This window comes from Girardinichthys multiradiatus, chromosome 13, assembly GCF_021462225.1.
Source record: "Girardinichthys multiradiatus isolate DD_20200921_A chromosome 13, DD_fGirMul_XY1, whole genome shotgun sequence".
NCBI classification, from domain to species: domain Eukaryota; kingdom Metazoa; phylum Chordata; class Actinopteri; order Cyprinodontiformes; family Goodeidae; genus Girardinichthys; species Girardinichthys multiradiatus.
This window is the reverse complement of record NC_061806.1, coordinates 31,847,651-31,988,397: the sequence shown is the minus strand read 5'-3', so window position 1 is coordinate 31,988,397 and position 140,747 is coordinate 31,847,651. Positions and strand designations below refer to the sequence as shown.

At 38.5% G+C, this 140,747-nt stretch overlaps 7 protein-coding genes and 1 long non-coding RNA gene across 21 annotated transcripts; 2 read left to right on the top strand and 6 right to left on the bottom strand.

Annotated features, from left to right (window-relative positions):
• Positions 1-7,178: 7,178 nt before the first annotated feature.
• Positions 7,179-18,859, top strand: LOC124879603 (tyrosine-protein kinase STYK1-like). Of its 3 annotated transcripts, XM_047384289.1 has the most exons (11): positions 7,179-7,216; positions 7,339-7,388; positions 8,558-8,613; positions 14,189-14,386; positions 14,490-14,834; positions 15,040-15,221; positions 15,758-15,826; positions 15,977-16,188; positions 16,451-16,491; positions 17,739-17,835; positions 18,370-18,859. In XM_047384289.1, exons 3-11 carry the CDS (start codon positions 8,559-8,561, stop codon positions 18,563-18,565), a joined length of 1,395 nt encoding a protein of 464 aa, XP_047240245.1. In that variant the 5' UTR covers positions 7,179-7,216; positions 7,339-7,388; position 8,558; the 3' UTR covers positions 18,566-18,859. The 3 variants fall into 3 exon arrangements, with proteins under 3 accessions (XP_047240245.1, XP_047240247.1, XP_047240246.1); XM_047384291.1 differs by having other exon boundaries at positions 7,189-7,388; positions 14,293-14,386; XM_047384290.1 differs by lacking the exon at positions 18,370-18,859 and adding an exon at positions 18,189-18,353 and having other exon boundaries at positions 7,189-7,388.
• Positions 18,860-21,624: 2,765 nt separating this feature from the next.
• Positions 21,625-41,147, bottom strand: LOC124879020 (polyhomeotic-like protein 1). 2 transcript variants are annotated; one of them, XM_047383276.1, is made up of 15 exons: positions 40,551-41,147; positions 38,873-38,997; positions 37,051-37,167; positions 36,746-36,814; positions 35,440-35,568; positions 35,195-35,356; positions 34,977-35,058; positions 33,086-34,047; positions 30,111-30,246; positions 29,059-29,231; positions 28,877-28,967; positions 28,045-28,132; positions 26,746-26,983; positions 24,717-24,924; positions 21,625-24,324 (listed from the first exon to the last, which is right to left on the bottom strand). In XM_047383276.1, the coding sequence occupies exons 2-15, from the start codon at positions 38,993-38,995 to the stop codon at positions 24,173-24,175; spliced, it is 2,730 nt and encodes a 909-aa protein (XP_047239232.1). In that variant the 5' UTR covers positions 38,996-38,997; positions 40,551-41,147; the 3' UTR covers positions 21,625-24,172. The 2 variants fall into 2 exon arrangements, with proteins under 2 accessions (XP_047239232.1, XP_047239233.1); XM_047383277.1 differs by having other exon boundaries at positions 26,746-26,965.
• A 153-nt stretch (positions 41,148-41,300) lies between these two features.
• On the bottom strand, positions 41,301-62,836 carry LOC124879022 (solute carrier family 2, facilitated glucose transporter member 1-like). The gene is made up of 10 exons (XM_047383280.1): positions 62,703-62,836; positions 51,993-52,094; positions 50,989-51,149; positions 50,316-50,556; positions 49,852-50,014; positions 48,189-48,376; positions 47,775-47,879; positions 47,592-47,690; positions 46,847-47,050; positions 41,301-46,627 (listed from the first exon to the last, which is right to left on the bottom strand). Exons 1-10 carry the CDS (start codon positions 62,712-62,714, stop codon positions 46,259-46,261), a joined length of 1,644 nt encoding a protein of 547 aa, XP_047239236.1. The 5' UTR covers positions 62,715-62,836; the 3' UTR covers positions 41,301-46,258.
• LOC124879026 (cytochrome c oxidase subunit 6B1-like) lies at positions 62,727-69,843 on the bottom strand. Of its 2 annotated transcripts, XM_047383291.1 has the most exons (5): positions 69,751-69,843; positions 68,567-68,678; positions 66,570-66,670; positions 66,115-66,174; positions 62,727-62,857 (listed from the first exon to the last, which is right to left on the bottom strand). In XM_047383291.1, exons 2-4 carry the CDS (start codon positions 68,670-68,672, stop codon positions 66,121-66,123), a joined length of 261 nt encoding a protein of 86 aa, XP_047239247.1. In that variant the 5' UTR covers positions 68,673-68,678; positions 69,751-69,843; the 3' UTR covers positions 62,727-62,857; positions 66,115-66,120. The 2 variants fall into 2 exon arrangements, with proteins under 2 accessions (XP_047239247.1, XP_047239246.1); XM_047383290.1 differs by lacking the exon at positions 62,727-62,857 and having other exon boundaries at positions 66,016-66,174; positions 69,751-69,842.
• Positions 69,844-70,125: 282 nt separating this feature from the next.
• LOC124879025 (C-type lectin domain family 1 member A-like) lies at positions 70,126-78,899 on the bottom strand. Of its 4 annotated transcripts, none has more exons than XM_047383287.1 (6): positions 78,739-78,899; positions 77,964-78,053; positions 76,249-76,413; positions 73,342-73,493; positions 72,423-72,547; positions 70,126-70,735 (listed from the first exon to the last, which is right to left on the bottom strand). In XM_047383287.1, exons 1-6 carry the CDS (start codon positions 78,815-78,817, stop codon positions 70,582-70,584), a joined length of 765 nt encoding a protein of 254 aa, XP_047239243.1. In that variant the 5' UTR covers positions 78,818-78,899; the 3' UTR covers positions 70,126-70,581. The 4 variants fall into 4 exon arrangements, 2 of the variants coding, with proteins under 2 accessions (XP_047239243.1, XP_047239244.1); XM_047383288.1 differs by lacking the exon at positions 78,739-78,899 and adding an exon at positions 77,717-77,800 and having other exon boundaries at positions 77,964-78,043; XR_007040933.1 differs by lacking the exons at positions 70,126-70,735; positions 72,423-72,547; positions 73,342-73,493; positions 78,739-78,899 and adding exons at positions 74,853-74,929; positions 75,010-75,328; positions 75,439-75,569; positions 75,645-75,745 and having other exon boundaries at positions 77,960-78,051.
• A 2,573-nt stretch (positions 78,900-81,472) lies between these two features.
• On the bottom strand, positions 81,473-116,985 carry LOC124879021 (neuronal pentraxin-1-like). 2 transcript variants are annotated; one of them, XM_047383279.1, is made up of 10 exons: positions 115,432-116,985; positions 104,885-104,946; positions 104,533-104,737; positions 99,789-99,948; positions 97,998-98,061; positions 95,336-96,522; positions 92,557-93,211; positions 91,031-91,281; positions 83,648-83,827; positions 81,473-83,557 (listed from the first exon to the last, which is right to left on the bottom strand). In XM_047383279.1, exons 6-10 carry the CDS (start codon positions 96,092-96,094, stop codon positions 83,348-83,350), a joined length of 2,055 nt encoding a protein of 684 aa, XP_047239235.1. In that variant the 5' UTR covers positions 96,095-96,522; positions 97,998-98,061; positions 99,789-99,948; positions 104,533-104,737; positions 104,885-104,946; positions 115,432-116,985; the 3' UTR covers positions 81,473-83,347. The 2 variants fall into 2 exon arrangements, with proteins under 2 accessions (XP_047239235.1, XP_047239234.1); XM_047383278.1 differs by lacking the exons at positions 97,998-98,061; positions 99,789-99,948.
• LOC124879023 (voltage-dependent calcium channel gamma-6 subunit-like) lies at positions 109,664-132,283 on the top strand. 6 transcript variants are annotated; one of them, XM_047383284.1, is made up of 9 exons: positions 109,665-109,810; positions 112,572-112,637; positions 112,719-112,761; positions 113,002-113,253; positions 117,008-117,118; positions 127,393-127,501; positions 129,351-129,425; positions 129,901-130,038; positions 130,153-132,283. In XM_047383284.1, exons 4-9 carry the CDS (start codon positions 113,044-113,046, stop codon positions 130,371-130,373), a joined length of 864 nt encoding a protein of 287 aa, XP_047239240.1. In that variant the 5' UTR covers positions 109,665-109,810; positions 112,572-112,637; positions 112,719-112,761; positions 113,002-113,043; the 3' UTR covers positions 130,374-132,283. The 6 variants fall into 6 exon arrangements, with proteins under 6 accessions (XP_047239241.1, XP_047239240.1, XP_047239239.1 ...); XM_047383285.1 differs by lacking the exon at positions 112,719-112,761 and having other exon boundaries at positions 109,664-109,810; XM_047383283.1 differs by having other exon boundaries at positions 112,719-113,253.
• LOC124879027 lies at positions 117,152-129,387 on the bottom strand. The gene is made up of 3 exons (XR_007040934.1): positions 129,283-129,387; positions 123,907-124,057; positions 117,152-117,755 (listed from the first exon to the last, which is right to left on the bottom strand). It is a non-coding gene; the product is annotated as an uncharacterized LOC124879027 (long non-coding RNA).
• Positions 132,284-140,747: the final 8,464 nt, after the last annotated feature.

Sequence of the window (140,747 nt, the reverse complement as noted above, 5' to 3'; positions counted from 1 at the left end):
CAGCTGCTGGGAAGTAAAATATTTTTAAAATGACTTTGTGCCATTAACAGAAACAGGTACAGAACAAAGTGAAGCCAGTTACACTGAAAGTACTCAGTGTTCTTCCTGTACCTGCCATAGATACTGTAAATTGCTGTGGAAAGCATAGACATGGTGCTTGTGCTGTTTGTCAGGATTCCTGTGTAAAACTGGAAAGCATAATATGGTATTGCTCATTCATCATTTGATGTTGTTCAGGACAAATACAAAAGTTTCACCCCCTTCTGCATGGAATCGGTCAATGTTTTGATTCCCAGATCAAATTTGTTTGTGTTTTTATTGTTTGGTTACTTATTTGTTAAATTACAGTATCTCAATAATGTAAAATACCACTAACGTTTTTGAATTACAGTTGTGTTTCCAATGGCTGATAACTACTGAGCGACTTTTAAACTCTTATAATACAAAAGGTTATTTATTTTATTTCTTCTCAGCTAAAACAATGAATCTAAACAAATTAAAAATACCTAATGTAGTATATATACAGTACAGACCAAACGTTTGGACACACCTTCTCATTCAAAGAGTTGTCTTTATTTTCATGACTATGAATATTGTAGCTTCACACTGAAGGCATCAAAACTATGAATTAACACATGTGAAATTATATACTGAACAAAAAAGTGTGAAACAACTGAACATATATCTTATATTCTAGGTTCTTCAAAGTAGCCACCTTTTGCTTTGATTACTGCACCGCACGCTCTTGGCATTCTGTTGATGAGCTTCAAGAGGTAGTCACCTGAAATGGTTTTCACTTCACAAGTGTGCCCTGTCACGTTTAATAAGTGGGATTTCAAGCCTTATAAATGGGGTTGGGACCATCAGTTGTGTTGTGCAGGAGGTGGATACAGTACACAGCTGATAGTCCTACTGAATAGACTGTTAGAATTTGTATTATCGCAAGAAAAAAGCAGCTAAGTAAAGAAAAACTAGTGGCCATCATTTCTTTAAGAAGTGAAGGTCAGTCAGTCCGAACAGTTGGGAAAACTTTGAAAGTGTCCCCAAGTGCAGTCGCAAAAACCATCAAGCGCTACACAGAAATTGGCTCACATGAGGACCGCCCCAGGAAAGGAAGACCAAGAGTCACCTCTGCTGCGGACGATAAGTTCATCCGAGTCACCAGCCTCAGAAATCGCAGGTTAACAGCAGCTCAGATTAGAGAACAGATCAATGCCACACAGAGTTCTAGCAGCAGACACATCTCTAGAACAACTGTTAAGAGGAGACTGTGTGAATCAGGCCTTCATGGTAAAATAGCTGCTAGGAAACCACTGCTTAGGACAGGCAACAAGCAGAAGAGACTTGTTTGGGCTAAAGAACACAAGGAATGGACATTAGACCAGAGGAAATCTGTGCTTTGGTCTGATGAGTCCAAATTTGAGATCTTTGGTTCCAACCACCATGTCTTTATGTGGCGCAGAAGAGGTGAACGGATGGACTCTACATGCCTGGTTCCCACCGTGAAGCATGGAGGAGGAGGTATGATGGTGTGGGGGTGCTTTGCTAGTGACAATGTTGGGGATTTATTCAAAATTGAAGGCATACTGAACCAGCATGGCTACCACAGCATCTTGCAGCGGCATGCTATTCCATCCGGTTTGCGTTTAGTTGGACCATCATTTATTTTTCAACTGGACAATGACCCCAAACACACCTCCAGGCTGTGTAAGGGCTTTTTGACCAAGAAGGAGAGTGATGGGGTGCTGCGCCAGATGACCTGGCCTCCACATTCACCGGACCTGAACCCAATTGAGATGGTTTGGGGTGAGCTGGACCGGGGAGTGAAGGCAAAAGGGCCAACAAGTGCTAAGCATCTCTGGTAACTCCTTCAAGACTGTTGGAAAACCATTTCAGGTGACTACCTCTTGAAACTCATCAACAGAATGCCAAGAGTGTGCGGAGCAGTAATCAAAGCAAAAGGTGGCTACTTTGAAGAACCTAGAATATAAGACATATTTTCCGTTGTTTAACACTTTTTTGTTCAACATATAATTCCACGTGTTAATTCATAGTTTTGATGTCTTCAGTGTGAAGCTACAATATTCATATGAAATAGAAAATAAAAAAATTAAATCAATGCCTGTCATAGGGCAACATACAGGGGGTTGGACAATGAAACAGACACACCTGGTTTTAGACCACAATAATTTATTAGTATGGTGTAGGGCCTCCTTTTGCGGCCAATACAGCGTCAATTCGTCTTGGGAATGACATATACAAGTCCTGCACAGTGGTCAGAGGGATTTGAAGCCATTCTTCTTGCAGGATAGTGGCCAGGTCACTACGTGATACTGGTGGAGGAAAACGTTTCCTGACTCGCTCCTCCAAAACACCCCAAAGTGGCTCAATAATATTTAGATCTGGTGACTGTGCAGGCCATGGGAGATGTTCAACTTCACTTTCATGTTCATCAAACCAATCTTTCACCAGTTTTGCTCTGTGTATTGGTGCATTGTATCATCCTGATACACGGCACCGCCTTCAGATTACAATGTTTGAACCATTGGATGCACATGGTCCTCAAGAATGGTTCGGTAGTACTTGGCAGTGACGCGCCCATCTAGCACAAGTATTGGGCCAAGGGAATGCCATGATATGGCAGCCCAAACCATCACTGATCCACCCCCATGCTTCACTCTGGGCATGCAACAGTCTGGGTGGTACGCTTCTTTGGGGCTTCTCCACACCGTAACTCTCCTGGATGTGGGGAAAACAGTAAAGGTGGACTCATCAGAGAACAATACATGTTTCACATTGTCCACAGCCCAAGATTTGCGCTCCTTGCACCATTGAAACCAACATTTGGCATTGGCATGAGTGACCAAAGGTTAGGCTATAGCAGCCCGGCCATGTATATTGACCCTGTGGAGCTCCCGACGGACAGTTCTGGTGGAAACAGGAGAGTTGAGGTGCACATTTAATTCTGCTGTGATTTGGGAAGCCGTGGTTTTATGTTTTTTGGATACAATCCGGGTTAGCACCCAAACATCGCTTTCAGACAGCTTCCTCTTGCGTCCACAGTTAATCCTGTTGGATGTGGTTCGTCCTTCTTGGTGGTATGCTGACATTACCCTGGATACCGTGGCTCTTGATACATCCCAAAGACTTGCTGTCTTGGTCACAGATGCGCCAGCAAGACGTGCACCAACAATTTGTCCTCTTTTGAACTCTGGTATGTCACCCATAATGTTGTGTGCATTTCAATATTTTGAGCAAAACTGTGGTCTTACCCTGCTAATTGATCCTTCACCCTTTGCTCTTACTGGTGCAATGTGCAATCTATGAAGACTGGCTACCAGGCTGGTCCAATTTAGCCATGAAACCTCCCACACTAAAATGACAGGTGTTTCAGCTTCATTGTCCAACCCCTGTATGTATATATATATATATATATACCGTATTTTCCGCACGATAAGGCGCACCGGATTATAAGGCGCACCTTCAATGAATGGCCTGTTTTAGAACTGTTTTCATATATAGGGCGCACCGGATTATAAGGCGCATAGAATAGAAGCTACTGCAGTCAAACGTTTGACTGGGGTTGCGTTATGCATCCACTAGATGGAGCTGTGCTAAAGAGAATGTCAACAAAACAGTCAGATAAGTCAGTCAAACTTTATTAATACACTACAAACCAGCGTTCTGATAACTCCATTCACTCCCATGGTAAGGTCTCCTCTACATAGAATTCTATTGAATAGAGCCAACTGCATGTTAGGAATGCATTGGAGTCTATGAAGTTGAAGTTGAAATCAAACGTTAGTTAAAACGTGAAAGGGAACTTTTCCCTGATTCAGTAAACACGTAAAAGAAACAGTTTGATGCACTAAATCAAACGTTAGTACTGTTAACCTTTCCTGTTTCTGTCCCCTGACCGTAGTCTGATGACACAGGGGAGACGCTTTCTCCAGGGCTGAAGTTACTAGTTTCCTCTGGGTTAACTCCCTCACTCATACGTTGCTGAGTTGAGCATGAAGAAACAGCATCAAAACACTCAGTTGTTGACGAGATTCGGGGTTCTTTTTAATGACTTTGCAGCACGTAATAACACAGGGCTTACAGACTCATACACCGCTGCTCCGGTCGCCGTCTCTACCCACCCCACACACACAATAATACCGACGTCACTCCTTCACTCTTGATTCTCAGCTACGGCAGCACACAGCGCCACCTATGTCCGGAGGAGTAATGTCAACATCTTCCATACACACACACGAAACATACACCCCACACACTGAGCTTCTAATCACATATAGTTCAGGCAATTCCTGCAACAGTACATTCAAACGTTATACACACACAAGTGGTGTTGGACTAGGAGTAAGCACAGTACAGGTGTTTACCGCTATTACTTCGGCGACACCCCTGACTACGGTAGCCGTAATGCTGCAAGCGGTGCGGCATTGTAGTTCACCAGTCGTACTGAAACATTTTGACAGAGCGCCGTGTACAACCAGTATGGATCAACCAATTAACCAATTGATCCATATATAAGGCGCTCCGGATTACAAGGCGCACTGTCATTTTTTGAAAAAATTAAAGATTTTTATGTGCGCCTTATAGTGTGGAAAATATGGTATATACTACATTAGGTATTTTTAATTTGTTTAGATTCATTGTTTTAGCCGAGAAGAAATAAAATAAATAACCTTTTGTATTATAAGAGTTTTAAAGTCGCTCAGTAGTTATCAGCCATTGGACACACAACTGTAATTCAGAAACGTTAGTTGTATTTTACATTATTGAGATACTGTAATTTAACAAATAAATAGACAAACAATAAAAACACAAATAAATTTAAAAACAGCTGCAACTGTTGCAAATTAATTTTTTTATTTTCCTGAAATATTTTTTACACAGACCTGTAAAGACACAGTTATGATAACCTAACCTATGCACCAGTTTTTCTGTTTGTTTTCACAATAAACTCTTAATTCTTCCAATTTATCAAGATTATATTAGGCTGGTTCAGTAACAGACTTTTTGTGGTTGCTCAAACATATATCAGTCTCCAGAAAAACACCAACGCTTTTTTTCTATGATTCCCAGTCATTAGCCCCACTAAGCCTAGTTAGAGCATTGATCTCTCACCTTGCATTTGTGGGACCAAACACAATGACTTCTCTTATCTGCATTAAGCTGGAGTAAATTTTAACTCATCCACTCAGTGACATTATAAACAAAGACTCAGTGATTGCAGTGGGCTGTGGTCCTTTGGTGATACAGCAACATAAGGTTGTGTGTCATCAGCATACTGGGTTTAAAAAATGCCATTTGAATAGACCATAGATCCTCTGGAACAATGTCCTTTGGACAGATGAGACCAAAAACAAATTCTTGACTACTATCCACGGCACCACTTTCAAGTGCAGTAATGAAAGGGTGATTGGCTTATTTCCACCACAAGACCTTGGCACTTTGCAGATAATGGGTTGATGATGAACTCTTCTGTATGCGAATGTATTTTAGAGTCAGATACAAGGCCATTTGTTTGATAGAGAAAACTGGGTCATCAACAGCTCATTGATCCGAAACAGGGCTGCAAAAAGTGGCAGAAATAAAAGAATCAAGATATTAGACTGACCTAAACCTGAATAAATGTTGTGGCAGGACCATTAAAGAGCTGTGCCTGAGCAAGTACCTGCAACTTTATTGAACTGGGAAAAGGAAAACATCCCCCCACAATGATGTGACACATTTATCTTTTTGGAGTTAAAGGTTACTGTACAGCCTGTTTAATCATGGGTGCACTTAGTTTTATCCATGACTAAACCTACAGTCAGTAGGTTTTCCCCATTAGTAATAACTTTTTGAAAGCCACTTTACACAAATCATGAATTGAGCCTTTTCCAATTTTCCATTATATAAAGTAAAACATGTTTACAGCTGTAACCTGACCAAGTTTTTCATCCATTAAAGTGGTGCTGAATCTTCACAATTTGCTTCATATGGTAATTTAGTTTTGACAGAGGTAGAGTGAATATTTTCATCCGAAAACAGCAGTAACTAATGAACTTTCTGTAGCAAAAAATATTTATCATATAATCTTTTCCTTTTTTTGTATTACATTTACTTAATGACTCATAAAAACCAACATGGATGCAACATGACAGGTGAACAAAGTGCTATTTTGGTAAAGGTGTGTGAGTGTACCAACTTGATTTTAAAACAAAGAAGTAGAAGAGACAATGGTAGTAAGTGAACGGTCAGTTTCATTTTGGTCACACCTTTACCTTCAACAAAATTTATCAATTCTGGTCAGTTCTACTGGCCGCAAGGAATCAGTAAATTACCTGCCAAAAATCTAAGTGTTGTACAGTGCTGAGTTTCAATAAGAGGACAAATGCTACTTATTAAAGAAATAGATTGTCAGGTGTCTGGATGAAAGCTCTGTGGTTTTGGCATGTCCGTTCAACATTAAGCATTAATATTTGTTCTCACAAGCAACCAGTATTGCTTCTTTATCCATGTGTCTGTATATCACAGTGACTTTAAATATAAAGATGTGTTGCCAAGATGTACAGTCTATCTTTGCAGTGCAGAATGAAACAAGAGTCTATACGTAATTTAATAAATTAAAATGTGCAAAAAAGTCTTTGGATTAGGCCATCTTATTGGTTGTCAAAAAACACTCTAAAAGTTTTACTCTTTTTGAATTTTTGTCACATTTTGTCAAATTATATCCACTAACCCCAGTGTATCTGTAACTACTTTGTGTTTGTTTATCAAATAACATCTCAATAAAATACTTATTTATATGTGTTTTAATGTTCTAGTAACACCCAGATTAAAATTTATTGTTTTATGCAGTCATTTAATATCAAAGTGTCATATGTTAAAAACAACACACCTGATCTATCATTGACACAGCATAGGCCAACTTTTTCGGTGCCTCAATATAGTGAGAAATAACTAGGTCCTACTAATATAGGACTAATGTAGCTGTCCATTTGATTGTTTTCCTGGGACACATATGCAATGGATGACAGGTGCTTACAGCAAAAATAATACAGACTTTGTGATGACACTGCTTGCAGGTGGTAAGGGTAACAAAGAAAATGTGCTGGGTGGAATGTGGGTGTGGTAAACCTGAGAAAAGATAAAAGTAGAAGAACGAGTGAGAGAATAGCACGGTGTGGGTGAAAATACAACAGAAACCTCTACTACCTCTAATGTAAGTATGTCTGCCTGTGGATTTATCTTCTGAAAACCATGAAAACTGGGAGGAAGTACTGGACCGTACTCTACAGCTCTGAACATATATGGAAATCTGAACAGAAAACTATACATTTGTAGTTCCTGCAACACAGAATTTGACACCTGGGAAGTCCAAGATAAGTGGCCAGGTAAGATGTAAATACTGGGGCCTTGAAAATGGAAGACAAGAATGTTTATTTTTTTTTTGTTTTACATTTAATATTAACATTTCTCTCACATTTGGTTTTGATTAAAATCTAACCCACACACTGCTCCAGTAAGCGGATATTATCATTTTACAACGTTTATATTTTCTTTCATCATTGAGTGTACACTGTCATATTCAGGGTGACTTTGTCTTAACCCACTAATTTGCAACAGCATTTACATACATGCCTCAATGTTTTTGCAATACTACTTTTATTTTAATGTCATACAATGCACACTATGAGATGGCTCTTTTTCCTTGAGTCAGTTTCTACAGTTAGAGCTGATCTGACTCACTGCAGGACATGACTGTCAGCAATCAATGCAGTCAAACTGGTCCGGTGACATAAATCCCTGTCGAAAGCTTTGTGTGTTTTGCTTCTTTACAAATGCTTTTTTCACATGCCATCTTTTAAATTTTAAGGTATTGCGTGTACATGTTCCATAGTAGGTTGATAAGTTATCAACCTCGACACATGAGGATGAATTAGCGTTATCAGATGTTTGTCTGGTCTTTGTGCTGATGCTACAATACCAATGTATACCTGTAATGACATTTGTTCTAGTTAAATATGTTTGGTAAACCTGTCTCCAGTAGTGAAGAAACAACAAGATTATTCAGATGAAAATGTATGCGATTGGAAAGGAAACTGTTGAGCTCAACCAAATAATAATATTTTTGGAACAAATCCTTATATTTTACTAGAGTATAAAATACATTTGCGGCACAAAAGAATTCGCGACATAAAATAATTTCCTACTTGCTCAAAACGACCAAAAATGCAATCAGTTTCAGCAGATGCACCATTTAAATGCTGGATTTCTACTTAAACATCTTTAATATCTATAAATAAAATAACAAATAAATGAATAACACACAAAAATCTAATTATTTTTCATCAAAATAATTAATTGGGGGTGAGCGGCAAAATTGATTTAATTTCACATCTACAAAATTACAGCCTGATCAAATTACTTTATTGGGCTGACATTTAAAGGTATTAGTCTGTAAAGGTTTAGGGCTGGTGCTGAGCATTGGAAATGTTGCTATCTAGGTGATATCTAGCAGTGCTGAAATGGCTGTTTTCTAATCTTTCTGTGCTTTCCACAGGATGACATCCAACTACACCGACATTAGTCCCTGTGTGCCAGACGACAAGCTCTGTAGTAAGGAAGAAATGCTGTTTATCTTCATCATCATGAACAATCATTTTTAAAGTTCTCCTCCTGCTCAAACCATCCTGTCTTTAACCAAATTTCAGTTTTAAATCTCATGTATCACATCTCCAATTTCCACTCTGATTACCTAAAATGCTTACTCTTTTTTTTTACTGTATGAAACTGAAAAGTACGAGTAGGACATTTTGTAAAGATTAGCATTACAGTCTATTTTTAAGTCCTTGTTAAAAATATTCTGGAGCTAACCTTAACTTTTTCTGAATAGCACTTTAGCACAATTTGACTGAAAATTAAGTACTTTGCATTAGAAGCTAGATGATATGCCTCAGTAACTAGTCATTTAAATCAGTAACAAATCTTCGAGATCAGTCCTTTTAATCTTGGTTGTTTTGGTCACAACCATTGAAAATGTTACAATTTTATCATTAAAGTCCAAGGCTTTCCATACAGCCACTCTCTAAAATATATATGACACATTAATATTCTTGTTTTTTAAGCCTGTTACAAATTTGAACCTACAATAACTGAGCTAGAATTTGTTGATTGTAAAGTCCCAAATGCAGGCAAGGAGGGAGGCAGAGGTGAATTAAAAAAAACTTACAAAACCAAGTCAAGAGTCCTAAATCCTAAAAATCCAAGTAGCGCAGGGCATGAAACATGGCAATACACAAACAGTAACCAAGAGCCAGGAAAGGGGATGGTAGGTTGGGGTTAGGGTCAAAGTACAACAAAGCTCATGATGGACAACAGACAATGTAGCGGAGTGGAAAGACCACCAGTGGCTAAAAGAACCAGAAAAGAATATATACTTAGGAGAGGTGATCAGTGCGACAAGAGAAAGGTGAAGACTTCACCAGGATGAGATCTGAGAGAGCATAGAGTAAATACTTAATTGCTCTAATAGGGAAATTTTGCTTCAAACCAGAAAAGAGAGATAGAGGGAATAAAAAGGAATAAATGCCAGAACAGAAACTAAATAAATAACAGCACACTGAGAAAACAACTCAGCCTGAGAAACACTCAAAACCCAAAATCAACAGGAGACTGGGAAACTCCTAAACAGGAGAAAAGAAAACAGGAAGTAAAAAGAGCAACTAACAGAAAGAACCAGATTAACCACATTGAAGGGGAAACTACAAACGAGAACTACAACTGTCTTAACTACACAACAGAATAACCCAACTACTTTGAAAGTCCAAAACCTCTTCCTCTTTTTTCGCCTATTTAATTTTTTTATATATTAAATACTTAACTGTGCACAGTCTTTCATCCAGTTGTCAGTTTAATGGGTTCTGAGCAAAGTTGAGACAATTTCAAGGTATTTTGGCTAACCAGGTTTGAGTACTGTGAGTGCTAGGGTTAAAAAAACTGAGTTTACTTCCATTGTGGTCTCCACTTTTTCTGAGAAGCACAACTCTTTTTAACACACTGGTAAACAGGAGCACAGACAAAAAGTTAAGCCTTGATCAGTCACTATGCAAAAGCTTTATTTTATATCGAAAATATGTGGCAGCCATAAAGGTCCAGTTCAAGCAGCCAATCTAATTACATGCAGTGCCGCCATTGGTAAAGAATGCCATTAAGCTAGCAATCATCCCTTATATTACTGTGAAAGATTTTTGACACTCTCTTCTCTGCAGAATTGTTTTAAATGAGACACATTGGTGAGTTTTAGAGTATGAACAGCCTGTTTAAGTGCAAACACAGCATTTCAACTAGATTTATATACATCGACTATGCCACTTCCAATACCTTCATCTTATTTTATTGAGACTTTCAGAAGTGGACTTGATGTTGGTGGTGCTGGTGTGTAATATTGTCCTATAGAGTAAGCCATGTTGGCTTACACTTCAGACCACAAACTGCTGGCCGGACGTTATCATTTATTATTTTCTGGTAGCAAACATCCAAATAATAATGCACTATGACCACCCTGTTTTACCTTAGGCATGACAGTCTTTCCCATGCAATGTTGTGTTTATTTTAATGTCAGATGTAAAAAGATGAATACCTCTTGAAGAGTTATTTTTTTTGTCCTCTCGGCCTACAAAATATTCTCGTTAAAGTTTTAGAAATCATTTTGATGTTCTCATGTTTTTTATGTTCTTTTTTGGCCAGTAGATATATTCATCTAGAAACTGTCCCATTTTTCACCAATGCCTACAAAGCATTCATAGGTAAACTGTTGTGAAAAAGATTCAGGTGAGCATGTTCGGAATATTTTTAATCATTTAGCAACCGTTTCTCATGCTTTCTCTAATAAAATATTGATTGAAGATAAATATCGACTCAAGCATTCAAGTATCAACTGAGCAGAATGAGAAATTTAGAAATCCTTGGTGAACACAGCAGTGTTCTTGAAAGTTCAAGCCAAGCCATTAATGAGCATGTCACAAAATGATTCATATTATTCCACAAAGCTCCCACCACTCCTTAAAATGTGTCAGAACCAGAATAAGATTTTTTAACCGCACCAGCAGCTTTACATTCTTCAGCATCTAATAAGAAAATAGGCTGAGATTTGTGTGAAACTAGTCAGGATGTGTAAAACCATGGATTTGAGACACATGGTAGAATTAACATAAATTCCGCTTTATATGAATAAAAAATAACAGTTAAAGGGTGGAGATAAAAGTCAATATGGAGCTTAGGCAACAATCAAAGGGACAGAATGACAACAACATAAAGAATAAAGAATGGTATGATAATAATAGTTTTCAGTGTCAGTACAAAGTACACAGCAGGTAATCAGAACTGGTTTCTTATGTTTTAGTCTCAGTGATAAAGCAGGATAATATTACTTTATAATTTAGGCAAAATCCAATTTTCCAACCCTGTAAGATCTGTAATCAAGAGCAAACTAATAAGCAAGTCTACATCACCAACAATTATCTTTAGTTAACATTCCACTAGATGGTCATAAAAAATAAGCTGCAGATGCTTTATTTTACTTTATCCATTAAGCTTTGTAAATTATTTATCATCATTTGGTTGTAAGCAAATGAGGATGTTCACTGTTTGACAAGTTCAGCTGAGTTTTATCAAAGAAAATAAGACTTATGGTTTGTTAAATACAAAACGGCATGTTATGTATTCTGAAAGTATTTAAACCCCTTGGCCTTTTTCACATTTGTCATGTAAACGTCTATCTTTGGTATATGTGATAGACCAAAACAACATAGCAATAAAAAGAGAATATGGTTTTCAAACATTTCTGCAAGTATAAAAAGGTGAATTTGTGTTCAGCCCATCTAATTCGATTCTTTGTAGAAACAACTTTCTCTGCAAATACAGCCGTACGTTTTTTGGGGTTTGTCACTACAAGCTTTGGTCATCTAGACACTGAATATTTTGCCTGTTTTTCTTAGTAAAATTAAAAAACTGATTTTTTTTAGTCTTGCCAGAGACTCACAATTGGATTAAGGTATGGACTTTGAGTGGACCATTCTAACATCAATATGTCTTGTTCTAAACTATTCCACTGAAGCTTTTGCTGTGCATCTAAGGTTGGTCTCCTGTTGTAAAGAAAATAGTCAAAGTAGTCAGTTGCAGTGTTTAGAAAGTTTACTTGCTTTTTATTTTGCTCCATCTATGTTCTCCAATTTTGCTGAAGAAAACTATCCCCCCAGCATGATTCCACCACCACGCTGTTTCATAGAGGGATTATGTGTCTGGAGTTAGCTTTCTGCCACAAATAGCATTTTGCATGTTGGCCAGAAACTCCGACTTGGGTCTCATCTGACCAGAGTATCTCTTTCCACATGTTTGCTGTGTCCCCCTTAATGGTGTGTAGCAAACTGCAAAAGTGTGAGTTTTTATGTTCTTCTAACAAGAACTTGAAACTTGCAATTGGAGTGTAACTACTAATTGTCAAGTTTTCCACTCCGAAGCTTCTCCAGTACTATCATGGGCCTGTTGGGGTGTCTTTCTGATTTATGTTCTAGTTGACCAGCCTGGCAGTTTAGGTAGACAGTGATTTCTTTGTAAGTTTGCAGTTTGCTGTACTCCATTTAATGATGGACTGAACTGTGCTCTACAAGATGTTCAATTTTGGAATGTTGGTTTATAACCAAGCCCTGCTTTAAAACTTCCACACAACTATATCCCTGACCTGTTTGGTGTGGTCTTCGGTGTTCCCGTTGCTGTTTGTTCTCTTATCAAGTTTTTGAAGCAGCTGTATTTACGGTATAATGAGATGAAATTACAAGGAGGTGGACTCTCTGTACGACTTAGTGACTTCTAGTTTAAAGCAATCTTTTAATTTTACCAACATGTTTCTTCTGACTGTTATGTAACATTTGGGAGAGGACCAGGCAGGGTCCCAACTTGAATTTGGGAGATAATGATTAGGTTGATGGCAGGAAGCCCTTCCAAACTCAAAGACCTCATTGGCAAGGATAAATAGTTGGTTAGCATAAATAGGAAGGGTTAGATTCCCAAAGCTAATAAACACTTTTCTATTGAATATTAAAAAAGGTTTTAAAAATGTTTGAAATATCTTTTTTTTTTTTTATTTCCCCCAGGATTAATGCCCCTTTTACAATCTTTTTATTTTTGATAAATGCCCATCTAATTTACTATCAGAATTACAAATTTTGGCCAAATAGCAATAATTTAAATCTGTCAGGGGTTTTGAAGAATTAGAGGTTTATATGTATACAAGAGCAAAGAATGCATTGCCAGTAAAATGTCTATTTGTTAGTGAAACCCTAATACTAATTTGAATAATATTGTTTGTTACTGTAAAATTATTTAAAAAATGGGGAAATGTTTAAATACAAATGAACATTGATTTGATTTGAACTGATCAAATCATGCATTATTTTTTGGATTTGGAGATTAATATAATCAGACATTTGTGCTCTTCTACATGTATGGCAGTTTTATCCAATACCTCCTCCCCTAATTTCTGATTGAGAAATACCACAGCAAGTCTTCCAACCTAAAAATGATCTTTAGCTTTACTAAACAATGACTGATATAGAAAAAATAATGGATCTTTTTAATAAAGATCCATTAGTTTTTTTTCTCAAATGTATGGTTCAATATTTAATATAAACTCTAAAGTATGAGAAAATGTTTTAAAACAGAGACCGTTGCATTCATTTCCTGATTGTCTTTACCAGACTACTGCCATATCTGGCTACATACAGTGTTACAGGTAAACCTTAATGTAATGTAACCATTTTAATTACTGGGGGAAAGAGAAGACCAATGTAGTATCAATTAAATTAAATTCAATTCAATTCAAAGATACTTTATTGATCCCCGAGGGGAAATTAGAAATTCCCGTCATCACAAGTATATACCTTTTTAACATCCATTATTATTCTGATAAATAGCTCTGAATAAAACTGAAATCAAACCCGCTTAAACTTTACACTTACAAAGAAACTTGTGCAATTCTCATGCAATCAGCCTGAGTTGTGAGTGAAGATTGTCCCTGCTGTAGTCTAATTTTAGAAATGAAACATTGGGACTTTGTGTTGTCTAATAATTTTAAACGCTTTGCATTTTCTTGGATGCAACGTTAAGATGTGTTCTTCTTTCTTTCTCCCCACAGTAACACGAGAATATCAGCTTGCAGTGATTGTCGTCCCTGCATTGTTGCTCTCGCTCACCCTGATCTTTTTAATGATCATTTCCATATTGCTGTGCTGTAATCAGGGGACACGAGTCAGAACCCCCAGGCAACACACCACAAACCACAGAGAAACACACCGAAACCAAAACCACAGACATAACCTACATGGAATAGATGGTAACCAGATGAACAAGCTCATATTGTTATTTTCTTTTTTGGTTAAATACTTCTTCCCAACTACTCAGACAAATGCTTTAATCTATGTTATTTCTCTTTAAAGCACCCCCAGGGATTGACCCTCTTGAACACGAAGAGGTGCCAATGAGAGTCCAAAACACACATCACAACGTGAAGCCAACTCTGGCTCCTGCACGACATGCATCCCCAGAGAGGCATGTGGCTGCAGCAAGACATGGGTCTCCAGAGAGGCCGGTGGCTGGAGCAAGACATGGCTCTCTAGTGAGTCATGCAGCTCCAACATCACAGACATCCACAGGGAGGCCTCTTGGAAACTTTAGTCAGGTCACTGCATTAATGCCATCTTTTTACATCAAACCTAATGACACAGTGAGCCTCTACAGAGCCTGCATGGACAACAGGGACGTCATCCTGAGGGCACTAAAAGGTAAACATAGTTGTTCCAAGTAAAATACAGACAACAAACTCATTTCTGATAAAAAGTACATAACTGCAAAGTCTGTAAAAAAACAAAGTTTAATTTAAACTTCTTATAAAATTAAAGTCCAAGAGATATTTGCTGTTATTTAAAACTTCCAGGTTGAAATATACATGTTTTTTAAAGCTGTTCTCTTATCCACATCTTTCTTCAGAAAATGCAAGCAACAGTGAGACACAGGACTTTTTGGGGTTTGCCTCCTTCCTCGGAGAACTGGGCCCTCACCCTTTTATTCCTGCCCTACTGGGTGTGGTTTCGGTACAATCACCTTTATTGATAGTGATGGAGGAACTAAGGCACAAAGACCTGCTGGGGTTCCTCTGGAAGTGCAGAGAGGTAGAGTACTATAGCTCTTGTCAGACAGATTGATAATGTGACATAAAACCTTAGGTTGTAGGAGGCCCAAAGCATAAGTTCATTTTGGGCCATCTAGTTAAGCCTAACACTTGCCACAGAACCATTGGCCTATTGTTCACATTGTTTTCACTTGTTTATGCATTTTTTTTTTTTTTTTTGCATTCTACATTTTACAGCAGGGACAGATTGATGATGCACTCACAAAAAACCTTGGAAAAAGGGCTATTACTCGCTTATCCATATTTTATGTATGCATACAATGTTTTCCCAGCACAGAGATGAGCAGCAGAAGTTAGTTTTAAATTATAATTGTGTAACATAACTTTCAAAGCATGAAAACTTCCCTTGGTACAGGTACTGTATAACTGATGCATTTGTCAACACGCACTGTATAAATTGAATTTCTTCTGGGCTAACCAAGCAACCAGGGCCTTAAGGAGACATGCAGGACATCTCACCTGGAAGCTTCTTGCCTTGATACACATTCACTCTTTTTTCACTTTCTTTCACCAAAGGATAACACAGGTCATGACATGACAGAGAAGAGGATCTTCACCATGGCAGGACAAGTGGCCTCTGCTCTGGTTAGCTGAACTTCTGTCTTCCTGCTTTCTTTATTTAGTTTACTTCCTGTACTACTTTACTTGTAGTATCCTTACATCTGAATATTACTACTTCTCCACCATTTTTGTAATTATATCCCAATATAAATTGTCCCTCTCCTCACCTTCTAGGATTACCTGCACAGTCAGGGCTGCATCCACAGGAACATAGGAGCTCGCAATGTTCTGGTTGGTGGCGACATGGCAGCGAAACTGTGGGGTTTGGGCTCAGCTTATCAAAGAAAACAAGCAAACTATACAGGAGTGGCAGAGGACATGGAGCTGAAGAAATGGCAGGCACCTGAGGTTCTGGCCAGGAGAACGGCCACTAACAGCAGTGACGTGTAAGTGTTGAAGTTCTCTGTAGGAAGCGCAAAGATAACATGTTAGAGACTCAAGTTATTAACATCTGCTCTCAAGAATAGATCTAGATATTAGATGTCCGATAGTGAATTTACTAATATGTTGGAATGACTCATTTCGCTGTTAATTTGCTGCTCAAAATGTTTAATTGCACATGTAGATCTTGTAAATGCTGTAGTTTAGTCTGGCACTAACATTATTTTAGTTGAGTGACCTAAAGTTATCTCTCACATATTTTGACAGATGGTCTTTTGGTATCCTCCTTTATGAAATGGTTACATTGGGTGAGTACTCCACACACACTAGTGAGCAAAACTGTTGAATATCCTTAATTATTTTTGGTTTTAGATGTATTTGTTGTGTTTTCTCAATGTTATGGGTATTGTGTCACAATCTGTTCTTCTTTTGTAAATTACATAAATTACATAATACAAAGTTTACATTTGAACAACATAGAACATATTGTTTTACAAGCACAAAACTATTTTTTGCCAAAAAAAGGTTATTACCAAAGTGAAATAAACCAAAAACATAAAACAGAGCAAATTACACAAGTTGAGAAAAAAAGAGGTTGCAAGTCTAATTGAAGAAAAAAAAACAAAAAAACTGAAAGACACAGACTTCAGGTGTCCACTGTTAGCTAAAAACTGACCAAACATGGTCTTTTTAAAAGGGTGTGCTTGAGGGAAAGTGAAGGAAATTTACACAATAACTGAAGCAAAAAAAAAACCTTTATCTGAGTGCAAAAAGATCAGGAGAGAGGTACAAAACTGAGGCTCTGCATCCATCTCTGAAACACTGTAAAGGCTCTTTTACTGTTATAGCTGTGCTTCAGTCTGTAGCGCTAGGCAGGGGCAGACTGGCCATCTGGAGAATCACAGTACGGCCAGTGCTTCAGCCTGTAGCGTTATGGGTCTTTTCAAAATAATGGGAGTATGAAGACTGAGAGGTATAATTACAAGGTCTGAAACCTATATGGAATGAAAGTTTCTAAATAATTTTGTTGGCAACAATTAGCATTTTTTAGGTGAATCCTAAACACAGTAAGAGTGCTTTTTGGCACAAAAATAAAAATAGAAAAATCACACAGTGCAACATCTTCAGTGTCTTGGAGGAAGCATTTTATAATAAAATCTGGTTAAACAATCTGCTTTCAAAATTTTTAGAATGGTATGAGTTTTATTTTTCACTTAGTGACTGTATACAATTTCTTTACAAAAACATATGCAACTTTAATTTATAATTAGAATGATATAAATCATTGTACCTAACTTCTTTTACCTGTAGAATTGTGAACAAGTTAAATTTGGCTCAGAACTTTTCTACATACTGTGAGTGGAGATGTTTCTTCAGAAAAACTGAGCAGTAAAAATGTCTAAACCTCACACCTTACCAGCAAAGAATGAGGAATTTAACACGTTTAGTAATACCATTTTTAGAATCATAGTTGTCTAAATGCTGTAAACATTTTTAAATAAGATAGACTGTAAGTAATAAGACTATACAGTAATGAAAAATGATTTGCCTTTAGGTGACCCACCTTTTGCTCACATCATGTTGACTGAACTTCTGCAGTATCTCCAAAGAGGAAAAACTGTGAAACGGCCAACCAACTGTTCCAACACATTGTAAGAATGGCTGCAGAAACACAAGGGCATTATACCATATCTACACATTTAGGGGAAAACATTGCAGTAGCTGGTCAGGAAACCTTCACAAACTTACATTAACTGTGGAAAATGACTCAATTGTTTAGTTTTAATCTAAAACTTCATTTTGTAATTGTCTGACCTGATTCTTGATGTTGCTAGTCTGGGCATTCTCACTGTATCCAGAAATGAATGGAGTAATTAGTGAATGTTAGTCTGCATGAAAAGCTTACCTGTTTTTTCAGAAAATTGGGCTCGGTGATAGATTACAAAATCCTGATCATATAAGTTTTAAATATGTCAAAATAGCCAAAGACTTCATTGTTTTACAGGATATCAAACTGAAAAAGCAACAGCTGAGACACAGGAAACATCTGTGTGGATATAAATAAAAATGCAGGAAGTACCAGAAGTTAATGCACAAGAACTTAAATGCATTTTCAATTTCAGTGGAACAGTAAATTGTACAAGTACATTTTTTGCATTTTTCACTGTGTTTTACCTTGTTTGCAGGTACTCCATCATGAAATCGTGCTGCCACTGGACCCCCCAAGAGCGTCCTTCGGTGACAGAACTGATCAGGATACTTAATGTAGGAGAGAAATCAGCAAACGGGAGCACCGTTCTTAGAGTGCCTGAGCCACTGAACATAGAGAAATACAGGAGGGAGACAGGATATGGAGAAGCATTCAATTATGCTGTGCTCTGACTGGCTGGGACTGTCATCACAAAGGACTCTGTTGGAACCCGTATTCCCAGTCCAGCGAAACAAATTCTTTAAAGCACCAAGGACTGCTGCAAGAGTGCAGAAAAAGTAAATGAAGTATGCAAATTACATGGTTTGTGTTTAAAAAACATATTTGGAAACACTTCAAATATGAAGCACAGTCATTTAGTATGTTTAGATAACTTATTTTTTGTAAATATGTATATGTTCTGGTACAGTACATTGGTTGTCTTGGATTTATTAAAAGAAAATACATTTGCTATTTTCTAATATTAAGGTCAGTGTTGTCTTCTTTTTAAAGACAGAAAATTAAGTATTGCTCATATTTTATTCATTCAGTTCACATCACTACAAAGAAAAATTAAATGTCAAAACGATGCAAGGTTTATTTGCAGTGATTAAACAATAACGGGTAACAATTTGATATCATTTTATAAACATACAGCCACATTTAATTTAGGTTTTCTTGGAGGGAGGATATTGAAAAAATCAGGTCTGTTTCGCTAATTTATCAAGTCGTGGGAGACAAGCAGCACCTGTCATATCTCTTGATTTTAGATGAACAGGAAGAGTTGCCAAAGAAATGTGCAGAAATGGGTGGTCTTTGCCACTTTGATCACTGAATTTGGTTTTAAATTGAACCTTCACCACTGCATTAGAAAATCTTGCAGCAAACTCACTGCCTTTTTGTGGGAAGAAAGAATATATTGGCTGCCAGCTCATATGAACATCTAGCTAGATTCCAGATGTTTCTATAAAGATGGTCATAAACACATCCATCTCTTACTTGGTACTTGCAGCTGAATATACACTTCCGTCTAAAATAATTAGAATATCATCAAAAAGTATTGTTCTTCAAAAAGTGATACTGATTGTACGAATGCATTACACAGAGTGATATGGTGTTTAGGTCATGCGAGCGTCTTTAAATCAGATATCCATGTTCTTGCATGTGTCGTTAGGCGGCAAATCCTGCTGGAAAATGAACCTGCCAATAAGTCTACTGGTGGAAAAATAATCAGTAAGAAGGAAAACTACCAATTCAGGTTTATCTACAATAAGCAATATATTTTGTTGGATTCTTAATGATCTTACCATTGTTGAGTCTCTTAACCCTAAAGGAGTCATGAAATGGAAAATAAAAAAATAAAATCAATGCTTGTCATAGGGCAACATGCAGGGGTTGGACAATGAAACTGAAACACCTGGTTTTAATTCAATTCAAAGATACTTTATTGATCCCCGAGGGGAAATTAGAATCCCAGTACAACCCATCCAAGAGGATGGGTCACCGAGGCTTTGCTGCTCACTCACAGGCGCTGCCACCACAATAGACCACAATAATTTATTAGTATGGTGTAAGGCCTCCTTTTGCGGCCAATACAGCATCAATTCGTCTTGGGAATGACATATACAAGTCCTGCACAGTGGTCAGAGGGATTTTAAGCTATTCTTCTTGCAGGATAGTGGCCAGGTCAGTATGTGATACTGGTGGAGGAAAACGTTTCCTGACTCGCTCCTCCAAAACACCCCAAAGTGGCTCAATAATATTTAGATCTGGTGACTGTGCAGGCCATGGCAGATGTTCAACTTCACTTTCATGTTCATCAAACCAATCTTTCACCAGTCTTGCTGTGTGTATTGGTGCATTGTCATCCTGATACACGGCACCGCCTTCAGGATACAATGTTTGAACCATTGGATGCACATGGTCCTCAAGAATGGTTCGGTAGTCCTTGGCAGTGACGCGCCCATCTAGCACAAGTATTGGGCCAAGGGAATGCCATGATATGGCAGCCCAAACCATCACTGATCCACCCCCATGCTTCACTCTGGGCAACAGTCTGGGTGGTACGCTTCTTTGGGGCTTCTCCACACCGTAACTCTCCTGGATGTGGGGAAAACAGTAAAGGTGGACTCATCAGAGAACAATACATGTTTCACATTGTCCACAGCCCAAGATTTGCGCTCCTTGCACCATTGAAACCGACGTTTGGCATTGGCATGAGTGACCAAAGGTCTGGCTGTAGCAGCCCGGCCGTGTGTATTGACCCTGTGGAGCTCCTGACTGACAGTTCTGGTGGAAACAGGAGAGTTGAGGTAGTTGGGCAGCCATGGTTTTATGGTTTTTGGATACAATCCGGGTTAGCACCCGAACATCCCTTTCAAACAGCTTCTTCTTGCATCCTCAGTTAATCCTGTTGGATGTGGTTCGTCCTTCTTGGTGGTATGCTGACATTACCCTGGATACCGTGGCTCTTGATACATCACAAAGACTTGCTGTCTTGGTCACAGATGCGCCAGCAAGACGTGCACCAACAATTTGTCCTCTTTTGAACTCTGGTATGTCACCCATAATGTTGTGTGCATTTCATTATTTTGAGCAAAACTGTGCTCTTACCCTGCTAATTGATCCTTCACACTCTGCTCTTACTGGTGCAATGTGCAATCAATGAAGACTGGCTACCAGGCTGGTCCAATTTAGCCATGAAACCTCCCACACTAAAATGACAGGTGTTTCGGTTTCATTGTCCAACCCCTGTACTTCATAAGCACTACACAAAATTCAAGACATCAGTGCAGTCTGAGATGAAATTATGAATTTTAAGACGAGTATTACATTTTAAAGGCTACCCAGTGGAGCAGTGCAGCAAGAACAGGCTGTGTTAAATCTGAGCAGGTTCTGCATAGAGTTTACATGGACTCCAATTTTCTCCCAGAGTCCAAAAACAAGACAGCCCTTAAGGGTAAGTGTGTATTGTTAATTATCCTCTGCGTTTCTGTGATTGACCCGCGACCTGTCCAGTTTATCCCAGCCTTTCATAAAATTGACTGCTGGAGACAGGTGCCACCCTCCCGTGACCCGCAAGGATTAAGCAGATATAAAAAATGGATGGATGGGTGGGTGGATGGATGGATGGAGAGATGGGTGGATGGATGGGCTTTATTGTAGAACAACGGTCTGGATATAAATCAGTTATCACTAAGTTTATTAAAAAAAATTTAATTAAACAAAAGAAATCAAGACTCAGGACACAAAGTTCTACAACAGTTCCTTGATTATTTATTTGTTTATTTGCATTGTAGCATTAACCATTCCTTGTTAAACACACTCCTTCAAGATTTTGCATTTTTTTCTGATTATTGCAAATGAAAGATTTGCAGAATCTTCAGTACTTTTTGGGGAGAAAGGTGCTGCTTGTTTGTGTGAATGTAGATCAAATGAACAAAGATGCATGGATCCACCTAATATAAACATTACACAGGAATTAATAGGCTCACATCACATTCAATGAGTCCTTTTCATCCAGCTCTACATGTGGAAGGACCTGTAAATATAAATACCCCTGAATCCTGGGGAGACTGAAAAACAAACAGCAGTCAAGGATTATCCCTTCGTGAAAGAAAACAGCCACAATCAGTCACAATAAAGCCAAAGATAGCTAGCTAAAAAAGGTACATATTGTTGGAAGGTACACGATATATGACAAAGCTATGAGGAAGACAGAGGTTTCCTTGATCAAGGTAGCTACTATTCAGTCACGCTTTGGGAAAAGCAACGGATATCATTGCTTGAAAGAAGAGGTTTTAAAAAATTAAGATTGTTTATAGAAAAGAAGGAATGATATGAAAAGCAGGTAAAAAAAATGACAGCCCTCTAAATCTAGTGAGAATAGTAAGAAAGGCCACTAGAGAACATGAGAGAAGTTCGACATAAGAAAAGCTCAAACAAGGCAGTCGAGCAAACAAATGTGCAATTAAATATAAAGGCAAATTTTTACACTTACTACAGTATAGCTTAAGATTTTTTTATTCACACAGTCATTCAGTCTGATGTAATGGTTTCTCAGTCAGTAAGAAATGTAGGTCCATGTTTCCATTTCCTCAACAGCTTTCTCAACAACTCAGCTTAAAGATACTTTATCAGCTTGTATTTAGTGTTGTTTGCTGCTCCTTTCATTTCACATTTCAGACAGCATCTCCTACAAGCATCTGTTGATACAGTTTAAATAAAAAAATCAAGTCTTCTTTTATAAAGCTTAATGAGACAAAGTGGAAATCATTGAGTGGAATATTCGGGGTTCCCGCACATTTTTTATTCCAGAATTCAGTGCATAGCAGTGCTTCAGCGCTAACTAGTTGGGTTTTATTTTGTGTATGTTATATAAATCATTTACCAAGACCTTGCTAAGGTTGGCTTCTGATCCAGCAGTGTGGTGAAGGGCACTCATTGATTATTCTGATCTTTTTTTTGGCACGTTAAATCAACTAACATTTATAACACTTCGCTTTTTTAGTCTGGACTAATTTATCCTACAGTAAATACAAACTCTTTAAAGTACAGTTTGTACATTTCACTGCTCAGTTTGATGCCTAAAGAGCCAGTGTTTAGGGAACACAGGTCCACTGGATCTAGATGTGAAAAACAATATGTGAAATGGTCCTATTTTTTAAATATTTGGGAGTTTTTTGGGGTGTTTTCTCACTCAGTAACCCTAAACCAAACCGATAATTAAGTCTGTCAAAAAATCCATTTAAGATGTAGAAATTCAAAAGGTAAAATATGCGAATTAAATATAAATGAAGGTAAGAATCACTTCACTGTGTTTTGATACAGCCCGTTATATCTTTTAGGTAATAGAATAGGAAATAAAATCTGGAGAATCTGGAGAACATTTTTCCATATTTTGTTTTCTTTTTCATACTTGTCCAGAGCTAGAAAATGATCAAAGCTAATTCCATACATCCTGTAAAATAAACCCAGAGGACATATGAGTCTTCTTTACATGTCATATACTCTCAGAACCTTGAACGTTTTGGGTTTTACATTAGATTTACGTTTTGGGTCTGGTATTTTATCTTTCTATACCCTGTTCTCTCAATGTACCCTGTTAGCTAGAGGGAACCCATCAGAAAAAGGCCAGCATTTATACATGATGATGGTCATTCCTACTGAGTAACGGCTCAGTAAATAAACACCTCACATTGATAACTGTTTTTCCATGTTCCAAACAAAAATGAGTGCACAAAAACCTCACGAGGAGCCGGGTTAGAGTTCAGAACTTCAAATTCTCCTGGAGACCAAATGAAACAATAGCCGTTTCTGCACCCATTTTTAATTTTCCCTTTTGATTTAACAAATAAATCAAAATTAACTAGAAAAACTAGATTTCACAAAGATACTTGCAATACAACAGCCCCAGCTTCTCCCACATGTTGGAAAAACATTTCAGCCATTTGTTTCAGAAGTGCAAAATAATAAGAAAATAAAATCTTCATTTATGTGTTGCATGGAGCAAATTTGGGCAGCAATTGGCACCTTCACCAAAAATCTTTATCCCATACAGTTTTAAGATAAATTAAGCAGTGGATATTCCACTCAATCTCTGCAAATATGACTTTCAGAAAGAAATCAGGAATGAGCAAACTATCAACAAGCTTCAATTCTGAAGCGCTTAGTTCAACTGGGGAGTCTTAGTCTTAATGAACCTCATATACATTCACCTGGAGGCCCTCTCTTCCTGCTGTCAAAACAGTTCCACATCTGATCCTTGTCCAGGAGTGGACTTGGAAAAACGTCTTGAAACATTAGTCCCTCAGATTGTTGATGTGAGCACAGATCTTCAGGGCCGGTCCCAGCTTAATGTTCATGGTGGACATCAGATGCTCCTCCTTCAGCAGGAGCAAAGCCTGTCCGTCGATTTCCTGCGACAGAAACTGGGAGGCGAGCTCCTCGCAACCTGAGAGCAACAGGAACACAAGCGAAGAAAGAAAAATGGGTGGAAAACAGGCAGTGATTAGACAGGAATAATTAAAAATGTAAAACCAAAAGAAACAAAGTATAAAAATAAACTGTTTAGTTACCATCTGGGAAAAAAGCTAAAACACCTTTTCCAGTTTGACATAATAAATGTATCTTTTTTTGATAGAAAGACATAGAAATAGTGTGCAAACCTTTGCAACTTTTGTATTAACTACATAATGCTTAAGCAATTCTTGCAGATTAAAGTTCTCAACTCACTCAAAATGTAAAAGAACATTAGGCGTTCTCAATCTAAGAGTATGTAAGCATCAGATCAACTAATAAAGTTCCTTCAGTTTAAGTGAAGGAACATAAGTTGGATTTACCAACCTTGTAGTGAGGAAATAAACTGTGACACTTCCTCCACTGTCCACTGGGTGGGGCTAGGAGGCAGGCAGTTGGGTGCTGAGCTCTCAGTTACAGCAGGTGGAGGTGGCTGGTGGCAGGAAGCTGATGAGGCAGGTGACAGAGACATGGCGTCTTCTTCGTCCTCCTGTCCACTGGACTCTTCTTCCGAATGGCTGGACTCTGAACGGCACTGTGGGTGGGAGAGGAGGGGGATTACTGGGGATTCCTAATGTAGAAACTGTTGAATTACTGAACAAAGCCCTTAAATGAGATCCGTTAGCAATCAGTGATGTATTCAGTATAAAATGCCTGATTTAAACACAAGTGGACGACAGCTTTATGCTTAACTGCAGAGTCAGTGGGCACCTAAAACAAAACTGATATTTGGCTAATTTCAACCTTGTTTTTTAGTAATGCTAAAAGCTACAATAGGCTCACTTTTGAGCAGTTTACATAGACTGTTCAAAAGAGACGTGATGCACATGAAGCAAACAGTTCATTTCCATAGTTTTACATATCAGAACATCACACCAAAAGTGACCTGGTTTAAAGGATTCAAAGCACTCTAAAATTCTTTAAATCTCACCTAAAGGATACAAAAACACAGCAGAATCTACATTGCAGTTTTTTACTAATCAAAAATGAAACAAGCACAGGAAACGTTGTGCGTGAAGTATTAAATATACCCCACTGACTGAATAGCTTGAAGAAAAAGCTTTTGAAACAAAATTTGTATATAAAAAAATTTATATAATTTTCACATATAAATGAACCCCTTACATGTTTTCCTTGCGTTGCTTTATTGCATGTATGACTCAGATTTGGGCCAAGGGGTGAAATACTTTTTATAGAGGAATTCATTGTTAGGCAAATGTCAGCAAGGTCCCCAGGTACCGTGACAGCAAAACGAGCCCAAATCATCACCCTTTTACCACCATGCTCAACAGCTGATTTGAGGTGTTTTTACATTTGTGCAGTGGTATTTTTTTATATGGCTCTGTGGATTATGGCCAAACACCTCTACTTCAGGCTCCTCTGTCCAGAAGTCCTGTGGTTCAATATAAATGCAAATTTATAAACCTACACCATGTTGCCATATTCTTTAGAGACAAGAGCCATTTTCCTTGTTCAAAACAAGTGATGTTTCTTCAGTTATTTTGTAATTGTCCTGTCATGAACTTTAATATTTAGCTTTTAGATTAAAGGGGGGGTAACACCTGATTTTCGTTGCTGATGTCTTCCCTTTTGGGCATTACGTTAATGCAAACCTGTACACTCCAGAGCAGCAAACTAACAATACTCTTGCTTTTATGAATGTTGTCACATCCAACACATTTGAATAAAACCACCTGGCTCGCAGATCCTTTTAGAATTTGCAAGAGCACGCTTAGCTTTTTGACTGCATTATCATTTATTCTTGCTTTTTTCTGTAACTGTATGTACTAGGTCCACAACAGGTAAATGGCAATGACAATCTGGGGAGCAAGTGTGGTTTTAGATGCATCTCCAAAAATGGTGGTGGAGCTACAAAACTAGTGTGACCAGCCAGATGACAATCATTCTACCCACTGAAATGCAGCCCATCTGCCATAAAAGCCAGCTTGCATAAATAAAGACTAAAAATGCACAATCTAAGATACAAGCTACCTTTAAATACACTATAAAGAAGGTTTAATGTCATAAAAACAGAGCCGCTGTATTTTGGTGGCTTGGTTATGGCCACTAGATGGCACCAAACCTCAGTCAAAGAACTCAAACCCTAAACTCCTCAACAATATAAGATGGTGACATTTCTAGTGTGTGCTTTAGATATTTGACATACAGCTCATCCCTTTCCAGTTTCATTGTTACAAAAACTGCTTTGATTAAATTCATTCTAAAAGAATCTCTTATTCCAGTTTGCTTAGAAAGAACGGAGTAAAAGCTGTAGTAGCAGCAGCTTATTTATACAAATCTTTTTATAATCTTTTATAATTATTTAACATAGTTTTGGGCAGGACGTTTATCTCACCTTTGCAGGTACGGGTCTTCCTGCTATCTTTGCGCTGGCTATTTCTGAGCTAGTCCTGCGAGGAACCCTCCTCCTTGCAATCCCTCCTTCCTCATCTGAGTTAGAGAAGTGACCCTGTTTCTGGTCTTGGTCCTGGTCCTGATCCATAGTGTGATCCCGATCTTGGCGCTGGCTGTGACTGTGTCGCATGGTGAAGTTTTGCCTGAAGCTGACGTTGTACCTGGGGAACCAATACATACTGTATCGTAGACAAAGAGTGACATATACGGTACTGAAGCCGGGACGAGCAACACACAGTTTTTATCTCTTTGGACCATGTGTGGTATCTAAGTTATACACACGCAGTGGGCAAAGAGACAAATGCAAAGCAAAAGCAAAATAATTCATAACTCATATGCTGACAAAATACTTTTCCAAACAATGCAAAATTTGCATTGTTTATATTGTAAAACATATGATGTAATAATACAAAATAGAATCACAAACTGATGCAAATTCAATAGAAAAACTGAAAAAGTTCTCAAATGTCCAGCAGTCAAACACTTCCAAGCCAGTTTTGAATAGCAAGGTGAATTAATCTGGGCTATCAACATATTTAAACATAAAAAAACAAATTCAAGAAGCACAGAAAACACACATGCTGTGAATATCAAGCTAAAGCCACCCGATACTTCACATGACTGTCACACAATGTGAAAGATTCATGCAAATTATCAACCCTTGAGCTTATTCACAGTTTTTAACTCACAGCCAAGATTTCAGAGTTTGGTTTTACCAGGATTTTATGTGAGAGACCAACACAGTTTATACATAAGTGGAGTGGAAGGAAAGATACAGACATGGTTTTCAACCATTTCTACAATTAAAAATCTGAAAACGTTTATACATTTGTGTTCAGCCCCTCTGAGGCATGACTTTGTAGAACCACCTTCTTCCGCAATGTTGGCTGCAAGTCTTTTGCAACATGTCTCTACCAGCGTTGCACATATAGAGACTGACATTTTGGCTCATTTTTCTTTGCAGTAGTATTTTTGTTTGAGTAAAAAAGTGCAAAAGTTCAAGGGTATGAACACGTTGAAATGCATTCTTTATTTTAATGTATTGTTTTCTCTATATTTTCACTCAATTTTGCTTAAATCCCAGAGACATTAACGTAGCAATGGGAAAAGACTCAGCTGAAAGCAGTAAACAACCATCCAGAGCACAGTAAAATATGCCGCAGCTGCAGCAGCCTGAAAAGAAGTAAACTTTTATAGATGATGTTTACATTGTGTCACATGTTTCACGCGTGTAAAGTACCTCTTGGCGCAAGACATGGAGCAGAACCTTTTGGTGCCTCTGAACTGGCTGGCAGGAGCAAAGTTTTTGCAGTACTCACACTTCAGGACTGAGGACAAAGTTTCAAAAGAGAAGACACTAGATAAATATGTGACAATATCAAATTACAGAGAGAGTTGTGGTTTCAACGCCTTGTTCTTAATGTACATAATCACAGGTCCCTGAGGAAGCAAGGGTTATACTATGAGTTTTGTTTTCCCTCCCTCAGCTCTCCTGCAATTTAACTGAGGAGTGGCGATTCCCAACTTGGAAGCTGCAATTAAAACTGTGCTCTCTTATGATGCAGTCAAATATGGGTCAGACTGTTGCACGGTGTCTGTAAGGATAAGAGTAGTAGTACAGTGATTTGCTACATTAACTGGAAAGCTAACTTTAACCCACAATAATAAACTAAAAAATGTTGTCCTTTTCTTTCTTAAACCTGAATGTATAGCTGCTTTCAGAAAAATTATTTAGATAGTATCTGGAAATTTAAAAACATGATGAAGCTCGCATAGGGATGGCCACCTGTCTGAAGCACAGAGACACCATGTACAAGTAAAAGATTGAGATGCATCAAGAAACTATAATAGGCCGATCATCAGCTTGACTGGCCTCACCAGGGACTGGCTGGTTAGAAACTCAAAAAGCCAAGGTTTTCCCTGATCAGTAAACGTGCAAACGTGCATAAGCTCCCCAGGTGGTGATGACAACAACATCAGTCTGGACACCGATGCTAAGTAAAGAAAAACCACATCTGCACTTTTTTTTAGGTTATGAGAGAACAATGATTTCTACACAGTTCAGTTGATACCTGTTGCTGTAGTGACCGTTTCTGATTGGTTCATATCTGGACTGTCGTCAGTTAGATCCTCACCAGCTGAGTCCTTTGCTGGACCACATATCTGTTGATGAAGAAGAAAAGCAACATTTCAGCAACAACCCAGTGCTGTCTATATGAAAAGTGAATTACCATTACAGATGTAGTGTACACACTGGGAATGGCTCTGCTCCTTCCTGGATTACGAAGCCTTCAATTAGATGAGTGAGAACTTGTGGTTTAACAACAGCTTGGGGCGGCAACGCCCGCTCCCCCTGCCCGCAGGCCCCCCGGGACACAGACAGGACCGTGGTCGGAGTGGAGGAGGTCAGAGGAGGAGAAGCAGAACCTATGGAGGTAGTGAAGGAGTAAAGATTGGTCTAAAATGTTCTTCATGCTTTTCAGAGACTGTTCCGGATAATATGGAGAGGCATATCTTTGTGACGAAGGCATGGACTGTTATCGTCAGTTAGTCATTTTCTACCCTTCTTCCATAGTGGGACGCAGGGAAGCTGCTGCCTACCAGCAGTCAATGAGCAGGAGGCGGGGCACACCCTGGACAGGTCGCCAATCGATCACAGGGCAACACAGACACACACAAGACAAACAACCACGCACACACACACTCATTCACACTTAAGGGCAATGCAGAGACCAACCGACCTAACAGTCATGTTTTTGGACTGTGGGAGGAAGCCGGAGTACCCAGGGAGAACGCACGGGGAGAACATGCAAACTCCATGCAGAAAGACATTAAAACATACATTTAAGCCCGAATTTATTAATACTTCTGGTAGACTTAGAATTCAAATTTTGGTTGATATATTTGACTTTGGCATCCATTCTTATAACTGCTGACTTTAAGGAGTATGAATAATTTTGGGCTCAGCTGTATCAACATATTTGAAAAAAATGACTGAATCCACCTACTGTATTCTGCTTAGCCAAACAATTACACAATTTCATGTAACTGGTGTGGTAAAACAGCCTAGTTGATAATAGGCATTTCATTTTTCCAGCAGTTTTTGTGTTTGTGTCTGTATGCTATATGTATGAATATACTTTATTGTTTCCTTTGGGATCAATAAAGTATATTCTATTTTATTCTGTTTTATTCTATGCAGTAACAGATGCATTGCTAAAAGACTGATGAAAATTAAATTTGTTTTTCCTGTCACCTTTATCATTATTGCGATAAAAACAATATTTTGTGGTACTGTGAAGTTACCTGCACTGATAAGATTGCCTGGGGGTGTGGAGGTGTGGTCTTTGACTGGCTGGAGCCGTGGAGGAGATGGACCGTCTTCATCGTTTGCTGAACCGGAATCTGATTTCCTTTTTAGGGAGGCGCTCACCTGCTTCCCCTTAAGACAATACAAGCAAAATGAAAAGATGAAGCTTGGAACAGATTTCTGCAGTTAAAAAAGGAGAGCAGGTGAGTTAGCTTTGTTTCTAGACCCAAAACTTGTTTATATCACCACACAAAAAGATGAAGACTTTGAAACTGGCTAAAAATGTAAATTTATCCATCATATTAATAGAACAAAACTATTTCTCTTCAAGGTTTCCCACTGCTGGTGTAGATAATTCAGTCATAATTAAAGTGCCTATTCCAGACTTTAATATAACACATCAGTACAAATACTAAGGCTACTACATAAAATAAAATAAATCCTGAGCATTGCTAACATAATTCTAGGCAAGATTCTCCTCCAGATAACTGTAGCTTATGCTTTTTTGAGAAAGTTTACCCTTCTTCTTCTGCTACTCATAATAACGTTTTCTAACAGATGTGTGTTTGGTGCCACCCTCTGACTCCGACTCTTGGCACCCACAGCCAACACAGAACACCTGGGCTGCACCTGGACGTCTGCAAAGACCACTCGAGATCTTAGTGAGATTTAACAGATGATGATATTTGTGTCACACGGGCTTTGCATGTCTGATGAATAGGGTCATAGTTTAATAAAAGGCAAGAGAAACTGCAACCCTTTAAAAAGGGATCCAACACATTTTTCATATCAATACTCAGTTACTTCTCCAATCTTAAAGTTTAACATTATTAAATTAATACACAAAGCATCTTGAAATTGATTGTCTGATAGTGAGACTTTATGATCTGTATGTTTTATAAATCATGAAACAAGACAAGGTGGATGTGGGCTTTTTAATTGGAAGAGATAAATAGCCATTTCAGTACTTAGTCCAGTAAAATCTGGACTAACCCATATCAGCTCTATTAAAGATACAAAAACTAGTAATTTTAGTGTTTTGTTTATTATTCAACAAGATTCAGTTTAACAACCATGGGACCAGTTTAAAACCCAAATTAAAAAGTCATTAGGACTCAAGAAAAAGTAGCAAAATGGCTTTTACTGATTTTAGATCAAGTTCCCAATCGTTAACGTAAAAACCAAAATACTGATGGTTAAATGTTGAAATAAGTGTTTGATTTGCCATATCAAAAGGTAAAGAATACATTTTTGAGACATTTGTGTCATCCAGACTTATATAATATAATAATAATCATCTTTATTGGTCATTGCACATGTACATTACAACAAAATTTGTCCATCCCTTACAGGGAGCAGTATACAGACTTACGACTGTATAGGATCCCTGACCTCTGTTCCTTTATTTTCAGGGTACCAGAATGTTTGGGACAACTGGGTTTACAAGTGTGCTCACTTGTGCACTGATAAGATGTTTACTGATATGATGCATTTCACAATTTAGAGTTTGTAGTTGTCACTGTTTAATTTACAGGAAAAAGCTGCACCAAAAAAAGTTGAAGATATCTTAACGATTGTGAAAAATAAGAATAAAACGAAACTAGTCAAACCTTAGGATGACCAAAATCAACTGCCTAGAATAACAGAAAGAATGCACTGGCGAAATCTGTAATTACAAAGGAAGTGGCATGCTAAGTATGACCTCCACATCATGAAAAGGGAATCATCTGCATTTAAAAGAAAACTCCCTAAAACGTCTCTCCAACAGGTCATAAACAGTCCTCAGAAGGCAGGGGTGTCTGCCAGGCACCACAATATACAGATTACTTCATAAACGAGAATACCCAGGCAACAATACAAGATAGAAAATACTACGCAACCACAAAAACAGATCTTCTGAACAGAGGAGACAAAGATTAACGTCTATCAGAGGAATACAACAGGAAAATATGAAGACTAAATAGAACCAAACTTACAAAGCAGAGCTGCTCATCTGTAAAATATGGTGGTGGAGGTATTATGGTTTGGGCACGGATGGCTGCCACAGGTATCTGAACACTAATCTTCATTGATGATAAAACTGGTGATATCTTTTGCACTAACCAAAACATACCACCACTGTCACATTTAGAAGAAATGTGGTCTGATAAACTGGAACAGTACTGTTAAACACAAAGAGTACTTCTGGACAGAATACACCCATGTCGAGTATCCCATACCCTGGAACTCCCAACTCAGTGAATTAGCTAATCACCTAAAAAATCTGATTAGTGGAAAATCAAATCTGTTATTACAATTTTGCATAACTATGTGATTGTAATTATTGTTGATTTATTTATGTATTTGGTTTATGTTTGCTTATTGGGGACCATCAACCTGTCCAGGCGACAAAAGATGGCTGCAATCTTGCATATTTACATTTGATTTGTAAATGTTTATTAATATATGTTGCCCACATTTTAACTAAATAAAACTTGAAAGTTGCATTAATTATGTATTTGTCTCCAACCTCACAGACCAACATAATAATCCCATACTGCTAAATTAAACAGTGAGTTTCTCACTACTGAAAAATAGAAGATTAGCAAATGGGCAAGCCAGTCTCTGGATTTTAATCTAACAACACATGCCTTAAATTTGCTGAAGAAGAAGCGAAAAGGAGCAAGTGCCCAGGGAAAAGCAGGAGATTAAGTTTGTTAAAGTGCAGACTTGTTGGAAAAGCACCACTAAAAAATATGCAACATTTTAAGCAATCAATTAATGCAAAATAAATACTTTAAACACCATTAATCCCTGCTAGATTATTCCTCTCAAACTTTATGGTACCCTCTACTGAGGGAAGTTAGTACAATGTCAATGTGTCTTTATCTCAAACACTATAGAGGGCACTCCAGATGTGTAGTGTGGGGCATCATCATCTGTCAAGTGTCTGAACCACATTATAACTGGTAAAACACAGTAATCAGCTGACCTGAGGAGTCTGACCTCCTGACGAGTCTCCATTTATTGTCACACCAGCTCTTTTCTGCTCTTCAGTCACCTGGGGGAGAGAGTGTGTGGAACGAGACTGGGAGGGGGGAGGAGCTGTAATGGTTTGTAACTGAGAGGATGCGGGGCTATGAGCTGAAGGTCCATTCTGACTCTGTGCAGAGCTTTGATTGGTCTGGTGATGCATGTGAGGGGCCTGAGCAGATGGGGGAGCCTCCTGGGGAGTCTGAAGAGTCTTAAGCCCCACCCCTCTGCCAACAACCCCACCTTCCCTGGAGGCGATGGAGGCCACCATGGTGAGCAGGCTGGACGAGCTGCTGAGAACAGCAGCTCCATCTTGGCTGCAGCTGCCACGGGTGAGGGCAAGAGCCTGGGTGCCCCCTAGTGTGCTCTGCCTGGCCCCCACTATCTGGACCGGGATATGTGGAGGCTGGGAAGGGTGGTTAGAGCTGCTAGCAGTTGGAGGGGCAGGCAAGATTGGAGGAGGGTTTCTGGAGGGAAGTTGAAGGGGCAAGCGAAGTCCCTGCAAAGTTTTCGGTTGGATGGGAATGGGTCCATTAGGATGGCCCGATTTCTCAGTGCCGAGCGCGGTCTTCTGCAAAGGCTGCACCACAAGAGTCTGAGCGTTGACTGCAGGTTTGATGGTTGCCGTGCCAACCGGGTACCCATGGGCCTGAGATGTCGCATTGGACGTCAGGACCAATGCATGCGCTGTTGTGGGAGCTGTGGCCAGTGTTCGAGTTCCATGAAGTAGAAGCTGGGAGAGAGGGATGGAGGAGGTGGAGGATGAGGAGGAGGAGGAGGCACCAGATGAAGAGGCGGCGTGTGCTTTAAGGTTAGTAGGCTGGGGGTAGGTAGGGATTTTAATGTGAGGCGGCTGTGGGCTGGGTTTTGTTGGGGACTGAGGGGTTGATGGGTGGGATTGCTGGACCAAGGAGTAGGCAGCTGTACAAAGACAAACATATATGATAATATGTGGTCACAATCAAACCATCAAAAACAGAACATCTGTAAAGTTTGGCACAGGAAAAAAACACATGGCAATATTTGATTAAAAAAAGCTTGGAAGGACTAATAACATTTTAAAGTGGTCTTGAACAATCGGTCTTCAGGCTTTTAGATGGTCTTTTAAAGTTTTTCTTTGGACTTTGGCTGCTTTTTCATAAATTATTAGCCAAGAACCTACCATGTTTACAGGAATGTTTTTCTTATATGTTAAATAAATCATTAAGGCATGAAACTGCTCCTAAACTCAAAGAATGACTCAGTGTTGTTATCACATATCCCAGACAACTCGGCAAAGAACCCTTTTTATTTTTATGTAAGCAACTTATCTCAAAGACGCAATTTTTAACTTTTGCGTCCTTCCACTAAATGTATGAAAAACTCTCAAAAGCGAGCAGACAACAATAAGGCTGAATGTATTACAGCAAACCTGCTGCATTTCATCACTGTTAAACCTTTAAGGTCTATCATGAAACATGGTGGATTTGGAAATGTCTGCAGCAAGGTAAGGGTCTGAATTTTCGAAGAGAAACTAATGAAGACTGCTGTTTTAGTAATGCACTCACTAGTACCAGATGCTAAACTCTTTCATCATTCTGTCATCTGTCAGAGGCTGGTAGATGGCTACGAGAAGCCTCTGTGAAGTTATTTTACCCAGGTGGTAAAAACAGCAATTGGGGGGTAGGGCATATAATATGTGAACCTCCCCTAATCAAGAATTGTCAACTCTTGTCTCAACAATTCAGTATTTATTAAGATGTCCTCATTTTTAAATTACTCTATAACAAAAGCATCTGCTGGAAAACAATGCAAATAAAAAATAATGAATGAGGTGAATCAAAATCTGGCAACATTTCCTTTCTTCCCACCTGAGTCAGTTCTGTCTGCGGCTTCAGTTTTAACACCCACACCTTTAGGACTCGACACACCTCGGACGGCAAGATTCTGTGCCTACAGATACACAGGAAACGTTTCAGCGGCATCAGCAATTCACTGTTGTGGTACCAAGCATGAAATCAGTGCACAGCAACATAATCTGACAGAAACAGAACCAGATCAAACCGTTGGCCTTAGTTACTCCACAAACCTGGTCATTATCTGTCTGGCTGCTGGAAGAGGAGGCTGGTGTTACTTCCTGCTGCTGCTGAGTCTGGGGCTGCTGGGCGACAGTCGCCATAGCAGCGGTTGCTGTGCTACCGGGCATGAAGATGAGCTGGGAGGGGATGGGGGTCCTTAGGGAGCGGTTGACCTGCAGGACAAACGGCACGTTGCCAAACACTGATGCTGAGGTCACATATAAGCAAAGATTAAGTCTGTCTGAGAAAAACTCACCCTCAGGTACATTTGTCCCTGACCACCTGCTGGCCCGCTCAGCAGCACGGACTGACTGATGGTGGATGTTGCTGAGGCACCTAAAGGGCGGCTGCTGGTTGTAGAACCTGCTCCAGATGTTACACTGGCCTGAAAAGAAACAATAAGAGATGTTAATATGTACAATTCTTTCTTTTCCTAATGGAATGTAATTGAAATGGGATTGATTTCTCCGCTAAATTAAAAGTGAGTATTGCTTGGTGAACCAGACTACATCAGAAATAATAGTAGAAGGTAAGGAAAAAATGGGAAAAAAGCATAGAATTGTTTTAAGTTTGATGCAAATCTTGATCATCAACATTTAACCTACGTAATATTCAATTATCATTTTCTTAAAATATATTCTCTGTTTACAAAGGATGCTTAATGGCTCTGATTGTGACTGGAATAAAACAATTTCCTCTTGAATGAATAAAGTTGATGACGACAATATCCAGCACTGAATGATGCATAGCCAAGGAATCAATAATCACACAGTGTTTTATATATAATTTCATCTGTGTTGGGGGCTGTTTACCTAAACCTGTTTGCTTAAAACTAAACCGTACTCTGGATTTGCTATGCGAATTTCACTGACAGAATTTGCTTTCGAATCAAACTGAAAATCTAGGGTTTTAAATGTTTTCCAGCCATGCTGGGGAAATTTTCCAACATAGATATCTAGACTTCTGTAAGTCGTTAGTCCTCTTTGTCTTTGGTGGAACCCATGGATCTCTACTTTAATTTTAAAATAAAGTTTAACACTTATGCTCAATTTGCAAAGGCAACGAGAGCCATGTTGAATGCTTTGCAACTGCATGACCCTAATAGCAGTTTTTTTGTGTGGACGTTTTTATTGCACTGCTTATTTCTGCCTTTTACCATTTTATATGAATGCAGTGTTGTGGTTTATTAAAGCTCAGATAAAGATTAATTGCTTTAGTTTTCTTCTAGTGTTGGTGTTTCTCCGTAAAATACTTTCATCAAATTAGCTCAAAGCTATTATTGTGAACATTCTAAACTAGTTCATTCTTCAGAATGTGAAAGATTTCTGGTGAAAATATAGTTTTCAATAAAAGTTTTCAATAAAACTAGAAATGACAAGTTTGCAACTGGTTACTAACTGGTCAACTAAAATTAGGACTTTTTTTTTATTAGGAACCAGCCCAAAAGTCAAATTGGTGCATCTTTGCCCTGTACATTTCCATAAAAAACAGGGTTTGTAAATAAAAGGCTTTTTAACATTATGATTTTTTATTTTATGTTAGCAAGAAATAACAAAGCGTACTACTGTAGTGCTGGTGGTCTGAGAAGAGCTGCTGGAGGGACACGACTGACGACTGGCTGCCAGAGTTGCCTGTAGGAAATGAAACAAACAGTAGAAGCAGAGGAAATGCTTCTGGCTTCATTTGAATCCAAACAAAAGTGGTTACAGAAGCTGTCGTGTGGTTGACAGAGGACGTGGCTCATTGTGTTTGGTGGTATTTCTGCCAATCTAACAAAACAGCTGTCCAAGACAGTCATAGGCTTCTATCAGTTTAAAAAAAATCTGTTAAATAAGCAGAGTGGATTTTGAAATGAGCTTCAACATACCTTGACTTGTTGCACGGCAGCCAGATTCTGCAACTGTGCACTGTTGATTTGTTGCTGCAGCATCAGTTGCTGAAAGTACTGAGCTGCATTAGGCTGTCTCTGCAATGCCTGAAGGGCCTAGAGGAAAGGACAGAGAAACAAAAATCGAAAAGTATGAAATGCAGTTTTAGGGTAAGAATAGATAACAGCAGATTTAAATAACCAAAGGACAAAAAACAACTTAATGATTTAGATGGACGGCTTTTAAAAGGAAACTATTAGAATGAAGGCATACAAAGAAAAAAAGAAAGAATTTAGATTAGAGAAGACAACAACCCAAAAAGATAAATGAAAACATCAAGAGCAGAGAAAGAGAGGTGCTGCTGCAGTTTCCTGTCAGGACCCTGATGTACGAGTTGAGGCTCATACAGTAATAAGCTGAAGGATGAATGGGAGTGCGGCGGCTTGGATTAGTATGTGCGGGGTGACAAAGACTGATGGCTGTGGAGGGTGACAAAGGCCTGAGAAAATAACACCCAGCCTCCTTCTAGTCTCACTCTCCTTCTTCACCTACCCAAATCTGTCACTAATTATTAGTTTAGGTCATAAAATAGAAAAACATACCACCCAAAGACAAAATTTGGGAAAACAAATGCATGTAATTACAATTTTTTTGTTTGGAAAGAATCTTCGCGATTCTACTTTCATAGTTAAATAACCAGAGTTCATCCACAGTTTTAATGTCGAAATTCCATACTTTTCCAGACTCACATTATCAGAGTTCTCTTTATATATTTAGCAAATTTTAAAAGCATAAATATAAAGGTTCACAATACATTTTCTGCAGTTCATGAGTTCAAGTTTTAAATATCTTTAAAAAGCTTTAAAATACAGGTAACAAATATGACATATGATGGAAGCAAGGTAGGAAGGAAGAATGGAAGGAAAGAAGGTAGGAAAAAAGAAAGAAAGAGAAAGGAAGGAAGGAAGAAAGAAATACAGAAAGGAAGAACAAAAGGTAGAAAGAAAAAAAAAGGAAAAAAAGAAAATGTACAAAGAAAATGTTTAAAAGAAAATATGACAAAAGGAAAGAAACAATAGAAAGAAAAAAGGAACAAATGAAGAAAAATACAAAGAAGAAATAAAAGGGAAGAAAATAATTAAAGAAAAAGGAACAAAAGAGGACACAAGAGAAGGAGGAAGTTAGTAAGGAAAAATAGAGAAAAATAAGTTCAGAGGCAAAAAAGATTAATCTGATTAAGGAATCAGTTCCTTCTGTCTATGGAAACAACGCACACAGCACAGTGGTAAAATGAAAATAACACTGAAATGACAACAAACTTTATTTTAGACATTAATTTATTGTGTGTTTATAAGATGTCCTGGACATTGTTTTGATAGCAGTAGTATCATATCTTCTGGTTATGTTAGTGCTGTGTGCTGCTTTTAGATCCTTGAGAACATAACCATACTGCACATTTTGAATATTATTACATAAATAGTTTTTGCCATTTGCCGTCTTGTTTCTGCGGTTGAATCTGTTATCAAACTGCAAAAATGGCCGAAGTGCAGCGCTCTCTGACCTCAAGGGAGGCAGGGTGTGACGTGCCTCAGTAGCATTTAAAGAGACCACACCAAAACGAGTTGCTCTCAGATGCACCTCAGAACAGGGGTATAAGACGAGCCTGTGGAGCTACAATAACAAGGAATTCAGACCAAAGCATTGCAGTTCCACTTTATATAGACCACAACTGAATGATTTAAGTGTGAAAAGGAAGGATTAAAAAGCAGGATTTGTCCCCTTTAAGTCAATATTGTATTACTCATATAAACTCAGACCTACCTGTACCGCCTGCCTTTCATACGCAGACATGGAATTCATTGGTGAGGGGCGGGAGCTCGTCCCAGAGGATGTGCTCCCATTGGTCGAGGCTCCCTGCTGGTTCTGCTCTCCATCCGCCTCCATTGCTGCAGACGAACAGAGGAGACAAATGAGGCGACCTTAAGTTAAACGTCAAAAATGAAAACAACTTCCTCCTTGTAACTATTAAATATTACTGAATGAGCTACGGTAACACGAACACAGGGCTTCGATTTTGCAGAAATACCCAAGAGACTTGAACTTTTAATCGTTAGGGCTTTTAATATGCTAATCCTTCTTTTAACATTTTTGGGATATCAGAGAATCACTCAATGGTGAAACAATATCGAATATTGTAATGTTATCAGTTGTGACTGATTTATATGTTCTTGTTCATCTGTTAATTCAACTCTGTCTCTGACCTTTAGCCACCAGGGCACTGTCCTCTGTGTCAGGTGTGGGAATCTACGGCAGTGAGACTCCAACTAACAGAGTGAACATATAACTGGAATGCAAAGCATCAATTTCTGATACGTGGAGCATTATAGCAAACACATCTCATTCCTAAATGTCCTCTGTAATACTGCAAAGGTGATATATTTGCAATGTGTCACCTATATATTTTGGTCCTATTTTTGAGAGATGCCCTAATCAATTAGCCAATCAGTCAATCTCTTGATCAGCTCTCATCGGTGAATGGCAGGTAAAATAGTGAAAAAATATGATTTTTTTTTCTCTGTTCATTAAATGCATACTAAAAATGTAAACAATTTGTTGATTTGTAAAATACATCAACAGAATGTTCTCTGAGGTTAGGGACATTTTTCTTATAATCTCTTAATGTTTTCTTAGATTCAAAAAGAAGCCTGCATTGCAATTTTTCTGTTATGGTTTAAACATTCAAATGATTGAAACATTCAAATGTTAAATAATACAAAGTTTTTACTAATGAGTTTGTATGTGCTCTAATCCCTGGCAAGAAAATCATAAGCTGCTAAAACTGGCCCATCAGACAGAAAAAATATAATACTAAATCGGCATTAGCCGGTAAAGGTCTAATCGGTGCATCTCTTATTCATTCCCAGAATCTCAGCAGCAGACACATCATTTGATACCAACTTGTAAATGTAATGCTGCTGTCATGTTGAATTTTAACGTTTTAAATCATAACATAAATTTGAAAGTTCTGAGATACAGTGATTTTGGTCGACTACTAATTGTTCTCACCTCAAAACCTAAAGCTTATAAATGTTGACTAAATCTGATCTACAAAATAGAATTCTGCCTCAGAAAATATTCGTTTTACTTTTAAATATGCATCAACTTGCAGGTGATTTTGGATGCACTGTATGACCCATTTAAATCAGGTGTCCCTAACAGATTTTCATTTGCAGGATCGTCTCCTGTTCCACATCCTATAATATTCCCTCAGCACGCCAATCACTCCAACCAGCTCAGTCTGTCTGCCTCTGGCTCTGGCTGCAGCCTCCGCAACCACATAAAGCCTCCTTTAGAAGCAAACACAGAGCTAACGCTGGCTAGCTGCCCTCCATGCTTCAGACCAGTTGATACCAGATCCACTGGAGGCTACTCCTGCTAGTATCCCGATAGCGGCCGCCGCTTTGTGGCTCGTTAACGGGGCTGCTCGGTCCGTCCTTACCGTCACCGCTCCGGGTTTCTCAGCCTCCCTTCTGCACCGGCTCCCCGCAGCGGACTAAGCGGCCTCCCGGGCGTGTCGTACAAGCGGTGCCCGGTGGTGCTCCCTCTTTTTTTCCTTGTTCTTTTTTTGCAGGACAGCAGCAGCACAGATTTCACTGTTCTGCATAAATTTGCAGCTGATGTGTTGTTTAGAGGGAAACGCCTCCTTTTTTTTTCCGATGCTCTGCCTTTTCCGGCGCGACGGAATGACGGAGACAGACGAGGGGACACCTTGGACCCCGGAGGTCAACAGAGTGGAGACTTTAAAGCATCAAATTTGATATTTTTAATTTTAAAATAAATAAGTTGACAATAACACAACTTTTACTCTTGTTATTATTACTTTTCAACACTGTATAACTGTATTTTGTTACTTTGCAAAGGAGAAAAAAAAAACATAAATTGAATTGGAGTAAATTCAATATTGTAGTTTGGTTGTCCCTAGAAAATTCAATATTGTGTGTTTTACATTACTATTATTGTTATTATGCAAAAACTCATAATAAAGTGAGGAATTGTCTATGGCTTTGCAATTACGGTGAATTATTAATAATAATGGTTATGTGTAACATGGTCAGTCAAAGCCTGGGCATGCAAAAAATATGGCCCCTAAAGAAATGGTCTGAAGAAATTACTTTGTTGTTTTCTTAATATACTTACAAATTAACCCCAAAGTCATTTAAGACAAAAAGAGCAACATTGTCACAATATCCCTCATTACAACATGGCAACTTTATTTAGCAACAATATTTATTATGCACAGAGCAAATAAAACAGAGTGCATCTGTTGCACACAGAAAGGGTAAATAGCTATTCATGGTCTACCCATCGCTTCCAGTAACCACTGAAACACAAAAGTAAGTAACAGACCCTGGGCTGTTACTCATCAAATATCCATACAGTCACAGCACTGAAGCCCGAAATGAATGCAGTCTACAATTCTCAAACTCATTTTATGTGGGGACAAAAAATTACTGCACATATGTGAGTCAGCAGCAGTGCCTGGGTAAGAGTTAGTGAATCAAAGCACATCTCACATAAAAATGTGAGCTTTCTCATAAACACACCCTGAAATACAGTTCAAACACAGGTGAGGAAAAACATTACGAAACGCAGACAAAACAAACCCAAACACTTATCCTGCAACATCACAGTCAAGAACAAACATACATAAATATTATGCAGCAGTTGATTTACACTCAAATCTGTAAGAACAATACCTGTTGATTTAGTATGATTGGATAGTAACTGTGAAATACATACAGTATTTGCTAGGTCAACAGCCTGAATTTTTCTTAAGTTAAGTTATACCAGTTTGTAACATAATTCTTGGCTATTTCTAGGTAACACGACCCTGCAGGAACCTCTTTGCCACACTGATGTCTGTTTTGCCAACATGTTAAAGAATCATGGTGGAAACACATATGTGCCCAAACTGTCAATGTAATTTGATGAGACACAGCTGCAACAGATTGTTGAAGCAGACATGAGATGAAATTAACACATGAACTAGCAGCAGTAGCCAGTCAGACTTTCAAACCAGGCTTTTAAAATCTGCACAGTCAAATATTATTTAACCAAGGTAAAGAGCAGTGGGAGGAATCCAAAGAGTCTGGATTCCAAAATGAAAGAGAACAAGGTGGATGATGTGTAAAGTATACAAATTTACAAAAAAAAAAAAAATGAATGCCTATACTTTTATCTGTACACTTTGTGAAAAGTTTCAAGTTGCTTGCTATATTTATTAGTAGTCTGTACGTTGGTCTCTTCTCCTATACCTTTTTTAATCCTTTCAAATTCTTTAGTGCAACACCACAATCACATACCATGGCAGTATTTTGCAAAGTTCACTACCAGTAGTATATTGTAATCATAAATGATACACAAGATAAAGACAATAGTATATATATATATATATATATATATATATATACATATATTAAGAAAAAGATTGTACTGTGACAAAGGAAAGGAATAGTAAAGCTTGTATGTAAGCTAGAAGTAGCCACTAGCTGCTATAGGAAGTTGGAAAAGCAACAGCTGTCACTGGTTTAAAAATTGCGATTTTAGTTTGAGTCGAGTTGTTTTGATAAAAGAAAATTTCAAGACATCTCCCTACATCCCCACATAGAAAACATGTTCTTCTGCTTGCCTGCTTAGAGATTTCTGAATTTGTGATATTAAAATTCATTAGTGAAACAGTTTAAATTCCTTGCCAGTGCAAAAAGTGAGCAGTGTGTGAAAAGCCAAAAACAGAAGCAGCACCTCAACGGGAAATACTGAATATAACATTAATCTCGACTAGACAACTATCCTTTCTCAGTGCAAACTACCATCCACAATTACAGGAACATACATCAAAGCCAGGGAATTATATTCAATATTTTCAGTGAATGAATACACCCAGGTAACAAACTTTTTCACATCAACATTAAATTACAGCAACGTTACAAAGTTATGTCCTAAAATTATGCGTAGTGTTTATAAGTGGTGTTTGATTCAAATCTTAAATTTCTCTATAGATACTTTGTCTCTTTATAGATACCTTATCAAGGTATTTTTCTTCAAGTGTAAATTCTATTGCAAATATAGAAATAAATAAATGGTCGGCATGGGTGAGAAATGTTTTTCAAGTAGCTACAGCAATCCACACAGTCTCAAAAGAGTAAAGAAAATATACTTTTGTTACTCAAGTATACACAACACATATTACACAGTATTAGATATACAATATATTAATCTGTCAAGACTAAACAATGCAGATCAAGTTTTCACAGAGCAGACAGCATCAGGACGCCACACATAAAGCTTAAAGACATTTTGACTTACAATAAATCTGTAATACCAAGAAGTAAAATAAAAGAAATACCATAAAAATCATAACTTTTTTTGGTAACTGAAATATGTTTGAAATATAATGTTTTCTGAAAGCTGCTACTAAAATGAAAGCGACATTTTAGATTTTATTAATTAGCAACAGCTGATCCAAGAAAATGATTGAAGTCTTTGCTGACTATTCAGAATGCTATGATGCAATTTCCGAAACTTATGTCGAATGTGTCAAAAACTGTGTTAAGCGCATTTGTGGAAAAATAAAAAAGTATAACAAAACAAGTATTGTTTCCCAGATATATGCAGATTATCATGAGAAAATACTTGTGAAACAATAAAGTTATTACTGATCTGAGGATAAATTATTTCAGAGCATATGGCTTTTTTTTTTCAGCTGAATCAAATCAGTATGTCTGAGACACCTTTGAAATGTGTTAAATAAAATTGTTGATTTTAATGTCTTTACTGAAACCACGGCCTTTGGACTGTAATTAAGGACAGTCTACTGACACTTATTAAGCTTTTAAAACAATTATACACTAGTTAGGATGAGAGTGAAAAGTCCATATGGTCACGACTGATTCTACTAATTACTTGTAAAACTCAATCTCCAGTAAAGTCCTTCCTGATTGTTGTAATCGAACTTATAGACTCTAATTTAAAAGTCCATCTTTACAATGAAAAAGTACTCTGATGATTAAAAATACTTTATGTATAATTTTAAATGGACATTATTTTGTTTTGGTTATACCAAAACAAAATAATCATCACAGATCTGTTTTCTTTGATTTTAAGGGATAATTTATATCGTTGCAAAGACAAAAAAGTAATATCAAAACATAATTATTTATTAAATCTCTCAAGTTAGTTGCATCTTTCACGTAATGCCATGAAGCCAGCTCTATTAGAGTATTTGCACTTCCCCTTTAGTTGCATCTACATACTATAAGTGGTAATGTTTCAATAGTGATTGCACAGTTGATAAAGTCTTTATCTGTTCTACTGTCTGCTTGGTTAGACATATGCTTGTTATCATTAATGTAAATGTAAATCAATAGCACTGTGTTAGCTTGATGGAAAGCACTCCTGTGTTCATTACAACTACTGCTTATATAATAGATACTGGCTCTAAAGCTTGCCTGTCTGCCAAAGTGTAGATAGGATAGACAACGATGAACTAAAACTTCACTTTAAGTAATTCAGTTACTCCTCAACTGAAAGCAAATGTCCGTTCAGACTCACTTTTCATCTTTTGGCACTAAAATTTCTCAATATTATTTATAATCATTCATAAAAAATTATATTCTGACACAATTACAAAGAATATTCTCCCTTTTAGAAAATAAATATATTTAGCCTATTGCTCTAGTGGTACATCACAGCTATTTATCCTAAGATTCTTCTGTTGCAGTATATATTTTTACCAGTAACCTAAATCTCAAGATATGAAGCAATAAATCAATACGATTTGAAAATAAATAGCTGCTAAATGACTGATAGTAAGATCTTTAACCTAATTCTCTGGTTAATATATGATTTCATATGCAGCATCCTTCACTTTTACTGGCACCCCTTGTAAAACTGTGTAAAATGCCTCAGAATAAATCATGTTTTTAATGCAACATGGTCCTCTCACACTGAAAAAACACAAAAATCCATCCTTTAATCTGAGCTCATCAAATAAATGGGGAAAAATATCCCACAATAGGAATTCATTGTTCTTAACACCAGTAAAATCACGTCCCACAATTGACACCAGTATCAATTCCTATGCCATGAATGTAACTAAATCAGACTCTCTAAGAACTTTTGATTAGTAATCTATGACTTTTGGTTTCCCTAGGGTATAAATATGACGTGACAGGTTTTTGTTTCTTTCGAACACTCTTCATAATGGAAAAGACAAGACGAGCCTGTCTATAAACTACAGCAGATGTGTGTTGAACGACATGGGTGCCCATGTCTGTGGGGGTGCTCTGTGCATGCATATTTCTAGACCAGTTAGGAGCCTTAATGAGGTTTTTGTATTCCTATACACATTCATATGCCTATGAACATGGTTTTTAAGGAATTGTCATGTCTATTTTCTCCATATCTTGGCCATAATTACATTTAGCCAGCATTCAATACTTAAACAGGACGACACCATGTCAGCACACAAGCAGGTGCATCAGTCATTAAACCCCAACTAAATAATGAATGACTGTAGATGTCAGAATTTGAACAACAATGATGTATTTTAGTACCTATAGCTGCTGTTTAATCTGCAGATTTCACTATGCTGTTAGATGTGTTCATTAGGTGATTATTCATTTTGGCAATCCAAACAAGCACACAATTTAGACCTGTTAGACCTGCAATCTTGCAATCTTGTGGGAAAGAAACCAAAAATACAAGTTGTATGTGGTTTATGTGGTTTAACTTGTGGTTACAAGTTAAACCACATTACAATATGAACTAAATTATCTGTCACTTAAAAAACAAAAATAAATTAGTTAAAATGTGGATCTTTGTTAATCATGCCACTTGATTCATATAGAAGCAGCCTCTTGATTCAATCTTTTTAAATCACATCTGCTCCAAACATCCTCCTTATAGACTGCATTAGTGAACAAATTAGCTGCACATTTTTTGACCCAGGTTTTAGTTTCAAGTAACCGGATGTGAGTGACTTGAGACACACTGACCTTTGACTGACCCTTTAAATGGATGCGGCCGATTTCAGGAATGTACCGTAAAGTTGGAGAGAAACATTGAAACTGTTTCCATAGTTTCAGCGTGTTTGGATTCCTTGATTCTTCCCTCATTCAGAATTTTTGTCACCAATCAAAAATCTGTCTACACCTGTTCTACCTGCTCTCTTTGAGCGCTGGAATCATTTTTAAGGGGGGTTGTTTCAGTTGCTGGAGGGGCAACCGCAGTTGCCGCAGGAGCAGCTGTTTGAGCTGCTGCCATTGCTGCTGTTGGAGCTTCCACCAGTGGAACCTTCTCCTTCTCAGGAGAAGAGGCTGGAAGTGTCACGGCTGTGCTGGGGGTGGGCGCAGGGTCCTCAGCGGAAGAGGTGGCAGGAGTTTGAGCAGCACCAAAGCCACGGGCGATCTCGTCAAATGTCTTTCCCTTTGTCTCTGGAACTTTGATAAACGTGAAGATAAAAAAGATGACGAGGAAGGCCGTGAAGATGAGGAACACCCAAGCCCCACACCACTCCTGTGGAGAGACAAGAAGGAAATCAGAACTGATCATTTTCTCCTGAAAACCAAAACTGATTTAATCTCACCTGATATGAAGATTTTAGTATATAAAATTAAGTAACAGATAGCAGAAAAGACATAACAAAAAAGAGAGAAAGAAAACGGGAAGCCCAAGAAGCACAAACTATATCTAGAAGAGAATGTAACCAATCAGCGCAGTATTCCCTTTTCTTACCACTAGTTTGGGAAAGCTCATTCCAACAAGGAAGTTGGCTGTCCAATTGCAGCATCCTGCAACAGCCATTGCCGCAGGACGGGGCCCCTGGGAGAAAAGCTCAGCCACAATGAACCATGGAATGGGACCGGGGCCCAGCTCAAACATAGCCACAAAAAACATGACAGCCAGGATTGCTATGTAGCTCATAGCTGGGATGTGCTTCTGCTCAGAAAGTGGGAAGAAAAAGGAAATCATGAGACAAAAATGGACATGACAGATTTACTGACTGAAAATTTGAATAGAATCTAATGATGAGAACATCTGTTGTTGAATCGCAACTCTAATTGCCTTTCAAGACTCTTAATAACTGTGTTATTTCTCCTTTTAAGAACCATGTTTAGTCTTCTGTCGACCTAAATGGAAAATTATTACAAAAGACTACTAACTATGGCAGAAATGAATTATTTCATGAGCTGAAAGTCCATCTAAACGGACTGAAAGGAAAAACCTTTTAAGAATTCACAATGAACATTTATCCCACTCTGCAGTTTTCAAAAACATGGTCAACTTATTTCAGCTTCACTGTTTTGTTTCAGTCTCAGAGCACATCTTAATGCCTTCTACTATTAATTGCCCATTTTAAAGATGTATACATTTTAGACATCTGGGGTGTTATTGAGACTTAATGACCCCAAGATCTGCTAACTACCTTTCTGTCTGTTGAAAGAATTTTACTGAATATACTTGTGTATTGTGAGCTCACCAACAGTAGGGAGAATGTCATGACCAGGGCACTGACAGCCATCCCACCCAATCCCAGGAGATGAAGAGTCCTTCGTCCAGCCTTTTCCACCAGGAAGAGCTGAAGGACATAGAAGAGTGTGTGATGGTCTGCAGAATGCATCTAAATGCAAGCAGAAAATCCGAAGGTTGCTGAGTCACTTACAGAAACAACAGTGAAGATGGTGTTGACGATGCCGGCTCCTATTGTGGCGTAGATGGGTTGCTTTACCCCAGCTGAGCTAAAGATCCCTGTGGAGTAGTAAAACACCTGAAGGATGTGAACAGAAAAAAAAAGAAGAAAATCATGGTTAAAATGCTAATTATTTTATTATAGGTTTCAGAAACAGGCTCTAACTTTGTTAAGGTATCTGAAGGTACTATAACAAAAATCACATCTTATTTCAAAGCTGTCATTATAAAACATACCAACTCATACAGTTTTACAGATAATCCTATAATTTTCCAAATTGACTGATTCTTGATTTTTTCATGTTGTCTTAAGATGAGATATTTAAATTTGGGGCATAAGAGAGCAAAGGTTTATGTTTACAAAGTATGTGTCTTGTTCTTTACTTACAGCGTTGATTCCTGAAAGCTGCTGAGAGAGCTGCAGCATGACGGCAATGAGGAGGGGCTGTCTATAGGTCGCTGAGCGAAACAGCTCAGCGATGGTCACCTTCTTCTCTTTCGCCATCTTTGCACTCTCCTCCTTCATCTCCTGGAGCTCTTTGTTCACATCCTCCGTGCCGCGCAGACGAACCAGGGCTGTCAAAAAGAGTTAAACGTTTTGACAGAAACAATGAAAGACCACCATTTCAATATGATTCATTGTCTATGCTGTCAGTCATAAAAGGTTTAACTTCTGGTTATGTATAACATGTTGTTTATGTTCATGTAAGATGGGGAAGACAAGTAAACCTTTGAGAGGACCCAAGCAAAGTGTGCTTTAAAAGAAAGGGAAAAAACCCTACTGACTTACCTAAGCTCTTGCGTTTCTAACAATATTTCTAACAGTATTTCTAAACTGTTTTGAACAGATTCACAAAGCTGCTTAATTTTTGTCTCATCTTTTTTGTGTGCTGTCTGTTTCATTTCTATACTGGATCCTTGAAACATATTTCTCTAACTACAAGCAGACATAAACATTCACATCTTGATCAACACAGGAACTACTACTAATGCAATACTAATGAAAGGTCCCGCTTTTTTTAAAAGATTCAGCTTTTTTGTCTTGGCTCCCTTAGAACAGCTCTTACAGCTCTCAAATAACTCTTTATTCATTATTCCCTAGTTGTTCTCTCTTCAGCCACAAACACACGAGTTGCAGAAAATCACAGGAAGCTCCAGATCATGACAAAATGTAAGAACTCCTCAAAACTGTAAGAATGACATGTTGGTGTGTGGAGAAATCCTTGCTGGAATGGTATTTCTAAAGCTGAGGTCAAACCTTCGTTTAGCAGCGGTCACATCCCTTTGGCTTTTATACCTTCGCTTTAGGCGAGTTGAAATGCCACAGATCCAATTTTAAACAGTAGATGGCACTGCAGATAAAATGTGGCTTTATCAAACAACAGAATAGCAGAAGAAGAGTGGACATAGAGATTGCATATGTAACAAAACTGTAACTACATAGTTGGCCTCATACAATGACCGTTACTTTTTAGCCATACTTACAAGTAGATCAAACGCTTTGGCAATATTTTTCTCCCTGTGTTTATATTAAACTTTGCATATGCTTGTGAAAACCAAGGTGCCTTTAGAGTTTGCCTTGCTGCTGTTTTGTTTGGCGGCTGCCACAGGCAGACTGTTATACCAATGGGGTAACGACCGGCTGAAATGACATTCCACTCAAAAACAGTGTGTGCATGTTCGCTTCTGTCACGAGATGCTTTGCCTGTGGTCAGAAACTGCGAATATAAACTGGTTGTAAATCAAAACTTGATGTGGATGGTTAGAATTCACCAGACAGTAAAATACAGGGCACTTCCCTTTAATTGGAAAATAAAATGTCAAAAATGTATCCATCCATCCATCCACCCATCCATCCATCCATTCCATCCATCCATCCATCCATCCATCCATCCATCCATCCATCCATCCATCCATCCATCCATCCATCCATCCATCCATCCATCCATCCATCCATCCATCCATCCATCCTTCGTGATGATTTTCCTCTCTTTGCGTAGTGACCAGTCTTGCATGTAGAAGCAGCAATATTCTGTTTGTTTTGTGTCTACCTTTGCGTGCTTGTTCTTCTTGTTTAAGGTTGATCAGAATGAAGCGGGGGCTCTCAGGACAGAAGGGCAGCAGGATACACTGCAGCACAGCAGGGGCCACGGTAAGGGCCAAGAGCAGGGGCCACAGCTTGTCAGAGCCCAACAGAAACTCCAGACCAAAGATCTAAAAGAAAAAATAACTAATTTAACTCTATGGGTTTTAAGGTGTACGGGGGTTACGTTTAAAACTTATTAATGCACATGAATTTCTCATTGCTGAGTATTTTGTTGAAAGATGCTTTCAACAAAATCTTCAGCTTTGATTCATTTCATCACTGATTTTGGTTTTTCTCACTTTCTTGAATTGTGTAGTATTTATGGTTTTTATTTAAAGTATTTAAGTATGTTTAAGGAATGACAAATAAAGCAAAGTAATTAATTATATGAAATTTAGTAAGTGTTTGTAAGGTTGTAATGTTTCTAACCTGCGCAATCAGGATGCCCACTACCACACCGAGCTGATGCAGAGTACCAAATGCTCCGCGAAGCGGCGTCGGTGACACCTCGCCCACGTACATGGGAGTCAGCCCGGTAAAGAGACCACAGAACAGGCCAATGACCAGACGACCTGCAATCACCATCTCATAGGAGGAGCAAATGGTGGAAAACCCCATGAGGAGGCCTCCGATCACTGCCAGAGTGTTCACCAGAAACATGGAGCGCCGTCTGAGTAGAACAAGAGTAAAGAAACATTAAATTATTGAAAACATAAACTAGTGGTACAGCAAATGATTTCTGGATGAGGGCTTTAAATAGAAATAAGATAACTTAGTTATTTGATTAACTTAGTCAACTTAGTTTTACTTTTATGTCAAATCATTGATAGGTGATAAGAGATAGATAGATAGATAGATAGATAGATAGATAGATAGATAGATAGATAGATAGATAGATAGATAGATAGATAGATAGATAGATAGATAGATAGATAGATAGATAGATAGATAGATAGATAGATAGATAGATAGATAGATAGATAGATAGATAGATAGATAGATAGATAGATAGATAGATAGATAGATAGATAGATAGATAGATAGATAGATAGATATGAAATTGTGAAATCTATAAATACTATCATTAAATTGTATCTCTTACCTGCCAAATCGGTTGGCCATGACGCCCACACTGAAGGAGCCCACCATGCCACCCACACTGAAGATGGAAACAGCAACGCTCCAGACAATGGTACAAACCCCTGGGCCGATAGGCTCACCATAACGTTCCATCCAGGTGTTATTGAAGAAAGATCGCAGTTTCTAAATGTAACAGTAGATGCATGGGTTAAGACACAATTAAAAGATAAGTAGCTCTTCCTCTTTAGTGGTTATAAAACCAATACTTTATTGGTTTTTAACATATAATTTTCTATTTAAACATGAAAAACATCCCTTGGTTAGTTTTTTAAAAGCAAAACTAGCCTTTGACAGATTTGTTTTAATAAAGATAATAAAGGTATTCAGAAAATGGCATTATGTTTGTTTTGATTGAAAAAAAACAAAACACTGTTTAGCCTCCATAACCAGCGTAGATGTGTTTAAACATAGATATTAAACAATCACACAGTTTTCAGCTGTTAATGTAAAGAGAGAAACTTTATTTGTCATTAACATCAACTTAAAGATGTCATATTTACTGTAGGCAATATATATGGACTTTTTCATGTCAATATCGGTTATAGCTTTACTGCATCTTAGTTTCATAGCAGGAGCCTCCCCATCCCACACTCAGCGGCTTTTGGGTAAGACCCTTTCCAATTCAATCCTGGTAAATGTGGTCTTAGCATAAGTATTACAAATTAAATATTTAGATGCTTTTTAAGATATTTAATACAGTAGGTCAGTACATGCTGTAGTAACACTCTTTTTTGCCATTAATGCCTGTATTTAATAATTTAGTAGGATCTAATTGGGCAATAAATATAACATTGTTTTAAAACTTTTCCAACGGCAACGAAGAACTCTATTTACTGCTTTCCTTTCCTTAGCTACCTTTCGGAGATTTGCAGTATAACATTTTAAGATTTTTTGTTTTTCTTTTCCATCTGAATATATTAATAAGCAAGATTTCTGTTTGGTAGCTTGGTAGTAAACTTCACCAACCTGTTCCGGAGCATTGATGACTCCTGTGTTGTAACCAAACTGCAGAGAGCCGATGACAGCAGTGCCCAGTGAGAACAGGAGATAACATGTTACTTGATTTTCCTGAGGGACAAAGTAATGGAAAGAACGGGAACAAGAAGAATAATTGAGGTTGATGAGGTTGATGCAAAGAGATACAAATAAATATGAAATCTGAGATCTTAAAGGCTTTGTAGAACACAAAACTGGGATGCCGGTGGTAGGACAGGTCAGTGATTCAGCAAATATAGCAGTAAACTCAAACACTTAAAAGCTTGACATTTTTACATGTTCTTGCTACTAATAACAGGATGCTTTCGGCAAATTTCAAGTAAAATGTTTAAAACTTTTTATTTTTTCTTCTAAAGCCTTGCAAATAGTTTTATTAAGCTAATTTCTGTGATGAACAGTTTTCATGACTCGGTGTGACTTTTTCCTGAATATAATTGGATAAATTCAAATTAAATTTGATTCCAAAGCCACCTACCAGCTGTTGTGGTACAGCTTGGCCCCTTTAATGTCATTGATTTATCTATATAATGAAACAAAATTAAATCAACCTTCATTACAATAAGATGTCTAAACGCCTTAACCTTATCAAGCCTCAGCAGAGTTTATAAGAATGTGTTTTGCTATTTTACTCTGCATTTTGGAACATTTGAAGAGGAAAACATAGTTTGATGTGAATAAAGAAGCATCACCATGTTAAAGATGAACCATGAACACTTTCAGAAGCTGCAAGGTCAACAATACATAATAAATAGGTACAATGTACTTACTGCAGTGCAGCCATTGTTTGATTTTATGAATATTTAATTTATTTTGTGTGATTATTATTTATTTATTTGTAATAATACATTTAGTTTATATTAATCTATTATTTTCATTCTGAAGCCCACTACAACATGAATACATGCACCCTATCTAATACAGATTTTCAGGGACAACTTTCTTTAAAATAAACTGTTGGACAATTGTCAAAACTTACCTTTTGCTATTTTAATACGCATTATGGAGGATCATATGGGTGGAAATACATCATAAGGTTAGTCCAGTCTGTGGATAAACACCCTTCTTGAGGTCAACGTCATATTTCTGACAAAAGTAAACAGCCATTCTTTTACCCAGCCAGATAATGAGTTTATTAAATGGGTCTTAACATACATTATAATGAATAATTAATGCACATAAGGTGCATGACTTGGGGCTGGGCCAGAATGCATAAATATAGGTCACTAGATGTTATTGCCTCTGCTGATGTTAGAGTTCAAGCACAAAGTCAGCAGCTGAAAGAGACTGAGAGTGCTGACAGCGGCAGAACTGGCTGCTGCTATATGAGACAGCAGAGGAGTGTGGGCCGGCCTCAGGTGATCCTCTGCCTCTGCTTTATCAATATCAGAATAAGGTCGAACAGTATTAGCAGAGTGAATACTCAGTCGTTTTAGGCAAAGGGTTGTTGGCCAAACAGAGTGCATTTGGGATGGAAATAAAACAAACAAGCATTAATGAAATCTTCAACTTATAATTACTTCAAAAAGAGAGAAACATCTGCTCTGGAACTTCATGTTAACTAGAGGATCAGTGGGACTTAAAGGTCTAATTTTGCTGATCAATAGATGAGGATGCAAATAATCTACTGTAACTTAGAACTATGTAGTACAAGCAATTATTGTTAAATCAGAGAGTGTCTGTTTAAAAGCAGACAAGTTACAGGGTGAAAGTGTTTTATTACTAATAGGTTGTGTTGTGATTTGTATTTTGGACATATTTCAGTATAATGCTGTCTCTGGGAACTGAAATAAATTTGCTAAAATATAGAATACTTAGTAAAGTTAAAAAGCCAGTCAGGAAGCAGCTGTTTAAAAGATACCAGCAGATTGGTTGGAAGGTGGGGTCTGATTGTGGATATAACAATTAAAAAGAGGATAAATGCTGGATTCAAAATGTTGTAAGTTGGAAAATCTGTGGCATTAGCTAACTGATGTGTTGCGAACTACAAGGCAAAGTAAGTTTATCTGTATAGCACATTTCAGCAACAAAACAATTCAAAGTGCTTTACATGATGGAAACAAAAGAAAGAAAAACGCATAAAAAAGTACATAGCATTGGCATAATAAATGAAAGCAAGCACAAGTTGGACTTCAGACTGAAATTAATGTTTCACCTGCTATTTTAAATAGAAAAGTCAAAGGCAACTCTAAACAAATGAGTTTTAACATTAATTTAAAAGAAGTCAGGGATTTAGCATTTTTGCAGTTTTCTGGTAGTTTGTTCAGGAACTAGTTCACAAATAGGGTATGTACAGTACCATGTGCTCCAATGGTTCAATGAAACAAAAACTGTCGGATCGTCAAGTAGCTAGTTTATACCTCCAACCTTCACCAAATTTTAAATGTGTTGCAGCCATATTGGATGTTGAACCTCCTTAGGAGAGCTTGCAAGTAGACAGGCAGGAATGACAGCAGGTTTCAGGCAGAAGCAGCAGAAGAAGAAATAACATGCTGAAGACAATGAAGATTATTTGGCAGAGAGCTGTGAACCCCAGGCTTGAAGGGAAGGCCTTTGAACTCTGGATATTAAAGGTGCATCGAGAGTCTGCCCTCTGACCGTAATAGTGAGGCTGAGATTGCAGTTTGTTGTGAGTGAACAATCTCCTGAGATGAAAGTATAATATTCAAGATTTATTTGAAACATTAGAAGCGGAAAGTCTGTGCTACTCTACAGACTAACATAATTCTTCTTATTTAATTTAGATGGGAAAATAAAGAGTATTTTCCCCACAATGACTTTTTCTCATTAAAGAAGCTTTCTTTTATTTTTATAGGTTTAAACATTAAACTACTGTAAGCTTCATTTTATAGTATTCCTTTCACTATGTCATCACCAGTTTTTGTTAATCAAGTTATTCTTTAATTGCAACATCACCTTATCCACAGGGTTTGAAAAACAACCTCCTACCTTGATGTGTAGGAATGTTGGCATAAAACCTTTTTATAAACAATTCAACTCAATTATGTCATTAGAATTTGAAAGATCATCCTTATTGTTGGTTTAGTTATCTGCTACAGATGGATGCAGACATCTACACACTACATATTTCATTTTTAGAAATAGGACAAGAACTTTTATTATGAGCAGTATTCATTTTGTAATTTTCTATTTTGTTTTTGCAATTTCTTCCTCTGGATGACTGCTGGGAGACCTTGACTGGATTCTCTGTCACCATTAAGAAACATCTGCATTATTGAGAACCTGAATGTATATATATATATATATATATATATATATATATTTTTTTTTTTTTTTTTGGGGGGGGCATTAGTCACCTTTATTCAAAGTTATCTCACAGGAAACAGTCAAAGAGATATGGGTTAAAGACCTGCAGCAAATGTCCTAAGATCCAAATTTGAACCCTGGAAGCTACATAAAGCACTAACCTGCATGTATAGGGTGCCTGTTGCAATAACATGTATTAACTCCCAAAATAGACTTACTGAGTTGTACAGTAGGTATATTCACATTTCCATGCATTCAGAAAAAATGGTGTAGTTATTGCATGCCTTATTGGTTTGTCTGGGTTGGTATTTTGCATGGTTAGGCCTTGCTGCATCCTCCCCCATTATTTGCATGTAGCATATATGACCCTCCACTGATCCAACCATAGTCCTGCAGGGACAGCTAAGTGGAGATGTTGATGCATTTTCTAAGCTGTTTTTCTGTCTGCATTATTCAATTTATTTTATTATCTTTGGATTTGGAAATATTGATTTTTTAATGCTTAGCTTGTGTACTTAAATAGTAATAGAAGCAACTATGGTTTTTCTTAGCTGGAATAAGCTCATGAAACCAGAGTTTTGGACCTCTCAGGTAAGAGAAATCATACTGTAAGAAAGTAAAAAAATGAAGGTGAATTTTTCTCTCTTTGAGGGAAAGGTACTGATGGTATTCTGACCACAGTTCTTCAACATTGACTGCTCCAGTGTAATAGTTACTTGACGAATGGGAACAGGCTCCAGTTTTCTTTTTAGGGTAAAGTTAATTTATAACCCCCCATCCCCCATCAATATCCATCAGGTTTTCTTCAGAAAATCAAATTTCCCAGCACTTTACATGTAAAATGGTATTTGCTCTGAATATATTTGAGAGATTCTCTTTTAGTCTCAGGTTTAATAAGACAAGTTGTTTTTAAATAAGCCTTTTCAACATTTTCCGCTTTCTTGGTTGTCTGCTAGAAAGTTCCCGGAGGAATGTGGAGACATTTGAAAGCGATCATTAATCCTGTCCTCATACCCTGAAAGCTTCAGGTGTGTCTGTTGCAGATGGATGACTTATTGCGTGTCTCTTAAAAAGACACTAAATACATAGAGCTTCATTTTAAATTGTTGTTCTACTGTTTTGTTTAATTACGCATTTTAATTCAATAATAAGCCAGTAAGAATTTGCACACATGCAGTGAGAAAATGATAACATCTGGATGTCCATTAAATAGCATGACTCTAACCCCAAAGGTTTTCTTTTACTCTTTTGCCATCCCTACTGCTAATAAGACTGTGCTGAGTCTTTTATAGCAGTTCATAATGTTGGAGCAAAGAGGAATATTTAACTTCTTCTTCAGCTCAACCTGCAGGTTTTCTTCATGATTTATAGGTGTGTGTACTGTGATAACCATGACAGACGGTTGATGTCATGTTAAATTAAAAAAAGTCAAGCATAAATATATAAAAAAGACTTCAGTTATATTTGCTTTAAAAAGTTTGAACCAACAATTGTGCCACCTATGTTTTTTGTTGAAAACAATTATTTCCTAGCATGTTTACATCAATAAATAAATGGGATCAAATGAAAGGTTGGATTTTGTTTTTACATTTTCAGTTCCTTTTTTTTTTCATTTCAGCTACTGCAACAAAAAAATACATCCATCAAAATATTTTTTACATCTTTACCACCGCTGCCAATAAATATGACTGTATAATTACATTTTCCAAACAATTTTAGAGGAAAAACATGTTTGTTAGGCCACCCTTTGGAAAAAGAAACCAATCATTCACAATCTGTCTGAAACCACCAACATCACTGTATATTTAATGAACAGATGCACCTAGGAGAGAGCCGCTAGTACTACAGGAGCAACATAAAACCCACAAATAATCAAGCTATTTGTAAAAAGGATGGTCTTCTCCTTTATTCTCTTTATTTCTTCTTTATTGACTGTGTTTTTCTCAGATTATTTTGTCATGTAACAGTGACTCAGTGAGATTCACAAGTCACATGACTGCACTCTAATATCTCTGACAAAGATCAATAGGATTTCTCTACGTCAAACATCCAAATCACTGCTTCTTAGCTGCTTTTTTATTCATAAAGCAAAAATATTTTCACATAGATCTTTTCTAGCTGTGGAACTCAGCTGAATTTGAATCATTTTGTTCTCACTGGATCACAGAATATTTCCCCCTCCTTGTTAAAATTGTCCACATTAAAAAAAATATTTTCAAAACAGTTGAGAATGTTTAATGATTCAGTAATATTCAGTAACTTTCAGCAGCATCCAGTTGTAGCATGGCAGATTAGCTGAACAGATATTGTGTTACTATGGAAACCAAGTTATCACACATCTTATCTTGCACTCCTCACATACAGATCTATGAATCTAAATCTATGTAGATTTAACTAAGACAGATGAAAATGACAAGTTATTTTGAAACCCACAAATGAAAGACAATTTAAATCATGCAGCTATTTTCCCTTTAATTAATTAAATCTGTTTGTCTGTCACTTGTCTCCCTACCTTCCCCCTTCCACATTCTTACCTCAAGCTGGAAACTGCCATTTTATTGACACAGGCTAATAGACATTAAGCTGTAACCAGGCAATATACACACAGGTCTCATAAAATAAAACCAATTAAGACTCCTGAAAGTGCACAGCAACATTACATGAAAGCTTGGTGCAAGAACATGTGTGCACACAGCCGCAAAATGAATAAGGTGAGATGCTCTAATTCACTCCAAAGATCGGGGATCTCATTTAGAGGAAATCTGTCCATTTACATAAACTAGGTGGAAGTCATAAGGAAGCAGAAAAAAAGCTAGCTCAAAATTGATCCTCATAATATCCCTGTCACACATATACATTTACTAACTGTGTGTTTTACTAAATAAAAGTGCTGCAGGTGGCGCCTGTTATTAAGGACATACTGTGGTCTGGTTTAAAATGGAAGAAAAAAGGCATACAACTATTAAATGTGTTATAAATAACAACACACTCACCAATAATTATTCAAAAACTTAATAACAATTTTCTTTGTGGTAATAAAACAATCAGTTTCCATGTGGAATTTCATTAGCCTTGGTATTTGATCAGGGGATCTGTGTTTATCTATGAACATTAACAAGCTTAAATGTTTTTCCCAGCCTACTTACCACCCCATCCCCCCTCCACCCCTGTTCTCTGACACACTCCTGGTAACATTTGGTAACAATGCCAGATATTGACCAGAAGGTCAATTCATTGACACATGTTCTCACACATGTTAAATTCACCAAAGTAAACCACTTTACTTGAGGTAATGTATCAACAAGGAAACACCAACTGTACAACAATGCTAGTTTCTATGAGCTTATACTTTCTGTGATAGGAAACAGATGGAACTAGCATCAGTTAAATAAATAAACAGGATATACAGGTCCTTCTCAAAATATTAGCATATTGTGATAAAGTTCATTATTTTCCATAATGTCATGATGAAAATTTAACATTCATATATTTTAGATTCATTGCACACTAACTGAAATATTTCAGGTCTTTTATTGTCTTAATACGGATGATTTTGGCATACAGCTCATGAAAACCCAAAATTCCTATCTCACAAAATTAGCATATTTCATCCGACCAATAAAAGAAAAGTGTTTTTAATACAAAAAACGTCAACCTTCAAATAATCATGTACAGTTATGCACTCAATACTTGGTCGGGAATCCTTTTGCAGAAATGACTGCTTCAATGCGGCGTGGCATGGAGGCAATCAGCCTGTGGCACTGCTGAGGTCTTATGGAGGCCCAGGATGCTTCGATAGCGGCCTTTAGCTCATCCAGAGTGTTGGGTCTTGAGTCTCTCAACGTTCTCTTCACAATATCCCACAGATTCTCTATGGTGTTCAGGTCAGGAGAGTTGGCAGGCCAATTGAGCACAGTGATACCATGGTCAGTAAACCATTTACCAGTGGTTTTGGCACTGTGAGCAGGTGCCAGGTCGTGCTGAAAAATGAAATCTTCATCTCCATAAAGCTTTTCAGCAGATGGAAGCATGAAGTGCTCCAAAATCTCCTGATAGCTAGCTGCATTGACCCTGCCCTTGATAAAACACAGTGGACCAACACCAGCAGCTGACACGGCACCCCAGACCATCACTCACTTGGTACTTGACACTGGACTTCTGGCATTTTGGCATTTCCTTCTCCCCAGTCTTCCTCCAGACTCTGGCACCTTGATTTCCGAATGACATGCAGAATTTGCTTTCATCCGAAAAAAGTACTTTGGACCACTGAGCAACAGTCCAGTGCTGCTTCTCTGTAGCCCAGGTCTGGGGAATGCGGCACCTGTAGCCCATTTCCTGCACACGCCTGTGCACGGTGGCTCTGGATGTTTCTACTCCAGACTCAGTCCACTGCTTCCGCAGGTCCCCCAAGGTCTGGAATCAGACCTTCTCCACAATCTTACTCAGGGTCCGGTCACCTCTTCTCGTTGTGCAGCGTTTTCTGCCACACTTTTTCCTTCCCACAGACTTCCCACTGAGGTGCCTTGATACAGCACTCTGGGAACAGCCTATTCGTACAGAAATGTATTTCTGTGTCTTACACTCTTGCTTGAGGGTGTCAATAGTGGCCTTCTGGACAGCAGTCAGGTCGGCAGTCTTACCCATGATTGGGGTTTTGAGTGATGAACCAGGCTGGGAGTTTTAAAGGCCTCAGGAATCTTTTGCAGGTGTTTAGAGTTAACTCGTTGATTCAGATGATTAGGTTCATAGCTCGTTTAGAGACCCTTTTAATGATATGCTAATTTTGTGAGATAGGAATTTTGGGTTTTCATGAGCTGTATGCCAAAATCATCCGTATTAAGACAATAAAAGACCTGAAATATTTCAGTTAGTGTGCAATGAATCTAAAATATATGAATGTTAAATTTTCATCATTACAATATGGAAAATAATGAACTTTATCACAATATGCTAATATTTTGAGAAGGACCAGTAGAATATAGAATTCTATAATCCGAAGTAGAACAAGAACATTACTGCTTTCTAGATGGAAGCTGGAAAATATCATGTTAGTCCAGTCAGTCATTTTCTACCGCTTATTCCATAGTGGGTCGCGGGGGAGCTGGTGCCTATCTCCAGCAGTTTATGGGCGAGAGGGGGGGTACACCCTGGACAGGTCACCAGTCCATCGCAGGGCAACACACAAACAACCATGCACACAGTCATTCACACACCTAAGGGCAATTTAGAGAGACCAATTAACAGGCATGTCTTTGGACTGTGGGAGGAAGCCGGAGTACCCGGTGAGAACCCATGCATGCACGGGGAGAACATGCAAACTCCATGCAGAAAGATCCCTCGCCAGGAATCGAACCCAGGACCTTCTTGCTGAAAGGCAGAAGGAAGCCATTAAACTCCATGAACAAAGACCCAAACCTCTTGGGACCTCGCTGGTTGGCAGCCTCCTGAATTCTTCACTCCTTGCAAACCATTCAAGAACCTTGTCCACCCTCCTCCTTTTCCACCGCGCCTACTTCTGAAGACTTGGACCCGTTAATCATTCTGGCACACAGTTACTCCATCCTCATCAGTCTCACGGATAAACAACATCTTGTTCTCTCCACGTCTCACCCTCTGGCGGATCCTTCCATTAACCCTGTAAGACTAACTCTTTATTCATTAGTTCAAGACCCTGAGTTTACCCTGCTCATCATCCTGTTTGTTTTGCAGTTGGTTTCCCGGTTCCTGTTTCCCTGCTCAGGTCACTTCACTGTAAATAAACACGTTACCGCAAAACTTTGTCTCCTGAATTGCTTTTCTGCATGTGGGTCAGATCCGTAAGAACCAATATGACACAGTCAGACCAACCAAAAGTAACAGTCAAGCTACAGAAAAAGGATTGAAGTTTCTTTCTATTTTTCTTTTCAAAAATCGTTACTCTGATATTCCTAAATAAAGTTTAATGCAACTAAATGATATAATGTTGGGGACACAGCAATCATGATGTGGAATATAGAGCTCTACCAGATCAGGCCAAAGCTGAAACCTTTGGCTTACATGTAAATTGCAATATGTGCAAGAAAAGCAACACTGCACATCATCCTGAACACACCTTCATCACAGTGAAACATGGCAATATCATGCTGCAGGGGTGCCGTTCTTCAGAAGGGACAAGAAAGTTATATGGAAGATGGATAGATCTAAATACAGGAATACAACGCAAGCCTGAAAGATAGCCTGTTAGAGGATGCATATCTACAACAAAATAGTTTGGACAGAATCCTGTTCATGTCTGAGAACGGCCAAGTCAAAGTCCAGACCTACATCAAATTGATACTTAGTGACAAAACTTGAAAACTAATGAATAGAAATGACTGGGAGCTGCTGAAACTGGCAGCCTGCTCTTGCAGCACAGGAAGATGTTCACCGATTGTTTAAATTCAATCTGATTAAGCTGGTGCAATTATGAATGGAGCAAAATGGACAGCTGTGACTGCAGTGCAAGATACTTCTACAAAGTATTGATTCTGGATCACCGATTCATTTGAATGACCCACTTTAAATTGTATACTCTCTGCATTAGATTATGCTATTTGTATCAGGTAGTCTGAATGCAGTTTTTTGTTTGTGATTCTTTTCAAGTAATAGTTGGAGCCTTCCCCATAAAGCATGCAGTAATCTATTTTTCTCGCTTGTTTTGCATATGTCACCTACTGAATCTGGCTTTCTCTGTTTTCCAGAAGTCCTTTACAGGACACCCAATGGATAGACCTGAATGAGTCATGCTTAATTAACATGTACATGCAGAAACCCATGCACATTCAACAGAAAATCAAAGAAAAGTCAAAGAGAAGGGGAAAAAATGCACATTGTAGTTAATATTGTTTGCTGTTTTTAAATAAGTAGTTAAATGTGTTTTACAGTGGACGTTCTTTGTCTATAAAACATGTTCTCATTGTGATAGGATATCGAAGTGGATGTGATAAGTGAACAGTTAATTATATAATTCACTTTTTTACTTATATTGAAGCACAAACATTCCTTGTATTTTACAAAAATCATCACTATGTTTATCAGCATAATAAGGCTTTCACATTATTGGTCCTAACTGCCTATTCGAATATCCACTCATAAAATATTTGTTCATGGATTCTAAAATCCTCAGAACACAGGTCTGATATTCCAATCACACAACATCCACAGCATTTGCAGGGGGGCTGTGTGACTCATGGAAACACTAAAGCATACATTACCACCCACACACCAATGCTTAGAGACTTAGCTTATTTAGAAAGACATGCACTGCTAAGATATCACATCACTGAGCTGTTTCAGTTTAATTTAACTGTATTTTACATTGGTCTAATACAAACTACATCAGCATAAATGCCTGACATCCTTTATTTAAATACGGGCAAAAAATTCAAAATCACTTGCCTGGCCTTCCATCTTCTCAAAGATGCTATAGATGCTCGCTCAGTTGTCAAGTGTGATGTCTGATATTTGAAGACTGCAGGATGCAAAAGGAAATAGAAAAAGTGGGAGGGGTCGTCAGGTGGTGGTGCTCACTGCATTACCGCCAGCGCGAACAGCTGCAAAACATGGAAAACCTCGTTAGTCGCTGTCCGTGGTACCAAAACAAGTTTTATAAGGACCGATTTTCAGTAAAGACATAAATGGTAGATGTAAACGTCTATTTCTGAGGTCAATAGAAGGCCAAGTAGCAGAGTTAACCCCAGCTGAGGCTTTCTAAGATCCCAGATATGATCCCAGTCTGGTCAGTGAGAAGAGACTCACCTGTCGTGACTACAGGAAACCCTCAGCAGGCTGCAGCACGTATCTTTTTGGAAGCACTGGCTCACACAATTCGTCCCTTACAGAGGGCTGCGAGGGACAAGGCACGTAACCACACGCTATGGTTTTATCCGTCTTTGCTCGGCCTATGAGAGGAGGCAACGCCAGGGTGTCGTGATGTAGCCCCGCCCTTACTTTTGCGTGCAAAAACCCATGACTCCAGCGAGACATCACCGCATCCCGTGAGGCCTCCGCGTCCAATGGAACGCGGCCCTTACTCGGTTAGTTGGTCAGAACAGGCGCATGCGCTTCCCGTGGGGAGGGGGGGTGGGGGTTGGGGACGTGTGTCACAGTTGGTCGTGAGGATGTGATTGTATACCCCCACTCGCTCTCTCAAACACTCCCTCTCCGGTGTCCTCCATGATGCTTCCAGAAGTTGACCTTGGCAGCTGCTGCTGATGCAACGCGGCCCGTTTATGGGACATCTTGTCATGTGATGCAGCTCCGTTTTAACACGATCACTTGAAAAATGTGTATTTTATTTTATTTTATTTTAGAATTTTCTAATAGGATGTACAGTAGAAACTACTTACTAAAATTAATTACAAGGGCACAAGTCAAGTTATACACATTTTTTGTCAAAATCACATTGAGACTGGAAAACGGACCGTGTGAAATACTTTCCTGAAGACACAAAAAATGTAGAAAAAGTAACTCTTCCTTTTAGCATTTCTAACAAAAGATGCTAAGACCAGTTGAAGGTGTACGTTGTATTCTTATTTTCTGGATCGCATTTTTCTTCTACTGCTTGTTTTATAGGAAATGAACTTTACATTTTGCTCTTTTTTTTAATTCACTGCAAGAAAAACCTTAATCTCTTCACTCCAGCTGCAACTGCAGCTTCCAGTCTTTTGGATTAGGCCTTTACCAACTTTGCACACTTGAGACAAAACCTTTGATCCATTTGCAATATTGATCAAGCTCAGTTAGATGGGGTCCATTTTAAACCTTATCCCTTTAACTCCACTTTTCCTCTCATAAACTTTGACTAGCTTTCTTGTCCCTTCTAAAGAAAAGCCTCCCTGCAGGATTATGCTGTCCCACCATGCTTCACCTTCCAGATGGTGTATTCAGGATTATGTGTACTTTATTTTGCCTCCACAAGTAATATCTTGAACACTACCCCAAGATTTTGGTATCATCTGATTGGAGCACCTTCTTCTGCAGGGTTGCCATGTCCCCTAGATGGCCTGTGACAAACTGCAAACAGTTTCTTATGGACTTTTTAAATAATGGCTTTCTTGACACTCTTCAATGATTGCCAGATTTGTGGAGGGCTTTACTATTATTTGTCCTGTCCAAAAATGTTCCTTCCTGAGCTGTACACCTCTGCAGTTCTTTCAGAACTACCATTGGTTTCTTGGCTAGCTAGGTGGATGGTGATGCTTTGATATGGTAGCAGCTGTCCCATACTATTCCAGTTTTAAATGGTGGATTTAACAGTGCTTTCTGAGATGCTTGGGATATTTATTTAAAACCTAAAAACCTCTCCACAAGTTTATACCTGACCAATGTGCTTTATTCCTTAGTCTTGATGATACTGTTTGTTCACTAATATTCTCTAACAAACTTTTACGGAATGGTTGCATTTATACTGAAAATAATTGTGCACTCTATTTTTGAGTTTGGTAACTTCTGAAGGCAATGGGTTTAAAAATTTTTAAAAATCAGCCCCAAGCCATGCTTTGACCAAGGAATCTGAAATCTGGTACACATATGTAACTTCTCAGGACTCACAAAAAAGTCTCTTGGCGTGTTGGTCCAAACCCCACAGGAAGTCAGCCATTTTGGATTGAACTTGCTAGTTTGGACCCCATTTTTGCTGTTTCTAGCCCACGTATCTGAGCGAACTCCTCCTACAGCTTTTGACTTACAGACTTTGAAATCAATGAGTATAGTCTTAAGGGACTGGGGATTAAAAGTTATCAAAAGCTTTTTGATACATGAAAGTATATGGGCGTGGCTAAGCCTCAAAATATGACCTTCTGGGATTTATCCATGTGATGACTGGAACAATATTCAATTGTCAACTGCTGACATCATTGAAGCCCCCCCTCCTGAGAACAGGAAGTGTAATGTTTCACTTAGTGTGGGCCATATTTCATCTCCTTCACCTAATCAACATGAAACTGTCTCCAATGAGACGATGGTCTAACTTGGTCTCCAGTACTGACAGGTTTGGCTGGAGGCTGTGGCCATGGCGTGACATCAGACTTCGTCACACCGCCATGGCCACAGCCATATGTTTGGCTCTAAATTACACATGCATGGTACAATTTACTCCAAACTGTATATGCTTGATCTTTGTCAACCCCTAAACAGCTCTTGATAACATTGGAAGATGGTTCAACGTCGACCCCTAGGACACTTAACGTGCTCTATCTCCCTCATACATCTTTGGATCCACCTCAAATTTAGTATGCATCATTGAGGATCAATGCTGAACATGTTCACTCAGTTAATTGATGACATCACCTTAGCCCCACCCACTAACAAACAAGTGAGTGTAGCTTTCATCAGGAAGGTCAGATTTCAGCTACATTTTTAATGCTTCTCGGCAGAGCAGTACTCGGCTTCACCGAAGATTGTATGACAGCCCGCTCACTCTGCAACCTACTGGTGATGTGCACAACTGAGCGGTGGGATCGTCAGTGGCGTGGAATAGGCGATGCCAGGCTCCTGCGGTCGCTGCACAGGCCGAGTTGTGCTGAGGTGCGAGGGCCTTCAATGCTCCTTGCAGCTTTAATTTAATTTATTCTTACAAGTACCCTCTTTATTTTGCTGCAGATAAAACCACAAGCGTTGGAATAATATGGAATCAAAAGTGACTGAAAACTAATGCGGATATGAAGAAGCACTAAGCACTTGCTTGTAAAAAAGAAATGCACAAAGAATGTTTCACAGCAATGGATTTTGTTATTTGGCTGCTTTATATTCAGAAATACTGGAATGTTTCATGTTGAGATGATTGGAAGAGAAAGAAACAATGACTGACTTGTCGTCAAATCCTCCCAGCAAAAGATCCTGATTCCAGCTGGCCATCCCATTTCTCAACCTGGAAAAACAAATTAAGGAAACCAGAGGAGGCAATCGATATAAAAACAAATGAAGATACTATATTTCAAGTAAAAATAACAAAACAAAGAAAAAAACTAAATATATAATTTTGAAATTGTCAACTCTGATACTTTAAACCTCATTTTATTTATAATGCCTCTACATCTTAGGACAGATGTCTTGCATTGGCAGGTTCAAATGCTAAAAGAGGACAAGATTTTTTTGGGTGACGAAAGTTGTGTCCTGTGCCAAATAAAAATGTATACAGTAAATTCTAGTAATAGAAAATGAATTCCTTTGATACACGTTGGATTAGTAACATAACTCAGAATTGGTGGCAGCAGATTATCTGTATGAATTTACTTCTGTAAATCCTTATCATGATAAACATACCCAGCTGATGGGGCAGAGACTCTTGTACACCCTGCGGTACCACTGACAAGGAGCCGTGTCCTGGTTTTTAGCTGAAAGGGCTTTGTTACATCTGTGGAAGTCTGTTAAGACAATTTAAGGACAGGAAACACTGTTAGGTATGAAGCAAAAGGTAAACAGCAGGACTGTTCATTCTGTAATAATAAGAATTAGTCACTCATATGTGCAACCACATTTCCCCTAAGATAATACTGCAATAGGTAGTTACTAGAAATGACTCCTGTATACAATTTGTTCGTTCGTTCATCGTCTTCTGCTTATCCGGGACCGGGTCGCGGGGGCAGCAGACTCAACAGAGACGCCCAGACGTCCCTCTCCCCAGACACCTCCTCCAGTTCCTCCAGGGGGAGTCCAAGGCGTTCCCAGGCCAGCCGAGAGACATAGTCCCTCCAGCGTGTCCTGGGCCGTCCCCTGGGCCTCCTCCCGGTGGGACGTGCCTGGAACACCTCCCGAGGAAGGCGTCCAGGAGGCATCCGGTATAGATGCCCGAGCCACCTCAACTGGCTCCTCTCGATGTGGAGGAGCAGCGGCTCTACTCCGAGCCCCTCCCGGATGGCCGAGCTCCTCATCCTATCTCTAAGGGAGTGCCCGGCCACCCTACGGAGGAAGCTCATTTCAGCCGCTTGTATCCGGGATCTCGTTCTTTCGGTCATGACCCAAAGTTCATGGCCATAGGTGAGGGTAGGAACGTAGACCGACCAGTAAATTGAGAGCTTTGCTTTTCGGCTCAGCTCTCTCTTCACCACAATGGACCGGCACAGCGCCCCCATTACTGTGGCAGCCGCACCGATCCGTCTGTCGATCTCCCGCTTCATTCTTCCCTCACTCGTGAACAAGACCCCGAGATACTTAAACTCCTCCACTTGAGGCAGGAACTCCCCTCCAACCTGAAGAGGACAAGCCACCCTTTTCCGGTCGAGTACCATGGCCTCGGACTTGGAGGAGCTGATCCTCATCACAGCCGCTTCACACTCGGCTGCGAACCGCCACAGCGCATGCTGTAGGTCTTGGCTAGAGGGGGCCAGCAGGACCACGTCATCCGCAAAAAGAAGAGACGAAATCCACTGGTCCCCAAACCCGACCCCCTCCGGCCCTTGGCTGCGTCTAGAAATCCTGTCCATAAAAGTTATGAACAGGACCGCAATACTGCAATAGGTAGTTACTAGAAATGACTCCTATATACAATTTGTACAATTCAAAACATTTTGATCTCCAAAAAATGTTTTATCACTGATCGTCAAGTAAAGGATTTCTGTGATTTGCAGATATTTACAGTTTTGCACACATCTACATTGCACAAAATATGTCACCAAATCCAAAAATTATTTTAAAAATCTAGAAATTTTGCATACTAACAACGTTTGATGTGCAGAGTAAATACTATTTCACCATCAGCTCTGTTGAGGTTAAAGCTGAGGAAGCAGCTGCACAAATTATGCCATGTATAATGAAGTGGTGCTGAAAACCAACCATTACAGCTATTTCTTATTTATTATTCATGCTCCAACAGCTCCGTCTCTCTTTCTCTTGGATGCTGGTAGAGTATCTCTGGCCTAGAAATATTACAGATTATGTAACCTTCCTCTGTGTATCGTGTGTATTGAGGCTGGATGTCGATCCAACGTTATAAGAAGGGATAGACATTGTTTTTTTAAATAAATATTCAACAAAACATTCAAACTATTTTTACAGCGTTTTTTATCCAATGCGCTTTTCTCCAAAATAATAGTAAATTTAATCAAAAAGCCTACAAAGACTACATACAGCTGCAGTTCTAACACATGTAACCATGGACAGCAGTAAAGTTAGAACAGGTGCGGAAAAACTTTCCAAACTCTGGTTCTATACTTTGGTTCAACTCAGTGTTAAAATGAGAACAGAAACGATATGAGAAACCAGGCAGGTGGCACTAAAAATATAAAAAAAAATATATATATTAAGCACACTGTCTTGTTTACCTAAATAGTTCTGGTAGCAGTTCCGGGTCTGGTTGGTGTTGGGGAACCTGGCATCAAAAGGAGCCGTCCTGTAGTTCTTAATCTTTTCTTCAAACTTGTCAGACATTTTCAGCTTAAATATTTAAGACAAGTTCAACGGCAGGAGAAAAAATTATATTGAACTGCTTGATAAATATAAGAATAACAATGTACTAGGATTACAAATAAACATGGGAGGCAAATGCAATCAATACAAATTAGAAAGATAATTTGAAATGAATCAGGTAAGCTCCTAATGTCAATTAATAATTGCATAAACATGCTTAGTTTGCAGACTGAATCAAGAATCTAACAGATTTGAACCTAAAATGAATGAACACAGAATAAATTAATATAAAAAACTGCATTGGCTAATGTGGCTAATGGGCTACTTTAGAAAACGTTTCAGGCACAGGAAAACAATTTTTAGATTTAGCATTCCATGAAAGGTCACTATTTAATGTGAAAGTTTTTGATAACAGATAATTCAATATGTACCAGTACATATATACTTTTATTTCAAGTTCATTTTAAAGTTTATTTCAAATACCATTTAAAAGACAATCACATATTAGTATCTGTAAATCAGATCTGTGAATATGCAGTATGAACTATGTGAAAGAAAACATTTGTTCTTTTTAAACCTTTTTTCAAGTAATGTACAAAAAATAAACACATTATGAAAAGAAAAAGAAAATAGTACACCCGAAATACAAGTAACGACATTTGGTAATATTATTGTTTGCATTTTAATAGTGCTAGAAATTACATAATCTGTTCATCTGATGTAACTATAAGCTTTAAATACCAAGCTTTAAATACGAGAAACAACTGTTTCTGCCTTCATCAATGACGACTCAAATCTAGTTCAATGTGCAGAGAAAATGACACATTTTATAAACTATATCAAGTTTTCAAGTTTATTCTCTAACTGTAATTAACAAATGAGTAAGTATTGCCCTTCATCTGCCTAGGAGATAAATATAGTAAATTCTGGCTAAGCTTGGTCAGCAGCGGTTACTAAATCCCTTCTAATGAGTACATTTCTATTATCTGTTTGACGTTATTGATACTATTTACACGAGAAGACTCGCACATTTTATTTCAATTAGTGATGTTATGTTGCTACACTAAATATTCTTTCAGCGAAAAAACATTTACAATACCTTCTCAAATAAACTCTAATCCGCACTCGTTCTTTCGGCTCAGCGACTGCACTTGCACACAAAGCATGCTGGGAAACAGAGTCTATAAGAAGCTGTAGTTAGTACAGCACTGGCACCTACTGGACAAACAGCGAATGTACACAAAGGCTGTTGTGATGGTTGGCAGTTAGTTAAAAGTGAAATGTAATAAAGTGATATACGAACTGACAGTACTAACAGTTACTTTAATTTAAACTCCTGGATATAAAACTACTACTTTGAGAAACTTGACATTACTTCACCAATCAGTCAAAATAACTCATTTTATTTGTCCAGATTACAATGTGGTTGAAATTTATTTAAATTTAAAATAATCTTTGACAATTTACAACAGTAATAATTAGAAAATGTTTTATTTTATTTTAGCAAAGACAAAAAGCAAAGAAGAATCCAGAATTACAACATCAAGAGAGAAATAGCTGAACTATAAAATCACAAAATAAACAAATAAACGTTTGAGGACAAAATGTAAATAAAACCCACCATTTTACATTTTTAAAATGAATAGTAGAAAGCACAAGTAGGGTTTAAACAGGCGAACAAAATGAGTGAATAATAATTAAATGAATAACATTACAAAACCATCCCATTTATAATAAAGGTTATTCTGCCAACATAAGCCAAATAGATGCATCTAGATCTTCTAGAATTTTTCTACTTCATCATACAGCAACAGAAAATGTGGGAAAATCAGTATGATTTCCAACATTTTAATCTCTATGTTTAACAAGCCCAATATAAACGAGAAAAGACTTAGGAGGTAAAGAAAAACTGAACAAATGTTGTCTCCGGTCACTGTAGAGAAGCTTGTTTGCGCTCACAGATCCTCCTTAGGTGACCAGAGCACCTGGAGGCGAACCAGCTCCTCCTGTAGTTGTCTCCGGGTGTAAGTCGACCACAGAGCTCCTTGGTCTCTCCTGTGATATCTGGCTGATGCTCCCAAAACCTGCAAAGGCAAGATTAAAAAAATGATTCTAAAGATACCGTAATCTCCCACCACTTCAACCTCTCTCACTCATATAATACATCATGTTGTTAAGATAGTTTCCTGCTGTCTTCTATCACCCAAGAAGTTGTTACTTATGTTTACGTCTAGTAGATATGTGACTTTTCCTGGTTGATACAGATGTTTGATTGTCTTCAATGTCAAACCTGCAGATTTTGATCGCTTCAAATTTTGTATTCTAAGGACTGTCACACATAAAGTTAAAAAGAATATGCTGCATGTTGTAGTGTTTAAATCCAACAGAAAACAAAGGTATTTGAAAATTATTCCCATTAATGAACAAAAGCAGGCATCTAATTTGTTTAAACTCAAAGTGTTGCTATTGGCCGATGCATTTATTGGCCAAAATTATGAAAAATTGAAGTTTTTATGCTTTTAATGTAGTAGTTTACCCAATTATTACCAATCAGAGCCAAACAAGAGAAAAAAAATATATCAAGATTTCAATCGTTAATGGTGTGACTGGCGTTTCTGTATTTCTTAGTACTTTGTCGTAGATTTATACCAAAGGCATTTTCTGTCCTACGTAACAAATTAATTTATTGTGCAAACATTATGAGTTATAACTGATATAACATTATTAAACTGGGCTTTTAAACTTTGTTTAATTGAAATTTGAATCTTCCTGTTAGGTTCACTGCTGTTTTATATTACTTCAAAGAGGAGAGATGTTGACATGATGATGATAAACTGATTGTTTATTTGTGCACACCCTTGAACCAATACTTTGCTGCTCACACCAGCCATCAAATATTGACAGTCTGATTAATGTTCAGCTGTCCTTGATTTTTCCACGTTTGCATCCTTTAGCCAAAGCCATTAGTTTGTAGAGAGGTTATCGCGGCTCAAAATGCTCTTGTTGTACAGAGGTACTGTGCCAGTGTGGATGTTCCCCAGCATTTTTTATATACCATGGCATAATGAAGACAGTCATTACAAAAACTTTACATATCTCCAAAATTCTTCAAAAGACAAAATCAAAACAGGTGCTCGGGAGGCTTCCAAGAGGCCAACAAAAAAGAGCTACAAGGATTTCTGGTTAATGTTGGTTGTGTTCTTCACTTAACAACAATATCCTGCATCATGTATGTATATGTGTAAGTTAAGGAGTAGGTTAGCGAGACAAAAATCTTTATTTCAAAGAAAAATACAAGCCTGGCTGAAAATATCCCAAAACTGTTATGGTCTGATGAAACTGAACTTGAAAAAGCCATGTTTCGCAATAAAAATAACTCTGAACATCTCCAAAAGAACTACATATCCACAGTCAAGTATTGTGGTAGCTACATCATGCTATGATGTTACTTTTTGTCAGATGGAACAATGGTTTTTATTTATTTAGGTGGATGAAATTATGAATAGTTCCAAATGCCAGTTCAAAAACAATCAGTTTTTACCCAAAACCTTCAGCTCACTGCTAGAAAGAAACAATGTCCTTTTTTTATGAAATTATATTTTAAACCATTAGCCTATTTTTTCTAAGCTGTGAAGCCAGACAGGTTGTTCTTTAGCAGGTGAGCAAACTGTCAAAAGCTTTACAAGTAGCAGCTGGCTTGTGACTTCTTGTGCCTTGTTTGACCCTCTTTCCACTCCTCCTCCGCCTCTTCGTTCCTGTGTTTACACTTACTGTGGTCCATTCTCCAAGGGGGTGCCGTCACTCCACTGCCAGGTACCGTCCACACTACTGCCCCTTAGACCGAGCCAGTATGAGTCTCCCTGACTCAGGCTCTGGGCCATTTTAAATAGAAACTCCTGAGAAAAGTGTCAGAAAATGTCAGTGTCCACATTTGTCTTCTGCTTAATCTTGGCTTGTAACAAATGCTGCATGTAAACTGTGTTACGTAAGCAGTACATTTATTGAAAGCCTAAACCTCCAATGACCTCATACTGCTTCTACTCCTTTGGTTGTTGTAAATCTATTCTTAACCATACTTACTGCTGCTGCTGCTATGCACGTATACATTCATGGCTATATATGCACATGTGGGACCTGTTCATATATAACCTTTGGAACATCGTATTACACAGTGCCCCCAAATATATACAGAAGGTGCAGAATATACCAAAGCTCCTAATTACCCACTCTTACAGATATATTAAGATATGCGCGGGATGAAACAACTGTCATGTTTTAATTGATGTTGTAACTGAATGCAATTTAATCAATTCTTTTTCTGAGATGCAGTTATATTCACTAAATTAGAATATGTGTTGCAATGAGGATTGTTTGTTAGATTAAGGGATTTTTTTTTAAATAACAATCCTTAAACAGGTATAAAAAATAACTTTTAAAAAGCCCACGTTCTGTATAAAGTAGTCGTTTTTGTTGGTCTGATGTAATATTATAATCTTAAATGTTGTGTTTTCATTAGTTGTAAGCAGAAAATCCTTATAACAGAAATAATGGCTTAAAAACATCAGTTTGTGTGCAGTTAATCTATATAATGCTTTTTAGTGAGCTAAGTTAGTGAAATAAATGAACTTTTCAACAATATTCTAATTTACTGAATGGGTCGGTAGATCTGGCAAGAACTGTGCATGATCACCTGCTCCTCCTCTGTTTTGATTGTAGCCACAGCGCCTCCCTGTGACATGCAATGGTACTGACTGCTGATCCAGTCTGCTCTGTCCTCACTGAAATAGAAACATTTCTCTCCTTGAAGAGTCCAGTGAGCCAGACATGGTCTGCACTCTCTTTCTGTTTGAAAAAATAAAGTACCGGAGAGAAAGAAAATAAGGTTTAGAATTTGTCCTAAACTGCTTGAAAACATCAAAACCTCTTTATCAGTTTTGTATGGGTTTTAAATATTCCAGTTGGGAAAACATCACGGTTTGACTCCTGCTCCTACAAGAGTCATTCAGTGATTTCCATTAATCAGCAAAACAGCAGGATATTACTAAAATTATCGTTTTCTTTTTCAAAGCATATTAACACAATTCTTGCTTAGGCATAATCACTGCCTGTTCATGTCAATATAAAGTCATGTATAATTTTCCATTGTGAGTTTAAGTTTACATCAAAGTTTAGTAAACAGCTAGTTCAGCTTCTTACTGGATGTTTCTTTTAAAGTTGTTAACTCATCACTATCATTTGAAAGACCCTGAAAGAAGAAAACTCATATTTTCATTTTCATTATTAATAATGCACTGATTGGGGCATTACCAAATTTTATCTGTAGTCTGCTCAAATATAATTTACAGTGTATACAAGTAAGCCCCACATTATTCATATTTCTAGCAGATTTAGGTTTACAGTAATCTTTGAATTTTGCCAATATGTTTCAAATGACTGGAAGTCATATTAACACTTTGGAGCCCCAACTTGAATCTGAAACAGAATCTGTGGTGAGAGTTACAGATTAGGGTGATGGCAAGGAGAACTACCAATTATCAAAGACTTTGAGCTCGTCACCAAAAACAAATAATCTAATTACCAAACATACAAAAGTTGGTCAGCAATTATAAGAAGGATTTGACTGCTGTAATGTCAGTAAAAATGTTTTTTTAGATTGATACTCCTTTTATATTATTTTTTCTTTTGAAAGATTCCAGTCTTGTTTCCCATCATAAACAAATTTCTGTTGAATAATTTGTTTTATTTAAATCTGTCATGTATATCAATGTTTTTTGCCATAACTATATAATTTCCTATATAAAAAGATATGGAAATCAACTGGAATAAATTCCAGAACATATCTAACTTCACTTAGTAATTTTGAACAACCTTAAAAATTTTTTTAAAATGTTTACTGCTTTTAATAAGGTTTGGTGTATAGAGTATTCATGAGTTTTTTTCCCTTTTTATGTCTTGTTAATTTTTTGAAATATTGGTATTTTGTGGTTGTCTTTATTCTTGTGTTTAACCAGTCTATTTCTATATAAATATTCTGGGTTAGCTTCACTCTTTCAAATGTAATTCTTGTGCTGTCTGTTGGCAATGTGTCCATACAAAATTACTATGGAAATTAGACAAGTTTTGTTGAAACAGTTTGTGCAAAGAATTTCTGTCATGTTTAGAAAGTGAGACTCTAGTAACAAGCAGCAATTAACACAACAATTAAGGAGTTTAAACGTTTTATTGTTTAATGAAATTGAAGGTCCTTCTTGGGTTTGGAACTGGATTCCAGGATGGCACTAGGATGAGTGATAAGTGATTAATATTTGTTATTGAAATGGCTGAATAATGATCATGAGAAAAAGAAGCGGAATCTTACTGGTGAAGAGGAGAATTGAGTTCCAGGAGGTGGTGAGTCTTCCCACAGAAACTAAGGTTGGCAGAGGATTGGTATAAGGTGGCAAGAAATGTTTGTCCCTTTCCTTTCAGGTTCATGGTGAGGAATTATGGAATGTTGAGGGGTGGACAGGCAGCTGAGTGAAGCAAGGGAAGTGGTATGAAGTCTGGACTGCTGTCACCAGGAGGGCTGCCAGACAGGATTGAGGAAGGAGCCAAAGGATTCCTCCACGCAGAAGCTAGAAGCTAGGAAGCAGACCACAGCAGCCCAGGCGGAGGACATCAAAGGTAGGATCTGGTTTCTGTTGAGAAACAAAACAGGGAAGGTAATTTTATGCTCTGTGATGAGCAAAACAGTAAGTGTGAGAGCCTGCAGGCATTGGATGTGGTAAGAAATATGGTCTGCTGTCACCAGGAAGGCTGCCAGAGGAGAGGTAGAGTGGATTGAGGAAGGAGCCAAAGGATTCCTCCACACAGATGCTGGAAGCTAGGGAGCAGACCATGGGAGCCCAGGCAAAGGACATCAAAGGTTGGGTCTGATTTCTGTCGAGGAAAGCACTGGAGGTAAGTTCCAGTTCGAGGAGCAAAACACAATACGTTTCAGAGCCTGATTACCACTTGTATGAGCAAAACAATGTGGTGTCTGCGTCAGGGAACCAGCTCCTCCTGATGAGCCTTAATGAGCTTCAGCTGTGGAGGCTGCACCTGCTGGTCACAACCTGAAATGAGAGAAGGAGAAACACACATGCAGCAACCTGCACACACTTGTGTAGATGTGACAATTTCTAGGTTTAATTGCAGTGGAAAGGCAGGGCCTATATTTTACCCAAATATGCAAATTACACTTGAGCTTTGTGGCATCAAAATTTGCCTTTTTTACAAGTTTTAACCCAAAAAACATTGAAACACTTTTGAGAAAATCAAATAACATCTTAAAGAAATCACAAGTGCATCTAAAAAAGCATATCTTATGCAACTTTTGTTTTAAATAGTTTGACATTTCAACTAATTTGGCCTAAATCTGTTTGTTAGGCCTTTGCTGTTATGTGTTGCCTTCTAGCCAACTGTAAAAGGCCATCCTTTTTTATTAACATGTCCTGTCACGTAAAAGCCCATCCTTAAATCTGAATTAGTCAGAATAACTTCTCACCCATTATCAGCAGTTATTTACAATAAACAGCTGTGAATTTTGTTGAATTTTAAAACTTGCTCAGGAACTCACCACCAGTAGAGGAGTTGCTAGTGGGACAGTACTCATTCAGAGCAGGATACTGGATGAACAAGAGGTGATGGGACTGGTTGAGCTTCTCCAGCCTGTTTGTCAGCTCTCGCAGTTTGTTTTCTTGCAGAGTTGACTGAGACTGAGATGTCAAGGTGATCTGAACCACTGTGGGAGCACACACACAATCACACAGGCATGTACATACGCCGTTATGTTCAATAAGTAAGAACAATGTTGGATATCATTTATTTCAGTAACTCAATTTACTGAGTGAAACACATAGAACAATTACATACAGACTGATCTTTCTCTTAATTATGATTATTTTCTGCTTACAGCTAATGAAAACATGACATTAAAGGTTAGACTATAACATCAGACTGATAAAAACATTTTTAACACAGAAATGTGGGTTTAATAAAGAGCATGTTTAATATCTGCTCAAGGTTATTTTCAAAAGGTACTTCTGACAAACGAGTCTCATCGGAACACATATTTGAATTTTATTATGACTGTAGAAGATTATCCTTGAATTTATCTATAGATAGACAATTAAAGACCTGATTTGACACAGAGAAAATTACGAAGACTGACAGAAGTAAAAGATGACAACCATTTCATAAAGAAGATTATTCTAAGGATAGAATATCAGCACAAAATAAGCACAGAATATCAGTGATGCTGAAAATGTCATAAGTGGTCCACGGATTTGGAAAAGATTTATAGCTATACAGATGAAAAATGTTCAATATTCAATAGTGTGGGTGAAAGAATTTGTGAGATACACTCAGAGGTATGCATCATGTGCGCTGCTTTGCAAAAGCACCCATACCTCTTGGACATTTTCACATTTTGTCACATTACAACCACAAACGTCAACGTATTTTACTGGGATTTTGTGATACACCAACACAAAGCAGCACATTATTGTGAAGTAGAAGAAAACAATTTTGTTCTGATTTTTAATAAAAAATAATCTAAAATAAATTTTTTTATTTGTATTTACAGTAAATACAGGGTTAGAGACAGCAAAAGACAAGAAACTGGGACAGAGGTTCATTTTCCAGCAGGGCAGCAACCTTAAAAATAGAGCCAGAGCTACAATGGAACAATTAAAAAAAGTTCAAAGTCCAGATATAAATCCAACTGTCCATCTGGGGCAAGACCTGAAGATTGTATTCCAATGTGACTTAGATGAGCTATTTGTAAAATAGGGTTGGATACAAAATTTCCTTCTTCAGATTTGCAAAGCGGGTAGAGATTACCTCAAAAGCATAGAAGACTTTTCAGACTTTTATTTGTAAAAGGTTTTGAGAACAATGGTTTATTTTTTCTACTTCACAATTATGCACTACTTTCTGTTGTTCCAACATATCAAATCCCAACAGGATCATGTGGATCTATAAGGTACTGGAGGAAGTTCTAGGTCACAATATTTTTTGAACAAATGAAAACTGATGTAAATTACATTGTATAGCTGCCACAGTTGACTGATCATCCATGGGTGATTTCAGTACTCAGAGTCTCAAAAAATGCTTTCCAACCACATCAACTGAAGAAGGAATGAGGAAATGTGCTTTAGAGAAATGTTTTCATTAATATTGCACTACTGAGGGATTTCAGAGATTTGCACGATCAATGTCAATGTCCCCATAATTGGTTCTGTATGTATATTTATAATGGTCACAGTTCAAGGTGTAAGATTACATACTCACAGCAGAGAGTCTGCAACAGAGTCACGATGGTGAGCAGGAAGCAGAGCAGAGATAAGTAATGAGCCAACTGTCTGTGGTCACTGAGTGAAACTAACAGACAAGAGCACAAACAAAACTACATTTTAAATCATAACAGATTGCCATGTCGGCATAAACAATGTTTTAAAGAGTTAATTCCCCAACATTAGCTCAGAAATGGAGTATACATTTTTAACCACTTACCGTTAATACAATCAAGTCATGCTGATAGTTTTGACTTTAATTTTGAGAAATATTAAGGTGAAATGCGAGTCACATAGAACATGCTTTCCAGGTTACTGCAGAAGAAATACCAACTATATTCACCTTAACTTTGAAAAAAAGCCTTTTACAACACCTACTAAAACTAAAACAAGTAACATGGCCCTACACCACTTAGCTTCAGTTCAATTTACTAAAACGAAATCTAATTATAACCTCTATTTTTACTTAAAAACAGCTTTTAACTTCAGAGCAGAAAACGCTCAATAGTTAAATTATTACCAAAAACCCATAATGAGTTTGCAGTAATGTTTTAAAAACCACTTGAAACAGTTTAATACATTTTGATGCAAAAACCCCCTAAAACAAACAATATTTCAAGTACAGGAACACCCACTTAAAGCACTTGATCTTTTGTGCAGGTGAAAAGCCTTACATGTTTAAAAAAAAGGCCCATAATAATAGAAGAGCTAACCCATACACGTGTCTGTGCAATTACACCATTTAGGTAGAATAGAAAAAAAAAAATGATTACATTTTCCTGTGGTGGCTTTAGTTTCTCCTTCCAGCAAAATTAAGCCATTGTTTACTCCCATGATGATCTCATCAAGCATCAACAGTAAAATAAATGTCACTCTTACTCCTACATTAGAACATACATTTTCTGTCTTAAGCTATGTTTCCAAAGCATGCAAACCTTTTAGTGTCCCTACTAGCATCAGGCACAAAAGAGAGGCTGCGGAGACCGATGCTGTGTTTCATATGACTACTAAATTGCTGGCTCTCCAGCTGTATGCAAAGTAGAAGTGAATGTGATAGCCAAATACGTCTTTCAGAAAATTTCAACAACACAATGGGGGAATATGCAGTGTTGTGTGATTCTGATAGGAAATTAAAGAGATATCATATTTCTCCTATTTTAGCTTCCCTTCATTGGCTCCCTGTTAAATCCAGAATAGAATTTAAAATTCTCCTCCTCACATATAAAGCCCTTAATGATCTAGCTCCATCATACATCAGAGATCTGATTGTTCCATACGTTCCTAACAGAGCACTTCGTTCTCAGACTGCAGGTTTACTGGTGGTTCCTAGAGTCTCTAGAAGTAGAATGGGAGGCAGATTCTTTAGTTATCAGGCTCCTCTGCTGTGGAACCAGCTCCCAGTTTTAGTCCGTGAGGCAGACACCCTGTCTACTTTTAAGGCTAGGCTTACATCCATTAACATTTACTTTTCCTTCCCATCGAAAGTACTCCTGGATCAGTGCTTTTGTGTTCTTTTTGTGTCTCTGCTCTGTTCTCTGAAACCCCCAGTCGGTCGTGGCAGATGGCCGCTCACACTGAGTCTGGTTCTGCTGGAGGTTTCTTCCTGTTAAAAGGGAGTTTTTCGTCTCCGCTGTCACTACATGCATGCTTAGTATGAAGGATTGCTGCAAAGTCAACACCAGTGACTGTCCACTGTCTCTACATGCTCATCTGGGAGGAGTGAATGCTGCAAGTCACTGACTGGATGCAATCTGCTGGGTTTCCTTAGATAGAAAAACGTTTTATCCAATTTGAATAAAAAGCTAACTCCGACTGCACTGTTCAATTGTTAGTATTAATTGGAATGTATGTACCTGACTGTTGTGAAGTGCCTTGAGATATGTGTTGTGAATTGGCGCTATATAAATAAACTGAATTGAATTGAACTGCAAGTGACAGTTTCTTTAATTTAAGAAGTGTTTATGAAAATGAAGATGTCTAATTTTCAAAGATTTAAATAAAATATTTGGTTTTACTCTCTAGAACTGACCAGGACATTACACAGTGCTCCTATAAAATGATTTTGTCTTCATGTGTCATCACAACAACCCTTGTTGCCTTAGTGTTGCCTTAGCTTTCATGATATTGTATCATTGTTTAAATGCCTCAACACGTTGCCTATGTATGTTTTAGCAAAGTCATGTTATTCTGGGCTGATATGCTCATACTGGTAGTAGTAGTACTGGGTTGCTACATCCAAGCAGCTTGCACAGTAGTGTAGTTGTTAGCACTGTTGCTTCACAGTAAACCTATGTGTCTGTGTGTAGTAGCCCTGTCATGGGCTGGTGACCTCTCCAGGGTTGAAAATCATATGCTTTCCACAGACTTTTGGAGTCTTCTAATGATGCTGTCCATCTTCTTCAAGATCTGAGATGTTGTCGTCCTTTTATGTCAAACCACTCTGCCCATTCTCCTGTGATATTCTCCACAGAGTTGCTACTCAGTGGATATTTTCTAATTTTTTAAACCATTCCCTGTAAATCAGAGGGATGGTTGTTAATAAAACAATAAGCTGAACGACAGCCTCTGAAATACTAAGACCAGCCTGTCTGGCACCAAGTTCAAAGTCTTATTCATTTCAATGTTCAGTTTTAACTTGAGTTAAATTTGCCTTCACTATGTCTTGATGGCTAAATGTATTTATTTTCTGACATCTGATTTGCTAATCTGGTATTTGTCTATACAAGTAATTAAACAGGTGTACCTACGAAGGTAACAAGAAAGTACATATCCTTGCCTCCTAGCCTTCAACAGAAACTTAGGATATCACAGCAGCAAAACACTCTAAGGTGGGACCACCTTAGAGTGCCAGGGGGCCTGGGCCAGTGTTATATATGGGTTTCTCCAGGTCTAGAAGCAGTCTTCTAGGGTGTTATCGTGTATTATCTTCTTTTTTCTTTTTTTTCTCTATTCTTTTCTCCTTCTCTCACATTTTCCTTTTTGCCCCACCTCTCTCTCTTGCTTGCTTCTTTTTCGTTTCTGTCTCCGTGTCCATAGCATTTGAAATAATCCCAAAGCAGCTTCTAATACAGTTTCTTTCATATATATCAAGTGGAGCATTCTAGCATAAGCTGTAATGCTCCACATGTGAAAGTAAATCTGTTGGGCTTCTTCTTGGCACTCAGTGCCAAGGACTGCTGGACTGCCGGATAGGACACATTACAAAATAAAATAACAAACAAAAAAACAAAACAGGTATGAGACCTGGAAGACACAGGAACATACCATCTTTGATGATGCTGCACAAATTCCATTCTGACACAAAATTCTAAAGTTTACTCTATTCTTGACAGTGCTAGGGTAGACTGACAAGTTGCAGTGGATCTGGCAGACAATACCAACGGTTTGTTAGTGTAGGCTGTCCACTAACATAGTGCTATATCCTACTGATATGACCATTTTTTTGTTGTTTGCTTTAATAGATTAGTGTTTTAATCTGCCAGCTAAAACAGAAAGTGGGTGTCTGACTACCTTCCACCACTCCAAACGTTTATTTACATTTTTAGCAAGCAAACTGTTACAGATAACTTCACAGAACTTAATTTCAGCAATCTGAACTGATTACTTAAACACTCAAACATTGGATAACGTCTGACAATTTGTGCGGCTTACAAAACTGTGACTCATCCACTGCCTCAGGCTGGTTACAATCTACATCTGTGTCTATTAAAGGATGTTACAAGATATATGTTATTTTAACATATATCTATTATAAAAATGTAAATATACACCAGTTTTATTCAAAACTGGTGTATATTTACCAACATTTCCAGCATTTAATCTTCCTCATTCAAGTTTTATAAATCTGTATGTATTTTTGGCTCATACTTGAGGGAGGGACTGTTTTGAACACACTATAACTTGATAAATTTACATTTACAGAAAAACACGGGAATAAAGCAAACATATGCTATCAACATGCTGGAATATACAGCAAAGGCGAAAAGAAGCAAGTCTTGTATTAATGATGACAATGCTACTATTGTTCTACATATCAAGATAAGAGCTTGCAAACAACATTTCTCTGTAGTGTATGCATATAGTCTAAGTGACAAAAACAGAGGAAAGGTTTGAAAGAAGTGTAACACATTTGGCCCACTAACAATCACAGATAAAAACAAAACATGATTTCAAAGTGCTTAATACTTTGGCATTACATAGAAAAATTTTGCAGATATTTACAGCTAAAGATTTAAAATGCTGTAGTCAATAACATTTTTACCATGATCAAGTATAGGTCAGTGCAAAAAAGCCTGACTTGGAGCTGAACTTTGACTGATTACAACAGTTTATTACCAAAGATATGTTTCAAAAACAAAGAAAAGAGGTAAGTAGAGGTTAAGAAAGTGCTATGTTAATTTGTTTTTACTTTATTACAACATAAATACCATTATAAAGTATAATCATTTGAAATATACCATCTGCTATTATTTACATGTACAAAAAGGAAAAAATCAAAAATGTATACTTTTAACACGAAATGGTGTAGAGTGCTACCATGGAGTGATACTCTTTCACTTCTTTAACTCCACTGAGCATATGCAACTGCGTAGGTGTTGGTGTGTCTGCCTTTGCTGTGGGGTTTGAGCTGGTTGGAAATAGGCAGGATAAGGTCTGGTAAATCCTAACATAAGCCACTAGTTGATCAGGAGACACTTGCTTCACAGTGCTGACACGTTGTGGGCCGGTTTACGTTGCTCTTAGGTGGCTTGAAGCTGAAGCATGTCACACTTGACATTGAACCATCTCAATGTTACGTAACAATCCTTCAGCAACGGTCAACTTAGAAACATGTTCAGTTCATTGTCGACAATAAGCATAATTTGTTACAACACTTTATTTTTTTTTAAAATCACAAACATTTATTTCTAGAAAAAGCCTGCATTATTTTCAATATGAAATACTATTATAATGTAACATTATTAAGTCATGCTTGGGTTGACCTTCAAAAAAACATATCCTAGCACAATAATAATCCTGCTGAGGAGCTGATGAGGCTTTTCCTGTCATTTTACTCTCTTTTCCACCCTCTTCATTGTTTGTGTTGATTGCAGTGAGCTCGTCAATAGCATCCAGCAACCTCAGTAGCTGTTCTGCTGAAAGGAAATCCAATTATGTGTGTTGAATCCATCAGAGCAGCCGCAGTCGTGACCATACAGGCAGTAAATCCAAAGCTCTGCGCTCTTGGGAGCTTTCAAAACTGTCCTGCTGAGAACATGGAAGTGAGGGCGTAGGAGGAGAAGGCAGAAAGATTATATTTTTTTCCACTCTCCATCCATTTTTGACACATGCATTTAATCATATAATCCTTCTGCTTTGCCTGTGGGAGTTCAGTGTTCCTCTTTAGTGGCAAGGCTCGAAAGGAAGCTCAGTCAGCCCTCCGTGAAGTTCCACTTGCTCTTCAGACCATGACATGATGTCACCAACAAGGTGGCCTCCACAAGTAGCTTGGGTGTGAATCTCATTGGCTGTCAAAACTCTGGACCAGAACTGGAGATCTGACAACTCTCCCAAGAAAGATTGAGTGATGTCATAGCGACCTCCCATTGTGTCCTGTGGTGTGGAGAGAAGGCACATGTACCAATAAGACCAAACAGAATCTCCAGACTGACAGTTCAATAGCAGTCATTATGAATGACTCACCTGCTCCTGACCCAAGATAAAAATCCCTCCTGGTGTTATGGGATGCCAGGCTGACAGGTTCTGCCCAGAACCTTTCTTCACTCCATCCTGATAAGCCTCCCAAACTCCATCACGTGTTGACCACGTCACACACACATGATGCCACTTTCCATCTGTCAAGGTTATTGGTAATGTCACCGCCTAAACACCCAGAAGAGTAGAGAAGGGTAGAACAATAGCAAAAAAAATAAAAAAATAAAAGAAATATTTAGACTGAAATTGAAGATTTTACAACAATGCCCCTCCCCAACCTAATGCTGTAGTCAGCAGGCTGAAATAAGGCTTTTTAACTTTGCTCTTACCTACAAAAACTGAAATGTAGTTATTTGGAATGTTATCTGTTATGAAAGACATGGAGAACCACAGAGCACCACCGATCCCTTTTAGCAGAAATCGGAACATCACTGCATTTATGTTTTGACTAAAAGCAATTAGGTAATTTTTACAATTTTGCTTTACATTTTTGCATAAATACCATGATATCATAATACTGAGAGCTCTAGCAAGATGAAACAAAGCTTAGCAAAGGGCTGCCCCTTCCCCACATGTTGCTGTGCATGGCTGGATTAAAACAGGTATCACACTTGCATATAAAAAGGTGTTTCTAGTGTTTGCAAATATATCTGTTATGAAAAACACAGACAGTCACAATGTTAAAACTATGGTATCACCACCCATTGCTCTTCTTATAGTAACATTGTTTTATCAGCCTAGTTAGCAAGACATAACAGTACCTGTTAGGCATCCTAGTAAATCTACAACTAATGGCAGCTTGTTATCCTTCCAGGGTTTTGGTATAAAGAGCACAATGGCAAAAACAGTTAATATTCTAAACAATAAGAAATTAAAAACTTTGTCTAAGTTTTATGTAAAACTTATACACATGTGTAAAGAACAGATAATTATTTACATATTCCAGGTACAAGGATTAATTCTTGGGTCCTTGTGTTTGGTTTACAGAAATATTCTTCTCATGGTCCTAAATAAAATCTGTTCCAAATTTTTAATTTAAGCATTATCTCCCATATAAAACTTTTATTCTTTCCAAGGTATGATATACAGGGGTTGGACAATGAAACTGAAACACCTGTCATTTTAGTGTGGGAGGTTTCATGGCTAAATTGGACCAGCCTGGTAGCCAGTCTTGATTGCGCGTTGCACCAGTAAGAGCAGAGTGTGAAGGTTCAATTAGCAGGGTAAGAGCACAGTTTTGCTCAAAATATTGAAATGCACACAACATTATGGGTGACATACCAGAGTTCAAAAGAGGACAAATTGTTGGTGCACGTCTTACTGGCGCATCTGTGACCAAGACAGCAAGTCTTTGTGATGTATCAAGAGCCACGGTATCCAGGGTAATGTCAGCATACCACCAAGAAGGACGAAGCACATCCAACAGGATTAACTGTGGACGCAAGAGGAAGCTGTCTGAAAGGGATGTTCGGGTGCTAACCCGGAATGTATCCAAAAACATAAAACCACGGCTGCCCAAATCACGGCAGAATTAAATGTGCACCTCAACTCTCCTGTTTCCACCAGAACTGTCCGTCAGGAGCTCCACAGGGTCAATATACACGGCCGGGCTGCTATAGCCAAACCTTTGGTCACTCATGCCAATGCCAAACGTCGGTTTCAAGGTTGCAAGGAGTGCAAATCTTGGGCTGTGGACAATGTGAAACATGTATCGTTCTCTGATGAGTCCACCTTTACTGTTTTCCCCACATCCGGGAGAGTTACGGTGTGGAGAAGCCCCAAGAAGCATACCACCCAGACTGTTGCATGCCCAGAGTGAAGCATGGGGGTGGATCAGTGATGGTTTGGGCTGCCATATCATGGCATTCCCTTGGCCCAATACTTGTGCTAGATGGGCACGTCACTGCCAAGGACTACCGAACCATTCTTGAGGACCATGTGCATCCAATGGTTGAAACATTGTATCCTGAAGGCGGTGCCGTGTATCAGGATGACTATACACCAATACACACAGCAAGACTGGTGAAAGATTGGTTTGATGAACATGAAAGGGAAGTTGAACATCTCCCATGGCCTGCACAGTCACCAGATCTAAATATTATTGAGCCACTTTGGGGTGTTTTGGAGAAGCGAGTCAAGAAGCATTTTCCTCCACCAGTATCACGTAGTGACTTGGCCACTATCCTGCAAGAAAAATGGCTTAAAATCCCTCTGACCCTTTTCTATCTGGGGGAGGGGTTTCGGAGGGGTCTGCATGGTTCGAGTGAGCGGGCTGGCCGGGGTTGGTCTCGGGGTGGACTGGTCTCGGCTTCCGAATGGGTTTTGGTTTTGGCTCTGTGGGCTCTCTTGCCTTTTGTGGGCCTCGGGGTGGGTCTTCTTGCGGGGCTGCTTCTGGCAGGTGTATGGGTGTCAGGCATGTTCTAGGACCTGGATGCTGTGGCTCTTCTTTTTGTGGGGGTGCACTTTCGCAGGGGGCTTTGTTTGTGGGGGGCTGGTGGGTGTGCATTTGCACAGTGTGAGTTTTGTGTGCAGCTTTTGGTTCGGGTGCTCTTTGCTGCATTCCGTCCTCCCCTGTATGGCGTGCTGTGGTGTTGGGGCGGTGGTCCTGTGCGTGGCGGCTCTGACCTCCGAGCGTGGGTACGGCAGGGTGGGCGTCGCTGGGCTCTGCGCTTGCATTAGGCTTCTCGGCCTCGTACTGGGGTGGGGTTTGCTCATTTGCTGGATGGTCCCTGGTGGGTTGTGTGTGTTTGGGGTTAGTGGTCTTCGTTGTGCCCCTACAAATACAGACAGATGTGTGGTGTTCCTGTTTTGCTGGCTTGGGGGGTCTGCGGTCTGGCTCGGCTCTATTGTTTTTGCTTGGCTGACCTGGATGTAGGTGGGTGTGCGTCTCTGGATGGGGGTGTGGCCTCCTTGCTGCATGTGCTGGGGCCTTTCTGTGGCACCCTTCGGCTTGCTGGGCTGGTGTCTTTCCCTTGGGCATGGTAGTGGGCGGGGGTGGTTCATCGTGGGGTCTGCTTGACTGCCTGGCAGTATAGGCATGTACCTATACTGGTACATTGGGGGGGTGGTGGGGGGGATGGGGACGTTGGTCCCGGTTTTCAGTTGGTTCTCGGGGCCTGTTACCTGTCCCTGGTCTTTTGCCTGGTAGATGTGCCTATGCCTCCCTTCTTTGTTGGGACTTGGCAAACGGGGGTGCTTATTTGGGTCAGCTGGGGAGCTGGCTCCCTGGGAGAGCGTTTTGCCCCCCAGTCCTTCCCTCCCCATCCCTGGACACCTCCCTCCGCCAGCTCCATCACATTACCACTCATGGAGGGCCTTCAGGTGCGGGTGCGCCATTGAAGTGCCACAGGGGTTTTCCTTCTCTGGGGTCCCATGGCAGCCTGTGCCCCAATTTTATTGTACAACTTAGACACTCTCACTTATAACATTTTCATGACATTCACATGTAGGGCCTTGGGGGTGGGCTCACTCAATGGCATCAATAGGGAGGATATCCTAGTAGCCTAACCTCTGGTGCCTGTGCTCACCTCTAAGGGTTTAATTGCATGTACACATTGAGGGTCAGAGTGGGGGTGGGGGTGGCAGACCCTCTTCCCCATCGTTCTCTCTTTTTAAATGCACGCTACAACAACATGCATCAACACCACATTTGAGCTGGCAGAGGCAGGCTTGGGGTCTTTTCACACCCCTGTTCGCCATTTCCCATTTCGGAGGCCGGGAGAGGGAGTGGGCCCTCTAGTCGGGTCTGAGGGGGGTTTGGGGGTCGGCTCTTGGGGATTGTCTGGTGCTGGGGCTGGCGTTTCGGCTCTCTCTCTCGGGATTGCTTGTGTAATCCCGGGGGGGGGGGGGGGGGGGGTGCCGGGCTCCGGTAGGGGGGACTTAGCCACATCCCATTGAGTATAGAGTATGCATGGGGAGTGTGAATGAGTGCATGACGTCCATTGTTGTTTGTCTTTACGTTGGGTGCGAGTGATTTTATGTGTATGCATGAGGGTGGGAGTGGGTGATTGTGACTGAGTGCCTGTTTTTTTTTTATGGGGGGCCTATTTCCTCCCCGCCACACTACCTGCCGGTGGTTGGAGTCTCTGCCCGCTGGTGTACTTGGGGTTCTCGGTGTCCGGGGCTGGGTGCTTTGGTGTGTGCTGGCTCACTCCCGGTGGCTGCTTGCCGGGGCCTGGCCCCCTGGGCTCTGTCGGGCCTCTGCTTGGGGGGTGGTGTGTCCCGAGGTCTTGGGTCTCTGGGTCCATGGCTGGATCTGCTCGGGCATGGACAGCTGCCGGCGGGCCTGTGCGTTCGTCGTTGCGACTCCCTGGGGCTTCTGCATTGTCGCTGCTGGGTGGCTCCCTTGGGACTCTCCACTGCTCTTCTCTGGGGGTGTTGCGGTAGTCCTGGCGGTGGTTGTCCTGGGGTTCCTGTGCTTTGGGGGGCCTTTGGATGTCTGTGGCTCGGATCTCCTCAGTGTCTGCCCGGGGACCACGGGGCAGGTCGGTGGGTCCTGAAACTCCCTATTGCATATTTTTGTGGAGAAACCTTGTATACAAAGCGCGTCCACACTCATACTCACAGGTGTTAAGCTTCAGGTGTTGACAGATACACAGATGTTTTATATCGGGCTGCACCTCTCACTAAGTACATTTTACATTCATAAATACCGTGTGCTATTTTGTTAAAAAAAAACAACAAAAAAAACACCTGCAGGTGTTTAAGCAAGCAGGGTGTAATCTTTTATTCTCTTCATCCTTCTTTCTCTCCTCCACTCTTTCCCTCTTTTCTCCCCTTTTTCCCTTTTGCCCTGTCTCTCTTTCTTTCAAGCTTCTGTTTTCCTTTTCATTTCAGTCTCCGTGTCTGTAACAATTGAAATATTCCCAAAGAAGTTTATAATAAAGTTTCTTTTATAAATATCAAGCAGAGCTTTAACGCATTTGCTGTGATGCTCCGCCTGTGAAAGTAAATCTGTTGGGCAATTTCTTGGCACTCAGAGAACAATTCTGAGCGATACTCTGCCGGACAGGACACGGTAAAAAAAAACAAAATCCCTCTGACAATTGTGCAGGACTTGTATATATCATTCCCAAGACGAATTGACACTGTATTCGCCGCAAAAGGAGGCCCTACACCATACTAATAAATTATTGTGGTCTAAAACCAGGTGTTTTTGTTTCATTGTCCAACCCCTGTAGCTACTTCATGTAAACATTAAAAAAATTATCTCAACTCAACAAAGTTCTTTGAAACCCTGCCAACTGAATAAATAGTTTTAAGTGGGTCATTGATTATTTAGATCATGGCTCTGCATGTGACTCACAGACAACAAACATGATAGTTTTATCTTCTTGGTCTCCCCTACAGACAATTAGGTCAGTCAGTACAATACTATAACAGGATTAATTGCTTTGCTCATTTGTCTGTTGAGATCACTTCATCCACTTCTGGGGCAAGGAAGGGACATAGCCAACCATCTGCTTTCCTTTCAAAGGGGAAAAAGGTATTTGCTTTTCAGAGAAAAAAGTTTAGGGGATTAGTAGAATAATTGAGTCTTGATGGGTCATCAATTTGTATGTAGGTTACTGTCAATTAAACCTAGAGATCCACAACCTTTATTTGTAAAAAAAAAAAATAGTACACAAATATACTTCCAACCCTCTCCTCCTAGATAAATCAAATCTTTGTATATTTTATTTAAATACAACTTCAAGAATACTGGACATAAGCAAGTTGATGTTTATGTTTAGATCAACAATGAAGCATTCTATGAGGAACAGCAAAAATATAGGTAGATAAATAGTGGGGCTGCACGGTGGCGCAGTTGGTAGCACTGTTGCCTTGCAGCAAGAAGGTCCTGGGTTTGATTCCCGACCGGGGGTCTTTCTGCATGGAGTTTGCATGTTCTCCCCGTGCATGCGTGGGTTCTCACCAGGTACTCCGGCTTCCTCCCACAGTCCAAAGACATGCCTGTTAGGTTAATTGGTAACTCTAAATTGCCCTTAGGTGTATGAATGAGTGTGTGCATGGTTGTTTGTGTGTTGCCCTGCGATGGACTGGCGACTTGTCCAGGGTGTACCCTGCCTCTTGCCCATAGACTGCTGGAGATAGGCACCAGCTCCCCCGCGACCCACTATGGAATAAGCGGTAGAAAATGACTGACTAAATAGTTAATTTAAATCTTTAGCTGGTGTTAAGGTTTAGACTGGGTGGTTTAGATAGCAATGACAATAATGCATTTGGATCTGTATAGTTTGTGCTGTCAGCCAACATTAAAGAAAAAAGCTTGCTAAGTAAATTAAAGTATATGCACTAATATAATATATAATGAAACCTGCATAGATGGGTATGCTGCTGCAAAACAGATCTGTAATCATATTACTAAGAACCAAAGACATACTGCAAAACATGTAAACATGTAGGATAATATATTTGAGCTGCTGAGTCTGCTAAATAAAATAAGGAAAAAGTACTGCACTTTGTTCAGGCAAGAAATTCAAATTGTAATGCTACAATTTGTAGGAATGTTTTGAAAGAATACCAGGTATTAGTTTGAGGTCCCAGTCAAGGCTTTTTTAAATAATTGCCATCTGACTGTGATTAAGTGTCAGAAGCACCCCTAGCATGTGGTAGCTTTTGTGTGGCCTTCTTTTAAATATCACTGGTTGCAGAACAGCCCTAAAGTACCTGCAAATTATTTAGTTGATCTAACAAATCTGGTTTTGTTGCAAATATTTAAGTATTTGTCAAGCTTTAAAATTACATTACTGGATGAAAATGGCAAGATGTCAGCATGTGCAAGATACTGTAACTGTATGCGTTGAGTCGATCTATCTTTTCAAAGCAAATGTTTCACATTACAGGTTTTTGCATATTGAAGCAAACCTGAAGAAACCGGGACAAAAAATGTTTGGCTGTCAGGGAAAATGGAGACTAGATCATCAATGGAACGTAAGTGGTATACAATACTAATTCATTTATTAAGTGCACTAACCATTTATGTCTCACGACCTTTATTACCATGAATTGATGCAACAATATTTCCAAATAAAACCTACCATCAATTTAAGTACTTTATAGTACATATAGTTGATTACTATTGTTGCTTTAAATGATAAAATGCTGTTGCTTAAATCATGTTAGTAACTTGCAAATTCAGGTAAGCTTGTTGTACAGGAAAAATGGTCTTTAAGAAGCTGTCTCTTCAGATGGTAATATCTTTATAACTAGGCACATTATAAACGTATTTTGTTTTACACTACTAGTATTTTAGTAAAATTATGAATAAATGTTGCTCTGTACTTAAACCACAAAGTTTGGGTGTATCAGTTTCTGCCAAATCTGATGGTCAATGTTTCAGTATTTGTGACCATATTACATTTCTTTCACCTTGTCGTTAATAAGCAGCTCCATGGGGTTGCTGCCCCATTCCATTAGCACCAGCTCATTTGCTTGTCCAGGAACAGCATAGGAAATGGGTGTTCCAAGGCCGGGACCTTCCCCTGGCTTCAGCCACAGACAGATGGTCAGGGCGAAGATCTCGTTGACCACTGACCGCTTCATTCTGGCATACATGTAGTTGGTCCTCATGGGAAATTCGAGCAGGAAAGCACTTGGACTCTTAAGCTTCTTGTGGTTTCCTGGTAAGTTTGAGAGAAAAGGCTGGATTTATTCCAAAGAAGCTAAAGATCAATCCCAGCTCTACACTTTTATTGAGAAAAAGAGCCCTTTGGCCTTTAGCAAGCTGGAGATTTATTGTGGAACTGTCTCCTATTTAAGCCAGTATCTTTAGTTCAGTTTTCACTGTTGCTGTCAGTTGCTAACTATAAAGGTTCAAGTATGTTCCATATTAAGAACAAGGTTCCTAAATTTAGGAACATAAAAGATAATCCTTACTGTTAGGAAGTGTAATCATTTATTAAATTAATAAAAAAATTAAGAGTTGATCTAGTCTGACGTTTCAATAACTACAAAGTACTTTTATTTTGCAATCCTGTAATAGAGTTTTATTTTTCTCTCATTTATCAATTTGTTGCAAACTCAAAAATAGGCTTAATTATAAACACTCACTGGATCTAGCTCAGCGTTTGCCAATTTGTACCCCATTGTGTCTATTTTCATGTCATCTCATCCAACATGTTGTACCCATAAACAAGTAAATTTTTCACTTGTATTTATACATTTGCATATTAGCTCATTTTTATTTGTGGTGAAGTGTTTTCATAGATAATAGAAGTAAATAGACATAAAATAGTCAAATGTCATATATTGTTTAATTTAATTGTATATTTTCTGAAAACTTTACAGTAGACCCTTTTCCATGGCTCAGATCCTCATTTGACTGTCACAAAATATTACAGATTATATACCCTGTTTAAAACAAAATAATTCCAAGCAGAATATAAACTTTGCTGGCTGTCTATTGGGTTCATATAAGAAATATTTTCAATCGATTTTGATGCTTATTATTTTCTTTAAAGAATAATATTTTGAGCACTGATTACATTGAAATGTAATTTTTTGATAACCCTACAGAGGACTGAAGAAACTTCTGAGTACATGTACAAGGATTGGTGAATGTTAACTCAAAAAATATAGCAGTTTAGGAAGGGAGACATGTTAGAAGTTAGAGAGGATTCTGATCATTTCAACTGTGTCATACTTTTTTTCCCACAGTTCCACAGACTCCACTAAATAAAGTCTATCAGCAACACGTCCCTTATAGTTATTTCTGGTTTTATCAGCAGTTCTGCTTGAGTGTGAAGTATGGATTCAAAGGTAAACTCCATGACATTTGAGTATTTTTTGTTAAAATATATCTGAATAAATTCTCAAAATACTTAACTACCAATTGCAGTTGAATGATATGCATTGGTTAGTACAAAAATTTAACATGTATGTGCATGTTTGCTTACCATGGTCATTGCTGTGATGTAGTTGGCTGAGAACTGTTTCCAGCTTGCTGTGTCCAGACCCCTGTAGACTTGTTTCCTTGCTACTAGTGTAAGGAAGGCGCCTTGGAGGATTCTCCCCTGGATGATGAAGTTCATGGTTCTCAGTCCCATGGTGGTTGCCATGGTGGTCATCATGGTGGTCATCATGATGTCCAGGTTCATGGAAATTATTATGGTGATTATCATAATAACGTGTTCCATGATGGTCATCATGGTGGTCATTGTGATGGTCATTGTGGTGGCTGTTGTGATGGTCTTCATGATGACCAGAGTGAAGACCATGATGCCAGTTGTAGTGGGGGTCATAATGGCGATTATGATGGTTGCTGTGATGGTTGTATCTATGGCTACCATGGTGGCTGCTGTGATGGTCTTCATGATGAGCAGTGCCATGGTGGTTACCAGGAAGATCGTCGCTATGGCCACCATGATGATTAGAATGGTGGTTGTCATAGTGGCTGCTGCTGCTGTGGTCATCATCATGCGAGTCATCATGGTGATCAGCATGGTGGTCATGGTGATCTCTGTAGTTGTGTAACTGTTCTTCAAGAGCATTGATCTTTCGCTGGAGGAGTTCTCTCAGGGAGCTTGAGTAGGAACTGGAGGAGTTTCTTGCCTGGAGATAAAAATGTATATCATAAAAAGCTCTAGCAGCCTCCAAATTAAAGTGCAGTCTTAATCTGAGCAATCAAATTGAGTTTTAAATATAATTTTCATCCTTACTGCATTTAATTTTGTAATGGAGTTGCAAAGTGTTGCAAAACATTTTCAAATTGCAAGAAGTTTCAACCCCTCCCTTTTGTTGCTTCTATTCCCTCTCCCCCCTTGCTTGTTCTCATCTTCCTCACCAGCAAATCCGACTTTGTTTCCTGCCAACACACGCCACAATTAGCAGCCTTATCAAGACGGATGAAGCTAATTGAAGGTGAGGCTGGCTAGCGCCCTTCGGTGTATGACCAGGTGTAGACATCTTGATAGAGGAGGGAGTGAGACAGGTTAAATCCTGGCACCAACTATGTTTGAACCAGCACCTTCTGGGGAGATCGAATGAGATTTCTAACAGTACATTCTCCAAGTGCAGTCTGAGACCACCTGCACACTAAATTAGGCTTCCCAGTCTAGTGCACCAGCACAATTATATAGAGGGGTTTCATGACTGACTAAGATGAAGTAAAAATAGAAAAGACTCGCAATGCAGTTTTCTCTAAATTCATGAACATTTCTGCCCATCAATTTCAGAAGATTGGATAAACATGCAGCTACTTTTGCATGAGGTGGCAGAAAAATAGAATATTATTTTTGTCTTTGTGCCTATTTTCTAAATTAGGAGGAAAAGCAAATTCAGGTTTAGAATCATTAAAGCTTCCTAGTTTTGTGTATTTTTTTTGCCAGTTTTCTAAAGAAAATAGGTAGCATTCATAATCAATTCAACAGCATTTATATCCCATTCACTTTAACTACACTTGGAATAAAAATGCTACATAATAATATCCAAGTGTCAGATTTTTGTAGAAGGCAAACACATAAAGAAATCCTTCAACAATTTGCCATAACCGCAAAATTGTTTTAAAAAATACCTAATTTATCTTTGTGATTTGGTTCCATCTGTGCAGTTGTGGAACCGGATTTGTCTTGTTCTGGTTCACCATTGGCAGTGGGCTATTCCAGGTTTCACAAAACCACAACACACCACTGAAAGGGTGCCAGGTGATCACAGGTTGATGATGTTTTTACAGTTTTAATAATTTATTTTTCCACTATTTTGATAGGAATGCCAATAGCATGAGACATCCCAAGGAGACTCGGGTTGTTTTTCACACCTTTGTGTTTAGAGTAAACAAACTAATAATCTTCTCTGTAAATCATGAGGCCCTGTGCAACTTCCAAGACATCTTCTCAAAATCTTTTTGGTATACTTCTGGGATAATGTTGCCCGACATAGTAACCAGAAACACCCTGGTGATATGATCATATTATCTGTGTTTTATACTAGCTCGAAACACAGCATCTACTTCCGGTATTTACACTTGGTACTCTCTCCCCAGACTCATCTGATCAATAAACAGACTAATGCGATTTGCAGTGATCCAAAGGTTTCTGGCACAACTTCATCGACTCCAAAGGTGTCCGTCAAACATTCCAGGAGAAGTAAAAAATCTATTCAATTCAGTTTATTTATATGGCCCCAATTCACAACACATGTCGTCTCAAGGCAATCTGGTGAGGTGAAGACTCCAGCAACATTTGAAGTACTGGGGAGCAACTTAATTAGTAGACCAAGGCATTTCAGCTTGTGGCCTTCATCAGGGTGATGATGGCCACAACCCACAGACCTCTGTGAAGGATTTGTGAAAGTCCAGGGTGACCGCTGAAACTAGGCAGCAATCCTTCTTTATTCTATTGTTTTGTCAGACAAATAAGATCCTCCAAATTGTTTTGTAAGTGGATCCAAAGGTTACCAAATGTCATTAATGGGTTGACGATGTCTTGCACTACCACTAAATTTCAGTCTCAGTCTCATCAAAACCTTCATGACCCTTGTTCTAATTTCCTCACACTTGAGACACACACAGACATGTTAAGCACTTTGAAAAGCAAGCCGCACACAAGTACCTGGAAATGCAAAGTTTCAGTTTCCGAGTCTTCAAACTATGACAGGAAAATTTTGACGACATTACAGTAACAGTTTAAGGTCAGTGTCAACATGGAAAAAAACTGCAATTCATTTTACTTCACTCACTTGCAAGTTCTCCAGTCTCTCTTTCAATGTCTGTAGTGTCTTTCCAGTCTGTTCTGGGGAAAAAGAGCTCTGCTTGCTATATGACAAGCCTGTCCTGTGGTGGAGGTCCGACCTGTGGCTGTCATGGGAGGAGTGATGATCACTGCCATGATGTCCTGTGGGCCCATGGTGCAATGATGATGGCCCATGATGGCTGCCATGATGTCCATGGTGCTCATCATGGTGGCTGTTATGGTTGTCAAGATGGCTGCTATGCTGGGTGTCATGATGCGTGTCATGGTGTTTTTTGTGGTTTTGATGTTGACCAATGCTATGGTGACTGCCAAAACCTTCACACAAGGTAAGTTTGGCAGTCAGCTCTCTGATGGTCTCCCGCTGATCCAGGATTGTTTCCTTCTGCCTTACAAGGCTCTCACGAAGGTGCAAAATTGTGGCCTTTGCCTCATCTGACATTGCGCCACGATGGCTCCCACCACTGTGGTCATTCCCATGACTGCTACTGCTCGGTCCATGGGGCACAGAGGGTGGTGAATAACAGCTAGGGTCTGCTTCTGGGGGAATGGGAGTACAGACAAATTTGGGACTAATTCCATAGTCATATTCTATGGTGCCCACAGCAGCAGCACATGACAGAAAGTAATAAAAAATCAAAGAGTGTAATGTAAAAAGAGGGAGGATTAAACTTAGAGGTGGTCCAAACCTTTGCTCATACCTTACAGGTGAAGGCATGAGGCTCAGTGGGCTGTTGTCTCCAGCCATGCTTTGTTATAATGAAAATAGTTCCTTGATAAATTACAATTTTCCCAAGAATTAGCTTTATTTTGAGGAACACCATGAATGGAGGTCATTTGTGTTGGATGTAAGTGTTTCGGGGCATATCATAAGTAACACAAACTCCAAGAGAAAAGAAAGTATTCCAGGAATGAACAAAAGTCACTTATCTTTTTGCCTTAAAGCGAACCTCTTTGAATCAGACAAATTTCCTTGGCTTCATGGCAAGTTAACAGGCTGTGAGAGTTTGGCTGATGTATCGTGAAAGGTTCTTCCACCCACTCGAGGGTGAGTTGCTGGACCAGTACCAGGAAAGTGATCAGTCTTGGATCCAAGGATATCCTGTGCTTGTTGGCTAAGTGTAATCCATTTAACTTCAACTTCTAAACATCCATCAGATCCTGGAGCAACATTTCCTGTTGCACAGACAGAAAAAAGAGGTGAGAAAAAAACAAGTCTGGGCAAATAAAGACATTGAAACAAAATTATTAACCGATAGAACTGTTAAACATTATTTGACACTTTAGTGGTATTACATTTCATCAATGATGACAAAACAAACTATCATTAAATCTGTCACAAATTAGGGAAATTATATATAAGAAGGACATCTGGCCAATGAGTGAATAAAACCAAAAAAAAAAGACATACAGATATATTGAAAGAAAACAGGAAATTAAGTTGAGCAGTCTTCAGTTATTACATATGTCCCTCAGTCCTGGGGCCATCTTCATTTGAGGACAACTGAATTCACAAAAAGCTGTTGTTGTCAATAAATAGTTTTTTAATATATTTCTTTTCATATTAATGTTTATAATAGGAAACTGTTAATATCTAGTTTGAACTCCAAATATCAAAATTTGACTGTCAAATGTTTACTTTAGTTCCTAACTAGTCAATTAGCTTGCAAAAAACTCAGTTTTCCTAAATATACATTGGAGCAAATTAGAAAAAAATCTTTGTTTAAGCCACAAAGACCAACATTAAAACCAATCAAATCCTTACACATTTGTGGAGATAGGACTGTTTTATATCCAATTAAGAAGGAAAGACATTTAAGATATTAACACCACAGCAAAATTTGGGTAAGCCCTAATGCATTTTTATATTCTTGTAGAAAATAAAAGTGGGATAAATAGTGTGTAATCTCTAAAACAGCATGAGGATCCCTGTTGGGTTGGCCAGAGAGCGTGATGCAAAGCCAAGAAGGAAGGTTGCAGAACATATAAGCTGTTGTTCCTTCTAAGCTCCTTATTCTCATAGCCTATCACCAGTTTAAATACCCACTGAGACCATGAACATTTGAGTCTGATGTAGTGCCCTTCATGTGACTTTGAAAAAAATGCTTTTGAACAACAAACAAACAAAATCAGCCCATTATTTTTGCTATTGTGTTAATTTATGATTTTTGATCAGACATTGCTTGACAATTTAAACAGTTAACAGTTACATTTTACCATGACATGTTAAGTATGGTCATCATAATACTTAAAAAAACAAAAAAAACTTCAGGGTGGATTATTTACTGCTTCAGTAAATACACAGTACATCCTCAGGCAAAAGACTCCTGTTTTTTCCTTTTTGACTGTGTCCATAGCAATATCTTGAATTACATACTGCTGGTGCTAGCAGCTAAACATCCTTTCATGCAGGTGATGAAATGGTAGACCTGCTGCCTAAACTGCCTGTCCTAAATGTGTAGCACAACTATGAGCTAAAACCTGAAATGGCAATGGCAACAGTGGACAATATTTTGGTTGGTTACCATGGATACCCTGGACACAAGCATTGCTATCCAAGGAGTCATGGAGATTTCTTAGGCAATTCCTAAGAAATGTATTTTGCTGCATAAGAAATTACAAATAAACAACCTCTAACTTGTGTCATTCACCTTGTTGTTGACCAGGTAGAAGCATGACTTATCTTGTCTTCTTTAGACGGTACTTTGGTTACCTCTGAATAAGCAATACAAAGATTCAATAACAAGATGAGGGGAGTCAACCTGACAACAAGCTTTGCTGTCTGATACTTAGAGACAACATTAGTGGAGCTTTACAGACATGATACTTCTCAATGACACGTGGCAACACACACATGTCTAACAAGCAAAGATCCATTCGTTGTTTTTACAAGACATACATTATGCCATTTGCCAGAAAACACAAACTAATCCACTCAATGTAGGATTTTATGAAGCAAATATCGACTTAAAGGGGAGGTAAAATAATAATAATAGAACTGAAATAGAACTGAAATTAAATTGCTGAGATATATATATATATATATATATATATATATATATATATATATATATATACACACACACTGTATATACATGACTTTTACATAAGTACAATTTTCACTGTCTGGTGATCTGCCCAGGGTGTAGATATATATATATATATATATATATATATATGTATATTATACTGATGACGCAAGCAAACTTTTTTCTATCTGTGTCTAAAAATTAATACTACGGCTTCGGTATGTGTGAATGTACCTACCCTTAAGTTTAGAATGTACTGAAAGTGGCTAAAGTTATGCTTTTAAAAATGTATGATCATCATTTTCAAGTGGGTTTTTGTGAATATTTGCCCTGTAAGGTATTTAAATGGGAAGTAGTTATTGACAGAACAATCTTTGTGCCATACTGAATAAATGAAAGGTTGGGAGGTTAACAAAGTTGACATTTAGACAGCTTTGACTTTGAACAATGAAGTCATCTTTCCCAGGCTTGTTGGAAAAGTTGTGATGCCATGGAAAGCTAGGGGTCCGCTGATTGGATTGAAATACCATTTAACAAATATAGCAATACAGGTCTAGCAAAACAAAAGATGTAGCAAAACAAAACGTTTCAAGCAGCATAGTACTCAGGTTTCTCTTTCAAGCTTTCTCCAGAAGCTCTGACAGAAATTTAGAGTCATCAATAAGGTTTGTAAAAAATATTTTTTCTGTTTTAACTTCAGTTCCAAAAAAATAAGCAATTTCCATTTTCTTCTCACTTTATAATTTTAAAATACTTTTAGTCATCTGTGAAGTTTTGAACTATACCCTGATTTATTGTTGATTTTGTTAAATGAAGGGATGTTCAGAAGCTAAGGCAGATGACTTGAAAAATTGTAAACAGTGATGTAGAGAAATAACTAAAAAATCTGAGGGTTGATTTTTCTCGATCATTTACACAATTGATGTCATAAGAGCAGGCCTGTCACGCTAGTCAACAGGTGGACTTCACACCTGAATAAAGGCTAGATCATCTTCACAATTTATTTGGCCTCTTTAAGCTGTCTCCAGCAAGTGAAGCGGAGTCAAGCTAAGGTCTCAGTGCAACACGTGGCTTCAAGCCCATCAGCGATGCCCTGATCCAAGAACTCAAGTAATCAGTGAAATACATAACAGGTAAATAAAATGTATTTAAGTTGGTAGGCTATAATTTATATATTTACTGTTGCTATTTTGTAAAACCAATAAGTAATAACAATGAAAATAATTAAATGAAATAAAACTCCCTTTTTTCACAGTAATGTTGTACCAATGGTACTTTTTGGCATTATAGTTGCCTACTTAGGATTGTAAATAATCTTTTTAGCTTTTCTTACCGATACATTATTGGCAAAATCTTTTTGGTACATAACACAACAACAAACTTCTTTAAGAAAGAAACAAAAAATTGTCTTACATGCATGTACCTGCAGTTTGAAGTCCCTGAGCTGGTAAGTCCATTGAGTGCACTGATCAGCTTGAGGAGGATTGGCTTTAGGTGGATAATTTTAACTCTCTCTCTCTCTCTCTCTCCCCTTCTCTCTTATCGATGCAGAGGACCATGGGGTTATAGCACTCTGTTATGAAAAGGGGAAACATACTGTGCAATGTGTTTTGAAGACCTTGGGATGGATCAAACTCTTTGGGTCTATGAAATATTATAATCTGTGTGTCTGTGCATTTTATTTATATTATTTTGGATTATTGTGTTGTTAAAAGAATAGGATAGAATAGAACAGAATTGAATAGAATATCTATAAAGTACTAATGACTCATAGCACATTTAGGTTCTTTTGCTAATTGTTTATTCTTGTTTTTTTTAGTTTGTTTTTGGACAACTTTGGTGAGCGTTGCTTTCTGCTTTATTTTGTGTCTGTTCCCATTCATTGCCTTATTTTACACCTCTGTTAGTTACATTTTTGCTTTCCATCTTTGTTTGGGTTATTTACTTTTATGTTTGCTTGTTTTTTTTTATCTTCATAAGAAATACTTATTTCATGAAAGACATTTTGATTTGAAATTTTAAGATTAGTTTGGATATAATAATGTGGGCTGCATTCTATTTCTCCACCTGTATATTATTCTATATGTATATATATATAATATACAGGTATATTATTCTACCTGTATATACCTGCATTCTATTTCTCCACCTGTGTATTAAAGTTATCAATACAACATGACCAAAAAAAAACCTTGAGCAGAATGTGGCTCCCAATAATGGGCTTAAGCTGGTCCTACTCATTTTAAGTTAGAATGCGTGCTGTGACAACTAATACATTGCATCCCTTGCTTGTACATTTTCCAGGCAGTGTGTTCTCTTCATCAGTATTAAGTAAAACAAGTTTATTTAACTTACCATAGTCTGCTGTGATCCTGTAATTTCAATGTGGAAAAAAAAACTTGCAAGTATGTTAATGTATTGCAACAGCATGCCAAAATTTTGGTCAAGGAGAAACTGTTTTCATTAAGGAATAAAGTCATTAATTAATTTAAATTGTTGGTCAATTCTTTATCACTAAACTTTAACCGGCTGAGAAAAAGGTTTTGCCCCATTACAGATTTCTTCTCTTTGCTTGTTTGTCACACTTTAATGCTTCAGGTCATCAAACGAATTTTAAAATCAAAGATAACCTGGCCAAACACAAAAAGCAATTTTCAATCACATATAATATAAAAGTAGCAAAGCACAGCACAGCAGAAAAAGAAAAAGAATACCATACAAGGTGTTAAACAACTTGGGGGGGGGAGTGTGATGGTCTGGGCAGGGCCGGTTCTTGGCATAGACCACATAGGAGGTTTTTTAGAGCGTCAACTTCACAAGGAAGCGCTGCTGTGACAACTCCGAAAAGAAGAAAACATAGAATGAAATAAATAAAAGCAATGAAGTGCAGCCCTGACCGGCACTCTCTTCTCATGCTCTGTATTGAAAATAAAAATTCAGGAAATATAAACAACCCCTTCCCCTACACCCTGTTGTTCCTCTGTCTGATGGACCTCCCACTGCTGTCAATCAAGTGGGCCAAAATGGAAAAATGAGTATATCTACCGGTGAGCCACAATCAGCTGATCCAATAGAAGAGGGTAAAGAAATGTTTAAATGAATTAGTTCATTTTTAAATGAATTTACAGAGTCTCTAAAAGTCCTTTCTAACATGTTCCTTAAGTTAAAGTTGATCTAAATAATGTTTTAGAAAACCAACTGTATCAGTTATTAAAAACTACAAAACACATTTATATTATTATGCTAAAAGTTGTGCAATAAAATATTTTTGATGGTAAATATAGTTTACACAAGGAACACAGACTTGTAATATACTTTACCTTCTATACCTTTAACAAAACATACTCAATCCATGAAATACAGTCACCAGGTCCACACAGAGATCACTCCAATTACCCTGGCTTCTAAAGTCTCTTTGATGAAAAGAGCTAGAGCCATTAGCTTTTGTTCAATCCACTGCTGTATTAAACAGGCCCACCTACATGCAGCATTGTGCGTCACCGGATGTGTTTAGGCAGAAGAGTTGCAGTGGAAAGTCCCACTTAAATGATTGGCTCATGTCAAGCTGACTAATAGTGCTAATTAGTGCGCACAAAACAAAACAACAAAGACCTGTTAAAGTAACAATGTGCTACTATTTATGAAGCAGAGTTAAATCTATCAATGATTTCTGACTATGCAGCCCAGACTAGACTGTAAACCTACTGCAGGGTCACAGGCTTTTGGCATCACATAACATCAGGAATTACTGGATGTTGGAGTTCATTATTCAACAGAATTTATTCCAGGTCATGTTTACAAATTAAATAATCATTGTTCATTGATTTAAATTTCTAAATGACCTTGCAAACGTTTACCTATCTACTAGATAAAGATTTATTTTATCCAACATCTTTTGGATATATTGAAAAAATATTTTCCAGGGAGTTTTGTCTAAAAGTAAATATTCAGGTAAAGGGTCTGTTGAGTAGCCATATTAGAAGTGTAGGAGAAAGTTTGAAACTGTAAAAAAAAAAAAACCCAAAAAAACAATCTAATACTGAATGCTTAAAACAGGGGCAGTTCTATTTGAAAATCCATTGCTTTTGCAATGGTTGTCTTCAAAAGAAAAACATGCTGCCACTATCACTTTGCATTACAGTATCCTCAGAGTACTGCCAAAGTTGTTTGTTAAATTATCAATTCAAGAATTCAATTAAATTTAACAAAATGTATTTATATTGCACTATTTTCCCAAAAAAAAAAGATCCAATTAATTTACAAAAATATATATAGCCAAAGGGTGCGTAATTCCGGTCCTCAAAAGCTACAATCCTGTCTCTTTTAGATGTATCCCTTCTCCAACATGGCATTGTTACTTTCACAATTAAATGGCCTGGTAATGAGCCTTTAATTTGATTCAGGTGTATTTGAGACTGGATGCATCTATATACATTTCGTTCTAGTTATAAAACAATGTAGCCCAGTTTAGTTCATTATGCCAACTGGTAAAAAGCCAACTGCAGTGAATGATTAACTTTGCAACAATTCCTTCACCGGAATGAGCATGTAGTCATTAGCTTTGCAGCAATACCTCATAATGAGCATTCATGTGGTGACAGTGGACAAGTGCTCCATTAACAGAAGGACCATAATAAGTGACAGAGAAAAAAGCATATAACAAAACAAATGAGACAATCCTACCTTTGTTCACCAAATGCTTTGGTGTAAATAATACACGGCAGGGTTTACACTGAAACAGGATGTGTTAACAGGGCCGCACAGGTTAGTGTTGGATCATATTGTTCCACCACAGTGGGATATCTCCCTCATACCTTACTGGCTTGCACACTTGAACATGTAGGTGGAGAGTGGCAGTGGTAGTGGGAACAAATGTGTGGAAAAAAAGTGAATGTAGAGAAAGCGAGAACAAACTAAAACAGGGTATTCTGAAAGCACTGAGTTATTTTCTGTACCTGCATGTGGGTGAAGAGTAATCTTCATATTTACTTATTATCTTTGAAGGTTTCCTGCTTGAAATGTTTGGCATTGTTGGCTTTGCAAAAATCTTTTTATTTCTGTTGGAGCAGAACAATTACCAAGTCAGTGTTTACAATTAATCCAGATTTGGAAAGAATCACAATACGATTAATTGCACAGTAAGGTAAAAACCAAGGTTAAACAAAATAATGTTACTAGGATCTGATTTTTGACTCTCATGAAATAAATATTTCTGTGAATGTAGTTAGCACTGTTTGGTTTCACACGCTCCATGGGATAGGTCTGGGTCACATGCTGGTCCCCAGAAAACATTTCAGCCTATATACAAGTCTGGGCTATAAAGTAAGTATGTTTCTTAATCCTGTTAGGTTGAACTCATAACCCTCTGCCAGGCTAAATCCAGGTCTTTTCCCTGCTCTGACCTGTGTTATAGCAGCATGAGAGCCAGCCAACCGTCAAATGTTTTTATTAGACCTTTAGATTAAGTCATGGTACCAATGGCCAGTGTGGTGCCTAAATTATAAAAAAGCTGTCTGGTGGTGTTAGTCACTTTTAAATCAAGGTTATTTTTGAAATCAGATTTGATTTAGAATAATCACACACAGTGCCTTGCAAAAGTCACTATACATTTTGAACATTTTCATATTTTGTTACTTTAAAACTCTAATTAATTTTATTGGGATTTTATGTGATAGCCCAACACAGAGCACATAATAAAAAAAGGAAAGGGATGGATGAAAGTGTGGAATGCATTTGCATTAGCACCTTTTGCTCTGACACCTCTAAATAAAATCCAGTAAAACCAACTGCTTTCAGAGCTAATGTAATCAGCAAATTGAGTCAATCTTGTGTTATTTTAGGATGGTTCCTGTCACAGATGCTCTGATTGCTCTTTAGAACCTGTTTTTTCAGCTCTAATAACTCAGCTCTATTTCTCTATAATTGTCAAACACACCATAGCTTTCAATATGGCAAAATATCAAAAGCATATTCACAGACTAATTTAACAAAATTGCTGGTATATCTATCAAACATTCTAGATTACTTGCTACTTTCTCAGAAGAAGTGGAAACAGGGAAGTCTACTGGTGAGTACTGGTGAGTACTCCAGACCCATAGAAAAACCTCTCTGTATTTAACAAAGACACTGAAAACCAGGGGTGTGTGCTGTAGATCACCTGTGGTTCCAAGGATCCACGCTTTCTTTAGGACCTTGTTCTCATACATAGACAGTGTTCGAAAGAAGGCCCAGCAGAGACTGCACTTCCTGGTCTACTCAAAAAGATCCCTCCCTCCATCCGTCCATTGTGCAGTTCGTAGGGTGGACTGGCAGTTGGTATGGGTGGACTGGCAGGTGTGTCCCACAGCTGTAGATCATCAACACTAATCAGGAGAAGCATAGAGGAGCAGACTCCCTGAGGCAGACTCCCACGCATCAATACTCTGCTTTTTCACACATTGGATTGTTGGAGAAAACCTTTCGAGTGCGAGTGCTCTTCCGTAAATCTCCTCACTGCTCCTCAGACTGACCTCCTGATCTCAGCTACTCAGATCCCTCTGTGGCTCATTCAGCTGCCTGTCCGACACCATTCCTGGAAGACAGAACAACGGAGACAACGTTACCTGCACATCGTTCACCACCAATAGCCAAACTCGGATGCTGTGGCTTTTCCCAAGTCCTCCTGAAGCACCTCCTTTATCCACATAAGTAAGAACTCTCCCAATACATATTTAATCCTTATTCAACTTAACACTCTGCAAAATAATAACAACTTACCTCTCCCCCACAGTGCCGAACTGGAACCCTGTTGGAAAATCATTATTTTGGACACTGTCTTCAATCAACATTTGAACCTTTCATTTCATGCCCATAATTGTTGCCAGAACCAGAGTCCAATTCATAACTAACATGACATACTACATATTTGCAAAAAACACAACTTTTATTTTCATGTATTATTTTTTGAACATTCATTGAGATAAAAAAATCCTTGACAATTCGTTCGACACGCACCTATGCATAAACATTACCACAATCTACACGTGAAAATAATGAAGAAAAAAATAGCTGGGTTGTTCAGAGTATGATAAATGGAACAGTAGAAACAAAACATTTAAGTCTTTCCTTTTAAATAGGAGATGGCTGAAGATAATTTTTGCAAATAAAGGTACTTACTTAGTCTCAGAGTTCAATTCAATTCAGTTTATTTATATAGCGCCAATTCACAACACATGTTGTTTCAAGGCACTTCATAACAGTAAGGTACATACATACCAATTAGTCCTAACCATTGAACAGTGCAGTCAAAGTTAGTTATTTATTCAAATTGGATAAAACGTTTTTCTGTCTAAGGAAACCCAGCAGATTGCATCCAGTCAGTGACTTGCAGCATTCCCTCCTCCTAGATGAGCATGTAGAGACAGTGGACAGTCACTGGCGTTGACTTTGCAGCAATCCCTCATACTGAGCATGCATGTAGTGACAGTGGAGAGGAAAAACTCCCTTTTAACAGGAAGAAACCTCCAGCAGAACCAGGCTCAGTGTGAGCGGCCATCTGCCATGACGGACTGGGGGTTAGAGAGAACAGAGCAGAGACACAAAGAGAACAAAGAAGCACTGATCCAGGAGTCCTTTCTATGGGAAGGAAAAGTAAATCTTAATGGATGTAGCTCCTTTAGTCGTTTCACCAAGAAAGAAAGAACAGATAAACTCTGAGCCAGTTTTCAAGGTTAGAGTCTGAAAAAGAGCACATATAATTAGTTACAGTAAAGCTCAGTCAAACGCCATGTCTAGGAGAGAGAAAGGGTTAAACACTAAAAGACAAGGCCATGTGGATCATCGGTAGAAGGTGAGCATTAAGTTGTTGCCAGCAGAAGCTTGGACGATTCCCCTCTCCAGAAAGGTGTCACAGGTAGACACAGAGCCAGGCTAGGTGTAGCTGGCATCCATACAATAGTTGTGACAGTCACATGTGTTTTACAGTGAATATTCAAGTACCATTTTCCTGCACTTGCTTGAGCAAAACAATCACACTTTTAATCTTCCTTTGAGGTCTGAACAGTTTTATTGTGGTGGCTGGACTGCTTTTGCATGCACGCATGGACATATGCAAAGAGCCATTAAAAGTCAGACAAAACTCATCTTAAAGTTCCAAGATGTCTGATAAAACATCCATTTTTATTTTGGATTTAGTTGGTAAATGATTATGGCGCTGTTATGCTTTATTGCTATAATAGTGTAAATCTGCTGTTTTTGGTCTACAGGTTAGATTGACAACTTTGAATACACTCCTGCCACATTTTGCTGAAGTAGTGAAGATAAAGTTGCAAAGAATAGGTTAGAAACACAACTTCTCTGAAACTGCCAACAGCACACTTACTTTAGAAAATTAAGAAGAATTCAGTTTTTCACTACAGTAATGAACATGTCCTTGTGCACCAACTTGGCAGCTCCCACATCCGGATGCCCAATTGTGTAGGTGTAATCCCATCACCCCCTGCAGTACACAACGTGAGTGTTCTAACTGCCTTCATTCCTTAGGGATCAGCGAAGCTTAGTTTTACTTTACCCTTCCCTCCTACCTCCATGTATGTCTCTCTTCTACATGGTGCCACCCAATAGTCATGGTCACTGCTGCACTAGAGACAGAACAAAAGCAGTTGCAGTCACAATAAAATGACGTATTTAAAAAAAGAAATCTAAAAAAAAAACTATTTTATTGCTCTTATTGCAATGAGACCATCTAGCAGATGCAGTTTTGTGTGCAACAAAGAGCACAGAGTTTGAAAAAAGACAGAGAGTAAGATGGCGCGTGGAAAAAAGGCAAGTTAATCTGTCATATTGTCTTGAGAACTGCAGTGCCTGATAGAGTATAATAATTGAGTTAAATTCTCCCTTTAGGGATTTAACAACACACCAAGTAAACATCACCAGTGGCTTAATTAAATGCCACCTGGCAGTGTCCTGCCAGGTTAGTGCTTAAGTGAGAACATTTTCTTTAGAAGATCTTATTCAGGTCTGCATTACATTTCAAACAAGATTAAGGCTAAAAAAAAACAAAAAAATATCTGGAATTGCCATATATTTTTTTGGTTCTGTTGGACCAAATCTATATTTAATTGTGACTTCTGTGCACTCTCTCCCACATAACATTGCACATATTATAGGGTAGTAGCTGCAATGCTAAGCAATGGCCAATAAAACTAACTGACACATCGATGGAATGCAACCGAGATCATACCATGAGCATAAAAAGCTGAGAGTATATGGCAGTTGACATGTCATAATGCATGGGGTGACAGAGGGAGTGGACAGACTCCATGAATGTATTTAGTTATGTCTGATGCGTTCACATTTATTTATTTTTTTAATAAAAAAAAAACAAAAAACAGCTGGTCAGGTGTTGCAAATATAACAACATGGTCCTTAACACACAAAGGACCAAGTAACTTAGTGGATTACAGAAAAATCCTTACATTTATCCGCTCATCTTAAATGGGTAGTGTGTGGAAAGGATCTCTACCTTCCAGTTTCTGGCTGTTCCGTGAATGCTGATCTTACATGGGGTGTTAACATGGGGCTATCACCAATGGCCAGAAAATTATAGGCTGCTCCCTCCCCACCCTGGGATGAATTATATCCTTCCTGTGCCAGGGTCTGTTTCAGCTTTGGCCTTCATGTAGATGATACAGGACAATAACAAACAGGTTTAAATACAGTTTTTACCAAAGGTGGCAAATAATTGTGAACTGAGTACTAATAGTAACTAAAACCCCAATCATTTAAAAACCTTTCTGCAGGCATTTAATATGCCTGCTCACTCAGGCTTAAAGGGGAGGCGACTCTTTCTGCAAGACTTGTCTCCCTGTCCCCCAATTTTTGAGCTCTTTTTTCACTCTTTTTCTTTTTTATCCTTATTTTCTACCCCTTACAATGAGTCCTTCAACTTTGTGTGTCTGACCTTCTTGCATGCACTTGCACCACCTAATCGCAATGCCAGGCATATCTGACTGCAGTATTTTCTTTACTTCCCAGGCAACAGGAGGACAAGAAATTCAGGCAACCTGAACAGATGGAAGACTTAATAAATACTCAGACCATTGAGTAACAAGAGATAGTGAAGGTGTTGTTTTCTCAGTGTTTTCTCATTGAAGTTTGCAAAGTAAAATTACATTAAAGGTTTTTCTGTTCTGTTCTTTTCTTTTCCAGCAAAACAGAGTGCAATGTTGCATGCATGATTTTTTTTTTCTCACCAGTACAAGAGATATGCAATGTTTTCTTCATTTACCTAAAATAATGTGTTTATTCAATTCAGTTTTATTTATATAGCGCCAATTCACAACACATGTTGTCTCAAGGCACTTCACAAAAGTCAGGTACATTTATATAATTTGTTTCAACATTGGCCATTGGCTAATATGATTTTGACAAGATTCATTACTGGATATGGATTCAAATCCAGTTAAAAACAACCCTGAATCCCATCAGGCAGTGTATACTTTAGGAATCAGCACTAATACATCTTGGTGCCCCCTGTAGCAAACTGGATAGAGTGCTTGCGTCTGTGTCAGCAGGCAGAGGAGTATTAGGTTTTCACTGTCTGATGAAATTGATCTCTCAGCTCTGACATCGGACCATGAGAGCCCACCAATGTCCCTCCGGGTGTGATACTTTTCTTCGAGGTGTTGACTCTACTATTGCCTCTTCAATCAGCAGGATCGTAGTGGGAGCTGCAGACATGAGACCCTCAGCCAGAGCTGACACAACCCCCCTGCTACCACCCTTTTTCCCTCAGTCTACTTTATAGTCATTAACAGGTGGAGTGCAAAAATAGCTGGGGAAGAGTGACATGCACGTATGTACACACAGTTACAGAGACAAGGTTTAAGTGGGTGCAATCTGATACAATTTTACACAAGTGTATTTAAAAAGAAAAAAATGGAAACTCATTCTGCACAACTGTTGTAGTGAGAATAAACAAACAGACTGACTTACAGAGGCTTCAATGTGACTGCTTACCGCACACACACACACACACACACACATTTAAAGCATTTTGTATGGGGAAACAAGATGCACCCGAGTCTGTAGGCTAAAGTGGAGGAATGTGTACACACTTTCACAAATAGAAACCAACATACAAACATCTATATTCTATTTGGAACTTTACATGCAAGTGTGCAGGAGCAAATACACTCATTCAACATAAAACATAGCCACATAACCTGCTTTTCTCTGTATGTACATATGGCATTTAACTTGTATTATTTTTCAACCCGTCCAGCCTCCCAACCTATCCTGCCTAAGACGTAACACCAAGCTACTTTGACTTCCACCCCTTTCCCAACCTGTCACCCGTTTGCCTCTCCTTGCGGTCTCACTCTCTCTCCTCACCTCAACTCGCCCTCTGTCACTTTGAGCAGAACCAAACACACAAAAACCAGGTCAGCAAACAGGTCAGCAACCTCGTTAATATCATTGTTGTGATATTTGTGAAGTGGCGGCGAATATTGTGAGGCACGCGTGTGGCACGTGTTAAAGTGTGACAAAATAAAAGTAATGAGTCTAACCTTGGCATGGTGCTGTTTTTTTTAGCTACTGAAATATGTTTTGTGTGTATGGGAGGGCAGGGCTTGGAGCAAAAAAAAGCAGCTGATCATCATTTTCAAATGTTGCCTGCAGAGAGTGTTCACGGAGTGTGTCATTTAGACGTGATTCAAAAACATCTTAGAGCTTATTAAGTCTTGGAGACCTTCACATGGATTTGTTAAGGGACTATTTTTAAAGTTGTGTTTAAGGGTACAATGACCTTCTTTAAGATTTTTTTTGTTTTTGATGGGGGGTTCCAATCTGCACAACTGGATGTACTTTAAGGAGAAGAATTGCCAGTTTTGAGGAGAATGGAGAGCATATCTTTATTATCATTCTTAGCTGGTACAAAGACTCTTATCAGCACCTTATAATCCTCTAAACCACCTGCATCAGTGTAAACTAAGCTGTAATAACAAGTGTGAATACTTTTTGCTGTTGTTGTTGATTACTGTCGTGCATTCATAAACCCAAGGGATGTGTTTACCGCTGTCATTATGACAAATGGATGTATGGTGCATTTTTAGAGCTATTTTAGAAAGTATGCAATCGGATAAATGATAAAATAAGTATTGTGAAAACGGAAATAGTCACTTTAGTTTAAATTTGGGAAAAATACCAGGCTTTGAATCTATTGCCTAATAAAATGTTTTGAAACAAAACATAGATGATATCATAGATGTTTATTGCAGAGTTTCAAACATTTTTCCGACCTTGGTTGCACAATCTGCTCTTGTGTTTGTCTGAAAGCTTCATATTTACATTGTTGCTCAAACAAAAAAAAAAACATGATTTTTTTGAAATCCCACACATCATTCCTTTTGTTGCACTTTCATATCATTGTGTGATATCATTGGTGCCCTGCAATAATTCACCTTGGAGTATTTTCAGAGCTACCAGGATCAAGACCGTGATTCGTGACAGTGTGTGGTGTAGAAATAATTTTTGTTATGTCAAAATTTTGCAGTGTAATGCTTTTGAAGCTAGTCTCACAGACACGGCCTGGTTTTTAATGTCTTTTGTAATATGTCATTTTCACTTTGCTAATGTTGGTGTGATGCTAACGATGGGAAAACTAATAACAGAAGTGAAGTAACACTGTTGTAGTACAGGAGAGATCCAGTGCTATGCAAAAGTATTTATGCCTCTTGAACTTTTCATTTTTGTCTAGTTACAGCCAAATATGTATATCAATTCCTTCAGTAGTAACCTAATTTGTAAATACCATGTAATTTAATCTTAATGAAAATACTGCTGCTCTGTGAAGGCCTCAGAGGTTTGGCATCAGAAGACCAATGAATAAAATTGTGTAGAAATTAGAAGTGTTAGGTTTGTTGACAACATTTCAAGCTCATTTCGCTGAACCCCTCTGTTAAATACAACATAAAAAGAGTATGAGACAACTGCAAATCTACCTAGAAGCTGCAGATTGTGCTATTTAATTATAATTCATGGATCATTTGTGTTGGTCTTTCACATAAAATCATGATCAAATATGCTAAAGTATGTGGTTGTGATGTGACAAAATGTGAAAAAAAGGAGAGTACATTTATTTTTGCAAAGCACAAGACACAATTAACTGGTAAAAAACAAACAACTAAAAAAACAACACTAAACAAACTGGAATCTTTGTGAAATTTGTCTGGAATGTTATGCATTGTGAAAAATTTTCAGATGTTTAGATGACGTGTTTTTCTGTGTTGTTTTTAGTTTTTGTCACGCTTACATAAACCTTCCAGAGCACCTCTGAAACTTGTGCTGTGTAGCTCTTTATCTTGTTAACAAGACAGATGCTCCTGTGTCAATAAAAGTATTTGGTCCCAGGGGATGTTTCATTTTTGCTAACAAAGGATTGCATGTCATGTCTGTTGTCAGTATATCCATGCGGAATGCAGCAGCACAACTGCTTCATTTACAGAACAGGCACAGAGTGTTCATGATTCAGTGTATCTGTGCACAGTTACTCAGAGATTCTCACAATACATATTTGGCTATGACTTGTAAATGATGAGTGTTTTCGTTCCACAAAGGGTTTCAGAATATAGATATAGCTGGTTATAACGTAAGCTTGTTAACGCCTTTTTCTAAGCTTGCTTTTACGTACCGCTTTCAATGTACATACACATTGAACCAAGCAATTTATATGATATTGCTGCCAATATAATGATAGTATAACATTCGCAAATACTGTTAATAACTGAAACGGAAAAAAATAAATGAAACAACAGATATTATGATGGTTAGAATTGCCAATAAGTAAAAAAAATAAGTAAAAATAATACAGTTTAAATAGAAAATACAATGTTTTTTTTACCTGTAGAATTTTATTATTTATTATTTTATTATAATGTGTCTACACCAAATACAAGCAATGTATTATTTTTATGTTAGTTTCATTTTTATGTTACAGACCTCTTATAGATAGTTATAGACAGTTTGGTATTAGTTTAACTTTTACATTCAATTTATCGTGCTTGTTAGCATTATAGGGTTATGTTATATTGCATTTATTCTTATAAATGTATCTGAGGGCCAGTGAAACACAGTTAAGCATGACTTAACATTGTTAATATTGGTGTTTTTATGTTATTTTAATCTTTGACCTTCTTGTTTCCTTTCTACTCCCAGCTCAAGCCGCCTTTCTGCCTTTTGCTGTCAACTTCCACTCATGTGCCAGAGACACTCCTAAAAACTGTATTTTTGCCTTTTTGTATCATGAAAAACTTTACAAAAGTGAATCCATTTTATTCTAAGACTCTATGTTATATCAACCAGCTTATCAAAGAACTGTTCCTGCCTTGATCAGTAACTGTCAGAGGTATATATATATATATACATATACATTTTTTTTCTGTTCCTGCTGCTGTTTTTTTTTTTTTTCTAAATTGATCTTTATATTTGCTTATGTGTTGGCCCTTTCCACTTGTCAGATACACCTGTAGGGGATTCCTACCCTTCCCCCATTTGAATTTCTTAACCATCACAAATTGACAATACACAACTAATTTCTTCTGTTTCTATCCCTGCAAAACTAAAAATCAACTCAACGACTAAACAGAAGCAGGATATTCAGCTGGGGTTGCTCTCTGTTTCAAACAAAATGTGGTCAACTTTTTTTGTGACGGATGAGGAGGGCCGCACTGTGGTCCCTGGAACAGCAGGAGCAGGTGGAATGGTTGCACCAGGAGGACCACCACAAGGTGCAGGGGGCCTGGCCAGTTTAATGGGCGGACGCAGCACCTTTGGTGGGAACAAGCGCCGCAGGACAACGTCAGCTGGGCATGCCATAAGTGAAGCTCAGGAGGGTAAGGTGAGTGGCTTTAGATTTGTATTTTTCTAGCTGTGTGAAGGTTTTCTTTAAATAATGTCTAATTGAAAAAAATCATATTGTTTCAAACACCAGCTTTAAACTGTATACTGCCTTGCAAAAGTATTCACTCCACTTAGTTTTCTTCCTATTTTGTTACATTCTAAACTTTAAATCAAATGCTTTTTAATTTTATTTTATGTGATGGATCTGCACAAAATAGTGTAAGTTGTTAAATTATGAGAAAAATACTTAAGAAAGAATAAAAATAAAAGAAAAAACAGAAAAGTACAAATCATGGTGGGGTTATGAAAAATATATAAATACACATGGTACCACAACAAATCTGCCAAGAGAGTGCTGCCCGCTAGAACTCAGACTGGGCAAGGAGGGCATTAATCAGAGAGGTAGCACAGAGACCAAAGGTGACCCTGAAGGAATTCCACAGCAGAGACTGGAGTATCTGTTCATAGGACCACAATAGGCCATACACTTCATAGATCTGGGCTTTGGTGGCTCTGGTCAGTTAGACTAAAATCCAATAATAAAATCCAACAAACATGGTGGTGGCGGCATGATTCTGCGGGAATGCTTTTTAGCAGCAAGGACTGGGAAACTGGTCCTAATGAAGGGAAAGAAGGAGGGTGCTTAAATACATGAATATTCTTGAGTAAATCCTGTAAACCTCAATTCACAGTCTGCCTGTGATTTGGAACTGGGATGAAGGTTCACCTTCCAGCAGGACAATAACCTAAAGCATACTGCTAAAGCAACGCTCAAGTAGTTTAAGGTGAAATATTCAAATGTGTTGGAATAGCTTAGTCAAAGTCCAGACATCAATTAAATTGAGAATCTGTGTTTAGAATTGAAGATCGCTGTTCACAAGCAAAAATCATCCAACATTAAGGAGCTGGAGCAGTTTAGCCTTGAGGAATGGGCAAAAATTCCAGTGGCAACATGTGGCAAGCTCATAGAGACTTATCCAAAGTGACTGGCAGCTGCAATTAGTCCAAATTTAGCTCTACAAAGTACTGACTTTGAGGAGTGAACAGTTATGAGCGCTGAATTTTTCAGTTATGTAGTCCTTCTTGTTTGGTTTACAGTATAAAAAATAAATCTTCAAAGTTGTAGGTGTGGTCTGTAAATGGTGCAAACTCACAAATAATCTATTTTATTTCCAGGTTGTGAGGCAACAATATGATAGATAAAAAGGAGGGTGAAAACCTTTGTAAGGCACTTTAACTGTAGTACCTATTGTACCCTATATACATATGTTTTTGACCAATGCAACAATTTTGATTATGTGTTCGTGGTTGATCCTTTGCAGAGCTCAAGCAATATTTTTGAATGGTTTTCCAATCTGTGTTAACCCATAGTGGCTTTTGTTGAAACACCAGTCTACGCTTTCTTAAGGTATCTGAAAGATTTTATTTCCACTTTGGCTGCTGACATGTATAACTTCACCTCAGGTTTTGTTCCTGACCATGACAAAATATCAGACCCTTTTTCCTTAAAACATTAAGATAAGTTGACAGGTGAGGACCAAAGAAGTATCAGGCCTAAACAAACAAAACCATATACAGCTGTTGAACAATATAGGTCCTATGTTGTTAAGAAATAGGAAAAGACTAACTTGGAGGCCCTGTCATGCCTAGTCTCAGTCTGTGTTGTGTTTTTGTTATTTACCTGGTCTTTCTCCCTGCAGCCTAGCCAACACCTGTTCTGTGTTTTCCCTGATTACCTGGTCCCCCTTTTCATTGCTTCACCCTGCTCTTCTGTTTTGTATTTAAGCCCCTTCGTTTCTAATGTTCCCCGCTGGTTCCTTGTCTTCTATGTCATTTTGTCATGTCTGGTCTGGTGTCCTGATCATTGTAAACCTGCTGTCTGGATGCCGTGTGGACAAGAATTAAAACCTGACTTCCCTTCATTCCACTGGCTCCTGGTATCTTTTCTGCACTTTTGTCCTACCTCAAACTCACATCATGACAGAAGGAACCAGCCTAATGGACCAAGCGAGAAGGTTTGAGAGGGAGTTTAAAAGAGGTGAAATCCTTGCAAGACTGTTTTCTCACCTCCTAACTTTGCCCAGCTCTCCATGGAGGATATTAGAGGTGGCTAACCGCCTAAAGGACTGGTTGGAGGAATGGGGTTGCCTTTTTTCCCCAGGATCCCTTGACTCACCTCACTATTGAAACATAGCGTCAGAAAGCTCTGGAGGAGATAGCCGCATCCATCCTGTTATCTCCTCCACTCCACTCTCCACCGAGGGTCGGTGTGACGTTCTGCTCCTGGCTTCACCTCTGATCGGCCATCATCACTGCTGCCGACCCCAATCCTGTTCCGGAGGGGTCTGTGGATGAACCGCCTTCACAATCTGGTCCTGTCTATGAGGGGTTTGAGACCAAACTGCCTCCACCCTGGGTTCTTGTTTCTGCTCCAGAGGAGCTCGAGATCGAGCTGCCTCCACTCCTGGTCCCAGTTCCTATTTTGGAGGAGCTCGAGGATAAGGTGCCTACACTTCCTGTTCCTGTCCGTGAGGGTTGCAAGGACGCACTTCCTCAATCTGGTGTGCCTCAGCGGCTCTGCTGCAGATCTCCAGGGCACAGCTCACCAGGGTCCCAGCAGTTTCTGCCCCGCTCGCTAGGGGTCCACCATGGTTCCAGGTCTCCAGAGCTCCACCGCCAGTTTCCTTGTGGCTTTTCTCCTGATCGGCTGCTTCCACGGTCCTCTACCCTGCTCGGCCGGTCTACGGGCTGTCCTCCTGGACTCTGGGTCTGCATGGGATGTCCTCCCAGCCCTCCTCCTGAACTCCTCCTGAACTCAGAGTTCAGGAGGACGACCTGAAATACATCCCAGCAAACCCAGTTTTGGTTTTGTTTCTGAAAAAAAAAGTGCAGGAAGCAACCATAACCTAATATTGTTTTCTGTTATTGATCGACAATTATTTATAGTTAAGTAGAATTTCATTAAAAAAGAAATATCCTTTGAAAATGGTCTTAAATTTATTAAAAATGTAGCAAAGAGCAGGCAGTCTAAAGAAATGTGAATCATCAAATTTAGCCCTCATAAGGACATTTAAAGACAGGTTTGTTTAGCCCAGCTCATCAACCCTCTCATTTTTCAACCACGTTTTCACATTCACAGGAAGCATTGTGGTCTTTTTGGGCTTTTAATTTGCATACTATAAACTGTAAGCAGTAATATCAGTGTCAGAAAGCTTAACCCATTCAAGAACTACTAATGTAGTAGTGCTCTGGCTACAGCAAGCACCAAGCTGATTATGTGGTCTACAATGTGTAGGAGTGATGGAGTGATGGATAGGCCTTTTTCTACTGCTATTTGCAGTGCGTGATGGCAATAGAAATAGTAATGTTTGTTCTATTTGTTTTCTTGATAGAAACAGAATACATGAGTTATATTAAAAGTATTTCAGGTTAGAGCTTTAAAGAATTGTAGTTTATTGGTGTTGTTTCTACATATTAACGAATTAACAATAACACTTATCATTTGGATGGAAAGCTAAAGGAATAATGGATCTACTGTTTAACATTTTGACAAATGCTCCAAGTCTGTTTAAACTTAACGTTTTAATGCTTACCAAGTTGAATATAAGACATTATTGAAGTGACTCAGTAATATAAATTACTGTAACTGAGCTAGCACTTGCAGACTGCCTATAAGAAATATAAACAAAAAGCATTCTAAGCCCTTGATTAACACAAATTGTAATTTATTGTGTTTTTTTTTTTTTTGCTAGATCAAGCTGGCCTTCTTTGTGGCCATAGTGGGTGTCATCCTAACAGTACTTGGAGTCGGGACAGAGTTCTGGGTGGAACTGGCACCGCCGAAGAATTTTTATAACAATCAGGTAAAATGTCAAACAGTACTTCCATGACATTCGGTTCAGTGTTAAATCATAAAACATACAGCAGAGGGTCAGCATCAGAGTTTAAACAGAAACTCTGAAAAAAGCTATGACAAAAAATATAAGTAGGTAGCTTTATTCAAACTTTTTAACAGCTCAAGTGAATGGTTGACCTCCCATGACCTCGACCCCACCTCCCACACCCTTCTCTCCCATCCCATGCTCCCTTCTAGAACTTTCCAATTACATCACCCAACTCTGTATATTTCTGGTAAGCAGAGATGTATTGGAAAAAAAAGAGAAATAAATTAAATTAATAATTAAGGAAATTGTTTATTTTAAAGCAAACAAATAATTAAAGAATAGCTAAGTGCATTTAAATTATAAACAGAATCTTTAGCTTTTTAAAATTATCCCGTGTGTGTGTGTCCTCCTGTTTTTGCAGCTGAGTGAGGACCATTTTTTTTCGTAGTTCACCATAAAAGTGAGGACCATTGGTTGTAAAGTGAGGACATTTTCTGTGTATGTGTGTGTGTCTTAGAGAAATCCTCAGGCCTCTGCATTCTGTCCTTCCAAAACCTACCACTGATCTTTATTTCTCCACATTGAGTCTTCAGTCAGGAACATCTGCTTTCCTCATCTGACAAAATACGTAAAAAAAACATGTGATCACTAAATAAAATAGTATACCATTTTAGAAAAAAAAGGAGCTCAGTCTATTTCTCTCTTCAGTATTATGAATATATCTATCTAATAGACAACAAAAAAACCCCATGAAAATTGTGGGAAAGGGTTGAACCACTTGCACATTTCATGCTTACTTTCAATAATGTGTGTGTATATACACTGCTCAAAAAAATGAAGGGAACACTCAAATAACACATCATTGATCTGAATGAATGAAATATTCTCATTGAATACTTTGTTCTTTACAAAGTTGAATGTGCTGACAACAAAATTACACAAAAATCATCAATGGAAATCAAATTTATTAACCAATGGAGGCCTGGATTTGGAGTCACACACAAAATTAAAGTGGAAAAACACACTACAAGCTGATCCAACTTTGATGTAATGTCCTTAAAACAAGTCAAAATGAGGCTCAGTATTGTGTGTGGCCTCCACGTGCCTGTATGACTTCCCTACAACGTCTGGGCATGCTCCTGATGAGACGGCAGATGGTCTCCTGAGGGATCTCCTCCCAGACCTGGACTAAAGCATCCGCCAACTCCTGGACAGTCTGTGGAGCAACGTGACGTTGGTTGATGGAGCGAGACATGATGTCCCAGATGTGCTCAATCGGATTCAGGTCTGGGGAACAGGCAGGCCAGTCCATAGCTTTAATGTCTTAATCTTGCAAGAACTGCTGACACACTCCAGGCACATCAGGTCTAGCATTGTCCTGCATTAGGAGGAACCCAGGGCCAACCGCACCAGCATATGGTCTCACAAGGGGTCTGAGGATCTCATCTTGGTACCTAATAGCAGTCAGGCTACCTCTGGCGAGCACATGGAGGGCTGTGCGGCCCTCCAAAGAAATGTCACCCCACACCATTACTGACCCACTGCCAAACCGGTCATGCTGAAGGATGTTGCAGGAAGCATGTTGCCCTCCACGGTGTCTCCAGACTCTGTCATGTCTGTCACATGTGCTCAGTGTGAACCTGGTTTCATCTGTGAAGAGCACAGGGCGCCAGTGGTGAATTTGTCAGTCCTGGTGTTCTCTGGCAAATGCCAAGTGTCCTGCATGGTGCTGGGCTGTGAGCACAACCCCCATTTGTGGACGTCAGGCCCTCATACCATCCTCATGGAGTCGGTTTCTAACTGTTTGTGCAGACACATGCAAATTTGTGCTGGAGGTCATTTTGCAGGGGTCTGGCAGTGCTCCTCTTGTTCCTCCTTGCACAAAGGTGGAGGTAGCTGTCCTGCTGCTGAGTTGTTACCCTTCTACGGCCTCCTCCACGTGTCCTGGTGTACTGGCCTGTTTCCTGGCAGCGCCTCCAGGCTCTGGACACTACGCTGACAGACACAGCAAACCTTCTTGCCACAGCTCGCATTGATGTGCCATCCTGGATGAGCTGCACTACCTGGGCCACTTGTGTGGGCTGTAGAGTCCGTCTCATGCTACCACAAGTGTGAAAGCACCACCAACATTCAAAAGTGACCAAAACATCAGCCAGAAAGCATAGGTACTGAGAAGTGGTCTGTGATCCCCACCTGCAGAACCACTCCTTTATTGAGTGTGTCTTGCTAATCGTCAAAGATTTCCCCCTGTTGTCTTTTCCAGTTGCACAACAGCATGTGAAATTGATTGTTAATCAGTGTTGCTTCCTAAGTGGACAGTTTGATTTCATAGAAGTTTGATTTACTTGGAGTTATATTGTGTTATTTAAGTGTTTCCTTTATTTTAGACAGAATAGAAGAAAGAAAAAATATCTCTTTTAGGCATGCGTTTCTCAGATGAGTTTAATTAAGATTTTCCTGTCTTTATTTTTCCAGAGGGATTATCTGCGATCGAACAGCAAATAACGAATAATACAGCTAGTGTGATTCACAGAGACAGTACAGCTCCCAAATCAGGAGTTGATTCAGGGGGAAACATCCACGTTTGCAGAAAGAGGAGAACCCAGGTCTAACGAAGGTCTGACACGGGAAGTAAACAACTAACCGGACTTCCCGTAACGTGATCAACACGGGACAAATTGATGATCGTTGTTTTTTTTTTTGCATTAAAAATTAAAGAAACATTGAAGAGTCAATTTAGCGTGGGTCGTTATTATAAAGACACCTCAGGAGCTATAGATTCTATTGTTGTGGCTAATGGTTTGAACAGAGGACTAAATCAGAGATCCTTCTTCAACTACCAAATTTCAAGGAGCTTCATCTTGTAGGCCCGCTCCATGGAGATAGTTTTTTCAGCGAAATACTGCCCTGTAATTCGGTGGATATGAAAATTAAAATAACCTGAGCCAACAACGCATTCTGTCTCATGGGAACTTGGGACTCAACATTTCAAACGAAAATATTAGGGGCTTCTCTTTTTTTTTTTTTAAGTTTCAGTTTCCATATACCTAGGTAACACTTCGGCTTTGATGAGAGGAAATGCTCTGTATCTGCTGTCATGTGTGAATGTAAAAACAGTCTCTATCCCTGAAAATTCAAGAATATGTTCTCAGGAGAATCTCTTTCTCTGAGCCATACCCAAATATATTGTTCTAAGCATGGTGTATCACGAGGCCTTCACAAGAAGAAGATAATTTTACATGTTCACCACCACAGGCCATCATTTTAAAGACCTTCCTCTGAGCACCACTCGTGAGGAATTTAAAAATGGGTACTCCCTGTTTGTTTGTAATCTCAATCTGGCTGAGGATATTGAGGCTTTATCACCCGTATCTAATGGAAATTTGGGGCTGAAAATAAGGTTTAGATAGCCGAACCCTCATACCGTTACACTGATTGTTTACGCCTATCACGAATCTACAGAAATCAACTTGAGAAGACAGGTATTGGTGGATTACTATTAATGATGGTCTGTCATCAGTTGGAAAGCCTATTGCATCATCTATTTGGTGATGTATTTCATAGTGTGTGGGCAAGTGATCAACTCCCACTATTCACACTTACATCAGGACCAGCATACTTTATTGCGAATACACATCCTTCTCACATGCCTGGAGAACACTGGCTAGCTCTGACTTTGGAAGAGAACGGTCAAGCCACTTTTTTTTGACTCGTTTGGATTCCCTCCTAATTTTGACTTCTACCTATCAAGCATTGCTTAATTTTTGAAAGACAGGTCATCAAAATGTTATATCATAATTAGCAGCTTAAAACACTGTGCATTGTATGCGGTCAGCATTGTGTGATTCATTTTTTTATCTCTGTCACCGAGCTTGTGGGTTATCTCCACAAGTATTGGCATTGTACAAAGAGGATTTCTTTAAAAATTATTTGGTTTGAAATTATAAAAAAAACAACAAAAAAAACCATTACATTATCCACGGATTGTGTTCTTTACAGATGATTAAAGATTGTTACAAGTATGATATATCTCATAATAAAAAGAATGTACATCTGAAAATGTTTCAATAAATGATTTATTGAAAATGAATGACATTGTCAGAACCAATGATTCAGCTTTGTGCTCTGCACGTAATCTGCCTTGTACAAATCAGAAAAGGAAAGAGTACTCTCCTCTCATTGACAAAGATTTCAATATCAAAGAAAATGACTTTGTCACTGAGTTTTCATCCACCTGACATGGTCGAAAAAACACGGGATCATTTGAGTCTGCAGTTGGGTCATTTTTTGCGCTGTCAAATCTGTGTTTTTTCAGGTCGCAGTCAAAGGAATTAAGTAAGTTCTCTGACATTTGAGGGATCTCTTTATTTGGTCGATTTTTGGCTGATTTATGCCTGACATAAAACAACGGATTACGTGAGGTTCGGTTAGAATCAGAAGAGAGTATGGGCTCAAATTTCAGCTCAGAACGGATCATTGCAGATAGGACAATAATGCAAGTGCTCTGTGGCAAACAGGGATAAGCAATATTTGCAGTCATAATTACTCCCTAGGAAGGCTTTTAGTGATCTTATTCCGTAATAATGATGATCGACGAGGAAGAGGAAAAGGAGTCTTGTTCGATCTGAAAAATCTGTTTCAAATTTAGATCGGGTTTTATCACTTTTCTTCTATAAAAGACAACAATTTTTCTGTTTAGAATTTCTTCAAATTTACAGACATCAGAGAAGGAGACAGGTGTCTGTAAGACCAGCAAGATGCTGCCATTCTGTCCCTAGTTGTATAGCCTGTGCATCGGTGAGATTGGGGTCAGACGCGTGAGCTAAACTGATGGCGAAGCAAAGCTGATCATCTCGATTGTTTTCGATAAACAGATGTTACCTCTTTTTGTGTATCATCTCAATGCCCAGTATGTTTTCAGCTTCACGCCTCAGACCAGCTCCATGAGAAATTCCGGATCAGTTGAAGAATAAATTATATATTATCATTGACAGCTATTTCCATGTTAGAATGAACTATGGTCTCCAGAAATCCTTCAAATTCTCCCATATTTTCTCCATCATCATTTACTGTGAAAGATATTTGATGCGATTGTTGATTAGTGACTAGTTACAAATGCACAACATCATTCCTTTGAGCTAAAGAGTTGACTCTAAAAGCCAGATTGGAAAGAACAATCATTACTTTAATGAATAATTCGGCTAAAACTGTGTCTGATCTGGGTACAGGAGGATTTAATGAAAGGATTTGTCTAAATTCCACATTGTTAAAATTTCCACGATTTGTTGTTCACAGCTGATCATTCTGGTTTGATTCAAGACCTCCCCCTGCCTGAGTTGATCTGGTTACAGTAAAAGACCCAGCAGGAGGTGGTGGAGGGGGGTGGAGGACTTAAACCCAGATGTCTTCCCTCTAGCTGTCTCAAAAAAATTCTCAAATAGATTTTAAAGCTTTTCAATTGGACCCGTAGGAATTTTCATTCCTTCTCCTTCTAGGTAAATACTCATAGTCGTACTCGTCGTCTTCCGGTTTATCCGGTACCGGGTTGCGGGAGCAGCAGACTCAGCAGAGATACCCAGACGTCCCTCTCCCTAGACACCTCCTCCAGCTCCTCCGGGGGGAACCCAAACGAGATCTGGCCTGGTAACGCAGCTGTCCCTCCAGCTTGTCCCGGGCCGTCCCCTGGGCCTCCTCCCGGTGGGACGTGCCTGGAACACCTCCTGAGGAAGGCCTCCAGGAGGCATCAAGTTTAGATGCCCGAGCCACCTCAACTGGCTCCTCTCGATGTGGAGGAGCAGCGGCTCTACTCTGAGCCCCTCCCGGATGGCCGAGCTCCTCATCTCATCTCTATGGGAGTGCCTGGCCACCCTACGGAGGAAGCTCATTTCAGCCGCTTGTATCAGGGATCTCGTTCTTTCGGTCATGACCCAAAGTTCATGGCAAGAGATGAGGGTAGGAAGAACGTAGATCGACCGGTAAATCGAGAGCTTCGCTTTTCGGCTCAGCTCTCTTCACTACAACGGACCGGCACAGTGCCCCCATTACTGCGGCAGCCGCACTGATCCATCTGTCGATCTCCTGCTCCATTCTTCCCTCACTCGTGAACAAGACCCCGAGATACTTGAACTCCTCCACTTTAGGCAGGAACTCCCCTCCAACCTGAAGAGGACAAGCCACCCTTTTCCAGTCGAGAACCATGGCCTCAGACTTGGAGGAGCTAATCTGTATCCCAGCCGCTTCACACTCGGCTGCGAACCGCCCCAGCGCATGCTGTAGGTCTTGGCTAGAGGGGGCCAGCAGGACCACATCATCTGCAAAAAGAAGAGACGAAATCCACTGGTCCCCAAACCAGACCCCCTCCAGCCCTTGGCTGCGCCTAGAAATCCTGTCCATAAAAGTTATGAACAGGACCACTGACAAAGGGCAGCCCTGCCGGAGTCTAACATGCACCGGGAACAGGTCCAACTTAGTGCTGGCAATGCAGACCAAACTCCTGCTCCGCTTGTACAGAGACCGGATGGCCCCTAATAAAGGGCCCCCAATTCCATACTCCTGGAGCACCCCCCACAGGGCATCATGAATGACACAGTCGAATCCCTTCCCTTAAAATAAAAGTTAGAGGAAAAAAAGAAAACAACAATCATCACTTTGTCCCATGTTGATCACGTTACGGGAAGTTCAGTTAGAATTGTTTACTTTCTGTATGGCCTATGAACAAATGTAAAGTACTTTGCCTTTACTAAAAACAAGCATATTTTCATACTCACCAGCTTCTGACTGTATACACTCCTCAGAGGAGTCGTTGTTATCGGACTGAACATTAGTTGATGATCTGCCCGCCCCAGCCTCTTCATTCTCCAGGTGTTGAGCAGACTCCTGGCATAGAGACTGATCTGTCAGACCTGGGGTCTCCTCTTTCTGCAAACATGTAAGTTTCACCCTGAATCAACTCCTGATTTTGGAGCTGTACTGTCTCACAGTAGTTGTATTATAATTTGCTGTTTGATTGCAGATAATCTATCTGTAAAAAAAAGATAGGAAAAACTTAATTACACTGATCTTAGAAACACGTGCCTATAAGACATTTTTTTTCCCTTTCTTTTATTCAGTTTTTTTCTAATTAAAAATTTTAATTAGTTGTATTACCTGTAAAAAACAAACAAACAAGAAAAACGTCCAGATCTGAGTCTGAAAAATAAATCGGATGCATCTAGTTACAAGTAGTCAAAAAATAAACAAAATGATGATGGTAATAAAATATTTCTTAATGTTTTAAACATTAGAGGCCTTTATGTTTTTTAACAGTAGGCAGGGTTTTGATGAAGATACTACCTTTTGATGAAGATGGCGTTGTATCAAGGGGTTGAGAGCAAGTGCTTTAACCCTTTCCCATGATCTTTACCATGTTTTCTTTTGTTGTATATCAGATAGATATTCTTATTTATCCCCTGCTATTATATAGAGTAATTACATGTTTCTTTACGTATTCTGTAAGATAGAAAAACCCGATGTTCCTGACTGATCAATCCTAACATGGAGAAACAAAGAAAACAGAATTCCAAGGCTCAAGGTTTGCTCCAAGACACACACACACACATACTCTTGTTTTGCTGTATGTAGTGAGGACCATGTGTTGACTCCCATTGACTTCCATTGATTTTCAGTCATTTTCAACCCTTTCTATGCCCTAACCCTGACAATAACCCTAAACCTAACCATTACCAGTGCATGCCTAACCCTAACCTTAACCTAAACTCAATTCACACCTTAGTCCTAAACCTAACCGTTAGCAAAATAGGTTGTGAGGACCAGTTAAATGTCCTCACTTTGGTACAAACGGTCCTCAATTTGATGGTGAAATCAGGAAAATGGTTCTCACTGTGATGTCAAAACAGGAACACACACACACACATACACACACACACACACACACACTCTCTCTCTCTTTCTTACTATATCTTGTTGTGACCTAGCATTGACCTTTATTGACTTCTATTGATTTTCATTGATTTTCAACCCTTTGCTTTGGCTTAACCCTCATCCTAAACCTAACCATTACCATTACATACGTAGCCCTAAGACTAACCTTAACTAAATTCATACCTTATTCCTAAACCTAACCCCTTGCAAAATAGAAAATGAAGACCACGAAAATGTCCTCCTTTTACAACAAATGGTCCTCACTGTGATAGTGAAATGCAAAAAATGGTCCTCACTCAGCAGCAAAAACAGGAGGACACACACACGCACAGGAGGATTTAAAAAAACTGAAGCTTTTGTTTATAATTTAAATGCACTAAGCTGTTATTTTAATTATTCATTTGCTTTAAAATAAACAATTTCCTTAATTATTTATTCACTTAATTTATTTCTTTTTTTTTCCAATATTTCTCTTCTGACCGGAAATATACAGTCAGGTGACAAATATAAAAGTTCTAGAAGGGGGTGGGGGAGGGGAGAGAAGGGGACAGGAGGGATGTGTAAAGGGGGTCGGGGTCATGGGAGGTCAACACTTTAAGTAGCTGGAACAGACTGTATTAGCAGACCAATGTGTTTTAGCTTTCGTCCTTCTTCAGGGTCATTACAAATCACGACACAAATTGTATTTAAAAAGAAAGTAAAATCCAGCAAAAATTGAAATAAACCAATCACATCTATACACATAACTGTTGGAGTCATCCATTTTGGTCGCACAGTTGAACATGCGCAGCTCAACAGACATCGCAGCTCTGACGTCACCCGGGATTATAAACCCGCAGGAAATAAAGTTTTGTTGCCATTTCCCGCGTGTCTCACGGGACGATGCAACGGAGGCGCATATCTGGAGAGACAAAAGCTCACAGGTGAACGTTTGCTCCACAAGGCCATATCCGGAAGAGTTTGAAAGCTGGAAATCTGTCTGATACAAGAAGGTCAGCAGATTTATATACCAATCGAAGACCCCGCCAACACCCGGTGCAGGTGAAAACCCACAGAGGTTTCATTTCCAAGGAGATGAGTTTTCCTCAGTCAAATCATAACTTAGTTATTCAGTCAACTAAATGGTTCTTCATATTTTCCCCTCCTGGACGGATGAGAAGTTTTTTTCCTTGAGTTGATCACAGACGCGTAATCCCCCTCCCTCGTTTTGCTTCAGACCTGACCCATCCTCAACTGGTGGAGAGAATAATCAATGTCAAAGTAGTTTCGTTCTTTTTATATTAAATTGGATAGGTACATTTAGAAGTCTGGGCAGGATGAGGCATATTTAAGGTGATTTAGAATCACCAGTATTTAATCTAAGGTATCAACTTGTTGCATGCAATACTGATTGAAGTGTTTTATGCTCAGCTATGTTTTGATTTGCTGCGCAAGCGCTGCTGAATCGTGCGTGTTCATCTTTTTGTCCGGCTGATCCCAAATCAGCCAGGAGTTAGAAGGTGGACTTTTAAAAGTTTTTCATTCAACGCAACTGTGGCCTGGGCCTCGCCTGACCACTCCTTTGTTCCAGTTTTATTTCTGGAGTTTTTCCACTGAATTCCCACCTCAGAAGTTTATGACTCTTTGTTCGAGATTTGGGGCAATCAGTTGTACTGCTAAAGGGGCGTGGCGCCACCATTTTAACAGCTGATTGCTGCAATCGAGACATCAGCACCAGGAGGACTTCTCTTTGCATTTAACCCAAATTGCACATTTTGTCCATAAAACTGCTGGTTTGATCTTCATAGACACTAAATGTGCATATATTTTCATTTTTTATTATTGTTAGGAAGTTATTTTTATTCCCTTTGTGTAGAATGGTGCTTGTTAGTTAGGGGAAGGTTTTTGGACTAGAATAATGGTATATCAGAATTATTTGGCTTCAATAAATCTTCATATATATAATTAAGAGAAGCGTTTGTGTTTATTTCGTGCAAGAGTGATTTATCTGTCAAAACAAGGTCGAAGTTCCTCCACCTTTGGTGAAGCGGTTGAATAAACAGTGATATTTTGTGGTTTTAGTTAATCATTTATCAATTATTAATGATGAATAGCTAATTGTAATTATTAAAGAGCTTTGAGCCCATAATCACAACACCTTATAACATCTTTGATTTCTATTCGTAAGTAATGATTTTTGGTTGAGAAATAAATGTTTTTCAAATTATGATTTTAAATTATAATTCTTGATAAATATTAATTAATCAATAATCATAATTCTTACAACACCAACTGACCAATCAGTTGCTGTAACACTGCTGTTCATATTGTGTTCTTTGTTGTTTATTTTGCAGACTTGCCTGACAGCTCACTATGGTCTGTGGAAGGGGTGCACCAAGACCCTGTGGGTGGCTGATATCGACCCAGAACGTGAAAGCTGTGGACCTGCAGAGCTGCCTGGAGGTGACTAAAATATATCTGACTACTAGTATGGTTCATGGGGATTTTGTAATGCTGCCTGATATGTTCTGAGGGAGTGAGGTTTGGGCAGAAGATTGACAGGCCATCTGACTGACCCGTTGGACAGCTCAGTTTGAGGGAGTAAGAGGGTTTGTCTGAGTAGTCTTCCTGACTTTCTGGCCAGATAAATTATGTCTGGCTCACAGTGTGGCAGCAATTTGTCTTTATAGTTTAGCTCACTAACTGGCTGAGTAACTGTAACCATGTCAGGCCCATTTATCCCATTTTTGTTTTCAGATCAGGTACAATGATGCTTGAAGTTCTGACTAGGGTGCCTTTACAGTCAAATCTATAATGTTTTAGCTGCAAGAATTTTTACAGATTTGCTTCAAAAATTCTGAAATTGCTTACTATTTTGTCTCATGAAAATGATCACGAGATCACAGCTGAACAAAATGAAAAGAGTTCATCTTTAGGAAAGAATCATATAATTGTACGAAATCACAGATTATGGTATAATTCTAGACCAGTTGGAACCAGATGCTGAATGTTAAATTGACCTCTACCAGCTTAAAAAACACTTCCTGGTGGTTTTTCTAAACCTTTAAATGATCATCACATTTGCATTGGGCAAGAAATGGATGGCAAGGGCTCGGCACCAGCAATGTCTTTCTGTTTCAAACACGTTTTATGAATGGACGTTCTAGTTGGAATAACAGCCCAAAATAACAATAAAGCATTGTAAAAAGTTGAACTATTGCAAAGGTTTATTAAATTGTTTGATATATTTTTACATTGCTTACATTTTCATTATTTAGTTACTTTGACAGAAATTGCTTTAAAACGTTCTGTTCTTATTACGTTAACACAGCAAGATTATTGGTGATGCACCAATCGCTACATTCATTCTCCATATACAGATTAATTCAATAAGTATGAGTTGTATTTAAAAATCTATTTATTTATGTAACTGAATTCACTATGTGAAACACAGATTAATTACACAGACTTTTTTCAAGTCTTTAAGTATATTAATTATGGTTATTGTCTGCTTTCAGCTCATGAAAACATTACATTTAAGATTAGAATATTACAACAGACCAATAAAAAACATAATACTGAAATGAAAATGAAAAGTATGTTTAAAAGCTTCTTAAAAGTTGTTATTTTCAATCGGTACTGTTAATCTGACAAACGAGCTTCATCTGAAGGCATATTCTAATTTATTAAATATGACTGTAAATAGTCACCGGCTTTTGTGTAAAGTACCTCCCAATGCAAATGTGAAAATTTAAAGCAGTGGGGCTAATTTGAAAGTACTCCAGGGCCCAAAAAAACGTTTTGTTTCTTTTTTTTTTATGTCAGGATTTGAATTTTCCCAACTGTGCAGCAGGCTCTCTGAAACTCTGATGACTGTTGAGATATGAAAAACACACAGCAGAACACTTTGAGGATGAAGCTTTTAACAAACTGAGAGTGATGTGTGTACTTGTTTGCTTAGTTGTGTTTGCAAATGTGCAAGGGAGCAGATAGAGGTGTCAGAATCAATTTGACAGCAAACTCTTTTTGCTGTAACACATCATCCGAACAGCAGAAAACAGATTGTACAGGAGGCTTTGGGTTGTCACCTTGAGCCCATCATTGATGGTCACAGCAGATTATAGTTGATAGAGAAGAATTAAAATAGAATTTACTGGGGTGGGATGTGAGGGAAGAAGTGAGATGTGGGTCCTTGAATTTCAATAAGATGTTCATCAAGATTGCCTGCAGCCAGCGCACATTACCTGGCAGTTTTCGTGTCCATGTCAATTACAGTGTCTGCTCTTCCTCCTCTGTCCTTTCTCTGCTGCAGAATCCAACTGCACCTCCTTCAAATTTTTCACCACAGGGGAAAATACTGTCATGTTTCAGAAGACAACAGAGAAGAGTGAGTTACATAATGTCCCACCTTACCTACCCACTTCCTCCTTTTAGTCGTTTTTACTACATACCTCTAAATACCTACCTCTTTTATGTTTTTGGTCCTTCGCCTTTGCTCCCCTTGTCCTTCCATCGTTCATCTCCATCCCTCTCTTTCTTGTTGTTTTCTGTGCTCTCCTTCCTCTTTGCCTCACTCTTTCATATTCACTATTGTCTGCCCTCTGAGTGTTAAATATGTATTCCACCCACACTGTTTGAGTGTCTCTGGGCTGCTGTCTAACCTCTCATTTTCTCTGGCAGCTTCATAATTTATTAAAATTACACAGTGCCATAGACTGAATAGAGAAAGACAGACGTACATATAAATCACATTGGTGCCACATCCCTCTCACTCTGTAGGCCTCCATGTGGTAATTTTGATAAATATAGTTGGAGTAGTTGATTTGTTATACTTTAATGAGCATTTGTCTTCTTCTGATCAGATTTGAATGTGGCTGCAGCAATGTTGGCCCTGTTTAGCCTTTTCCTGATGTTGATGGGGGCCATCTGCATCACCATGTCTCTCAGTAAAGAGATCCTGTTCTTCCTGAAGCCAGCATCTATATGCTTTATTCTGTCAGGTCAGTAAAGGTAGCTGCAGACTGGTCGAGTTAATATGAAATTTTTAAACTAAGCATTATTTGCATTAAACACTGTAACTTCTCATGCCTGGCGCTGCTCTCTACCCCCCACAGGTGTTCTGGTGCTCCTGTCTCTCATGGTTTTCCACCAGTCTGTCCTATCTTTTTTGGCCAGTGACCACACTATTCCTCTCCACCATGAGCTCTCCTGGTCTGTGTCATGTATCGGCTGTGCAGGCGCTGTTCTGATTGTGGGTGGAATCCTCTTCCTGCTGCTGGCGCTGCCCTGTAGCCCTTGGCAGAGGTGTCTCCCTCATAAGGAAGGCAGCAGTTAGTGGGTTTGAGGTGATGACTTGTGCACTTTATCTGCCCCAGTTGAAAGGAAGGAGGGGGTGGGGAGGTGAGGTGAGGTGAGGATGTTTCCCTGACATATCTAAGTGAAAGATCACCATATAGGAATTTGAAACAGTGGAGATTTACTGAGATATTTAGTATTTATGAAAATATGGCAGACACTGATGTATTTTCATTTAAAATATTCTAATTCTATGGGATTTTGTATAAATTTCACAAATATAGATGCACCAATAAACCTTTTACTGTCTGATACTAATATTATTTCTTTTTAGATCTAACCTGCTAATTAAATCTTTCTTACTATGAAATACAACACATACAAACTCATTTGTGTAAGGTAATCAATTAAACTTACAGGTCAGACTTTGGTTTAGATCAATCAAACTTAAAATAAATAAATGTTCCTTGCCCTCTTTAAAGCAAAATGCCATAGTAATATTTCAATGGTAATCATTGTTTAACTGGATGAAACATACCTTTACAAACCCACCTAAAGAAATTCCATATTCTGTGTAGATAACTTTGAGACATCACAGAATGCCCTAGTTTACAGATTCACCCAGTTCACCCAAAATGCCACTATTTGTATTCTTATTTGGTTTTATTCGACCTCTATATAGCTGCAACAAAACTCTTTAGAATATTGCATAGTTTTCCAGATAAAATGGCGGCAAAAAACATGGGAAAGTAATTTGTGAAGAGAAACAGAGAGGATGAACTGCTGCATCATCCACCATGGCTTCCAACAATAAAACAACAGCTCCAGTGAAACTAGTTAGCTCCACAACGCCTGCATGTTAAATATGATCCTCTGTGGTGAACGAACAAATATCCACTTAAGATCCAGCAACCATTTCTTTTAAGCACAAATAGAAAAATATAGGTGCCTCACTCTGTTTACTCACTATGTAGAGTGCTTGGTATTTTATATTGGATTTGTTTAGTATTTCTGAGACTGCTGTTTTCACTAGTAGAGGCAATATTAACACAATATGGCATTTATGAGTGGCAAACATGCAGAATAAGCAATTAAACAAAGAACTTAAAATAAGAATATAAATACCAGGTTCTTAAGAGGATTTTTATGAATGCTACTGTTTGCTTCAGCCTTGACATCTTCATTTCCATCAGTCATAGCTTGTGCATTATCAGAGTTAAATTCTTCCCCAAACATGTAAGGTTTAACCCTTTGCAGCTGCAACAATCTCCATCTGTTTAATCTGCATCATGTTTATACCCATCTAAGTGATGTCCCTTCAGGAAAGATCTTTCAGACTAGATGAAAATGCTTCAGAATCCACATTTGCAATCTATCAAAAGTCCTTTGTTAAAGCTAGATTTTACTAAAGCCAATAGATCACATTAAAACTCACTCTTTTTGTTGACCCCAGTTGTTTGTTACAACCCTTGCCATCTAATTTTAATCCTTATGACCCACTGTCACAATAGATCACCTGGATCTTTACTCTTTGGAAATAAACATTTTGATTTATGTTTTTTGTTTATTTATCGTACAGTTATTGAAAAGGAAATGTTCCTCTGGCCAATTGTATTACATGTTATTTCTCAAAATAAATCAGGGTTGTGATCAAGGGGAAAAAGACAGATATTGATCAATGGCAGATTGATTGGTGCATCACTCGTCATTAATCTTTTGTGTATAAATATATCATTGGAAATAACATTCTGTCACTAAAAAAGATAATTGGCTAATAGCACAAGTAGCATAATAATTTGAAATGCATTGTTAGTTTTGCATAGAATATGGGGATCTTTATGACTAGATTTGCATGGGAAAAATATCTATAACGTCTTACTTATAAACCTACAAAGTTTGGAGGGAATGCACTGTTGGTTCAATTGACAATAAATGGTTTCTGGAACTTTAGCAATCTCTTGTCTTCATGTTTCAGTTGATTACATAAATTCCTAATAAGACAAGCCTAAATTCACACAGTGATTGCAGTCCCTGGTATGAATGTTGCTAATTTCCTCCAGGTTTTCATAAAATGTATGTTTGTATGTAGCTCCAATGATTATTTTTATTAAACACAGAGCTAAATGTGTCATTAGTAAAAATGTGTTTAATGGAGATATTTGGCTCAGCCAGGTATGTTGGCTTTAGTGCATTTATTAGAACTTGTCGTATGTTATTTCCTTTGTTTGGTTGTTGCTCTTGACTTATCTTGCCATATGACAACATCTAGGACAAACAGTATGTATCACAAAGATGATCACAAGATGAACAAAAACAAAAACTTCCCTCATAAAACAAACAGTATACTGACCTCCAAACTGAGAACCTCAGTTAGAAAACCTTTTTTTTCTTTCCAGGTGATGTGGGAAAAAGCTATATTTTATTTGTACTTCACTTTTGCTGTTTTACACTTTGTTTGGTTGTATTTGATGTTTAGATGTTATCAGTATTTAACATTGATCATCTACTTGCAATGCAATGTTCACCCCTGTGTGGATCCTCTTCTAATATGTCTTACTAAAAAAACGTTGTACATAAAATAATGACACTGCCTACCAGTCAAAATAAATCAAGTGAACTTTAGGAATGTGATGAGCACAAAGCATTGAGCAGAGCCTCCAGATATACAGGTCCTTCTCAAAATATTAGCATATTGTGATAAAGTTCATTATTTTCCATAATGTAATGATGAAAATTTAACATTCATATATTTTAGATTCCTTGCACACTAACTGAAATATTTCAGGTCTTTTATTGTCTTAATACGGATGATTTTGGCATACAGCTCATGAAAACCCAAAATTCCTATCTCACAAAATTAGCATATCATTAAAAGGGTCTCTAAACAAGCTATGAACCTAATCATCTGAATCAACAAGTTAACTCTAAACACCTGCAAAAGATTCCTGAGGCCTTTAAAACTCCCAGCCTGGTTCATCACTCAAAACCCCAATCATGGGTAAGACTGCCGACCTGACTGCTGTCCAGAAGGCCACTATTGACACCCTCAAGCAAGAGGGTAAGACACAGAAAGACATTTCTGAACGAATAGGCTGTTCCCAGAGTGCTGTATCAAGGCACCTCAGTGGGAAGTCTGTGGGAAGGAAAAAGTGTGGCAGAAAACGCTGCACAACGAGAAGAGGTGACCGGACCCTGAGGAAGATTGTGGAGAAGGGCCGATTCCAGACCTTGGGGGACCTGCGGAAGCAGTGGACTGAGTCTGGAGTAGAAACATCCAGAGCCACCGTGTACAGGCGTGTGCAGGAAATGGGCTACAGGTGCCGCATTCCCCAGGTCAAGCCACTTTTGAACCGGAAACAGCGGCAGAAGCGCCTGACCTGGGCTACAGAGAAGCAGCACTGGACTGTTGCTCAGTGGTCCAAAGTACTTTTTTCGGATGAAAGCAAATTCTGCATGTCATTCGGAAATCATGGTGCCAGAGTCTGGAGGAAGACTGGGGAGAAGGAAATGCCAAAATGCCAGAAGTCCAGTGTCAAGTACCCACAGTCAGTGATGGTCTGGGGTGCCAGTGTCAGCTGCTGGTGTTGGTCCACTGTGTTTTATCAAGGGCAGGGTCAATGCAGCTAGCTATCAGGAGATTTTGGAGCACTTCATGCTTCCATCTGCTGAAAAGCTTTATGGAGATGAAGATTTCATTTTTCAGCACGACCTGGCACCTGCTCACAGTGCCAAAACCACTGGTAAATGGTTTACTGACCATGGTATCACTGTGCTCAATTGGCCTGCCAACTCTCCTGACCTGAACCCCATAGAGAATCTGTGGGATATTGTGAAGAGAACGTTGAGAGACTCAAGACCCAACACTCTGGATGAGCTAAAGGCCGCTATCGAAGCATCCTGGGCCTTCCATAAGACCTCAGCAGTGCCACAGGCTGATTGCCTCCATGCCACGCCGCATTGAAGCAGTCATTTCTGCAAAAGGATTCCCGACCAAGTATTGAGTGCATAACTGTACATGATTATTTGAAGGTTGACGTTTTTTGTATTAAAGACACTTTTCTTTTATTGGTCAGATGAAATATGCTAATTTTGTGAGATAGGAATTTTGGGTTTTCATGAGCTGTATGCCAAAATCATCCGTATTAAGACAATAAAAGACCTGAAATATGTCAGTTAGTGTGCAATGAATCTAAAATATATGAATGTTAAATTTTCATCATGACATTATGGAAAATAATGAACTTTATCACAATATGCTAATATTTTGAGAAGGACCTGTATAAATGAGGGGAAGCAAATTTAAGAAACAGTTGATCCCCATTTTCATTTTAAAAAGGATCCAAATATGTGTTTTTATTGCTTTGTATTATGAGCCACAACAGATAATCAGTCCATGGAGATACTACAGCATTTGAAGCCTTCCACACCAAATCAATGCAACAAAAGAGTGAGAAAGTTTTAGATTCTTATTATTAATGGTAGCAGAAGTGGGTGAGTAGTGAATATATAAAAAAACAAAAAAGTCACATTTCACGTGTTTAACGAGTCCTTATAGTGTCTAATAAATGCTATTAAATACTTCACCAGGTTCAGTATTACCTTTTAATTTGCATGAAGTCTGAGTCAGTCTAACTGAAATATATTTTCTTATTTGTTATTGTAATATTAAGGTATAAACGTTTGAGTCTTGAACATAGATGTGGGCACTGTTTGAACATTATTTTCATTAGTAATGTTACTCATACACAATTCTCATCTTGCTTTGCATGAGACCCAGAGTTTCCTCTGTCAAAATAAAAAAAAAGAAAAAGAAGGATGTGGAATTTGTTTGTTTCTGGCCGTTGCACCACAATTAAACATAATTCTGACATCAAAATGTGTCGATCTATATGTGCACACCCCTTCTATTTAGTTGTTAAGAATATTTGGTTCCCTGTTTGGCTGCCTCCAATAGGTCCTGCAGTTGAACATTCTCCAGATTTTGACAGTTTATTATTTTCCTTAAAAAACAAAACACATCAATGTAGCTTGTAAATGGTGAACAAAAGATTTTTTTAAAAGACCTTTAGGCCAGCTGTTTGAGTTATTAATGCTGTATTTTGAGGAAACATGGTTTGAACAATGTGTACATAAAAATAAGTATACCCATTTTAAAATGAGGCATAGGATATAAAATAACAAAACATTGTCATTGGTTGATGAAGCAAAACATTGTGAAATGCTAAAAATGTGGAAATTGTGGGATGTGGCCATGTTTTTTTAATTAAGCTTCTTTGTTGTGTGATGATTTATGTTAGAGCACAGCATGCTCAGTGCCTGGATAGTGTACAAAATCTCTGCACCTTTTTTGATCTGAATCAATTGAGTATGAATGGGTTCATTTTATTATTAAACATGATGTAAATAATTAATGCCATCCTCTCTCAAGTTCCATTTCTCTCCTGTTCTGCACTCTCAACAGGTTCTCCTCTTACAGTCACTGCCTCCTCTGTCGCTGCTTTTAGGACCAATCCTACTTTACACCTCATGATATAAATGACTGAGGTAACAGCTGCATACTGTTCTTTAGATTTCTCGTTTGGGCATCTGTTGACGGTGTATTTTATGTTAGAAATGACTATACAATTGTATTTAGTCTAGTATTTTTAGGCAGTAAGTTAAACTCAAAACCCTTTGACATAAGGAAAAAAAACACATTTTAGCAATAAATGAAGACTAATAAAAATTGTATATGTTCTTAAAATGTTTCATTGCAGCTGCAATAAAAATATTTTGGATGCACATCATAAATTAAAAGGTTACATTACGTTCAAAGTTACATAAGAGAATAACACCAATTGTTTACCTTTCATAATGTGCATTTTATGTGAAATCATTATGTGAAATTATCAACAGGATGATAGCGTCAGCGCACTACAGATGAAGGAGGTTCCGATCCATATTCAACTATCGGCTTAAATGTAACTGCCCAAACACAGAAACTACAATAGTCAACTTGAAAAACAAAACCTGTTTTAGAAAATTAAAGCAGTGTATCAGGTTTGGTGTATGTGCTGAATGTGGCTTAAAATCCTCAGGTCTGGTCTATTGTTTAACATCATTTACAGTGTAAAGGCCTTGGCCCTTATACATTTTTAAGGTGCTGTAAAATGTACAAACCATTGTTGCTAACATGTCTATAATTCAGAAAAATGTTAAAACAGATAATGGAAGCAGTTCAGTTGCCAGTTGTAAATATTGTAGTTTCAGGAATGAGCTACATGCCTCACTTAGTAAACTACATGGTTTGCCCAGGAAACGTCTCTTTAGGGTGAAGAAACAGGCTTTAGAGGAAACTTTAAAGGAAGGAGATACTGTTCTAAGATGCAGTTAAACATCTTTTGCAGCTGCTGGAGCCATGGTATGCCCTCCTTTCAGTACTGCATCGCCAAAATATTTTTAACTTAGAAAGAAGTTCTTGTTCACGTGCTAAATGTGGTACATAATGTGACTGGTATATTTGCTACAGCCCAGAGGGTTTGACTGTTGTCACTGCTTATAGTGCTTACTTTACATGGTTTTGCATGAGAGACTCCTCTTACAGCTCATTATCAGAAAAACTGACTACTGAAAAGAAGATTTCATTTCAAGGACTTTAAACTTGTAGTGTTCCTGTAATGTAAATCAAACATGGTATTGATTGTATTGTACTTACGCAATGTGAAAGTCTGTACCGTAAAAATACATCTAATTTCCCCTCGGGGATCAATAAAGTATCTTTGAAGAAGTGAATTGAATTGTATCAGACTGAGACTAGATATTTCATTCATTAAATACAAAATAAATAAATAAATAGTTCCTTTCCAAACCCCAATGCATACAGTCAAATTACTCCCTATAAAATAAAAACAACCTTCATGCAGTCAGGTAATCTATGCTATTATTTTAAAATAACAGTTTCTAAAAGGATTGCCACTAAATAAATCCACCATCTTTTTTAGTTCTTTGGGCAACAGTGGAAAAGATAATTCCCTGAAAATTATTGTGTAAAGATAGAAGAATATTTGGACTTTAATTTGTCCAACGCGTGGCTTACAATAGATGGTAAATTTAGAGTGGAAAGATGTGTAAAGAGAGGGAAAGAATAACATTCATAAATGTCCAGCACATTATTTATCAAAACACTTTACACTTTAAAACTTCCCAAAGTAGAGGGTTGGTGACATGGTACCTTGGAATGTATATTTAATAGCCTTGTGGGGGTATTTGTTATAAACAACCAAATTCTCTTTGCAGTATAGTACAAATGCCAGCAGGAAATAGGAGAAATTAGATGACATACAACAAAGGTCCCAGGCTAAATTTAAACTGGGATGTTTCAGTAGCATGCTTAATGTTGTTATATGATACATACATGTCTGGGGAGGCCTCAATGTCAGTTTAGCTCTCTTATTCATACTTCCTTATACCCGCAATAGCTTTTAAAATTATTAATAATGAAAAAACACTTTTGTAGTGTTTCTAACAAACAGTAATATGTTGATAATTGTAGAAAGCGGTGCCATCATTAATAGTTTCATCTAAATAAGGTAGATGTTATCTGGTTAAGCCAAATCTAATGTATGAACTGTTAAGGAGATATATCTGACATAAATTATTTGATTAAATAATAATAATGATTATTATTATTAATATTGCCTAGATTGCTCAGATCTGTTGGTTAAACCCCTTCACAAGTCTTCATTACACTTGTTGCTCATTTGGCTCTTCTGTTCCTTCTCACAGCTCATCTTTGTCACCATGTTGACCTCTTTCCAGGTTGACATCTCTCAGAATCCTCTCCCACACTGTTTGGCTAAAACCTCTTCCTAAATATAGACCATAGCCAATAGGACTGATGCAACAAGAGAAACAAACCTGAAAAGAAGCTGAGCCTACAAACACACTCAAATTTACTTGCTGCAACACACTCACACTCACATTTACATTGTGCTTTTGTTTTCATTCCATTTTATCACCTTATATGCTTGAGAAGGAGCAAATATGAAGACGTATGGAGCCTGATCTAGTGTTACACTGAATCCCTAACGTCATGCAGTTTCATCGTCACTAGATCTGCTTTACTACACTACAGATAATTCAATTATCCGCCTTCAAGTTAAAAGATGAAGTTATAAAGTTAACTGAGCACACATCCTTCGCAGTAAAAAGTGTTTTGGAGTTAGCAGTCTGTCATAAGTCCTGCTTCTTCTTATACTGCCTCCTATCAGTTTAGTTTTTACCCTCTGGCACCTGTTCCTCTAGAATAACAAGAGGGGGTTATTTGCTAATTATATAAGAAAAACAGAAATGCAGTGCAAAACCTGTTTAACAATGCATTGCATGTTGGCACTGAATGTTTTGTAATGACATACTGGGAACACTGAAACAACGCCAGTGTTAATAGGAAACACCATCATCATTCCAATTGGGAAAGTGTAAAGACCCCTAGGTAAGTCATGGGGGTTTGCTTTCAGACTGTGCTTAACTTGTTTTCAGTTGTATATTTATTAATGTCAAGGTTAGACAATAGAGTATATGGTTGGATTCATGCAGCAATACTGTGTCACATTTAAAAATCCTTTCCATTATTTTGCAGTGAAAATTAAAAACAAAGAACAGATAATCAAACGGTGGGGTAAAACCAGACATGATAAATATGCAATATTTAACCAAAGTTTTCAAAATCTATATGGAGAAAAGAGATACACTAAAAACAAATTTGTTAGTCATAGCTGTTTTTGGCATCTTCATTTAGTTTAAATCTAGATCAGCTGGTTCTAGAGGCTGAAGCTAATCACCAGTCTAAGAGTGACCAAGATTAAAGTGAACATCTACTGTCTCATAACTTTTATCTTAAGATTGTCATGGTAGTTTGTGCAGACATACTTTTTGCGAACAATTAAATGGAAATCTACAGAAGCATATGATTAACTGCACGATGAAAATGTGATTATGATTTGGTGTTTGCATAAACTGCAATGCTATTTTTAGATTAAAATTGTTTTAAGATGGTAGAAGCTTGTTTTGCTAATGGCCTGTCTCATACTAGCTGTTAGCTTCAGCCTGCAGTAAACCTCTTTTGGATTTATACTAAATGAACACAAAAGAGAGTTATTAACTGTGGGTAAGATGATAACTGTTCACAACGTTTTAACAGAACCTCACTTTAAAAGTCCCAAATTATCCAGTTAAAATCACGATTATAAATTGAATGAATTTATATAGCGTTTTCTAGTCATAATGATGACTCAAAGTGCTTCACACTACAGCCATATTCACAGTAAACAGTCACACTCACAAGCTCTCACACATTTATACATCGATACACCAATCAGTAGGCATATGGGGCTAAGTACCTTGCCCAGGGGCACATCAACATGTTACATGAGGAAGTTGGTATCAAACCCACAACTTTTGTATCGCAAGACTACTCTTCTCTCTCAACTGTGGCTCAGTAGGAGCCCCAGTTGCCCCTATGCTTATCAGTAACTGCAGGCATAGATTCCTCACCACCACGGACCTATTAAAGGCGAGATATGCAGACAGCAGCCTTCAAACTGAATGACATGAGGAAATTAAAATGCAAAGTGTCTTCTCAGGTGTCAGACTCAAGTTAATTCATAAAAGCATATACAAGGCCGTTTCTAAAACTGTCTATTACTGCATACACAATATTGTTGCCTGCTGCAGAGAAGTTAACCTGGTGACACATGGGAAAGCCTAAGTGCAGCTCAAACTCCAGTCTGTTATATCAGATGTTAAAATCTCTGACATTTGTTATCAGAAAGCCTGCTCTGTTCTCTCTAAAAGGAACATGACAGAAAAATGTTGCTTTGCAATCAAAAAAGGAAAAAAAAAAAAAACAACACATGCTACAAAGTATTTCAGAGGAATGATAGAAAGAAGAATATTTTTACCACCATTGCAGTGTCACCGATGGTTACGGAAGCCCTGAAAGGCAAGTGAAAAAACAAAATTATAGCCTTGTTTCCTAAGTCTGACCAGATTATCTCTTTCTCGTTACAGTAGAAGTTAGATGCAAGTAAAAACAATCTAGAAGGTTTTTTTGTTTTGGCCCTGAAAGGTAGGTGAGAAAAAAAAATTTGAGAGGCTTATTTGAGGAGACACTGAAGCTGGAGATGAAGCTTGAGAGATCACTGGGAGCTGTCCAGAAACCGTATACATGGTGGAATTGTCCTCTGCTGTCCTGCATAAGAAAATAAAAAATTATTTTATTGTACACTGTTGTGGCTAAAGTTTATATGAACAATCTCAATCACAACATTGCTTTCTTCTTTACAAGTTACATAGAAACTGCTCGGATTGATTGATAATAGACACTTGATTTAACTATTGTTCTCAGTAATCATAGCACACTTAGACCATCTTGAGA

Bases quoted from the DNA above. Each gene is read 5' to 3' on its own strand.
- LOC124879603 (XM_047384289.1), top strand. From the start codon at position 8,559: ATGACATCCAACTACACCGACATTAGTCCCTGTGTGCCAGACGACAAG. The intron at 16,189-16,450 runs GTAAGTGTTGAA...ATATTTTGACAG, and splicing joins GCCACTAACAGCAGTGACGT to ATGGTCTTTTGGTATCCTCC. The intron at 16,492-17,738 runs GTGAGTACTCCA...ATTTGCCTTTAG, and splicing joins TTATGAAATGGTTACATTGG to GTGACCCACCTTTTGCTCAC.
- LOC124879020 (XM_047383276.1), bottom strand. From the start codon at position 38,995: ATGGAGGCGGATGGAGAGCAGAACCAGCAGGGAGCCTCGACCAATGGG. The intron at 36,815-37,050 runs GTATGTTGAAGC...CATTTCCTACAG, and splicing joins CTGCCGTGCAACAAGTCAAG to GCAACTCTGGCAGCCAGTCG. The intron at 24,925-26,745 runs GTGAGATAAACG...TCCCACCCACAG, and splicing joins GAAGACCCGTACCTGCAAAG to TGCCGTTCAGAGTCCAGCCA.
- LOC124879022 (XM_047383280.1), bottom strand. The intron at 50,015-50,315 runs GTTAGAAACATT...TTTTTCTTTTAG, and splicing joins TGGGCATCCTGATTGCGCAG to ATCTTTGGTCTGGAGTTTCT. The intron at 47,880-48,188 runs GTAAGTAAAGAA...CACATCCTTCAG, and splicing joins AGCTTTCAGGAATCAACGCT to GTGTTTTACTACTCCACAGG.
- LOC124879026 (XM_047383291.1), bottom strand. From the start codon at position 68,672: ATGTCTGACAAGTTTGAAGAAAAGATTAAGAACTACAGGACGGCTCCT. The intron at 66,671-68,566 runs GTAAACAAGACA...TTGTCTTAACAG, and splicing joins CTGCTACCAGAACTATTTAG to ACTTCCACAGATGTAACAAA. The intron at 66,175-66,569 runs GTATGTTTATCA...TTGTTTTTCCAG, and splicing joins GTCTCTGCCCCATCAGCTGG to GTTGAGAAATGGGATGGCCA.
- LOC124879025 (XM_047383287.1), bottom strand. From the start codon at position 78,817: ATGCTTGATGAGATCATCATGGGAGTAAACAATGGCTTAATTTTGCTG. The intron at 76,414-77,963 runs GTGAGTATGTAA...GTGCTCCCACAG, and splicing joins TCTGTTGCAGACTCTCTGCT to TGGTTCAGATCACCTTGACA. The intron at 70,736-72,422 runs GTAAGTGTAAAC...TTGCCTTTGCAG, and splicing joins CCCTTGGAGAATGGACCACA to GTTTTGGGAGCATCAGCCAG.
- LOC124879021 (XM_047383279.1), bottom strand. From the start codon at position 96,094: ATGGCTGGAGACAACAGCCCACTGAGCCTCATGCCTTCACCTGTAAGG. The intron at 91,282-92,556 runs GTAAGCAAACAT...CAAACTTACCAG, and splicing joins ACATCACAGCAATGACCATG to GAAACCACAAGAAGCTTAAG. The intron at 83,828-91,030 runs GTGAAAGAAATG...CTGGGTGTTTAG, and splicing joins AGCTGCTTATTAACGACAAG to GCGGTGACATTACCAATAAC.
- LOC124879023 (XM_047383285.1), top strand. From the start codon at position 113,044: ATGTGGTCAACTTTTTTTGTGACGGATGAGGAGGGCCGCACTGTGGTC. The intron at 113,254-117,007 runs GTGAGTGGCTTT...TTTTTTTGCTAG, and splicing joins GTGAAGCTCAGGAGGGTAAG to ATCAAGCTGGCCTTCTTTGT. The intron at 117,119-127,392 runs GTAAAATGTCAA...TTTATTTTGCAG, and splicing joins AGAATTTTTATAACAATCAG to ACTTGCCTGACAGCTCACTA.